This window comes from Rattus norvegicus, chromosome 10 (genome assembly GCF_021556685.1).
Source record: "Rattus norvegicus strain SHRSP/BbbUtx chromosome 10, alternate assembly SHRSP_T2T, whole genome shotgun sequence".
In the NCBI taxonomy this organism is placed as follows: Eukaryota; Metazoa; Chordata; class Mammalia; order Rodentia; family Muridae; genus Rattus; species Rattus norvegicus.
In genome coordinates, this window is record NC_141543.1 from 68909252 (window position 1) to 69046884 (window position 137633).

The window sequence follows — 137633 nt, forward strand, 5'->3', positions numbered from 1 at the left end:
TGATGCCTAAAACGTTTGGTCTTTAAATGCTGGCAGGATCCAGAATTCTGGTGGGATAAATCTCAATTCAAGACTTTAGTAATTTAGGCAAGATATTCTAGAGGTCTAAAAGTAAGGCTCAGCAGCCACATTATCTAAGACCTTAAGTATCTAAGGCCAGCAAGCGGCCATGCCCACTTGAGAGCTAGAGAAGCAGGACATCAGGCAATGATAAAGACGTCCCCGGAGCGAGGTGCGCAGGCGCTGGCTGCCCGAGAGGGCCCCGGGCAATCCGGGTTGCGCAGGCGCAGAAGCGGTTCCCGGCCAGTCCGGACGGCGGCTGTGATTGAGAGGCTGGGGCGTGGAGCAGCAGTGGCGGCGACCGGCGACAACGGAGCAGCCATGAGGGCCGGGCCCAATCACCGACAGTGAGTGGTGGTTTAAGGGTAGTGGACACCAAGGAATGCAGATGTGGCATGGTGGAAGGACATTGACTAACGGGGTGGCCTCTACTTGTCGGGGACACAGGTCGTGGGGGAGGGATAGTTTGAGGTGATGGTGGGAACATTTGGAGCATGGATGATTAGGTCGTGAGTCCAGAGCTGGACAGCTTGGCGGAAGGAAGGGGTTGCGTTTCGTGGAGTAAGGGCGCTCATGGCAGGACCAGTGCCTCGCGCTGCCTGGTTTGTCATCATCCCTTCCCCCAGGAGCTTTGGGTCGCCTCTCCCTTTCCGCTTCTTTCAGAGAATGGTTGCTGGGGGAAGGGTGGTGGAAAATAAAAGCCGTCCTGGAGCTGCAGAAGTCCACTCTGAACCAGACCGAGAAAGGCTGGTCACTGGAGTTATGGTGTGCCCTGGTTAAAGCTTGAGAGTCGGAAGCTCTGTTTAAATTCAGGAGGAATCTAGGTTAAAGAGCTAAGGACATAAGAGTCAGGTTTGGAACCAAGTCCATCATAGATAAACCTGATCGATAACCTTGGATAGGACTCACTTAACCTTTCCAATTTTCTGGAAGATCCAGCATTAAAATGCTGGGCTTTTGTACGCTTTATGTATGTGGTTGAGAGAGCTTATGAAACCTATAGATTGTAAATACTGTATGGATGCTAGTATGTACCAGCAATACTATCGGATTTTTAGACCCTATGGTTATTAATGGAGTGACCGATTTCTCCATCATAACAAAGCATATTTCTAAGACCTCCGTAGACGGAAATACGTGCTTTCTGCCTAAGTACGGCAGATCATCTGTAGACATAGCACTTTCTTCTGTAGTGTGACAAATTCACTGTCAAACCGAATGGGGAAAAGTACCATACACCTTTGCCTTTTTACAAGTGATATAGGGCAAATACAGACTGAAGCACTGGGCTCCTGTTCTCAGCCTTCCCCTTTCACTTTTTATTTTGAGACAAGGTTTCACTTGCTTATGCTGGTCTTGAATTCAAGCACAAGTTGAGCTTGAATTAACAATCATGCCTCTGTTTTCCCAGTAACTGGGGTCACAGGTATACCTGGTTGAGGTTCTGGAGGGGTCATCTGTTAATGCTTGTGTGCCAAGCGTTTTATTACTGAGCCGTCTATCTCTCCAGCCTCTACTTGATGCTGGAGCCTGAGCCTGGGTTTTTGAGTGTGATACACAAGTGCCCTACCCCTATCCCCAATGTGTGTGTGTGTGTGTGTGTGTGTGTGTATGTATACAATTTGTATATATATATGTATATATACAATTTATATTTATATATATTAATTTAAATTGAGACAGTCTCACTACATTACCTAGGCTGCCCTTGAATTTTCAGTCCCCGTCACAGCCTCCTAAGTACCAGAGATTACAGTTTTCTACCATCAAGTCCAGAATAGGCTCCTATTATTTTTATTTGTAAAAATTTCTTTATTTGGAGGCAAGAGAGGTAGCTCGGTGGTTTGGAGCACTTGGCTGCTTTTTTTTTTTTTATAGGTTCCAATCTTAGTACTTGCTTGGTGGTTCATGGTCAACCAGGACTCCAGCTCCAAGGGATCCACCTTCTTTATTTTGTAGGAAAAAGAACAAGTTTATTTAGTACACTGCAAAGAAAGCAAAGGGTACTGACAAAATAGAATTGCCTGGCAGCCTCTGATACATTTTTTTTTTTTTAATTGTAAAAGCTTCCTTTGCAAGAGTCTGGTTGCCCCAGGGCATTCTCTGTTTTGGAGCTCAATTGGTGTAGAGCAGCTTCTCAATTCTTTTCTTCGTTGTTTATGGTCTCCTGTCAGAAATCTCTTCTGTAAAGTGAAGAAGACAAGTAGGTAGTTGTGTAAAGGGTCTAGGAGATGGCTGGTTCTGTGAGAGGCTGGAGGAGCACTCCCGGGGCTTTGTTGTTGAGGGTAGGTAAAGCAAAGGGCAGAGTTAAACTGTGCGCTGCCCTAGAGAGAGAGCTTTTTCTAGGCATGGCTTTCGAAAGATAAGTGCAGGTACTTTCAAGTGGACAGAAAGGCAGATACTTTATAGCTCTGCTGGCTCTGAGGAACGAGAGCCTGAAATGGTGAGGCCTTTTGAAAACTGGAGAGTGATTTCTTTTAGCTGAATGGAGGTGGGGAGTGGCTGCACCAGATCGGGGAAGATCGGCAGATAAGAGGAATGAATTGTTTTAGAGGCCTGGGGGAAGTGAACCCTTGCTGTCTTTAATTTACCTGTCTGGTAACTCGTCAATTTTATGTTTTTCTCCTGGAACTATACAGTGACTTACAGTTTAACTTTTTTTTCTAGCTAGTAACTTGACTCTCCCAATAAATTCTCGATTGTTCTGTCTGAGAGGGATTTTTTTTTTAAAAAAGGGGATTTGAGGGCTGGGCATGGTGTTGGCAGAAGCAGAGGCAGGCAATCCCAGAGTCTGAGGCTAGAAGTAGTGAGTTCCAAACCAACCAGTACCACACAGTGGAACTCTGTCTCAAAAGCATAAGAGGGTTGAGGAGCTAGACCTGATGGCCTAGTCCTGTAATCCCAGCTAGTTGCTAGGGAGTGAGTGTGTGATGTAGGAGAGGATCTCTAGTGCAAGACTTGCCTGGGTTGTAGAGTAGGTTCAAGGCCAGCATGGGTATGTTAGACCTTCGTATGTGAGACCCATGGGTATGTCTGTCTGACTGACTGACTGACTGTCTGTCTGCCTGTCTGTATGTCTTCTCCTCTCTCTCTCTCTCTCTCTCTCTCTCTCTCTCTCTCTCACACACACACACACACACACACACACACACACACACACACACACACCCCTGCCCCTGTTGGCCTGGAGAAATGGCTCAGTGGTTAAATGGTTAAGCACATAGGCTGCTTTTCCAGAAGTTCTAAGTTCAATTCCCAGCAACCACGTGGTGCTTTAGATCCATCTATAATAATTTCTGATGATTTCTTCTGGCATGTAGGTAATAGAACACCATATACATAAAAAAAAAAAAGACAGAGAAAAGTAAAGAAAAAAAAAGTAAGGGGCTGGGGATTTAGCTCAGTGGTAGAGCGCTTACCTAGGAAGCGCAAGGCCCTGGGTTCGGTCCCCAGCTCCGGAAAAAAAAAAAAAAAAGAACCAAAAAAGTAAAGAGGGGATAGTGAGGGAGGAGTGGGATGGGGATGGAGTTTGTGTAGGGCACTTAGTTAGCTGAGCTAACTTAGTTAGCCGAGCTAACTTAGTTAGCACTCATGGACCCCTGGGCTCTATCTCCAGCCCTGCTAATGAAGACATCCCTTGCTATTATAGATCTTTCCAGAACCCAGCTTTATACATGGTAAATGAAATAGAGGTAGAAAATGTTCAAACTTGCCTAGCTATTTTATTTTTAATAATTGGACATCTATTTTTAATGTTGATAATGCATTTTCCCCCATGGAGATTTCTGTCAGTTCCAACAAGTCCATAAATGCCATGCATTTTATGCTAACATAAGTTTGAGCTCTTAAGAAAACTAACCTTGCTTTTCTCCTTCAATTCTTTAACTATCTGTAGTTACTCTTATGTAGTCATAGTTGCCTGGTGAGGATTTCCTTTGCTGGGGAGAAGCAGAGGGTGCCAGTTTGTGGATTACCTTTTAGGTGAGCAGTCTGACTTTCATGAGCTGTGATGATACATGACCTAGTCAGTTCATGACACCACAAGGGCTAAGACACAAGGAGTAAGGCTTAATAATTTATTTTCTACTCTGATAGTGAGCTATTTTTTTCTTAAAACAAAACAAAACAAATCTGGCATCACGCGTCTCAGGGGAAAATTAAAAACAAGATTATGGTGTTTATAATCAGGAAAATAATTGCTTCAAAACAGTCTTTGTTTCCTGAGAGTCCTTTTGATCTTCCGATCTTCCAAGCCATTTCACAACAGTGAGATGGCTTATCAGGTAAGGCCACTAAGCCCAACCCCCTAAGTTTGATCTTTGGAATCTGCCTGGCAGAAGGAAAGAACCAACTTGGGAAAGTTGTCCTCTGACCTTCACACTAACCTCCAGCTGGAGACCCCCCCCAACACAAAATGTAATAATAAAAAAATAAAAAGAAACAGTCTCGTGATAGTTGGCAGCAAGTAGCTAATAATGGAGAAGTGAGGCATAACTGGTTTCCTCTTGGTCTTGCTTTCTGAAATACTGCTGATAACTGTAAATGGGAACAATATGGGAAGATGTTCAAAAGGAAAACCAGGGGTTGGAGCCTTAGGTCAGTGGCAGAGAGTACATTTTGCATACGGAAGCCCTGGGTTGGAGCTTCAGTACTGGAGGAGGACAGCAGCAATAACAGGAAATAAAAAGAACAGATTTAACTTTTTTTTTTTTTTTTTTTCCGGAGCTGGGGACCGAACCCAGGGCCTTGTGCTTGCTAGGCAAGCGCTCTACCGCTGAGCTAAATCCCCAACCCCCAGATTTAACTTAATACAATTGTAAGTTAGGATGGTAATATACTTGAGTTGGTAGAATGCTTGCTTGCATGCATGAAGACTGGGTTCCATCTCTAACAGTGATAATACTGGCCTTGGATGTATGTACCTGAAATTTCAGCACATGGGAGATGGAGACAGGAGGTTATCCACAGCTATGTGGGACGTTGCAAGTTTTATCTCAAAAAAAGAAGGGGAGTGAGACTGAGACAGGGATATGGTAATTTACATCTAAAATCCCAGCACTCTGGAGTTTGAGGCAGGAGGATGACTATGAGTTTGAAGACAGCCTGGACTAAATACTGAGAGGTTCAGGTCAGTCTAGATTATAGAGCTATATGGAAAGAAAGAAAAAAAAATTAAATGTGGACCCGCGATACCGAGTAGTGTCCTGAACCGCAGAGTTTGCGTCTAGTGTTCCTACAGTTGGCAGGGTAATTGCTCATTGATGTTTGGTGAATGGAAATGACAACCAATTATGAATCATAATTAACAAACCTGGGTTCAGGTTCTGCAGGGTTTTGTTGTTGTTGTTTTGTTTTGTCTTCCTTTCTTTCTTTCTCTTTCTTTCTTTCTTTCTTTCTTTCTTTCTTTCTTTCTTTCTTTCTTTCTTTCTTTCTTTCTTTCTTCCTTTCTTTCTAACAAGATAGGATTTCTTTGTAACCCTGGCTATCCTGGAACTTGCTCTGTAGCTCAGGCAGGCCTCAGACTCAAAGATTTGCCCTGAAAGGTGGCTTAGTTGTTAAGAGCACCAAAAGGGTGGGCTAGGCTGGGTAGTGGGTAGTGGTGGTGAACAACTTTAATCCCAGCACTAAGGGGGCAGAGGCAGGTAAGTTCTAGGCCAGCCCGATCTACAAAACGAGATCCGGGACACCCAGGGCTACATAGAGAAACCCTGTCTCAAAAAAAGACCTCTAAAGGACCTAAGTTTGGTATCCTGAGTATCCACATGAGGTGACCCACAACTGTCTGTGACTCCAGTTCCAAGGGATCTGACACCCTCTTCTGGTCTCATTCAGCAATCATATACACGACATATACACACATATACATAAACGGAAAACACATCTTTTTTTTTTTTTTGGTTCTTTTTTTCGGAGCTGGGGACCGAACCCCGGGCCTTGCGCTTCCTAGGTAAGCGCTCCACCACTGAGCTAAATCCCCAGCCCCCGGAAAACACATCTTTAAAAGAAAGAAATATACATATATGAAGTAATCGTAATAGAAATTGAGCGCCGTGGTGCTCACCTGTAATTCCAGCATTGATTCTGAAGCAAGAGGCTCTTGAATTTGAAGCCAACTTGGACTAGATACTTCGAACCTCTCTCAAAACAAAACAAGGGCTGGAGAGATGGCTTAAGAGCACTGCCTACTCTCTAGAGGACCTGGGTTCAATTCCCAGCACCCATATGATGGCTCACAACTGTCTGTAACTCCAGTTCCAGCAGATCCTATACCATCTTCTGACCTCCACAGGCATCAAGCATGCATATGGTGCACAGACACACATGCAGCCAAAACACCTATACATGTAAACAATTGCAGAAGTATTTGTAATAGAATATAATATCATATAATCAGTTTTGTGGTTGTAAAACTTATTTTTACAAAAAGCAGTAGTGGCTGGGCGGGTGTCACAAACCTTTAATCCCAGGGTTCAGAAGGCAGAGGCAGGTGGTCTCTTAGAGATTGAGGCTAGTCTGGTCTACAGAATGAGTTCCAGGACAGCCAGGGCTGCACAGGCTGTCTCACCCCCCCAGATCCCTTCCCTCCCCTCCCCAAGTATAGATTATAGAGTGAAACATTGGCAGGATTGAAGTGGACCACATGAATCAGAGTACTTAAAGGACAAAGGTCACTTTTTTTTTTTGTTTGTTTGTTTTTGTGATAGGGTCTTAGTATGCAATCCCAACTGGTCCGAAGCTCCCCTTGTAGACTTAAATGCTGAGAATAAAGGTGTGCTCTACCACACCTGGTCCTCCAGTCACTTTGTGAGGTTCTAAAGACTGACCTCAGGACTTTTCACATGTTAATAATCCCAAGATCCGTGCTGTGCCACAGAACCACACCCACAGCCCAAGTCCCAGTTGCCTGCCATCTGATGGCCAGTGTGCCATCAGTCGGAAATCTCCAGTTTTCAGAGTTGAAAGGGGAGGGAAAGCATTGCTAAAGGATTGTTGAAGTGGAGTAAATGCTTTGTTAGGGGAATTAATGCAAGGGCCGACCCAGCACAAGCACTGTCAGTAGACATCTTACGTTGAACCTGCAAGACGAGCCCTCAAAGTGGGACGAGGTAAGCATTCCAGCTTACAGTAAGTTCTGAAAATGAAACACTTACCTGGCAGGGAAGATAGCGTGACTATGGCGGGCTCTGAAGCTTGAGTACTGCATTGATCCTAACATTGGAGGACTCAGCTGCTTCATCTGTGATGGTGGGGGTCTGTGCGCACACTCTCCTGTAAAGAAAGAGTGACGACTAGGGTAAAGAAAGGTTTGAGGACGGAAAGCAGGAGGCACTATTGATGTGCGCCACCATGACAGGACAAACGAGGGAGGAAATGAGCTAAGACTCTGGCAGAATAGTGTTGAATAATGCAACAGAGAGGCCAGGAAGCGTTGAAGGCTTTCAAAAGAGATGTGTGCCTAATAATGTTAAACTCTTAAAACTCAGGTAGCAACATTTGGAAGATGAGTCGAGTATAATAAATTCTGAGATAAGAGTAAGTGTGAGAAGCAGAGTGGCCAGGGGCAGGGCAGGGGCTCTCCAGCTGACCAGAGGGGTGACGGGTGTGAAGTCACTGTGCCTTCAGTGAGAGGCAAATGTTTTCTTAGAGAAGTGTTGAATAGCTATTTCTGGCTCTTCACTGCCTGAAAGGTTTGTTTGTGCTCCAGTCAGCTGTGGTGGAAGGTGAGAGGAGTGCACATTAAAAGGAAACTTACTACCCTCCCCCCTTTAACATTTTGTTTGTTTCATGGGTATTTGTATATAGTTTTATATTTTTCTAAAAGTGTATTTTATATATATGCATGCTTTACCTGCATGTCTGTACTACAAACACCCCTGGTCCCTGTAGAGGCCAAAGAGGGCATCAGATTCCCTGCAACTGTCGTGAACCAAAATGTACGTGCAGGGAGTTACACCCAGGTGCTCTGGAAGAGCCCTTTCTTTCTGTAACCACTGTGGCCTCTCTCCAGCCCCATATGTGAATATGTCTGTGTGTATACATGTGCCACGGCATGTGTGTAAAGGTCAGAGGACAACTTGCTGGTGTCACTTCTCTCCATGTGGGTCTCCAGGATTGAATTTTAGGACATCAGGCTGGTGCAGCAAGCATTTTTACCCATCAGACCCCACTGCCCACCCGTCATCCACCCACCCATCCACCCATCCACCCATCCACCCACCCATCCACCCATCCACCCATCCATCCATCCATCCACCCACCCATCCATCCATCCATCCATCCATCCATCCATCCATCCACCCATCCATCCATCCATCCACCCACCCACCCACCCATCCATCCATCCATCCATCCATCCATCCATCCATCCATCCATCAAACAGGTTTGGTATAGTCTTGAATGCTCTGAGACTTTTCATCCTCTTGTCTCCATTTAACCAAACGCTGGGATTACTGGTATAGGCCAACAAACCCAGTTGTTTTTAAAGATTTATTTATTTATTATATATGAGTACACTGTCACTGTCTTCAGACACACCAGAAGAGGACATCAGATCCCATTACAGATGGTTGTGAACTTTTCATGTGGTTGCTGGGATTTGAACTCAGGGCCTCTGCAAGAGCAATCTGTGCCCCTAGCCACTGAGCCATCTCTCCAGCCCCAACAAATCCAGTTTTACTGGGTGATGAGAACAGAACTAAAAAAGGTCTGGAGCCTGCTGGATAACAATCCTATCAACTGAACTTCATCCCCATTCCTTAAAGATACAATTAATACAAGAAAATAAAAAAGTCAGGGTTTGATGGCTCGTTACAAAATGATGGTTTGTACTTATCTCCCATGCAGGAAACCATGGTTTTATTTTCAAGTACCATACAAACCAACCATGGTGGTTCACATGGTGGAGGCTGGAGGATGACAAGTTCAAAGTTGTCTTAGGCTACCACTGGCAAGCATTTTTATCACACACATACACACGCACACACACACGCACACACACACACACGCACACACGCACACACGCACACACGCACACACGCGCGCGCTACACTTTGCCAGGTGTGGTGATGCCAGTACTCTGATTCCAGTACTCTGAAGATAGAGGCAGAAGGATCTCTAAATTTGTGGACAGTCTGATTTACATAGTGAGTGAATTCCAGAGCAGCCGGGGCAACCACAGTGAAACCTTGTCTCAAAAACCAAACCAATCCAAACAAACCCCAAGAGTGGGTCTGGAGTGTGATGCAGAAGCACGGCGCTTGCTTAGCAAGCATGAGGCACTGAGTTTGGTATCCATCATCTGAAAACTGCGGTGGACAAGGGGCCACATGTGGGGACACAGGGTCTAAATCTAAAGTCCCTCACTTAGTCTTTTACGGGAAGGTTGCAGGTTTCAGGCCATTTGAACTTCATAGCGAGACCCTGCCTCTCAAAAGAAAAAAAATTGACCATAGAGGTCTAGAACACTTGGCTGCAGAGGCACCACTGTTTGTAAATTACATGAAGACTAGTATATTTTCACTACATGTAGTATGTATCAAGAAGGATTGGGGGCTGGAAAGATGGCTCAGTGGTTAAGGGCACTGACTGTTCTTTCAGAGGTTCTGAGTTCAGTTCCCAGCAACTACATGGTGGCTCACAACCATCCTTAATGGGATCTGATCCCCTCTTCTGGTGTGTCTGAAGATAGCAATAGTGTAAAAATAAATACATAAATAAATCTTTAAAAGAAGAATAATTTATTTTTCTGTTTTTGAGATGGGGTTTCTCTTCGTATCTCTGGCTGTCCTAGAACTTACTCTGTAGACCAGGCTGGCCTTGAATTCAGAGATCTGCCTGCCCCTGCCTCCCAAGTGCTAGGACTAAAGGTGTGCATGTCACCGTTGCTTGGCTTAAAGGAATATTTTTAAAGTATACTTTACTAGAGTCAAATGGGGTAAATACTGGAAATACCAGCACTTGGAAACTGCAGTAGGATCATGAGTTTAAAGCCAGACATAGTAACACCCTGTTTCAGGTTTCACGGAAATAGATGAGTGCTGGCGTTGCAAGCCTTTAGTCCCAGCACTTGGGAGGCAGAGGCAGGCAGATCTCTGGGTTCAAGGCCAGCCTGGTCTCCATAGTGAGTTCCATGCAGCCAGCGCTACACAGTGAGACCCTGTCCTGAAAAGCTAGAGAAACAAAAACAAACCCATAGAAACAAACAAAAACATTGGCAGTTCTTTTCTGCTTGTTAGATCGACTTATTCATTGATTTTTATTTCTTATTTTGAGTCAGAGTCTCCTGTAACCCAGACTGGTCTTGATCTAATTGCTAAGGATGACTTTGAACTTCTTTTTTTTTTTTTTTTTTTTTTTTTTTAAGTTTTAAAACAAGTTTTATTGAAGAATATGCTTAGGAAGGCAACCACTTTTGATTTGTCATTAAAAAAAAGTTACATTTCTTTATGCTGTGTACTAAAGGTCATTTAAGAGAACAGAGTCACATGCTTCTCTCTGTGGAACCCTTGGGTAGGTATATATAGCACAGTGTTGTTATTTCTGCACCGTGAGAATAAATAAAAAAAGTCTCTTCTATGTTTCTCTTCAAAAAGTGATGAAAATAATAGAAGGTGGCATAAAAAAGCCCAATTTCTCTACTCATTCCGTGGTATTGGAACCGGTATTTTTACCATCACAGGCTACAATTTTCACTTTATCCACTTTAATAAGTTCTGTCACCTCTCTGAATTCAACATCATTCAATACAAAAGTCCAAACATTATCGCAGAATCTGTATGTATTTAGAGAGCCCCTGAAATTGACTCTGTTCCTGACTCTCTGAGCCAATGCTGAATTTATAGCTTTATCAAACTGAAGTAGAACTTGAAGGGCAAGCTGGGGGGTGATCTGTTGAGACTGTATGAGCTCATCAAGGCTCTCTTGAAGACTGTTCCCCAAAGTTGTATTTCTGTATAACTGATATGCCATGGCTTAAAAGGAAGCGATTACTTTTTCTTCAGGCTTGCATTGATGTCCTGAGGGAAGGCGCTTCCGCCGCGGCGGTAGCAGAGCCAGGTAGGGAGCCCGCTGCGACCACCTCAGCCGCGGAAACCGCAGCCCTGTGCCAGTGACTTTGAACTTCTAATCTTCCTGTCACCTTCAAAGTGCTGAGATCACAGGCTTGTGCCAAACGTGATTCAATTAGCTTCCTTTATTCCAGTCTCCTCTTCCTGTCTGTCCTAGGACACTGTGTCACTTAAAAACATGTTTTTTGCTGAGTACATGAAAACTTTCCAGCAGTGACATTTATCAAGTTAATTGCTGATTAATATATGAATCTCGTTCAGGGTGTTTATCCTCCTAGGCATTGCCTTGAAGACTGAAGCTGAGCTGTTTAAAGACATTGTCTTTTCTTTTGTTTTTGAGCCAGTGTCTCAGGTGGTGTAGCTTGGCTTCAAATTCACTGTGTAACAGAGGGTGACCTGGACCATCTTGGTTCTTCTGTGTCCTGAGGCCTAGGGTTGCAGGCTTGCCCGGCGCATCTGATCTCTGCGGTGCTGTGGAAGGAGCCACGGCTTCATGACAGCCACGGAGGCACTCAGCAACAGGACCACAGCCTCTGCCCAGGCTGTTCTTAAACTTGATCCTCCTGCCTCAGTATACTAGTATTTATATTATAGGCCTGTGCTACTAGGCCTAGCTAAAACATTCTTTTACTTTTTTTTTTCTTTTTCTTTTTCTTTTTTTTTCTTTTTTTCAGAGCTGGGGACCGAACCCAGGGCCTTGCGGTTGCTAGGCAAGCGCTCTACCACTGAGCTAAATCCCCAACCCCTAAAACATTCTTAAATGTTCCTAGATGTATATTTTATCTTCCAGGTAGGTGTGTGTGTGTGTGTGTGTGTGTGTGTGTGTGTGTGTGTCTGTGTGTGTGTCTGTCTGTCTGTCTGTCTCTGTGCTCTGTGTATGTTTTCAGATTTGGGAAGACATAAAGAAATTGGCTATGATTTATTTATTTATTTATTTATTTATTTATTTATTTAGGTAGCTGGGTCAGGCTCATCAGTGTTTAACAACCCAGCCTCCCGAAATAGGTATCTAGCTGCTTCTATGCGCTGTTTTCTCCTGGGAGGCAATTCAAAATTTTGTCAATGTTTTCTGGATTCTGTCTCTTTTCTTGTCCACAGCATATTTTTATCTCAGTTGCCTAATTTCATTTTGTCCCTACTACCTCACATCAGTTGCTTTGCTCAGTGACCTTACTGTCAAACACAGATGACATTTTCTTCTTAAAATAGTGTTTTTCTACATGTATGCTTTGCCTGTGTGTATATTTGTGCCAGAACAACATGTGAGGCCAGAAGGGGGTCTCACATCCCCTGGGACTGGAGTTCCAGATGGTTGTGAGCCACCATGTGGGTGCTGGGAATTGAACCTGGGTTCACTGGAAGAGCAGTCAGTGCTCATAATCGCTGACTCACCTCTCCGGTCCCCAGATGGCACTTTTCATTCTTTAGTTTCATTACCAATCTGCTTCTTTAAGCTGATGTTGTCCACTCTTCATTTTGAACAGGGTCTCTTTGTGTAGTTCTGGGTGGCCTGAACAGGGAAAAGACAACACCTTCCCTGTCTCTGCCACCAAGGCCTGGAACTGAAGGCCTGCCCAAGATTAATTTTTTATTTTTATTTTTTTGGTTCTTTTTTTCGGAGCTGGGGACCGAACCCAGGGCCTTGCGCTTCCTAGGTAAGCGCTCTACCACTGAGCTAAATCCCCAGCCCCTGATTAATTTTTTATAGACATTGACCTTTATGTAGGTGACTGAGGAGGTCAAGAGAGGGCATCATATCCCCTGGGACTGGAGTTACAGATAATTGTGAGGATGTTGAGAACTGAACCAAGATCCTTGCAAGAGTAGCAAGTGCTTTCAATTTGAGTCCTCTTCCCAGCTTCCTACTTGGATATTCTCTGGAAAGGCTTAGAAAACCCTCACTGCCACAGATGCTAAGACATTTAGCCAGGTACAGTGGGCTCATCTGTAATCTTCACTCTGAGGAGGTGAAGACACAAGGAACTCAAGGCCAGCCTCAGTAGTTCACTAGTTTGAGGGTGGCCTGGGCTGTATGCGAAGCGACCCTATCTCAAAAAGGAAAGAGAGCAAGAGGGAGGGGGTTGGGGGGGAACACAGAAAGGACTTATTTTAGAGGCTTTTGAAGTCATCTAATTATTTTCCTAGAAAATCAGTGAGAACAAAATGAAAAGCTATTAGAACTAGTAACAGTGCGGTTACGTGACAACGTACAGGAATCACTAAGGATAGGCTTTGAGGTTTCAAACCCATGCCATTTTCCAATTCAGTGTCTGTCTGTCCCGTCCTCCCTCCCCCTTCTTCCCTCCCTCTCTCCCACTCTCTCCCTCTGCCTCATGCTTGTGGATCAGATGTAAGTTCTTCCATACAAGTTCTCCACTGCTGCTCCGGCACCATGCCTGCCTGCCTGCTGCCATGCTCCCCTCCATGATGGTCACAGACTCACCCTCTGAGACCATAAGCCCCAATAAACCTTTCCTTCTGTAAGTCACCTTGGCAAAGGTGCCCTGTCATAGCAGTAGGAAAGTAACTAAGACACACCCAGGGCATATGTTTCTTTGGAGGTAAGGGAATGATGCGAACTGACTTGTGATTAGAAAGAATATTGTTGGTGATGTATGAAAATGAATTGTAGAGGAGCTCAAGACTAGAGGCTAGAACTTAACGCCCCTCCCATACTAATTCAGATTAGAGTTGAGTTGATAAGTTGGATGCAGTTGCAACAGTAACTTTTATTTGCCTAATGTAATTATGATCTTGGAGGCTCACTGCCTCAGTCAGCTAACCTAGGCCTAGTTCTGGAAGCTTCTAGCCCCTGTACAATCTTACCTAGGCCTAGAATGTTTCCAGCCTCTGAGACTTCCTGCTGAATAAGCTCACCCTTTCCAGCTCCTTCTGAACTCTCACTGGCTGTTCACTCAGCTGTCCTGGCTCAGACTCCTCTCCAAGCTTACTGAGTCAATCTGGCTTCTCTCAGCTTCCCCTGAATTGCTCTGCTTGGTTTCACACTAACTGGTAGTCTGTTTCTGCTTCCTTCTCATTCTCTGGTTCTTTCTCTTTTCATCTACATCTATCTTAACTTGCTCCTGCAGCCTGTTTCTCTGTAAGACTGTCCTGGTAAAACTGCCTTCTTCTCTCTGCACCTACCCCCTCTTTTTTTTTTTTTTTTTTTTTTTTTTTTGGTCCTTTTTTTCGGAGCTGGGGACCGAACCCAGGGCCTTGCGCTTCCTAGGCAAGCGCTCTACCACTGAGCTAAATCCCCAACCCCCACCTACCCCCTCTTAAGTAGCTTCCCTTCCCTTTCTCTCCTCCTGAGAGTTGAGCATATCCTATTCTGTCAAATCTTTCTTTGATTCGTCACTTTGTCATTCAATTAGATTCACTTTCAAACATGGTACTTCCTTCTACAAACTAACTTTATCTTCATTGTGGATTAAAGACCTGTACAGAGGCCATGCCACACCACAACTAGACATAATTTTTTTCAGTAATTAGCATGGTCTTGGGTTCTCATATGATCAAATATCCTGCAACAAGGAGTGAAGGTGGAAAAGCTGTAGAGATGTAGGCAGAGTCTGTGTGTCTTGGGGATTAAGGTTGAAGGCCTGATTGTGTCTTGTTATAGCTGAGGGAGGGTGTGGGGCAAAAGCGGAGTAGTGGCTGGCTTCTAAATTGTTACATGGAATTAAGTGAACAAGCGGCATTGCTCGTCATTGATAGTAAGAATAACAGAACACTTCTTATTCACACCAGATTTAAGATGCTTGAAATAGGTAGTAGAATGGAAAAACCTGGCATTTCCAGGGAGAAGTAGGGGCTGGAATTTCAGACTTGGACATTCTCAGCATGTGGATGAATTTGAAGTTTCAGAATTAAATCAGGAGGGCACCTAAGGGTGACTTGAGGCTAGAGCAGAGAAGCTTCAGAAAGGAACAGCTATTGAGAGAGGTTGAAATCCAGAAGTTAAAAAACACGTCAGGTGAAGAAGAGCTTCCGAGCTGTGTGGTGGTACTCATCTGGGATCCCAGCACTCAGTGGCTGAGGCAGGGAGGTCATGAACTTAGGCCAGCCTGAAACGTGGACTGGGGATAGGAAAATGTCTTTCAGGAAGGTGTAGTAAGCTCTGTTGGATGCCACTGAGGGTCAGGTAAGAACGGGAATACTTGAAGGATTTGCTAACCTGATGATTACTGGTTTTTTATTTTTTTATTTTTTTGTCTAAAGCTGTTGACAGGAGGAATGAAAATGGAAGTCTGATTGTAGAGGATTTAGGAGAAAATGAAACATGCATTTAATTCTTTTTTTCCCCCAATTTTTCATAGAAAACAATGACATTTTTGTTTAGAAGTCAGTTCTTCTCTTTTTAGATTTATCAGTGCTGGGGATTAAACCCAGAACCTGTGCCATGCTAGGCAGGCATTCTATCAGGGAGTTAGATCTGTCTCTTCCCGTCCTCCTTCCCTCCCTCTCCCCCTCCCTCTTTACATGTTTAGTGTTTGCCTGAGTGTGTGTGTGTGCTCTTGTGTGTGGGCACCCCTATGGATGGGTGCACATGCATTGGTGTTTGTGTGTATTTAGGCCTGAAGTTAATGTTGGATGTGTTCCTTGTTTCCCACCCTCCACCTCCTACCCTGCTCAGCAGGGACTCGCAATGTAGCTTTAACTGGTTGGAACTACTGTGTACACCAGGCGGGCCTCAGATTTACCGAGATCTGTCTGCCTTTGCCTCCTGAGAGCTGGGATTAAAGACATATGTCACTTTCCACTTTAATTTAAGGAAAAGTCTCTTGTTGAACCTGGAGATGCCTGGTGTCTGATGCTGTCCACTATCCTTGCCCAGAGTTTACGGGAGTTTTTTAGGATCTGTATTCTGGCCTCACACTTGCTCCACAATTGCTTTATATACTGAACCATCTACCCGATTCTTTCTTCTTTTAGGTAGGATCTTGTGTAGCCCAGGTTGGCTTTAAACTATGTGGTTGAGGGAGGCCCTTTACTAATTCTCCTGCCTGCTGCCTATTTCCTCAGTGCCAGGATTACAGGCTAGACTATCAAGCCAGAGTTCTTTTAACTAACTCTGGCTGTGTACACCAAGTAGCCAGAACTGATAGTCCTCCTGCCTTAACCTCCTTAATGCTAGGATTACAGTTATGTAACACCTAGTATAGATTTTCCTCTCCTTTTGAGACAGAGTCTTACTCTGTAGCTCAGGCAGGTTCAATTTGCAACAATCCTCCTGCCTCAGCTCTTGAGTGTGCTGGGATTACCAGCATGAGCAAACATGCCTGACTTTTTTTTTTTTTTTAAACTGATTATCCTTATTACCAAATCCTTACCTATTTGTATCCAAATGGCTATATTTTTACTGAATTATTATAATTTCTCAATATTTCATATTAGTTTTTAAAATGATGTTCTGCTTTCTAAAAAGATGCTGTCATTGAGGCTGATACAATACAGGTAATGGGTGAGTGAACCTGACTTTAAGGGTTAGGTTCTGGCCTTGGGAAAGTAGACAGGTTTGACCTTGGCTTTAGTTTTCCCAGCTGTCAAATAAGGATAACAAGACCAGTTTAGCTCACAGTGGGTGGTTGTGAGGTATGACTATTAATGAAAATAATTGTAAAGCATTTTTGCAAGTTCAAGTGTGATATAAATGTTAAATAATAGTTCTTTATTGGGATGTTGTGAAAATTAGCAACATGATGTCTGTTAGAGGCTGAAGTTCCTTTTGAGAAAGGTGATATATTTTTTTAAAATACTATTTGGGGAAAAAATAGTTCAGAATTTGTGACATGATATTGCTACCCTAATTTCTAGAATGTATCAATTAAGACACTATAATGAAGCAACATCTTATTAAAGATATTTCCCTAGAGATTTATTACAGCATCACTTTACGGGTTCGTATTATAGGATTTTTTTTGGGGGGGGACTTTAAACTTCATCATTATTTTGTGTGTGTGTGCATACTCTTAAGTCCACATGTGGAAGTCAGAGGTCAACTTTGTGGGGTCAGTTCTGTTCATCTTTTTTTTTTTTTTTTTTGGTTCCCCCCCCCCCCCCCCCCCCCCCGGAGCTGGGGACCAAACCCAGGGCCTTGCGCTTCCTAGGTAAGCGCTCTACCACTGAGCTAAATCCCCAGCCCCAGTTCTGTTCATCTTTACATGGGTTCTGGGGCTTGAACTCAAGGAGGTCAGGCTTGTGAGGCAAGCACCTTTAACCACTGAGCCATTTTGCCAGCCCCCCCTTTTTTTTTTTGGTTCTTTTTTTTGGAGCTGGGGACCGAACCCAGGGCCTTGCGCTTCCTAGGCAAGCGCTCTACCACTGAGCTATAAATCCCCAACCCGCCAGCCCCTTTTATATGATTTTGATCCTCTTGGTTTTTGGTTCATGAAGAAGGATGAATGGCACTCTGTGATATCTATAATAGTGTAGAGTGTACACTAAAATGTTTGGGGAGTTTTACTATCTATATTTAAAGCTTCATAGCCAATCAGTAAAAACACTAAAAACGGGGCTGGGGATTTAGCTCAGTGGTAGAGCGCTTACCTAGGAAGCACAAGGCCCTGGGTTCGGTCCCCAGCTCCGAAAAAAAGAACCAAAAAAAAAAAAAAAAAACACTAAAAACATTAAAAAAAAAAAAACACTTTGATTGTAGTGAACACTATATAAATACTTGAGTGCAGTTAAGCAATAGTTCTCAGCCTGGGGGTCCCAACCCCTTTGACAGACCTCTCTCCAAAAATGTGTACATCAGTACTCATGACAGTTGAAAAATTACAGTTACGAAGTTTCAGCAAAACGATTTTATGGCTGGGGGTCACCATAACATGAGGAGGAACTGTCCTAAAGGGTTGCAGCATCAGGAAGCTTGAGAACCGCTGAGTCAGGTGAGGGTTTCAGTTAGGATTTGAAGAAGGGCATGATACCATTATAGGCAAAATTTTAGCACTGTATTCCGCACCAAGTCTAAAGGTAGAATCAGTGCCATGGTTATCTGTCATGTACTTGGGACATGCTTGACTTTGAATCTCTTGGACATTTTCTTAGCTTCTAAAGTGACATTAGCTATAGGGGAAAATTGGGATGTAGTCTAGACCTGATACAAGGGGAAGTGAACTTTTTATTTAGTGAAATTGCTAACAGGCTCAGAACTTCTTCTTGCTTAGAGTTCTGTTGGGATTCTGTATATTGTCTACAATCTAAGGGCCTGTCTATTTCTAATCTCAGAGAAAAGTGACTTGAAGATACTGATTTTCTATAGGTTGGAATTGAATCTCTGAACCTTCTCAATCTATATTTCCCTTTTGCTCTATTATATCTCCTTGTTTTCTTCATCTTTAATACAGGGTCTCATGTAACTTATGTTGGTCCTGATTCTTTTTCCAAGTGTGAGGATTACTTGATGTATTAACCTACTGGGTCTCCGTTACCTCTTATAACAAGGACAAATAAAAGCTTAAGGTGTTTTTCCCCCCTTTTCTGATGTTCCCATCTTTCTTTTACTGTACACAAGCTCTATTTGAGTGGTAGGTGTGTGTGTATTGTGTGCACGTGCACTTGGTGACTAGACAAGGATATCCTGGCCTAGCCTGGTGACACAAAACAAACCCTTGAACTACTTGGGAAACTAAGGCAGGAAGATCCCAACTTTAAGGTCTGACTTGGCTAAGGTGAATAGAAGGCTAGCCGGGTGTCTAAAAATGGAAGGTTAACAGAAGAGCACACAGCTCAGGATAGAGTGTGTGTCTAGCATACAGGAAGCCCTACAGCAATCTGTCACCTACACATGCTTGCTTTCCTTTTTAGACTTATCATTTTGTCTTACGTGTATGAGTGTTTTGCCTGCATATATTTATGTGTCTGGTGCTCACAGAGACCAGAAGAGGATGTTGGATCTTCAGACAGGGGAAATTCAGATTGTTGAATGACATTGTTGGTGCTGGGAACCAAACTCAGGTCTTTTGAAAAAAATAGCCTTCTCTTTACCACTGAGCCCTCTCTCTAGGTGTGCCACCTACCGCGTGTTGGCTGGTTTTGGCTGGTCTCAGACTCCCTTTGGAGTCTAAGATGACCTTGAACTTCAGATTCTCCTGTTTCCAAGTGCTGGTGATACAGGCCTGTGGCTTGGGACTCGGCCTTTGACCTTATGTATTTCTCCCACGACTTAATAGTTCATGCTCCGATTTCTTTCTCCTTTACTTTTATTCTTTTTCTTACTGGCATGTAAAAATTCCTTGTATTTTGTTGGCATCAACTCTTCTTAATAAGCATTGCAAATACCCTTTTAGGCTATGAATAGGAAGTGAGAAGGCAGCCTCTTGCAGCAAATGCTAATTCAACATGGTGTTTGGTTAAATTAGTTGCTTGCCCTTGGTTATTGGAGCAATGGTAAGCTCCTTTTGTTTCTCCTCTTTCAGAGACACATAGAACAGCTCCTTCTGTCTGAAATAAAGTTTGGCTCTGTGTTGGTTATAATTTGCTTTTTCTGGCTGGCACAGCCTTCTTTTTGTTTTCTGTCTTCTGACAGATTATAGGATTGTGGGGAAACAGCGTCCAGGGCTTTTTCAGGAACTGTGCCATTTTATCTACAGGAGAAGCCATTGGCTTTGGCACTAAAGAAAATTGGCTCTGTATTTAAAGATGCCAAATCATGCTTGATCCGCAAGCTTGCTGTCTCATTTTGTGTATGTGTGTGAAACTTTTTCAAGATGTTGGCTTTTTTTTCTTTTTCCACCATGTGCTACCCCATCAGTATGAGGAATTAACTAACAGCTTATCCCTTCAGCAGCCCACCCCAACAAACAGAGCCCAAGCATCCTAAACCACAGAGGTAGGGGACCTTATGAAGATTAGGGAAGTGTGTACCACAGTGTCCCTTTTGAATACCTTATCCGTCTTCCAGCTTTTGTTTTTTCCAGGTTTATCAGCTGATGACTTCTCCATGGAGTCCTGAATTATTTAGTTGTGGAAATGGTTTGCCAGCCAAGGTGTCCTTCTGGTTTATTTGCTCTTTTGTTGATTTTGAGATAGGGTTTCACTTTGCCTCTGGTGCTGGCCTGGAACTCAACACTGCAACCCAGGCTTTCCTTGAACTCAAATACCTCAATTGAGGAATAGAGGCTTAAGCCACCATGCTCCATTCTCTCCTCTAAGAGCTCTCTCAACATAGATTAGTCTGTTCCAGGTCTCTCAGCCTAGGCTGGCCTCCAACTTCTGATCCTCTTGCCTCTACTACTATGCCTGCTTGTTATGGGGACTGAACCTAATCCTTAATGCATGCTAGGCAACCAGTCCACCAACCAAGCTATATCCCCCCAGCACACCCCCTCTTTGTTTTTGTTAAAGGAACCCCAGATATTGCTCTACCACTACCCAAGAAACAATACCATAACCGTTTTTAGCATATTCCATCCCAGCCACAGTGTTCCCTTAGCACTATCGTTAGCCATTTAGGTTTGGATATAGAGGTCTAGTCAATGCAGCCAGTGTTACTGTTTTAACAACATCGGGTATGTACTTTTTTTTTTTTTTTCTTTTTTCTTTTTTTCGGAGCTGGGGACCGAACCCAGGGCCTTGCGCTTGCTAGGCTAGCGCTTTACCGCTGAGCTAAATCCCCCACCCCGGGTATGTACTTTTAAGGAGACCTGATTCGTCTGTATCTTAATTATACTGAAATCTGATAATGAAGTGGTCATTTAAGGATTATTGGATGTAGATGTCTTTGATGTGATACAGGTTGAAGCCAACTTTGTGATCTTTGTAGGTTTCCTTTTATTTATTTTTGCGGAAGATTTGGTGTGTTCCCTTCTTCCTCCCCACCTCCACCAACTTCCAGATACATACTTTCTCACTTCTCTCCTTCCCCCCAGTTTCTCTCAGGGAAAGCAGGATTTCCAACAGGTAGAATTGTAGTTAATTAATACCTAAATCTTTCCATCGTTCTGACAGAATTCAGTTGATTAGTCTGAGAAAAGGAAGGTAAAGCAGAGAGGCCTGGAGAGCATCCTTTTTGTGGTTGGGTGTCTTCCGGTGGTTACTCGGTTTGGAAGTCTGAAGCGTTCTGGCAGGAAACACTCGAGGGCTGGTCACTTTTAGTACCAGGACCAGAGTGGGTGGAGGAGCAGGGAAAGCAGCGGGCCAGGCATCACCTGGCCTGGCCGCTAGAAGCTTGGCTCTCAGCTTCCCTTTGGGCACCAGGAGAGACGGGGGGCAGCGGTAACAAAGAGGAGCCGTGCCGGGGCCGGGGCCGCGGGTAGCTGGCCTATCCCCGGCGGCTGACCTCCCAGTGGGCCTCCCCAGTTGGCTGTATGGCAAGTCGCTCTGCTAGTTCCTTGGCTCACGATTGGCTGTGTAGACAGGAGGGCGCTTGCAAAGAGCAGGGATGGAGTTGAGGGGGCGGGGCTGGCTTCCGGCGGCGGAGGGGAGCGAGCCGGAGCCGGCTGGGGGAGGGGGTGTCGGCGCACCACGGAGTGCAGTGCTCTCGGTGAGCCTGGCACCCGGAGTAGCCGTCTCCCCCTCCCCCTGCCTGAGCCTCTAGAAGCCCTCTCTCTTCTGTCTTCCCTGGACTGGGACAAGCAGGGCTGCACTGTCCCAGGCCGGCGGGCGGAGCCCGGAGCCCCACTGAGCGCTGCAGAGCCAACCTCACCTCCTGCCGGGGGCGCAAGGTGTGTGTGTTTTTTCTAACGCCACCGGGACTTTAGCCGACCTAACCTTGTGGAGAGGGGAAATGAAATGGGAAGTATGATCTCTGCGTCTCTTCACCTTTTTTATTTTCCAGTTTTACCTTTCATCCTTCTTTCTGTCTCTTCATCTCACCCCTGCAGCTGGTTAAGGAGATTCAGGACACTTATCTCTTTTTACCGACGTGTAGATGTCGGCCGCGTAGTAAATTGCACAGATGGGAAAAAGAGGAGCCCTTTTCATGTGGCATCTGATGCAGTAAACCGGCGGGGGAAAGATAGAACCCGGGATTGGCATTTTAAAACTGTACAGCATCTGCGTTCATTAAGGCTGCCCTTATTCTCCTCTTTGGGTCGGTCTTAATCAGCAGCAGTAATCTTAAAGAGGCGGAGGTTTTTGTGGAAAGGAGGAGCAGCCCTCTGGCCTTGGTAGTTAAAAGCAATCCTGATAATTGTTAGTGATTAACTCTGGTAAAGTCTCTTTCTTGAGAACACTGTCATAGGCTTTGTGTATTGGCTCAGCCGTAAAGGAGAAAGATCTGTGGCCGAGGAAACTTACCTTGTTACTGAACTTGAAGGCCTTGTCAGCTTCTCCATTGCTGTATGTCTTATATTCATAGGTTCCTGAAGGGATGTTTCTGTCACCAAAGCTGCATCTTTTAAAAAAAATTATATATATATATATACATATATATATGTGTGTGTGTGTGTGTGTATGTATGTATATATATATAGTTTGATTTTGATTGCCTTTTTAAGAGTTCTGCCTAATCTTATTAATTTGAGTGGCTATATCATTACAATTTAGATGATTTTTATTTTTGGAGTTCTTTGCCTTTGTAACTTATGTTTTGTTTTGTTTTTTGTTTTTTTTTAAAGAGGAACTGCCTCTTATAGTTCAGGTTCAGCCTGGCATGGAATTCCTACCATTCTGTTTTAGCTTCCTGCAAACTACTGGCAATTAACAGGTGTGCACCACTGCGCTGGATTTGGATCCTTTCTGAAATATGTGGGTCTCCACAACTCCAATTAGGACCTTCTTTACGTATTTTAGGTAGAAGGAAAGTTATCAATTGAAAGTGAAATGAGCAGAAATTACAATATTAAGAACAAAGGGCAGGGGATGGGGATTTAGCTCAGTGGTAGAGCACTTGCCTAGGAAGCGCAAGGCCCTGGGTTCGGTCCCCAGCTCTGGGAAAAAAAGAACCCCCCCAAAAAAAAAACAAAAAAAAAAAACAAAGGGCACACTTGAATAACAGTGTCCATGTTAATCTTTGCTTTTTGTTTTTGTTTTGTTATTATCTTTTTTGCTGTTTTTTTTTTTTTTTCTTTTCTTTTTTTCGGAGCTGGGGACCGAACCCAGGGCCTTGCGCTTGCTAGGCAAGCGCTCTACCACTGAGCTAAATCCCCAACCCCTGTTATTATCTTTTTAAGACAGAGTCTCCCTGTGTAGTCCTGGTTGGCCTAGTAGCCAGGTTGTCCTGGAATTTACAGTGGTCTAACTAACCTGCCTTTGCTTCAGCAGTGCTGGGATAACAGCCACTATCCCCGGCTTGGTCTCTTTATATTGTGCGTTTTCTGTCAGAGGTGTTGGGGACTGGCTTTACTTTTGTGTTGATTAGCAAAGAGAAGCTATGTCAGAAGAGGTGAACACCAGTGTCTTGACAACACTTTATGTAAATATTAACTAAAGTGATTCATTTATTTTCATATTCCAGGTTTAATTCCCAGTGGCTGTTGTAACTGGGATTCGGTTTTGAAGATGTAATTGATGTTCCGCAGCTGCCTCCCAGTTTTAGCTGGATGAGTAACTTTTCTTGATGATTTATTTTATCTCTAGCCAATCAGGAACAATTGGGTGAGAGTCCAGTATGGAAAATAGGGGCTTGGGACAGAGCTTAGTTGGTAGGGTGCTTGCCTAGTGTCTCGGAGGCTCTGTGGAGGGAAGATGAGAGCTTCAAGGCCAACCTGGGCTACACCACCCTGCATCAAAACAGAACAGTAAACAGAAGGAAGATAGGCATGCTGGGACAGGAAGTCATCTCAACGATGGAAAATATGGTCAGGAAATTGGATTTTTCTCCACATATGTATATGTGCACATGCACATACACAGATCCATATTTTATGCACATAACATTTTAAATATTAGTATTGAGTTTTTTACAAAAAGGAATTTCACATTAATCTTATGTTGGCTTTGAAGTTTTTTTGTTTGTTTGTTTGTTTGTTTTGGCTTGTTTTGTTTTAATGCTTTTATCCCTAAGGGCTCTGAATTATGTTTAAATTGGGAAGGGAGAAGGATCCTCCAGACAAATCTTACTTAACTTGTTACAAAGAATAGTGTTAAAAACACTGATTCAAGCTTTGGACAGCTAGTGTATTGAATAAAATATGAAATATTTATTTTTGTCTGCTTGAGACAGGGTCTTACTATATAGTTCTGGCTAGTCTGGAGTTCAATACATAGACCAGGCTAGTGTCAAACTCAGGATACCCACCTATCTTTGCCTTCCTGCTCTGGGGTAATAGGTGTGACCATGACACCTTTGAAGTGTGTTTAGCCCTCTAGCAAGGTGGGGAAGCAGCAAGAAAAGCACCTGGACACCATGCTGCTTTGGTCTGTTTGCCCTCCTACTCGATACTCTAGATTTTTCTTTTCTCTTTTCCCAGGTGTGAATACTTAACATGTCTTTTTATAAAGTTGTATTATACTTTGCTACCCCCCCTTTTTTTTGTATGTATGTATGTGTGCATGTATGTGGAGGTTTACTAGTCCCAGTGGAGGCCAGAGGTTGACATAAAGAAATTTTCTTCAAATGGCTGCTTTCCTTTACTTTAAAAAAAAAAGTCTTAAAAATTTCATTTTATGTATGTAGGTGTTATGTCTGTGAATCATGGGTGTGCCTGGTGTCCCTGAAGACCAGAAGAGGGCATGAGATCCCCTGGAACTTGTGTTATAGACAAATGCTTGTAAGCCTCTGTGTGGGTGCTTGGAATTTAGCCCAGGAAGAGCAGCAGCCAGTGCTGTCTGTTAGCCACTGAGCCATCCCTCTGTCTCCTTTACCTTATTTTCAAATGAGGATTTCTTACTGGACCTGGACCGTGCTGACTCAGACAGCAGGCTCCCACTCTCCCTGGATCTCTGACTCTGGTTATAGATACGCTCGGCCACACCTGCTTTTTTGTGGATGTTAGGGATCCAAATTCAGGTTGTGTGTGTTTGGTTGATTGGTTTTGATTTTAATTTAGTTTTTTTTTTGTTTTTTTTTTTTGTTTGTTTGTTTGTTTTTTTTTTTAAAACAGGATCTTTATATGGGTCCTAGAACTCAATATGTCAACCAGGCTGTCCTGGAACTCACAGAGGTCCTCTTGCCTCTGCCTCTGCCTCCGCCTCCGCCTCCCAAGTGCTGGGGTCAAAAATGTGTGTCACCACAACTGGCCCCTAAATTCAGGTCTTTATGCTTGTGTAGCAAGGTATTTACCCAGTGAGCCTTACCTCTGGTCTTGAAGTCCTGATTCTCCTGCCTTAGACTACTAAGGGCTGGGGTTAGTTTTTTCTTACTATGTTAATTTTTGCAGTGGGCTTTGTGCATGCGGGTAAATCACTCAGCCAACTGAGTTATACCTCCAAATCTAACAGGCCTGTTTTCTTGTCTGGTTGTGCAATCAGTAATTTGCATGGTGCAGTAGTTGGGATTCCCCAAAGAATTTTTCCCAGGAGGCAAGGGGCTATGTATAGAACTATTAATGGTGTTCTGCATTCATCTCCAGGCGTCATTGAAAGGGCTTGGAAACTCAGATATAGCTCTTCAAGGAAACAGTTATGCACATGACCTGTAGTTTGTTAGGTAGAAGAAACAGTGGTGCTGAAGTTAAAGTAACTCGCTGAATTTCCCTGAGCTGTGTTTATCCCTCTGATGTGCAGCTTAGAATGTAAGGAAAATGGCTTTATGTTCTCTTTAAGGGGAGATTCTGGTCTAATCATGTCTGAAGTATGAAATGATCCCTTGAGAAAGTGAAGGAAGCATTGGATACTTAGCTTAGCTTAATTCCTGTAATAATCTCCTTGGGTGTGGTAAGGTTTGGAGCTGGGGAAAAATTACTCAAGCTAAGAAGATATTAGAGGTAAAAAAAAAGTCTTGGGATGCTGCTTTAAGTGAGAGGCTAAGGGGTTGGGGATTTAGCTCAGTGGTAGAGTGCTTGCCTAGGAAGCGCAAGGCCCTGGGTTCTGTCCCCAGCTCCGGGGGGGGGGGGGGGGGGGAGTGAGAGGCTAAGGTGCCCTGGGTTCGGTCCCCAGCTCTGGGGGGGGGGGGGGAGTGAGAGGCTAAGGTGGAGGCAGTGTGTTCACATGGAGATCCATCCGCTGACAGCTTTCAGCTTTGTCAGCCGTATGTCACAGCCAGTATCTTTTTGCTTGCTTTTTTTCCTCCACGGGGTTCCTGGAACTGGCCCTGTAGACCAGGCTGGCCTCAAACCCAGAGGTCTGCTTGCCTCTGCCTCCTCTAAGCTCACAACCCATACCTCGTGTGTGTTTTATCTTTTATTATTTTTAGTTAGTTTATTTAAGATGCACAAACACACATGCACAGAGCTCACCAGGAACATATGGAGGTCAGAGGACAACTTGTGGGAGTTGGTTCCTGGAGCTTGAACTCAGGTCTTCAGAGTTGGCAACAAGCTTCTTTACCTGATGAGCCATCAGGCGGCCCTCTTGTGTGGTTTTAAGCATAAACTCCCTGGGGCTTGACTGTTGAGTAAACTTCAGTCTTTTGAGCAAGTTCTGTGCTATGAGTTTGATCCTGAGGGCCACAGACTTGGTGGAGTCTATGATCTGTTTACCACTCAGATAACATTGGTTGCTGAGTGAATAAAAGAATGAAAAAAGGAAACAGAATGAAACATGACCCCTCATATGTTGGAGGAGGTTTATTTTAGATATGTAGGAGAGCATAGCTGGAGGCAGGGACTTCTGGGAGAGTCCAGAGTGGACATGACCCTGAGCTGGGCCATGTGAGACAGAGGATAAGAGGGGAGGAAGAGAGGAAAAGGGCACCAGGTGCAACAGCCAGGAGGCTAAGTACAAACAGAGCAGGTTAATCAAAATGGTTGAATTATGTCCAGAAGAGCAGCCCATTTTCTTAGACTGGAGAGTTCAGGGTAGAGGACAAGATGCAAGATAGGTGATGGATCCTCTAACAGGTAGGGGAGGGGTGGAGGGAGACCTGGGAGGCCAGGCCCAGTTCGATATGTTAAACAGGCACCTCAGCCATCATCCCAGGTCTGGAACCTAACAGTTGCTGGTGCCTCACTGAATACTTCCTGAGGGATGGTTGGGGCAGATTGAGTCTCAGTCAGTTTAACCCTCAGAAGTTTACAGGTCTGTTCCTGATAAGGACCAGAGCTGCCTTTCTAACGATGCTGCCTTCTAAGAATTCTTTTGAGTCACCAAAAAAATTGTGTGTAGAGTGGGCTGGAGAGATGGCTCAGCAATTAAGAGCAATGGCTGCTCTTCCAGACGACCTGGATTTAACTCCCGCACCCAACCACATGGCAGTTCACAGCTGTAGTTCCAGGGGATCTGAAACCCTCATACAGACATACATGCAGGCAAATCACCTGCATAAAGTAAAATTAAATAAATTATTGGGGGGATAAAGCTTGTCGAGTGTATAAACGTTGGTCAGTGCTTCAGAACAGTCAATCTGCCTGCCCATAGTAATCCTAACAATCAGAAGGCGGAGGTAGGATTTTAAAGTTGAGACTAGCCTGTGCTACATAGGGAGATTTATAAAGAAATTTGTAATTAATTAATCAAGTAAGCAGCCAACCAAATGATAAATAGATTTTATTTGGTCAAGGAAATTTCGATTTTGGATTAGATGGTGGGTGAGGTTGCTGCGTGGTAGTAGATCCCTGTTTGAATCTCTTTGGTTTTATAACTAGCGGGACAATGAGCTAACACGTCCATTTTGGAAGCAGGCCAGCGATAACACTGCCCTTGGGCCTGGATGGATTGGAAAATAGGACGGAGTAAACAACTGAGTGTATAAATAATGGATCTTCTGCTGGGGCTTGGGAGAATGAGAGAGATTATCCTCAAAGCTGTTGAGTCAGTCAGTGACAGAGGAAGAGTCCACTGATACCTGGACTATGTTTGTTACTGAATGCATTCTGGGATTGCTAGAGCCATTCAAAACAAAGTTACCTTTCAATTAAAAAATGTTTCATTGGGGCTGGGGATTTAGCTCAGTGGTAGAGCGCTTACCTAGGAAGCGCAAGGCCCTGGGTTCGGTCCCCAGCTCCGAAAAAAAGAACCAAAAAAAAAAAGTTTCATTATTTTATGTGTATGGATATTCTGCCTGTATGTCTGTCTGTGTGCCGTGTCATGACCAGTGTTGAAGAGTGAGTGCGTTGGCTCCCCTGGAACTGGGTTACAGAGGCTTGGTTGTAGGCTGCCTCCTGGGTACTGTTAATCAGACCCCAGGTCCTCTGGAAGAGCAGCCAGTGTTCTCAACCACTGAGCCATCTCTCCAGCCCCAGAAGTTACCTTTGCATTACAGACTTCTCTTTTCAACCAAATGAATCAAGTTTTTTGTTTTTTTTTAAATGAATTTAGAATGTAGTCCTTCACTTCCTTCTCCAAACTTGTTTCTCTGTGAGCACTGAGCAGTCTTTTGTTTAACAAAATAATAGCCCTCGCTTAACAAGAAAGTTCATTGTAATTATGAGGCAGATGAAAGGGTCTGGGTCTGCCTTACTGAGTTCTTGGCTTGACTACATACACTTCAGAATTAAATGTGTTTATAATATAATTGTGTTAGCATCTCAGAAAGGGTTAGGCCAAGAGTTTCTGGTATCGAGATAAATATTTTTACTTTTAGGTTTGTTTTCATCTAAGGAATCTAAGGATTCAATAATTACTTTCTCCATATTTTTCCAAGATAGGGAAAACTAAGGCTTTTTTTTTTTTTTTTCTTCTTCGGAGCTGGGGACCGAACCCAGGGCCTTGCGCTTGCTAGGGAAGCGCTTTACCACTGTGCTAAATCCCCAACTAAGGCTTTTCAAAATTCAGATGATATAGTGATTTGGTAGTGAGGCCAGACCCAGAACCATGATTTCTGAGTTAGAATCTTCTCTGCGTTTCAGGGAGGTCTGAAGCTTGCAATTCTCCTGCCTCAGCCTCTGGAGTCACCGAGATGAACGCTAGATCATCTTGCTTCAGTTGCTAGAATTACAAACATTATACTGTTTTGATTTTTCCCCTCTGGATTTCTAACTGTATTTAACAGTTTCCTCCTATACTGTAGGAAATCCTTCTTTTTAATTATTTAAAAATAGGGGTAGAACTTGGTGGAGGGGCATATGCTTCACACCCCCAAAGCTCTGGGTTTCATCCCCAGGACTGCAAAACAAAAAAAGTCAACAAATAAAAATCTGCTGCTTTCTCCTTGATGGTGTTTTTGTTTCTCTGGTTGCCAAGGAAATCCAAAGATTAGGACACTATTACCAATCAAAAGGAAAAGGTTTGCTGTGGGATGCCTAAGAAATAAAGACAAACTCCATAATAGATGATGGGTTACTCGGGCCTGGCTGCCCTTACCAGCAGGCAGGCAGGGCTACAGCCAAGGCTCCCTTTCTGACCAGCGGAACAATCACTTTTGATTATTCATTATTTGTACAAAACGAGCCAAGAGGCAAAGCATGGACAAAGATATCCAAAGATGCTGCTGAGCCGTGCTTCTGTTTCGTGACTGTGTGCATGGGTGTTTGCCTTTGTGTATAACTGCACCGCGTGTGCACCCGTGCCCACAGAGCCAGAAGAGGATGTCGGATCCCCCAGAACCAGACTTGCAGGTCGTCCTGAGGTACCTTTTTAAAGATGGGGGCTCAGTATGTAACCCTGGGTGCCCGGGAACTAGTGTAGACCAGGCTGACCTTGACGTACAGAGATCTGCCAGTGTCTGACTTGTTTTTGAGACAGAGGCACTATTCTAGGCACTTTACAAACACAGTCCAAAGCAGTCCTTTCAGTTAATGCACCAGGTCTGCTTTACATCACCTTTTTTGTGGGGGGCAGTATCATGGCAGGGCCCATGTGAGCCAGTGTGTGTATGTGTGTGGGGTCTGTGACTGTTGCCAGCAAGAGGTGGTTTGGTTTAACATGACTCAGTAGTGCTGCTATTAGCTCAGGGAGTGTGATCCTGATTAATTTATTTTACATCTATTTAAGCATAGCACAATTTGTTGAAAATTTTCCTGGTGATAAATAACTCAGTTCCCAGTGTACAATAAAGCTTAAGACAGAATTAGGTGTAGCGGCCTCACCTTTAATCCTAGCACTTGGGAGGCAGAGGCAGGAAGATCTGAGTTCCAGACCAGCCTGGTTCTCAGAGTGAATTCTAAGACAGCGAGGGTTACACAGAGAAACCCTGTCTTGAAAAGCCAAAAAGGAAGCTTAAGATGTGACTCCATCAAAACTTTGTAAAAGTAGGTATAATGTCTTCCATAAAGATAGGTTCTACAGATTGGCTAAGCTCATGATAAGGGTCTAAGAAAGGATCCAGTGTGGTCTTGCCACACATTGCAAAGGTCACCAGGCTAATAACCACATCAATTCTAGCCTTCTGTGTCAGTGTCTCTGTGAGGAGACTCTGTGTTTAACATTCATCTTTCCTCTGGTGCTGATCTGAGTGTGAGGACCTCTGTCCATGACACCACACACAGTGTCCATGTGCTGGGCTATGCTCTGACATCACCACGCCTAGCTTTCTGTGTGTGTTTGTTTGTTTGTGTTTATGTATGTTTGTTGTCTCCTGCTCCCCAATCTTTCTATATAGCCCTGGCTGTCCTGTGTCCAGGACACGGGCTGTAGACCAGGCTGGCTTCCAGTTCAGATCTGTCTGTGTCTGCCTCCAAAGTGTTGGGATTAAGAGTGTGTGCCATCACTGTTAGAACTACACCTGACATCTTTGGTTAACAACTTTATGTCCACATTTCGCTAGGAATTCTATTCTTTTTTGTATTCCCAATGTGCAGTATTGCCACAATACCTGATACATAATGGGTACTTAGTGAGTGAATGTGAGTGAATGGTGTCGTTACTAAATGGGTGTGTTTTGGGCCATTTACCGTCTCTAGGTTACAATTTCTAGATCCCTTACTTATAATTTTTTTAACATCTCAGATGCAATTACCCCTTTTCACATCAGATAATCTCCCCTCCCTGGAATTGTGTGTGAATGCTCTAGAGCTGATATATATTATAAATGATATGTATAGGCTGCTCCACATACACACACACACACACACACACACACACACACACACACACACACACACATGCATATATTATGGATATTTATTCAATGTAGCCAACATACTGGGGAAAGGGGCAAAGAGATCCAGTTACTCCCACAAATCCATTGTTCTTGGGCCCTGAAGTGAGATTGACAGAGCTGTGGTGTGGCTCAGCTCAGCACTGGCCCATCTTTGGCTCTCTGATCTGTAGTCTCACCCCTGGGGAGAAGGGTTTCTGTATCTTCTGGCCCAGGCTTGAGATTCCTGGGGAAATTCCAATTTCTTAGGGTATATTGCTTTAATAGTCTGGTAGGTAAAGTGTCTGTCTGGAATATATTCATTTCTACCAGACTGGTTAAAATTTTCAGCTTTCATTTTAACACTTCTGTTTTGAGGTAGAATATGTCTGTGCCTGAAGCAAATATTATAATCTGAACGCAAGTAGGAACTAAGGCCAGGGCACACATAGTTAGACTAGGCAGCTGTGTAAAACATCATCCCGCCCCCAACCTCTTTCCTTTTTGAAGGGCTGGCATAGTCAATTCCCTCGTGGGTTTGAGATATAATCTTGCCCTGAGGCCTAGGCAGCTCTCATACTTAGAATCCTCCTGCTTCAGCTTCCCAAGTGCTAGAATTATAGGCAAGGGCAGCCATGCATAGCATGTCTTCATTTAAATTCCAACAGTCCCCGCCTCCCGGGGGAACAGTATTCTCTAGAGATATTGCTGATTAACCATCTGGCATTTTGTCCTCCATTTTCTCACGGCACAGAATATAAAATCTGTCCCAGTTGGTCTCAGGTTTATTCTGTCTGTCCTGTGGGCAGTGTCCTAGCATCTCCAAAAAAAAAAAAAAAAAAAAAAAAAAAATGCACTCGGCACACTCACTGTTGATTACATAGTTAACGGATGAGGAGAAAGAGCATCCAGATTTCATATGTATTGGGAATTAATTCTAATTTTAACTTGGGAATATTTTTATTTTATTTTTAAGCAAAGGTCAAATGCTTAAAAATTGGCCAGTCATAGTGGCATAGGCCTTTAATCTCAGCACTTGGGGGCAGAAGCAGGCAGATCTCTGTGTTCCAGGACATCCTGTCTTTGAAAAAGCCTCCCAAAATTATAAAAAAATTTAAAAGTTCTATTTTTAATGACAATAACAAGATGAACTTCTGTTTGTTTATAAAAATATCTTTTATTTATTTGGTGATAATTTTTTACATGTGGACAATGTATGTTGAGCATATTCATCCCTAACACCACTCTTTTACTTCACTGTGTTATAAAACACAGGTCTCCCAACAGGTCCCCCTTCCCACTCCATGTTTTCTAGTTTAAAGGCCCCTGAGTCCAGTTAGTGCTGCCTATTGGAATGCTTCCTGGTCCTGTTGGCTTGATGGTGGGCAGGTCATCACAGCTGCAGTGAGTTCATGAGTACACAGGGAACATAGCGTCTATTCACACCACACCTCACACCCCACACTCCTGCCTCTTATTTCTGTATTGGGGGGAGGGCTTGATATGGATGTTCTGTCTGGGCCTGAGACTCAATACACTTTGTGTAAGCATTTTACTCCTTATGAGTCCTTCCTTACCTGCTGCCCACTGCAAAAGAACCCTTCCTGACTGAGGTTGAAGGTATATGTGTGTAAACATTAAGAATCTAGAGGGCAGGGGGTTGGGGATTTAGCTCAGTGGTAGAGTGCTTGCCTAGCAAGCACAAGGCTCTGGGTTTGGTCCCCAGCTCCGAAAAAGAAGAAAAAAAAAAAAAAGAATCTAGAGGGCAGTTTGACATATCTGTTTATCAAGACACTGTTGGGGCTGGAGAGATGGCTCAGCGGTTAAGAGCACTGACTGTTCTTCCAGAGGACCTGAGTTCAAATCCCAGCAACCACATGGTGGCTCACAACCATCCGTAAATGGGATCTGATGCCCTCTTCTGGTATGGCTGAAGACAGTGACAGTGTGCTCATATATAATAAATAAATCTTAAAAAAAAGAAAAAAAAGGACACTGTTAGTGGATTACTTTCTAGGGCCTGTGACTTCCCCAAGTCTGAGCTTGGAATCAGGGTTACAAACCAGTCTTACTCCTTCCTGTGGGGCAAGCCTCAGATCTAGTCTGAGAGCATTGGCTCCAGAACCTTATGCCTCCATTGTACAGTGTGCATATCGTGCTTGACCGGTTGGTGTTATAGAAGTTATGGTCACCATTAATCCCTTGGGTCATGCAAAGCACCTTCCTTCGATGTGGAAACAGTAACCAGCAAGGAGGAAGTTTTCAGGTCAATTCCAGCTTGGTTTTCCTGTGTTTGTCAGCACTGCAGTCTTGCTACCTAGGGCCGGTGCACTAAAGAACAACAGTAGCCTGTGTCTTAGCCTTGTCCTTGTCCTTGCACAGTAACTCATGGGAGGTATTTGACATTCAGTACTAAGATTTTCATCATCACCATCACCATCACCATCACCATCACCATCATCATCATCATCATCATCATCATCATCATTTTGACTTTAAAAATCCTTTTTTTAATGATTTATTTATTTAATTATTTATTTATTTATTTATTTATTATGTATACGTCATATGGCATGTATGCACCTGTAGGCCAGAAGAGGGCACCAGACCTGATTATAGATGGTTGTGAGCCACCATGTGGTTGCTGGGAATTGAACTCAGGACCTCTGGAAGAGCAGTTGGGTGCTCTTAACCACTGAGCCATCTCTCCAGCCCCTAAAAATCCCTTTTTAAGTTAGATTTATTTATTTATTTATTTATTTATTTATTTATTTATTTATTTATTTATTTTACTTTTCTATTTTTCGGAGCTGGGGACCGAACCCAGGGCCTTGCGCTTGCTAGGCAAGTGCTCTACCACTGAGCTAAATCCCCAACCCCTTAAGTTAGATTTATTTATTCCCTTTCCAGCCCAATATCAGCCCTTCCTCTCCTCCCAGGATCCCTCACGAAAGTTTTCCCCTCATTCTCTTTTGAGAAGGTGAAACCCTCTCTGGGTATCAGCCCCCGCCCCCTTTATTATTTTCTTTTGCAGGGTTTATCCGTGTATCTTTAGTTGTTCTGGAATTTTCTGTTTAGACCAGGGTGGCCTCAGATTCAGTTTACCAAGGGAGAAAGCAGTGCTGAGCATGTTGGAGCATGTCTGTAATCCCACTACTCAAAAGATAGCTAGGAGGGTAGACTTGACTTTGAGGCCAGCCTAGACCATGCAGCATGATCCTGTCTCAGTAAACAACAGAAAACATGGCCAGGTGAGGGGCTCCGTGAGTAAAGGGCACTACTGCCAGGCCTGGGACTCCCGTGGTGGAAGGGGAAAAACTATGTCCTGAGTTATTTTCTGGCTCTGGTATGCATATGTACACACACGCAACACACACACACACACACACACATACACACACACAAACACATACACACACACAGAGACAGAGACAGACAGACAGACAGAGAGAGAGAGAGAGAGAGACAGAGAGAGAGAGAATGAGAAGAAAACAAAGGTAGCATAAGGGCCAAGCATGCCCTAACCCCAGCACTTAGGAGGCAGCGGCAGATGGATCTCTAAGTTCAGTGGTTCAGTGCCTACCTGGTCGCCAGAGCAACATAGAGAGACCCTGTCTTATTAAAAAAAAGATAGAAGTTAGAAGTTTGACTTTTGAAAAAGCACCTGTCCCTGAGTGGGTCAGCCAGTCGTGACGTGTCGTACCTGTTAGCCCACGTGCTGAAATAGAGAAGCAGTAGAATCGCTGCAGGTTCAAGGCCAGCATAGACTCTATAGTGCATTTGCTGCCAGCAGGGATACATACTAAAACTATTCCATAAAGGAAGAGGGAGTCACACCTTTAATCTGAACACTGAGGAGGCAGAGGCAGGCATATCGCTGATTCGAGGCCAATCTGGTCTGCAGAGCAAGTCCCAGGATAGCCAGGTTACACAGAGAAACCCTGTCTCAAAAAGCCAAAAAAGAAAGGAAAAGAAAAAAGGCAGAGTGTTTGTCTAATACCTAGGAAACTGGATCAAATTCCAGCAACACTAAAAACAAACAAACAAACAAACAAACAAACAAACAAACAAAGACCTGTTCCTTATAAGAGGCCGGAGAGATGCTTCAGCAGTTAAAAGTACCGCCTAGGGCTGGAGAGATGGCTCAGCGGTTAAGAGCACCCAACTGCTCTTCCAGAGGTCACGAGTTCAATTCCCAGCAACCACATGGTGGCTCACAACCATCTGTAAAGAGATCCGATTCCCTCTTCTGGTGTATCTGAAGACAGCTACAGTGTACTTATATATAATAAATAAATAAATCTTTAAAAAAAAAAAAAGTACTGCCTGCTCTTCCAGAGGTCCTGGATTCAGTCCCCACCTCTCACACGGCCATTTGTAACTCCAGGTCCGGGGGGGGGGGTCCGATGCCCTCTTCTGACCGCCAAGAATAAAGGCAAAATACCCATAGACATACAGTAAATTTACTAAGATGAGGAAGAGAGAGGGAAAATAACGGAAGTCTGATGTTTGCACTCCCGAGTGAAGAGCATGCTGTGCAGTAGAGCAGAGGTGAGCAAGTCAGGCCGTGGACTCTGCTGTCCAAAATCTGTTCATCAGTGGTTAATTTTTGTCAGCGAACCAGATAATGCTGTTTTCCTGCCTAAAAATGAGGCTGTTGGGTATCTAAATGGTTTAGTGGGTAAAGGCGCTTGCCACCGAGCTTGGTGTCCCAGGTTTGATCCCTGGTGCCTCTGTGATAGAAGGGAAAACCCAAGTTGTCCTCTGACCTGCTGCATGTATATGGTGACACATGTATACTCACAAATAACCAAAATGTAATAAAAATAGGAGTGAGTTCATGGTGGGTTCTCTCTCTCTCTCTCTCTCTTTTTTTTTCTCCTTTTTTTTCGGTGCTGGGGATCGAACCCAGGGCCTTGTGCTTGCTAGGCAAACGCTCTACTGCTGAGCTAAATCCCCAACCCTGTGGATTCTCTTTTAGGTTCTTTTTTTTTTTTTTTTTTTTTTGGTTCTTTTTTTCGGAGCTGGGGACCGAACCCAGGGCCTTGCGCTTCCTAGGTAAGCGCTCTACCACTGAGCTAAATCCCCAGCCCGGATTCTCTTTTATATTTATTTATTATGCGTATGTGTGTGAGCTTGCATAAGTGTATGTGCATGCAGGAGGCCTAAGGAGACAAGAAGAGGACATTAGTTCCTGGAACTGGAGAGCTAGCTGTAGGTGGCTGTCAGCTGCTATGTGGGTGCTGGGAATTGAACCCAGGTCCTCTGCGAGAGCAGTAAGCACTTTTAACTGCTGAGCCATCTCTCCAGACCCTTGGCATAATTTCTTACTGAAACATGCTGGTGGCATACAGTTTGGACAGTCCAGAGCTTTCGAGTAGGGAGGTAAGACCACAGTGCTTTTGCTTAGGTTGTCCAGAGGAAATTTAACAGTTCTTAGCAGTCTTCAGCTTTAGTGATGCTCTTGTTAAAATCCATAGCGGAAGCACCAGTTGATGATTTTTTCTCCTGGCTCAACATGCTGGGCATTGGCTGGAATTCCTGAGTGATTTGCAGTGGGGGAACCATGAGAGCAATTTTGTGTTTGTCCACAAATTATCATTAGTAGTTTCATTTGCTATCAGATAGAAGGAGCAGGAGAAATGGGCTTTTTGCCAATTGCAGCTTCCCTCCGATTAGGGCGTTAGTTCAATTATGTCCAATTAGCTTTTATTGCAGATAGCAGTGACAATTACTCTCGAGTCAGTTTCGGCTGCAGTTATCCCAAGGCTGAAGTATGAACTTGATGGATTTTAATGACCACCATGGCACAGTTCACTCCCTCCCTGCAGTTACTTCTTTTTCCAGACCTCTTTTAGACAAGAGGTCAGAATGTTATAGAAGTCTGTTTCACAATTAAAACATACTGTCCTTCTTTTGAAGAGCTGTGTAGGATCATATTTTAGAAGAATCTATTAGGAACGGCCTTAATGTTTTTTTATTTCCTGAGATCATACCCTTGAGTTTACTTCTGCTTATCATAGGAGACTAGACCAAGATAGCACCAAATGTCACTCTTGGCACTGTGTGCTAATTGTGAGACAATAGTAATTTGCAAGAACAGGTTGGTCTCTGGTTGTAGTTTCAGTTCTATGGTAAGTGCAGAGGAAAACTTTTTGATTGCATATTTTTTAATCAGTAAAGATGTGGTTGCTGGGAATTGACTCAGGACCTCTGGAAGAGTGTCAGTGCTCTTAACCTCTGAGCCATCTCTCCAGCCCCTCAATAAAGAGGTTAAGGATATGCTTCCTTAGCTCCATCCGAATATTATCTGTTTGTTGACAGTCTTGTGTAGCCAAGGCTGGCCTGCTACTTGGGATGTAGCTGAGAATGACCTTGTACTTCTGATCCTTCTGTCTTCACCTCTAAGTGCTGAGATTAGAGGTTTGAAACACCATGCTGAGCTTCTGGTTCTGGGCCCCATGTATACTCGACTGGTCAATCAAGTGAGTTATATCCCCCACTCAGTTTATTTACAATGGTCTTCTTTTTCAGAATTTTCATTCATTCAGCAAGTGTGTATGCACGAGCGTCTGTGGTCTCTTCAAAGTATAGACACATCAGCAGCACTGGTGTGAGCGAAGGTCGGGGATGACTCAGCTCTCTCCTGCTTTGTGTCTTCCAGGGATCAAACTCAGGTTGTCAAATTTGGTAGCCTACCTCTACCCTCCCAGCCATCTTGCCTTCCCCTCAAACATTCTTTTACTAGAAAGTTGAAAACAACCAAGGTGTGGTAGAAAAAGAGACAGAGAAAGCCAGGTGTGGTTATGCATGTCTGCAATCCCAGTACTTAAATGGTAGAGGCAGGAGGATCAGAATCTCCAGGCCATTTTAACTACACATTAATTTCAAGGCCTTCCGTTGTCACAGACGAGAAAGAGAATCCTTCCTAACAGACCACTTTCCGAGGCATCTATGATTTCACCTCTCTACACTTGGACACTGTTCTGTTGAGGCGGGTCTCCTGTAGGAGCCCAGGCTGACCTCAGACGTTTGATCCTCTAAATTCCCCCTCTCAGGTGCTGGACTTACGGGCAAGAGCCACTAACACTTGACTCTAAGACAGATTTATCATTTTTATCATAATCATTGCTATGGCTTTGCCACAGAATGCATGGGAATGTTGAGGATGTCTTACAGAAGCTTATTCTTTTTTTTTTTTTTTTTTTTTGTTCTTTTTTTCAGAGCTGGGGACCGAACCCAGGGCCTTGCGCTTCCTAGGCAAGCGCTCTACCACTGAGCTAAATCCCCAACCCCATAGAAGCTTATTCTTTTTCTACCATATTGGACTCAGGCATTGAACTCCTGCCAACTAAGCCATCTCACCAACCCTTCATAGCAGATTTGAAAGGGAAGATTTCTGGGACCAATGATTAATTTTCTGCAATTAGCAAGGCTGTGTTTTATGGAGCCAGGGTCTCAGTGTCCTATAGAGCAGGCTGGATTTGAACTTGTATCAGTTCTCATGCCTGTGGTTCAGGAATACTGGGTTGCAGGCCTGTGCTGCCTACTCTAGCAAAGCACCCTAGAGGATTGGTTCCAGAGCTGAGTGGAAGTCAGGTTTTACACAGTTTGAAGAATTGAGGTGATGCAGAATCTTTAAAGAAATGCATTGGTAAGTCGCAGAAGGTTGACGTTCTTGCACCTTCCAGAAGCTAGAGCACTTTTGCTATTGGCATTTTACTCATCCTTCACACTTGTGACGTAAGAGGCACAGCTTTATTCGACAAAGACAGACAGATTAAAGGGCAGGAGGTGCAACTCGGTTGGACAGTGCTTGCCTAACATACAAAACTCTGGGTTCAGTTCTTCAACCTGTATAAAACCTGATGTTGTGGCCAGAATTCGGGAGCTGGATCCAAGAAATCTGAAATTTGAGGATACCCTTGGCTGTGTACTGGTGTTTGAGGCCAGCCATAAAACCTTGTCTCAAAAAAGAGGTGTGGGAAGGCTCAGTGGTTAAGTGTACTTGTGCTCTTCTAGAGCACCCAGGTTCAATTCCTGGCACTCACTTTGCTGGCAGCTCATAATTGTCCCTAACTCCAGTTCAGGGTATCAGATACCCTCTGCTGAACCCAGTGGGCCTTCACACATGTGGTACACAGATACACAAACAAGCAAAATGCCCATAAATAAAAATACTTTAAAAGAAGGGGGAGTTGGTAGTTAAGAACAGATGCTACTCTTGCAGAAAACCTAGGTTCAGTTCCCAGGACCAGCATAGTAGTTTACAACTGTTTATAACTCCTTCAGTACCAGGGGATCCAGCCTTCAGGATCTTCTGGCCACTAACAGACATGCAGGCAAAGCACTCAGAAAATGGATAAATCATAGCCAGGTGTGATGGCATGTGTTTTAGTTAGGGGTTCTGATACTGCGAGGAGACACCATGATTGATCAAGGCAACTTGTATAAAGGACATTTTATTGGGCGTCGTCTTACAAGTTCAGAGGTTCAGTCCATTATAATCATGGCAGGGAGCATGGCAGCATCCAGGCAGACATGGTGCTGGAGGAGCTGAGAGTTCTACATCTTGTTCTATATCTTGTTCTGAAGGCAACCAGAAGACTGTCTTCCAGGCAGCTAGGAGGAAGGTCTCTTCCTCAGTGGGTGGACCCTGAGCGTAAGAGGAGACTTCCAAACCGCCCCGCCCCCCAACACACCCATAGCGACATGCTTTCTCCAAGGCCACATCCCCTGTGAACCAAGCAAGCATATTCAAACCACCACAGTGTGTATTTAATTCCAGCACTCAGGAGGCAGAGACTGGTTAGTCTCTGTATTGAGTTTCAGAGTAGTCAAGGTCCCACAGTAAGACCAGGTCTCAAAGAATAAGAAAAAAATAAAAGGTGCCGTAAGAAAAGTAAACTGGTCTGATGGTGCATATACTGGTAAACATATCCACTGGCCCCTTTGGGTGGGTAGGTGGGTTGGTTGGTTGGGTAGTGGTGATGGTTTTTGGTTTTTCAAGACAGGGTTTCTCTGTGTGGCCCTGGCTGTCCTGGAACTTTCTTTGTGGACCAGGCTGTCCTTGAACTCATGTTAGATCCTCTTGCCTCTGCTTTCTTTTTATAGGGCTGGGACTAAAGGCGTGCATTACTACTGCCTGCTTTCTGTCTGGTTTTTGAGACAGTGGTGCTTCTGAGTTCAAGATGGCCTTGTATTCACAGTGTAGCTCATTGTATAGCCAGTCGTGGTCACAGGTGCAGCAACATAATATAGCTTACTTAGAACTTTCCTTCTGTGCTATTTGCTGTTAAATTGTTACCTGCCTCTTAATTTATTAGCATATGTAGTATGCTCATACATGTGCTGAAGATAAGTTCTGTGTTGACAGATTGTTTCCTGTCTGTCTCTGTTACACTCATGGCTTGAAGAACAGGCTGTCATTGGCTAAAACAGTTTTTATCATGGAACAGAGGCACCGGAAGGAGCACTTTACAAAAACAATCAAATCAGTCACTATAGTTAGGGTGTTAGGTCTACTTTACAACAACTATTTGTGGGTGGGGAGTGGGGGGCAGTATTGAGGCAGGATCTTACGTAAAAGTCAGTATGGTGTCCAGGTGTCTATATGACAGAGGCTGGCTTTGAACTCCTAATTCTCTTACCTCTACCTACCATATGCTGGGATTGTAGTATGATTATCACACACCATACCTAGCTCTCTGTGGTTGTTAGTGAATGTGTGTTTTGTTCTTTTGGAGTCTGTCTATCCTTGGCTATCCTATATATTGCTGTGTAGACCAGGCTGGCTTCCAACTTGGATCCACCTGCCTCTGTCTCCCAGTGCTGGATTACAAGTGTGTGCCACCACACCTGTTTTTTGTTGTTTGTTGTTTTGTTTTTTAGCTTTATTAACCTTTTTACCAGGGATTTTGTTCTTCTTTTTGTATTTCCAATATAAACTATTTCCAGAGCACCACCTAGAACTCACAGAAATCCACCTGCCTCTGCCTCTCAAGTGCTGGGATAAAAGGCATATGCCGCTATGACCAGGGGTTCCCTGGTGTTAGTGTCTCATGTAGAGATCTGGCTTCCAACTTGCTATCATGAAAAATGTCTTTGAACTCTTGTTTCCACTTCCTGAGTACTGAGATCACAGCATTTACTGTGAAACCTTGCAGTACCCCTATTTTACTATTACTGTGAGGGAAAGTAATTTTTCTTTAGAACAAGAGTCTGAGGGGCTGGGGATTTAGCTCAGTGATAGAGCGCTTACCTAGGAAGCGCAAGGCCCTGGGTTCGGTCCCCAGCTCCGAAAAAAAAGAACCAAAAAAAAAAAAAAAAGAGTCTGGCTCTTGATCTTAAGGCTTTTCTTTGCCTATATATTGGCACTTGCCACGTGGTTGTGGCAGTGGAGGTCATGTGTGGTGGTGGTGGTGTGTGGCTTTTTCTTCTTCCTGTACTGAGGAATTGAACCCAGGGCCTTGTGTATGCTGGCCAAACACAAGTCCTCCTTTTTCTTTCCCTCCTTCCGTCAGTCCCTCCCTCCCTTTCTTCCTTCCTGCTTTGCATATAGCTGGAATTGTAGGCCTGTATCACACAACCCTTTCTTTGTGTCTTGTTACTGATGCTGACATTGCAGTGTCACCAGACCCAGCATAGTGTACTTCTCCCTCTGTGTGTATTTATTATCTGGTCATCTTGGAGAGGACGGCTTCAAAGCTTAGGCTAGCTAACTTGAGTTACAGTGCAAGTGCTAGTCTGGGGTAAATCAGTTCCCAAATCTATATGAAAGTCAGTAATTCCATTTACACTGTAAAAACAATATCCTGCTAAGTTTGGCACGGTACTTGGATGGGGGGATGGGGAGGCAGAGCTAGATAGATCTCTGAATACAAGGCCAGCCTGGTCTATGTAGCAAGTTCTGGGCCAACTGGAACTAAGGAGTGAGATCCTATCTCAAAACAATAAATAAAATAAAACCATGGGCTGGCTTTTTCAACAAGTAAATGCCCTGCCATCAGACTTGATGACCTGAGTTTGATTCTAGGGACCCACATGATAAGAGAGAACAAAACTCCTGTGCTTGTCCTCTGACACATGTGGGCTCTTGCCTACACTCGCGCACACACACACACACACACACACACACACACACACACACACACACACAAAGTAAATATAATAAAATAAAACCATAAGGCGAGAATAATTCTACTACTTAGAAAGCTGAGGCAAGAGAATTTCAGGTTTAAGGCCAGCCTGGGCGATATAATTAGGAAGACCCTGTGGCTTAGGTTGGTCGGTTGGTTTTGGCCTGGTCTTGTGCATATTAGATAAGTACTGTGACCAACATCCTCAGCCCAGATTGTGTAATAAAAGAGATACGATAGCCAGGCGTGGTGGTCCGTACCTTTAATCCTCACACTCAGAAGGCAAAGATTTCTGTGAATTCTAAGCCAACTTGGTCTATGTAGTGAGTTCCAGGACAGCCAGGGCTACATGATAGAAAGCCCCTGTCTCAAAATACAGAACAGTAAAAGATCATTTTAAATTTCAAGTAAAACAGTAAATGTGGTTTTGCATGTATATGGTGTATGTCTGTGTGTGGGTTTGCTTGCCCACCCCTAAGTATGTACATGCATGTGCAGAGTCTACCGCTCGATGTCTGTCTTTATCACTTTCCTCAAGGCATTTACTCGGGACTTTCTGATTTAGTTCACTTAGTGGCCAGCTTGTTCTGGGAATCCTTTCTTGAGTTCTGGGATTACAGATGGGCTACCACACCCACACTGCTTTTGTGTGAGGACTGGGGATCCAGACTCAAGTCCTCATGGTATGGGGCAAGCTGTTTCTCCAGGCCCATATGTGAATAGTTTTACAGTGTAAATAACCAAAATGTTAAGTGGAAATTTGATTTTGTTGGCAAAAATAAAATGACCTGGGGTGGGAAATGGCTCAGTGGTTAAGAGTACTGCTCTTCCTCAATACTCAGGTTTGATGTCCTGCACCCACATGGTAGCTCGCAACCAGGGCATGCTCCACACTCTCTGTCCCTTAAGGGAACCAGGTACACTCAGTTATTACTCTGATCAGTCGCTGGTTCCTTCCTTTCCTTTCCTTTCCTTTCCTTTCCTTTCCTTTCCTTTCCTTTCCTTTCTTCCCTCCCTCCCTCCCTCCTTCCCTCCCTCCTTCCCTCCTTCTCTCCTTCCCTCCTCCCCTCTCTTTCTTTCTTTTTGCCCCAGCTGCCCTGGAATTCTCTGTAGCTCAGGCTACCCTCTACCTCCTAGGTGTTGGGTTTAAAGAAGTGTGCCACCATGCCTACCTGCCAGTTTTCCTTTATTTTGGGAAAAGGGAAGAATACAGTCTCAGTAATCCTCCTGCCTCCCAGCCTCCAAGATGCTGGAATTCCAGTATCAGCACACCTGATTTACATGTACCCTCCCTCTGCCTTAGTTAGGGTTTCTGTTGCTGTGATAAAACACCATCCCCAGAACCAACTTGGAGAGAAGGGGTTTATTTCAGCTTACAGCACTCAGGTCACCCTCCATCACAGAGGGAAGTCAGGGCAGGAACCTGGAGGCAGGAGCTGATACAGAGACCATGGAGAGAAGTGCTGCCTATTGGCTTACTGGAGTGGCTTGCTCAGCCTGCTTTCTTGTGCAGTCCAGGACTACCTGCCCAGTGGTGACACTGCTGACAATAGGCCGAGTCACACATCAATCATTAATCAAGCAACTGTCCCATAGACTTGCCTATAGGCCAATCTGATGGAGACATTTTCTCACTTAAGATTTCCTCTTTCCAGATATATCTAGGTTTGTGTCAAGTTGATAAAAACCAACAAGAAATCTTTCCTCCCTCCTCCATCCCTCCTTCACCCCCTTCCCTCCATTCTTTCCTGTGTGTTTGACAGGGTCTCACATAGTTGACCTCTAACTCAGTATGTAGCTGAAACTGGCCTGAAACTAGTCTTCCTGCTTCCACTTCCTAAGCCCTGGGTCCTCAGGAGTGTGTCATTGTCTACATTTTATAGTCTTTTTAATTACTAGATGATTGTTCTGGTTCTTATGTAGTTAGTAGTTGCTGTATTTCTCCTCTCATTTCTTTGGTGTCATGTCCTTACTCTCTGACATGCACTCGGTGTTCCTATAGATCCTTCCTTTTGCTTCTAGTCCTCTCTTCACTTCATGTCATTCTCTGTAGTTTTGATAAACAGCCTTTTTATGTGCACTGAAAATAAATATATAAATAAATAGCAAGAACACAAGTTTATAAATGCCTCTGGGGTTCTTATAAACCAGCAGTATACTTTGGTGAAACACGTAAGCGATAAGGAAGATGCCTGTGTGCTGGAACTTTACCAAAGTACATGATGACGCTCTGGGCTCAGAAACATGGCTGCACACCCACCTCAGACTGGCATCTGGACTTGTTTCTGAGTAACACCTTGTGATGTATGTACTCAGAATAGAACAAGCTTTTACAGTGACCTTAACTCTCTGTCATCCTTCCTTCACACTTGAAAGTCATTCTAGACTGGATTGGAAGCCGTCCTTTCTGGTGAGGTGACTGGGGCAAGGGGGTGGTTGTCCCAGGCAGTTTTGGCCTTTTGTGCTTTTGTGGGCATTGTGAGGAGGAGAAAAGGATAGAAACATGCACGTTCCGTAGCTGCTCTCCCAACACATGCTTTGCCAGACCCTCTGCTGCTAACGCCTGTAAAAGCACCTTTTTCTGTGTTAGGACTGCAGTCTGTAAAATTACCTAGACCAGCTGTACTGAGGAACTTATTTTTTTTCCTCTTAAAAGATAGTGTCTCGGTATGTAAACCAAGCTGGCCTTGAACTCAAAACTGTTCTCCTGCCTTGACTTTGTAGCGCTGGAGTTATAGGCTGTGCCATACCAACTTCCTTGAAAATGGTCTATGCAATCTGAAGAGATGGCCCAGTGGGTCATCCAGAGGATCAATTCCTAGCACGAATGTCAGGCAGCTCACAACTGCCTGTAATTCTAGGACTGGAGTTCTGATGCCTCTGCCTTCTGGAGCACTGTGGAGGCAGAAACAGGGAGATCTCCATGAGTTCAGGACCAGCCAGTGCTACACAGCGAGACCCCATCTCAAAAACAAAAAAGAAAAGACTAAATAACCTAAACCTTAAAACCTTTTTATTTCTATCATTTCTACAGATGAGTCAGAATTCCTAGTGTAGTTAGTCAAAGGGTAAAGTGCTTTCCTAGCAGACCTGAAGCCCTGTAGCCTTTCCAACATTACAAAACTGAAGAGACAGGCAAGTTATCCAGCCTCAGTTTCCTCAGGGGATGGTTTTTCTGTTATCTGACAGCTTTTCGTGCGGAGCAAACCAAACCAAGGCTCAGTGCTTGTCTCCACTGTCTATGGGGCCACATTGATACTCCTTCATCAAGCGTCCTTTCACCTGTGTCTGCTTCAGAACAACAGTTTCTCAGTGTTTGCTTTAGCAAGACATCCTTCCACCTACGAGCCCCAGCAAAGCATCATTTGACATAAGTTTCCAAAGACCTACAAGTTTCCACTTCACATGAACATAAGAGTAAATGCTTATTGGTCAGCACTGTCATTAATATAGGTGACTCACATAAATGAAAAGCCAAGGACCCTTTAATCTTACTCCTCCCCTCTTACATGTATGTTAGTATAGGACATACAGTCAATGGCTGGTGATATACTGGGTGGTTGATCATTTTCCTAGCTTCCATAAGTTCCTCAGTTTGAACCCCAACAACACACACACATGCCCTGCGAAGGATTTAACCTAGTTGCTAGCACCCATATTACTGCTCACAACCACCTGTAACTCCAGTTCCAGAGGGTCTGACACCCTTTCCTGGCTTCCAGAGCTATGTGTCATACGTGTGGTATACATGCATACACACTGGCAATATACACACACATGCGATACACATAAGACATTCAGAAACCAAGCCTGTTATATGACATAGTGAACATATATGCAAAACCTGGGCCCAACCCATACAGCTCGCTTATTTACAGTTTTAAGGACATTCATTTTTTATCCCATGGAAATTAAAGTATAGGTAATCCAGTCTATCCTGGAACTCAAGCCCCTCCTGCCTTTACTTCTGTAGTGTTGGGATTGTAGGCGTGTGTGAGCCACCACACACAGCTGTATGGGCAGCCTTTTAAATCTTTGAGGTGAATTTCTCCTGTGCCTGAGTCGTGTTGTTTCTGAGACAAGGTCACACTGTAGTGTAGTCTGGAAGTCACGATATTTCTGTGTCAGCTGCTTTGTGGTGTGTGCCACCTTCTGTGGGGAGGGTTTTGTTTTGTTTTGTTTTGTTTTGTTCTTTTAATCATAGAAAGATGTTGAGTTGGGTCAAATGATTCATTTGTCTTTCATTTTATTAATGTGGTTCATATCTCTAAGTTTGCATATGTTGAAACATTTTTGCATCCTTGATATGAATCCCATTTGGTCATGGGGGATTTTTTTTTACACGTATGTTCACGAGGGATATTTGCCTGGAGGTGTTTGTTTGTAGAGCATTCACTTGTGCTATGTATGGGTTGGGTGCTTGGTGTACCACAGCTTGGCAGTCCTCTCCATTCACCATGTGGGAGGGATCTGGGGATGGAGCTCAGGTTAGCAAGCTTGGCAGGGAGAGCCTTTACCTTCCTATCCCTACCTGAGGTGTTCTTACCGTGTTCTTGTCCTTTTCTGGTGTCAGGGCAGTGCCGGCCTCGTGCAGTGTGTTGGAAGCATTTTCTCTAACGGTTTTTACAAGAGTTTGGGAGGATTGGCTCCAGTTGTTCATCAGGTGTTAAGTAGCTTTCTCCTGTCTCTGTTCTCATTGCCTTGCGCAGGTACTTATCGGCAAAGCCTGCCCAGCCTAACAACTCTGTTTTGTTATGTGATTAAACTCAAAGGTCACTCCTTCTCTCATGTAGGTCAGCTCAAGTGGCAGTGACCATTCCTGACAGGGTTTTCAGAATGCAAACCTGGTATGTAAAGTGGATGGGACATAAGCAAAGTCTGGGTTAATTCCATGCAACTGTAGCTTACTTGTGTTTTTAGGGTCACTTACTTTATCCAGTGGAGATTAAAAAAAAAAAAAGAAACAAATGCTACTTTCCAATATACTGTATGAAACCAGCTCATATACCATGGCAGAGTGCTGTCTCGCATGGCTGGGTCATATCAGTAATCATAGTAACAGTGCCAACAGAGCAATGGCAGAGGGCCTGCCTGGCCAAACTGACAACCAGAGCTCAGGAGTCAGAGTGGAAGGGGGCCCTGCACATGCTACAGACTTGGTCTCTGATTCCCACAGTGCACATTGTGACATGTGTGCACATCTCTCTCTCTCTCTCTCTCACACACACACACACACACAATTTTAGTTTCAAAGTAAGTTCCAGGGCTGGAGACTTAGCTGAGGTTTTTTTGTGTTTTAATGACTAATTTTATTTTTCTGCATTTGGGTACTTTTGCTTGCCAGCATGGATGTCTCTGGACCATATGCTTGCAGTGCTGTGGAGGCCAGAAAGGGCATCAGATCCCCTGATGATGGAGTTACAAATAGCTGTGAGCTGCCACATGAGTGCTGGGAACCAAACCAGGTCCTCTGGAAGAGCAGCCAGTGCGCTCAACATCTGAGCCAGCTCTCCAGCCTCCGTTTTAAAATGCACACTTACTATGCCATTAAACTGTGAGAGTGAGCCCATTGCCCTGCCAGTGTCACCCCCTCAAAAGTCCTAAGGCCCGAGGTTAAAGTGTTACTATTGGGGTTGGGGATTTAGCTCAGTGGTAGAGCGCTTGCCTAGCAAGCACAAGGCCCTGGGTTTGGTCCCCAGCTCCGAAAAAAAGAAAAGAAAAGAAAAAAAAGTGTTACTATTGTTTAGAAATATGAGCCAGTAATATTTATTAGACATCTTTTGTGTGACTACTCCTGTCCCTGACTCCAAGATTAAGATAAATCTTCTTAGGAAGTCCACCCCAGATCAGAAGATTAAAATGTTGGGCTAGAGAAGTGGCTCCATGCTTATGAGTGTGCATTGCTCTTGTAGAAGACTGGAATTCAGTTCCTAGCATCTACATGGGAGCTCACAACAGCCAGTAAGTCCAGTTCCAGAGGACCTCTGGAATATAACATAATACCCTCGTCCAGTCTCCTCACGCTCCTCCATGCATGTGGTGCACATAAACTCAGACACAGGCACACACAAATAAATTCAAAACAAACTAAAACAAAAATGATTATGATATCCAGAGAGAAAGAAGGAACTTTTGCAGTACTCAAATGATAAATAATTCAGTTAATAGTACTGGATAAAGATAGGTATAAACCAGTGATCAGGTACAAGACGGTACTCTTGCCAGAGATCCCAGCGATACTATTCAGTGTTGAACAAAGGGTGACAGTGAAAGATAGTATAATGTGAGGACCTGTTGTGACAGGTTCTGAGTCCCTGAAGAGTGGATTACCAAGGGAGAGTGGTCAAGCCTGTCATCCCAGCAGGAAGCTTAGGACAGGAGACTCTTGAAAATTCCAGATTGGCTTAGACCAAGCCATCCCTCCAGCCCCCACTTCACACACATGCATGTACATACACACACACACACACACACACTCAGTGAACTTCCAAATCTCTCAAACTTCATGTGTTTAACACCAGCATGAACATAGTTTATAGTAATCTACAATCTCAACAAAGTCAGTCCAATATGAACATTGCTAAAATAAAATACAGCTCTTATTTCAAAGGGCATAAGATAATTTGTTCTGAGTTTAGCATGGGTGAACATGAACAGGATTCCGATTGTCCTGAGTGGTAGACTCAGGACATTTCCATAGTAGAAATGGTCACATAAACTTTATGGTCACATAGCAAAAGACAGCCATAGACAAATGCTTTTATGAAAAGCATCGTGGGGAAATCTCGTAGACAAGTTAACAAAGCTTTGCGATAAAATGTTTATGAGAGGGACTAAAGAGAGTCCAGCACATTGTCAGACAGGATTTGCAGCATTCCAACTCTCCACAGCGAGGAAGTCAGCCCGTCCATCTGCAGACTCTTCAGTGTAGATGATAACTCTTTTTTCAGACAACACTGTAATCCCAGCCCTTGGAGGCTGAGGCAGGAGGACCAGGAATTCAAAGGCAACTTTGGCTACATTAAAAGCCTCAACAATAATAAAGGCTCAGGAAGGGGTTGGGGAGGGGGGTGGATGGGATAACCTACAAATAAAAACCTTAGGTAAGGAGAGCTGGTGCCTCCATGCTCCTGGTTCATGCCTCTTATATTCAGTCCCGTGTACTTTAATCCCCAGGAGACTCTTTACCTAGTGATTAATTCTACTAAACTCCCACCCGCCATCATCAGCAACAAAACACAGAAACACCGAAAACAGTGCACTGGGTACCAGCAGTACCAGAGATGGCAGCAATTATAACATCACCACACTACTCAGACTCAGTCATCCTCATGACCCGTTACAAGAAGCAGTTTAGTCCACAGGTAATTGTCACCCCAAGTATAACTGAGAACTCCCCACAAATTGCACTTACTATGTGCCAAGCCTAAGTAATAGTCTGCCCTGCCGTTGCTCAAGGGCCCCTTACTTATCTACCCTGAACTCAAAGGAAGCCTGAAAGTCGCCTTATGACTTGAGGCTGTGTAGAAATGGATGCTGTGGGTGGAAGTGCCTCGTCATGGAGAGTCGTCATGGAGAGTCGTCATGGAGAGTCGTGTTGCAGATCCAGGGCCACAGTGACGCTGGGCTATCTTTAGTCCCTCTGATAACCACTTTGGGCCAACATCTTTTGTGACCAACAGATAAAAGGTTTGGAAGGTATTCTCAGCAAACCCCTAATTTCTACAAACCCAAAAGCTATGGATGTCATTAGGTAGCATCTGAGATCTACGGCCGAGATTGTCCCAAGTTGCTATTAACTTGCTTAGCTGTTTTCCCCACCAACGTTTTTGGTAAAGCATCCTGAGAGGGACTAGGGAAGCATTTTTGTTAGAAGTGGAGGTTCAGAATAGATTGTGGAAACTTGAGAACTGATGAGAAATGCTAAGAGCTGGACTTTATGGGGTTTGGGGAGCGCTAAAGACTTGTCTAAAATTAAATACTTTGTCGGTACTTCCTTTCCATCAAAAATGTGAGATGAGGTGTGTGGTGAGCATGCCTTTAATCTCACTACTAAGGTGGCTGAGGCAGGTGGATCTCTGAGTTTGAGGCTAGCCAGGGAATCATAGCACTCAGGAGCTGAAGGCAAGAGAATGAATTACCACAAGTTCGAGGCCAGCCTGGTCTTTATAGAGCATTCTAGACCAGTCAGGGCTACATTACAAGACTCCATCTCAAGGAACCAGAGGAGGAGGGGAGGGGGGAAGAGCAGGGAGAGAGAGAACAGGGTGGCAGGTTTCCCTTATCCTCTCCTGGGGCTCATCCTGACCCGGTCACCCATGGTTCTGTTCCTTTCCTTTTTCTTGGAATTAGTGTCATAAGAGCCAGCATTCATAAGGGAAGGGTATAAACAATATCTCAGTCCTTTGACTCCAGCAAGAGACTTATTTCTCGAGGCATGACAACCGGCACACTGTCTTTGTTCTTTTGAAGCTCCACCAGAGGAAGAGTCATGAAGGTCGAGCCTGTACCAGAACTCTGGGGCCGCTCTTAATTCATTGAACCATCGGATCTCAGTTCTTTCTGTAGCTGCTGTCTTAGACACTGTTTAAGCCCCCACTTTCTGGTGGGCCTGAGCTGTTAGATACTCGTCAGCACCAGGTCATTCCTCCTCCTGAGGACTCTCCCTGGGTACTGAGGTTTGCAGTCTCCATTGTGTTTAAGCTGGTCCTGTTCTTTCTTGTGAGCTGAAGCTGTAATGTGCTATCTTGACTAAGAGGTTCTGCAGTATTGGGAAGGAAATGCATGTATTTTTCTCATAATCTGCTTATTTGAGAAAACTTCATTCCTGGTGCACAAGGAAGACTTGGCAGGACTATCGGGCTGTTGTCTACATCTTGTTGATAACCATCACAGAATAAATCCACACTGTCTGGATATTATGCAGGTCATCTGGCCAAAGAGAGCTGGTGGCAGCCTGTTGCTTCTTGCTTCACTCCAACAGCAGTATCCCCTTGCTAGGGTACAGGAAGTGTAACAGTATAACAGATAGCAGGAAAGAAGGCTTCCTCAGAATTCACAAGAGGAATTCGCTGCTAAGCATGATGGTACAAGCCTTTACTCCCAGCACTCAGAGGCCAGCAGAGCTCTGAGTTGGAGGCCAGCCTAGTCAGCAGGGTGAGTTTCCAGAACAGCCAGGTCTGCACAGAGAAGCCCTGTCTTGACGACCCTTGGAGTGGACTTTCTTTGACAGTCGTTAATTGTGTGTCCTAGACTGCTCTGTACACATGACATGTCTGTAATCCCTGCAGTCAGGACTCTGAGGCAGAAGGATCACCAGTTTGGAACTCAGTTTGGGCTTCATTGCACAAAACAAAAATCAAACCCAAAACATGAGTTCAGAGTTTGGTCATAGGTGTTTGCAAGGCCTGTGCTGTAGTTCTGTAAGGCCTGACTGTCCTGATCTCCAGTAAGGACTGCAGACTGAGCTAAGCCCTCGAGTCCCCTGTGTGCAGAAGCTTTATAAGTATGGCTATGTTTTCTAATTATTTATGTGAACAGATATTTGCCAATTTTTATTTCTCCCACCCACACATGTACTGGCTGCAATATCATTTCTGTGATATTAGTAGTTGAGAGTGAATTGCTGCTCAGACAGAAATTCTTAATTAACTTGCTCACCTGCCCATACTTGGTCCTCTGCTGCTCGTATTGAAAGCCCCTGTCCCTTCCTTGAAGGAGCTGCCCTGTATTCTCTGACCTTGTTCTGTTCCGTTGTTCATTACAGTGTGAGCCACTGCCTCAGGTGCTGATGCTGCTCTGCCATGCTAGCCTGTCTACCAGGGCCAGGTGACCTGTCCTTTCAGCTTCTTTCTCACACGCAGATGAACGCTGGACTTCAGAAATGTAAGTAATCGGGATTGCGGGGACGGGCGTGTGATCCTGTGCTTCCGTCCTGTATGAGGGCTACCCACACCCATCATGTCTGTGGCGCATGTACCATGAATCTTGGTATCTCCAGGGATTCATGAGCTGAGGTGCAGGACAGCAGCTACAAAGGCCTTAGCTGTCTGTCAGCAGCGTGCAATACTTTGGTGGTCAGAGAACTCCTCTTGAATGCTGCAGTTCCCCAGTGTGTGTAAACTAAGCCGTTGCCGGCAGCTTTCCGCTGCACAGCAGAGCTACAAGAGCTTTAGTGGATGTAGGTCCTAGGCCCTTCAAAGGAGGGCTTCTCTCTGAACCCTGTGAGGAGCTGAATGAAACTCACTGACCAGCTCGCGTTGTGTCCCCCAAATAGCTATTTACACTGGTGGTGATTTTTCCATCTCTGAATACACTCTGCCCTGGAAACAGACAGTCCTGGGCGTTGCTGTCTGCCTTTCGCTCACAGAAATGAGGAAGCTTTTGCCCTCAGGGCCAGGAACCTGCTTGCTCAGGTTCCCCGGGAGTATTTGTCCACCAGTGTACTTCCCACCTGATTGAGCCTCCAAGAACTGTCAGATTTCTGAACTGATTTTTGCATTCAATTAGAGCATTATAGTTCTTGTTTTTCTCAGACTCCTATTTCTGTCCCTGCAGTACATGAAATGCAAGGAAAATAACTCTTAACTCTAGCTCACTATTACAAGTATAGTGTCTAAATGTAACAACAGCCCTGAGTTTGTAATAAACCTTTTAGAGCAAAAAGAGGCGGTAGGTGGGGGGTGGGGCTTCCCTCCAACAGTTCTGCACTTTACCCGAGTCCTTCGTGGCAGCCATTAGTAAACTTTGTCTGTAAATACCAGAAAGCCATTATTTTTAGCTCTCCGGGCAACAGTCTGTTGCATCTGCTCAGCTGCCTCTGATCAAAGGCAGCCATGGACAACATGGGAATGGCCAGGGTAGTTTCATTTCAGTAGAGTTTTCTACAAAAGCACAGTACAGCTACACTTACTTAGCAGGCGGTTCATGAATAGTCTGCTGTGAGACTATCAGTAGTCGAAAATAGTCTAGTCTTAGTGGGTGTACTGGTATAGGCCTGTAAAACCAGCTACTTGGAAGGCTGAGGCAGGAAGATTTCAAGTTCAAGGCCATCCTAGGCAGCTTAGCTCTTGAACCCTGTATAGAAATAAAAATAAAAATAAAAGCTGGGTTGTGGTGATGCACCTCTTTGTTCCAGTACTCTGGACATAGAAGTAGGTGGATCTCTTGAGTTCCAGGACAGCCAAGACTACACAGGGAAACCCTGTCTTGAGAAGACAAAAATAAAAACAAATAAATAAAAATAGAGCTGGGCGTGGTGGCACACAACTTTGATCTCAGATTTTTGGGAGGTAGAAGTAAGCAAATATCTGAGTTTGAGGCCATCCTGGTCTACATAGCAAGTTCCTGGCTGATGACACAGAACGAGACCCTGTGTATCCCATCTGTCTATGTCTCTGTTTGTCTGTCTGTGCTCCCCCCCGCCCCCCCCCTCCCCACACACACACACAAGCTGGGTGCTAGTGGCATATGCCTTTAAACTCAGGAAGCAGAGGCAGGCCGATCTCTGAGTTTGAGGATAGTCTGGCCTGCAAGCAAGTCCAGGACAGCCAGGGCTGTCTTGAAAAACAATAACAGGAAGGTAAAAATAAAACTGGAGCTGAGAGTATAGCTCAGTTTGATTAAGTATGTACTTAGCTTGCACAAAGCCCTGGGTTTGATTCCAGCACTGAAAACAAGACATATTGGCACAGACTTGTAATCTCAGCACTTGGGAGATAAAAGCAAGAAGACTAGAAGGTCAGTGTCAGTCAGCCTGGGATATGATACCCTGTATCAAACAGTGGGGCTAGCCCAGCAAAGTGGTACACAGCTTTTATTCCTAGCACTTGGAAGGCAGAGGCAGGTGGATCTCTGAGTTCAAGGCCAGCCTGGTCTACAGACCCAAACAATAAACAGTGGGGCTGAAGAGATGAGTCAGCGGTTAAGAGCACTGGATGTTCTTGCCAAGGTCCTGAGTTCAAATCCCAGGAACCACATGGTGGCTCACAACCATCTGTAATGGGATCTGATGCCCTCTTCTGGTGTGTCTGAAGACATCGAGAGAGTACTCACATACATACAATAAATAAATAAAATCTTTTTAATAAAAAAAAAAAAAAAAAAAAGAACAGTGACTGTTCTCTCCGAGGACCCAGGTTTGATTCTTAGCACTGACATGGCAGCTCGCAACTGGAACTTGGTTTCTCAGGAGTAGATGTGCCCTCCTCTGGCACTAGGCACAAAACAGTGCACAGGCATGCATGCAAGGCAACATAAAAGTATTGTTTAAAAACTCAACAACAAACACCCGTTTAGCTTCACTTTTTATTTTCAAGAATTATTTATTTTATATATGTGAATACATTGTAGTAGCTATCTTCAGACACACCAGAAGAGGGCATCAGCTCCCATTACAGATGGTTGTGAGCCACCATGTGGTTGCTGGGAATTGAACTCAGGACCTCTGGAAGAGCAGTCAGTGCTCTTAACCTCTGAGCCATCTCTCCAGCCCATTACTTCACTTTCTTATAGGAGCAGAAAACTCACCTTCACTGGTTATGAATTTGTCTCCTGAAGGTGACAAACTCCTTTGCATGGTTGTCTGACTCCGTAAGCAGGCCCTGCTGCTCCTGCTTTCTCAAAGCTGCTTTTCTCTGTCCCATTCTCTCTATCTCTGGGATGGAAGTCCAGCCTGAGGCTTCATGAGTGCTCAAGGAGTGCTCAGGCACACAGCTGCAGCCCAGCCCTGTTTGCTGGAGCAGTGAGTGGGCAGTGAAGCTGTAAGTTCTGTAAGCATCCAAGCGTGGCTGTGCCCGAGTCCTGGCTTGTAAGAACACAGCTGAGAGGATACACTTGGAGGCATACTATCAGGTGACACCCAGGGAAGAACTGCCCAGCATGGAGGTTTACACCTGCAACCCCAGTGCTTGACAGTCCGGGCAGGAGAATGTCTAGTTTAAGACCATCCTGGGCCACAATCCAAGACTCTCAAAACCTAAACAAACCTTAGACATCTTAGCTTGGATTGGATCTGTAGCTGCTAGGGGACATGCTCGGTTAGGTGGATGTCCTCTTAGAATGTGTCATGGTATCCCTTGCTTTGAGAATCTTCAGGTATTTAAGAACTCTGCTTATAAATTTGATTTTTCTCCTGGCCTATCTTTTACCAGAGAATGTGCTTTTGAAAATTTTTCTTTCTTTTTTTTTTTTTTTGCGCTAAGGACCGAACCCAGGGCCTTGCACTTGCTAGACAAGTGCTTTACCACTGAGCTAAATCCCCAACCCCAAAATTTTTCTTTCTTAACCCCAAACCCATCCTCGCTTTCCTAGCTCAGCATCATGGGTAAAGCAGTGGCTCATCAAAATAGGCACTGAGTGATGACAGACGTAGTCACAGGATCTTTTTGTTGTGTTGGTTTGTTTTGTGGATTTGGGGGGAAGGGGTCGGATTGTATGAAACTGAGTCCCAGACTATCCTTGAACTCAAGATTCAGCTGCCTCTCAAAGTGTTGGGATTACAAGTGTACAGTACCTTGCCTGGCTGGCATACTCTTTTTTTTTTTCTTAATTTGTTGTGCGTGGGTATTTTGCCTGCATGTCTGTGTAGCGCTTGTGTGCCTGATGCCCACAGAGGCCAGAAGGGGGCATTGGCCCTCTGGAACTGGAGTGACATGGTTGTAAGCTAGCATGTAGGTGCTGGGAATTGAACCTGGGTCTTCTGGAAGAGCAGCTGATGATCTTATCCCCTGAGCCATCTTTCCTAACATAGCTTTTGGTTGACAGTTTTTACCTCCTGCATTCAGATCCTTGGGAGAGCCTGGGACAAATACTGAAATTACTTTTTATTTGTTTAGATAGTGCCATGCCCCCTAGTGGAACAGCGTGGCAATTGTAACTTGCCCCAGAGACTGGAGAGATTCAGTCACCGCTCAGTCGCTAATGCTCACTGAGCGTTAGGCACTCCATTACATTAGATGTACTGTTTGTTTGGTTTGCTTTGTTGAATTTGAGCATAATTATATTGCCCGAGATGGTCTCAAGTGTTCCTTCTTCCCTAGCCTCCCAAGTAAGGTGACTACAGGCTCGTGCCTCTGCAGCCTGTGGGTATGTGCACAGGCACATGCATGCTGCTATAGAATCTGGGAAGTTCAAGGATAATTTTCAGGAGTCGAGCTCCCAGAATCTAAATTAGGTTTTCAGGCTTGCACACAGTCAGAGCTTTGCCTGTACTGTCTCTATATTCAGTGAGAGAGATTCTTGCCTCCTTCTTTTCTTTTCTTTTCTTTTATTTGTGCGTGCGTGCGTGCGTGTGTGTGTGTGTGTGTGTGTGTGCGCGTGTGTCTGTGCACGTGTCTGTGTGCGTGTGTCTGTGTGTATGTGTGCGTGTGTCTGTGTGTGTGCTTTTTTTTGCTTTAATTTTCAAAGACATGTCATCACTCTGAGCTGCTAGAGCGCAGAGTACAGTGAGTCACTGTATCTCACTCCTTGCTTTCTTCCACACACAAGGCTTGTATATGTCACATGACTATCCATTGCTGGGCCAGAACTCACTCTGGTCAGACTACCAAATCTCCTACCCGTAGATTCCAAGTTTCCATCACTTCTCAAAAGAGACCTCTGGAGGAAGCTGGATTCCAGAGCCCCACCCCACCCCTAGCTCCCTGACTAGACAACAGTGCTTTCTGTCACCCCTAGCGCTCCAGTGTAAGGTCAGGGGTCCTACCTGCATTTGCTGCTTCCTTGATCAGTTTCTTTGTTCTGACTGGGCAGACGCTGCTAAACCTGCTTTTCCTGAAATAACTAAACAGTTGTGACTCATGTTCATACCACAGTTTTCCTGTTTGAGCCTCTTAATATTAGTAATTTTGTAACATTAAAGCAGGTTTCATTTCTGTTGACAAGTGAGGAACCCATTGAGTCTCCACTTGTTAAATGATGGAGTCAAAGTTAACTTTGACTTTAGATACAAACTTTTATTCTAGCTGCAGATTCTCAGTTCTCTACACTGCCCTGTGTTCATATTAAACCCATACTAGCTATTTAAATATGCTTTTTCTTTTTCAGACAAAACTGAAAGATCTATTGTCTGTGTCTAGAGGAATTTGTTAGGAAAGCAAGGTGCCAATGAGCCCGTGGGGCAGAGTTGCCGTAAGAGACCATAACAAATAGCCCAGCGTGATGGCACACACCTAAACCCTAATGCTCTTCTAAAACAGGAAAATTGTGGATAAGCCTGTGCAGAGCTCCGTAGAGACCCTGTCTCCAAAATCCAGACGGGAAACTGGAATCTATGGCAAGAGTCAGACGTTCAAGACGAGCCTGGTCTGCGTTGTGGGTCCCTGTTTCAAAATATCAAAGTCTGATTATGGGGGCATAGGCAGTACAGGCAGAAGCATCAGGATTTCAAAGTCAGCATGAGGTTCAGGAGACCCAGAAAAAGAGGGAAAAAAAGAAAAATAGGTGTTAGTTGGGGGCTTCCCCCTGCCCCAAATGCCAAGCTAAATCTAGTATGGGGAGTGAATGGTGGTGTATCCCGGAGTAAGAGGGCTCCTTCGTTCAGTGTGCCACTCTCGGGACTCCCCTCAGCAGATGCTCCCACTCCAGTCCCCCCATCTCACACACACACACACACACACACACACACACACACACACACACACACACACAGAGATTCTTCTTCTAACTCAGCTGCTCCTCTCTTCTCACTGTGAGCATCAGTAGACTTTCTTCAACCTGTCGTCTTGCCACAGGAGGAAAAAACCTGAGAATTGATACTCACTTTAAACTTAGAACTTTTATTCAACAAGCCACTTCCTGAACCAGGTTTCACTTAGGTTTCAAGTACAGATAGCCACTCAACATGGAGAGGGGTTTAGACAGAGAAGAATTCAGAAGCAGGTCTGATTTAGTTCCTGTGTGAACTAAATAAAACCCAGCACTTTCAGTTTCTGTTGCTCAGCTGAGTCCTACACTTCCTTACAGTTAGCCCTGCACTAAGCCCTCATCAGATGTGCAGTGTTTCTTCCAGGTCAGGCACCGTGCTAGTCTCAGCAACACTGCAACTGCTGTAGTAGCCTGATGGGTACCCAGGCTAAGACAGACTGTTTCTTTGTCTTGAGTTTTTAAGGTTGGATCTCACTCTAGCCCAGGCTAGCCTAGAACTCAAGGCCGTTTTTCTGTTTCTGCCTTCCAACTGGTATTATAGATATGAAATACTCACAACCCAGCCAGTTAGAACCTGGGACTCACTGCCTGCCTGCCTGCCTGCCTGCCTGCCTGTCTGTCTGTCTGTCAATCCTCCCCTTTCTTTCTTCCCTCCCTCCCTCCATCCCTCTCTCCCTTCCTCTTAGGGTTTTTCTTTTGTTTGTTTTCTTTTTTTTTTTCCTTTTTTTTTTTTTTCTTTTTCTTTTTTTTTCGGAGCCGGGGACCGAACCCAGGGCCTTGTGCTTGCTAGGCAAGCGCTCTACCACTGAGCTAAATCCCCAACCCCTGTTTTATTTTTTTAAGACAGAGTTTTTCTGTGTAGCACTGGCTGTCCTGGAACTAGCTCTGTAGACCAGGCTGGCCTTGAACTCAGGGAATCTCTTGCCTCTGCTTCCTGAGTGCCCCCCCCCCTTTTTTTTTTAAAGATTTCTTTATTTACTGTATATGAATACACTGTCACTGTCTTCAGACACACCAAAAGAGGGCTTTTTTTTTCTTTAATTAAGTTGCAAAGCAACAGAAAAAAATCTCAGGACTAGTTAGTTAGCATGAGGTAAAGTTAGAGGTTGATAAGGTAGGTTTTAAGAGCTGAGAGGGGGGTTGGGGATTTAGCTCAGTGGTAGAGCGCTTGCCTAGGAAGCGCAAGGCCCTGGGTTCGGTCCCCAGCTCCGAAAAAAAGAACCCCCCCCAAAAAAAAAAAGAGCTGAGAGGATGGCTCATTTGCACCAGGAGGCCTAGATCTGGCTCCCCAGGACCCAGGGAAACCTGGGCTCAGCCAGGCAGAGACGAGGATCTAGGAGGCTTACTGGCTAGCTAGTCTTTTGGAGTCAGTGTCAGTGAGCTCCAGACCCTGTTGGATCTGTGGGGGAAAGGATGAATTTGATCAAAGTAATTATACAAAATTCTCAACGTTATTTTCAGTGATTTTTTTTCTTTTACAACGAGGGAAAATAAAGTAGAGGAGTGATTATTGAAGGTGGCTGGTGTCATTTGGCCTCCAGGGAAGCATATATGAAACACACATGCACACATGCACACACGCACACATGCACTCCCACAAATACACATGAACATACACGCATGCACACACTCAAACACACATGCACACAGGTTCCAGCTGATTCATTCATTTAGAGTGTCATAGCTGAGTGGCACATGCCTTTATTCCAAGCAGTGGATCTCTGCATTTGAGGCCAACCTGGTCTACAGGTTGAGTTTAGACTACACATAGCTTTTTGTAGTTGAGGGTGACTTTGAATTTCTGATTCTTTTTGCTCCTGTCTTCCATGCTCTGGGATCCCAGTCAATGCATTTTGGAGGATCCAAACCAGAACTTTATTAACCAAGCATAGCCCTAGACCCATGAAGACTTTATATTAGATGTAAGTGTGAATGTTAAGAGGAGAGAGACATACATGAAACAGAAACACAGAGTGTGGGTTTGTCCAGAGTTGGATCCAGTGGGGAATTGAACACAGTGGCTTCCACCTAGAATTCTAACAGGAGGAGCTCTACAATTTCAAGGACAGCCCTGCCACCCGATGAGGTCTTGCCTCCAAAAAATAAGGGGGTAGGGCACTGGTAACATGGCTGTGTAGGTAAAGTGCTTGCCACACAAGCTTAGCTACCTGGGCTCAACCCCCAGAACCCACATAGAGATGGAAGGAGAGAACTAGTTTCACAGAATTGAGCTCTGACAGCCATACCACTCACATACAGTCAGACACACCAGATAAACAGTAATAGGCAATTAAAGGGAAATGGAGGAACTCTGTGTTAGCTGTTGGGATTTTTGTTTGTTTTTTTTCAGACAGGGTCTTGATTTAGTCCTGGAACTCTCTGTGCAGACCATGCTGGCGTAGAACTCGGTCTGCCTGCCTCCTCTGTAAGGTTTGATGAGGTAGAATAGAGTGATAGAAAATGTGACTAAAAACGGGGAGGGAAAGAGCCTGTTTACCCAGAAGAGCTTGTTCTGTCTTTCCTGAGTCCACTCAGACTGCCTAGTGAGGCACCGTACATTTTCCTAAAGACGGGTTTTTATTCTCTCAGATGCAAAAAGTACTCAAAAACTACCTTACATCTTTATTTACACAAAGACATTCTTATTTTTTTTTTTTTTTTTTGGTTCTTTTTTTCGGAGCTGGGGACCGAACCCAGGGCCTTGCGCTTCCTAGGCAAGCGCTCTACCACTGAGCTAAATCCCCAACCCCACACAAAGACATTCTTACAAAACAAAAGAAAAACCAGCTTACATAAATTCGTGGAGCTAGAGAGATGGCTCAGCAGTTAAGAGCACTGACTGTTCTTCCAGAAGTCCTGGGTTCAAATCCCCGCACAAAGGTGGTGGCCCACAGTAGTCCATATTCCAGCTCAGGGAATTCAGTGCCCTCTTCTGGCCTCCAGAGGCACTTACAGACAGGGTGGCAAAACACTCATACATTAAACACATTTTTACCTTTTTTTTTTTTTTACTAATCCCTGTGTAGTCCTGGCTGACAACTTTCTTTGTAGACCAGGCTGGCCTCAAACTCAAAGTAATCCACCTGCCTCTGCTCCCTGAGTGATGGGATTAAAAGCATGCACCACTACTGGTCAAAATGATATTTTAAAAAATTTCTTTTACATTTATAAATAAAAACAAAACTCTTCAACCTTTGAACCTTGTAGTGAATTACACATTGTAAATAATGTGGCTTAGGATGGTGTGTCTGTGCCCATTCTAAGTGTGCCTGGGGAGAGCTTGCCTCTGAAAAGCCCATTCTTAGGCTCAGCTGCTTCCTATCTTTCCTGGATGCCTTTCCCCCTCTGCAACCCTTATTCTTAAAATCTATTGTGGTTTTTTTAAATTAACCTGATAACTTGCGTCACACTCACATGTCCTGAAATTCTCTTCTGTGGTGAAATCAGGAGTCCCAGGTTTGCCTGAGTAGAGATCTGTAAAAAAGAGAGGGAATTCTCCAGGCCTCTGTCAGTGATGTCACAGAGCCCTGCCTCTTTCCCTGCTGCTGCTCACATTAGCAACAGTAGCAAAATATATGATTGGGTGGGTTTTCAAGTTGTGCTGTTCAGAGGGTTTCTGGGAACTTTCTCTTCTAACGGAGTTGGTGGTTGATGTCAAGATAAATTAGACAGCGTTTTCGGCTGATAAGACGAAGACGCAGCCGGGTACATCCTCAGCTCGGTCTGCCTTTTGAGCATGCGACCACATACTTGTTTCTCCTAGACTTGAACTTTGTCTCTCCTGCTTCAGAGAACAGCAACTTCCCCCCAGTTCTTCTGACATGCTCCCCCTAAGTCTGCTTCTGCTCCAGTTGATGCCCAGTGACATGACTCTGAATGGAGTCTCCTTTGGGCCAAGGCCAAGCAGAGCTGCCAGCTGGGCCCTCAACAGACGAGCCCTTGGTCTTTCCTGGCTTCTTTCTGCCAAGGGAGGAAGCAGGGAGGGAGTCAGCCAGCTGAGCCCAGGCTCTGTGCCAAGCCGTTTTCCTCTGCTTTGGGCAGTGTGCACTTACCATTCAGCAAGTGTTCATTAAGTCCTTCTTGTGTGTGCTCAGGGTAGACCCCTTCTCTGAGAGAGGAAAACTGCGGAGATCCCTTGTAGGAGGGAGCCTGGCATCCTTAAAGAGCTCTTATTGTGGAAAATTTTTCTTTTGGATTGGAAACCCAGCATCCGCTGGAGTCCCCTGATGGGAGGCGCCCTGGAGATGAGAACAAGGAGACAACATTAATGCCACACATTGAGTGGGTATTCCTGTAGTCTCCAAAGGAAGGCACATCTTTCCTTCTCCTTTTGGGAAAGTGACAGTTGCCATGGACCAAATACAGATTGTGTTTGGCACCTAGGACTTAGAGATGGTCTGAATCTTCACAGTCCCTCCCTGTTGTCCTCTACACAGGCAAATAAATAAAGCCTTTTGATCTTCAACCAGTTAAGCCCTCAGTAAACTGTAAACAGAAGTGAACTTGTGAGTGGGACTTTGGCAGCTTCCTCCTCCTTTGCTGAGAAAGCATCTTGTTCTCTGTGCCAGATGGGCCTGTCCACCCCTTGCCATGGCACCCCAGCTGCCTTACTCGCCACTGCAGACTGAAGTGTGGGGATAAGAATGTCCCCCTTTACCAGTGTCATGAATGAATGACTGAGGAGGACACTGACAGGCAGCTCTGCTTAAGGCTTTTAACCCCGCACTGCTCCAGCGGGTAGGAACTTGGAGCCTCATGCTGAAGAACTCTTGGTGGTGTCCATGAGAACTGGCTGCACTCTAGATTTCCAAGCTTGAAAGACTTGGAAAGTTAGGTTTCCACCCTGATCCGTACAGACCTCTCAAACAGGCTCCCAGTAGGCCTGCCTCCTGCAGTAGTAATGAGGGTCACTGAGGTAGCCTGTCCCACAGTCCCAGGCCTGGCCTAGTGTGCGTACCCAGTGTCAGCTATGCTTGTGATTGTGGGGACGGTGGCTTTCTTTATCTAGAGTAAAAGCTATAGATGACACCCTCTTCCTCCCCATGGCTTCAGCAGGGGATTCTAGAAAGGCTGGTTGGCTTGGCACTGATGAGCTCCCCTCCTCTCTGCTCTCCTTCCCTCTCTCTCTCTTTCTCTCTTTCTCTCTCTAGGGGACACTACACAGAAAATGAGAACTGCTCACTATCCCACCCCAGCCGAATTGGACGCGTATGCTAAGAAGGTCGCAAACAACCCACTGACTATAAAAATCTTCCCCAACAGTGTGAAGGTTCCCCAGCGGAAACACGTTCGTCGTACTGTGAACGGCCTCGACACATCAGCCCAGCGCTACAGCCCCTACCCGACTCAGGCTGCCACCAAGGCAGGCCTGCTTGCCATTGTCAAAGTGCCAGCCAAAAGCATACTCAAGGACTTTGACGGCACCCGAGCTCGGGTACTCCCTGAGGCCATCATGAACCCCCCAGTGGCACCCTATGCTACTGTGGCACCCAGCACTTTAGCCCACCCACAGGCCCAGGCTCTGGCCCGCCAGCAGGCCCTGCAGCATGCACAGACCCTGGCCCATGCCCCTCCCCAGACACTGCAACACCCTCAGGGTATACCACCACCACAGGCACTGTCTCACCCTCAGAGCCTCCAGCAGCCTCAGGGCCTGGGCCACCCTCAGCCGATGGCCCAAACCCAGGGCTTAGTCCACCCTCAGGCCCTGACTCACCAGGGTCTCCAGCACCCCCCTAATCCTTTGCTGCATGGAGGCCGGAAGATGCCAGACTCAGATGCACCCCCGAATGTGACCGTGTCTACCTCAACTATCCCCCTTTCAATGGCGGCCACCCTGCAGCACAGCCAGCCCCCGGACCTGAGCAGCATCGTGCACCAGATCAACCAGTTTTGCCAGACGAGGGCAGGCATCAGCACTACCTCAGTGTGTGAGGGCCAGATCGCCAATCCCAGCCCTATTAGTCGCAGTCTGCTCATCAATGCAAGCACCCGGGTGTCGACCCACAGTGTCCCCACACCAATGCCTTCATGTGTGGTCAATCCCATGGAGCACACCCATGCGGCCACAGCCGCTCTGCCTGCTGCAGGTCCTGTCAACCTGCCCACAGGCATCTCTCGAGCCCCCACTGGCTACCCTAGCGACCTCAAGCCAGTTACCTGGAACCAGCACCAGCTGGCCCACCTACAACAGATGTGCAGCGAGGCCGGAGGGACACCAGCCCCTGGCCTGACAGGCAAACATACAGCAGGACGTGAGTTGGCAGGGCCTGGTTTTGTGGGCAAGGCCCCTGCCTACCCGCAGGAACTCTGCCTGGCACAGTCCTTCCATCTGAAGCCACCCCTGGAGAAGCCAACCCCATCCCCACCAGTCAACGGCCTACCAGCCCCACTGGCCTACCCCAATGGTCACTACTTCCAACCCCTGTGGAACAACATTCTACCAACTCCCAATAGCGACAGCTCGGGGTCTCAGGACCTCGCCATGCCGTTCCATGGTGGGCAGCCCACAGGTGCACCCCTCGACTGTGGGGCAGCTCCTGGGGCCCACTACCGAGCAGGGACTGGGGGTGGTCCAGTGGCAAGCCAGAACAGCCTGATGCAGACGGTGGATTACCTGAGTGGGGATTTCCAGCAGGCCTGCTTCCGAGAACAGAGCCTGGCCATGCTGAGCAAGGCCCACCGAGCTCCTGGTGCCCGAGCCCCGGAGCCCACAGATAGTCGAAGTCTTCATATTCAGCACCCAGGGTACAGATAGGGAGCCGTGACGCTCTCCTCAGGCAACATCACACATTGCCCTTCTAGGTTTAGTCTTACTTTTAAGTAACTGGATAGTTTCAAAGCTTCACTGCTCCAGTGTGATCATCCTGAGATGTCTAAGGAAGGGAACTTGGCCGGGTCAATTTGGGGGCAGAAGAAGGTCCTTTATCTTTCCCTCAAGCAACTCTTGGTTTTCTATTAGAACCTAACCCTGTCTTCTCAGCATCTGCCTGTCAGGCAGTCTCCACCCTGACCACTTCTGACCCTTGCCATCTTTTGCAGAACTTCTATGTCTTTTGGGACCGAGTTATGACTGAGGGGAGTGGCCTACGCCCTTAAGTTAGGCTTCTTGGTCTGGGACTAAGAAACCAGACTTTCTAAGTGCTCTGGAAGCTAATTCCTTATTCCCCCAAAGATGTCAAATCAAAATAAACACAATCCCCCATCTCCCAGCTGCTCCCACCCCTCAAGGCTTGGTGTTTCATCTCTGTTGCTCCCAAGCCACTGCACTCGTCCTTGCCAAAGCCTTGCGACTCAGAGAAAACCATTGCATTGGCATCTTGGTTCTCGACTGCTTCCAGAGAAATGCAGTGGCCATCTGGCACTCCCAGGGCCTCCCGTCACCGTTGCCTCTCTCCAAACTCAACTACTGTCCTCATCCCTGCCTCCCCTCCCTCTTAAGAAAAACAAAACAAAAACTACCTTACTTGAAGAATTAGTTATAGGTAAAGGATGATCACATTAGAGTTTGGAATTAAAAACACCAAAAAAGTTTGAAAAAAAGTTTAAAAATGCATTTGGTTCTCTACACTGGCTAAGAATTGTTGGTCCACACTGTAAGTTTTAATGCCATGTTTCTGTATGAATGAGTGGGTTTGAGGAGCATTGTGTATGAGTGCCCCACAGTACAGTCACCCTCAGAGTTTTGCAGCCCTTCAGTTTAATGAAGAACAAAAGGAAAACACAAAGCCTTAAGCCCTTTCAATTCCTCCTCCACCAAATGTGCGTGGTTCTGACCGCTGCAGAGGGGCTGCCATTGGGAATGGCCCCTCTTGCCCCTCACCCATTCAAGAGCACCTTCCACCTGTTCCAGGACCGATGTGTCTCATTCCCAAGTGACAGTTAGTGTCTAGAAATCCAACACTTCTCTGTAACGTTAGACCGTTTTGTTGTAAATTTTTGCACCTGTCTTCTGTTGCACAGTTGGGCTTTGAAAGTAATAGTAATAAGCCCTCGCCTTTCCTCTTTGGGGAATATGAGCTGATAACTGAAGGTTTGGGGTTTATTCTCACTGTTCCTTAGCCAGAAATTCTGTAGTGATCTGAAGCAATGTGACTGAAGACCAGTTTTTAAATTATGTGTTGGCACGTTGCCTTATATTTAAAAGAAGGAAAAAAAAGGAAAAATGCCTGAGTGTGTTATGCCAAATGATAGCAACATGAAGTCCTAATTTATTGTTTCCTTGCTGTCCGAACACTGGTATTACTGTCCGTCCCCAAGCCCCTCCACTTCCGGTGCAATGCCTCCTCCAAGGTGTTGGCCACCTCACCCAGGGCCCCTCCACTAGCCACTTATTTAAAGAGTTCCACTTTCTCCTTTGACCTCCAACCTGACCTTGTAACCCCAAATTCTCCCTGATAAGGGGCTGCCACTGTAGGAAACAGGACCAAACACCAACGTGGGGGCTTTCACACCTCACCCCATCTAGTCTGCATGGAAAGTGTACTGTGACTCCCTTGCCCTACAAATGACTGCCCCCAATTTTGGTGTAAGATGTTTTCTGTTCTGATTGCCCCCACCCCAGCCAATCCCCAACCAGCAATAAGGGTCCAAACCAGGGCCTCCACTCTACATTCCTTGCCTCCAAAATTCCATGCCACCCCAAAGGAAAGCCTGGACTCCCCAACTCTCCACATACTGCAGCACCTGGTCTCCATCTCTTCACCTCACCTGTGGTGGTTTATGGGCATGGTGGATTTTTTTTTAAGATTATTATAAAGCAGTAAAACAAAAAACCTCATCTTTTTTGACCTTGTCCTATTCGTTTAATGTGAATGAATGCTTGAGGTGTTTAGGGGATCTTTTTGGACAATTTGTGTAATGTTTCACTTAGTGAAAGGGAGAATCTTTGGTGGTGGCACTTTCCTGTTCACCCCTCAAACACTCCCCAATTTATTTCCCAGGCTGGGATTGGTTATAGGGTTATGTGCAGTTCAGTCAAGCCCTAGTTAGGGCCCAGCTGGAAATTGGCATTAAGTCCTCCAACAAATATAAGCTTCCTTCCCACCTGTAGCAGGGGAATGACTTCTGACAGAGGTAGTAACAGGTGCTGCCTCACCCCCTCAGGATAGTGTACACTGTTCCTAAGTGGAATGTTAGGATTCTTTGATGGGAATGGAGGGGGGGGTGGCGGAGGTGGAGGGGATCAGGGAAAGCCAGATGTTCAGCTAGTCAGGTGGGAGGATACTTGGGGTTCAAAGCCCCCTTCCTTCACTTGTCCATGCCCCTTTCAAAGTGCTCTGCTACCTCCCCTTATGTCTAAGCAAGCACTCTGCACATGTAGCCATCAGTGTCCTCGAGGTCAGGGAGATGAGCCCCGCTGTCTGCAGCACCACTGGACAGAGCCGAGTACTCCGTCCACTCCATGCTCTGTGTGCCCTGAACTCTACACTGCTGACTAGAGCTGGAATGAGGAACAAGCCCAGACCACTGGGCCAACAGAGCTTAATTGCAAGGTGTTACACTCAGCCAAGACAGGCCAGCTTCAATCCAAGCTGTCCAGTATCAGAAATCCGTAAGAAATCGACCCATTCCCTGGCAGCAGCATATCTGCAAAAGGCTTTCTACGCTCCTTTCCAGGATGTGTCTACCATATTGCTTTGTATGGTGGGGAATCATTTTGGCTTTCTCAGCTAAGGTCCCATGATGTTGGATGGATAGTGAGAATACCAGGCTAATGTGAGCTAAGCAGCTGACCTAGTGACCTCTTTCCCTTAAGACTCTTCACTTGCCTCCACACAGCACACCTTCCTTTCCACTCTCCTTCCTTCCCAGTGCTGGGCCATAAGAGAAAGACACTGGACATTAATGAGCTCCTGTCATGATTACTTTCCAAGACCACTAGTTGAACAGAATTCATTTTACCATTAATAAGTGTAGTTAACCCCACAATTTAAGAAACTTGCCAAAAGCAAGCCTACATTTATTGCCAAAATTAGTGGGAACTATATGCCTATAGGTGAAGAATTCAGGGTTTGAGCATGTAGTCAAATCTGGCATGCACCAGGTGGGGGGGAAACCCAAAGAAATCCAGGTCCTGCCCCAAACTAACTGAAGGAGTCAATTTGTTTCTATTCTTAGTTGACTGGTGAAACTTATGCAGTCAGAGGCAACCATTCATCACTGCACAAAAAGCAAATGAAATCACAAGTGAGAAAATCTTAAGTGCTTTGTACATCTTAAATGCCCCTTTTCCTCCTGGAGTACAGACTAACAGTCAGTCAGTCCTTAATCTCTCAGGCACATGCAGCCTCATTAACTCTTACTTCACTTGACTCTTGGCCACAAACCCTCGGGCTGTAGAGATGGCCTCGGAGTGAAACACTGGATATGTTTTTTTTTTTTTTTTTTTTTGGTTCTTTTTTTTTTTTCCGGAGCTGGGGACTGAACCCAGGGCCTTGCGCTTCCTAGGCAAGCGCTCTGCCACTGAGCCAAATCCCCAACCCCAACACTGGATATGTTAATGCACACCTGTAACCCCAGGCTGCTGGATCAGCAAAGGAAGATCATTGGAGCTCACGGGCCATCTAGTCTTGTGGAATCAGCGAACTCCAGGATTTTTTGATCTGTCTCAAAAAAGGTGGGAGTGTAACTGGGGAAGGCACCTGATGTCGATCTTTGGCCTACACACATATATGCACATGGTAATTCCTGACAGAGAGAGACCTGCCCAAGCAGAGCACTTGTCTTTGGTGAGGTACTGACTGGGGATGCCAGCTTAAGTGCTTCCTTCCTGCACCTATCTATTGAACCACCAGAGGGCAGGTGATGCTCCCACAAAGTTTCCTGCAATTCCCACATCGTCCACCAGAGATGTACAGCTGCAAGCAGCATTCAACCCCTCCCCTCCTGTTGGGCCCAGCCTCCCAGAGCCCTACCTACTTGGAGGAGACAAGCTGGAATCAAGTTAATAAATACAATTCAGGATTTATTAAAAATCAGAGTTCCCCTGCTGTGCCCTCCTAGCACTAGAGAAATAAATAACCAGAGAGGGCGCCACTGGGTGAATGGAAAGAGAAGGTAATCTCAAGGCAGATTCTTATACCTACCCCTCCCGTTGCCAATACCTCCCACCCCCACTATGGCTCTTGGGATATAGCACCTGAGCAGGCACCTCAGTCCAGGTAGAACGTGGCTGGCACCAAGGCATGTCCGCCCTGCCCAGGAGGGGAGACAGGCCCTGGGATCACATTTCCAGCCCTTGATAACCCCGAGACCTGCTCCCCCCAGGGGCCAGGGCTGAAGCACCAATTGGAGGCACCTGAGGGGTAGGGGTGGTGGTGGTGGTGGTAGGGAGAATGGGCTAACAACCTAGGCAAAAGAAGCTGAAAGGAGGTCCGGCCCCCAATCCAGTTCCAGCCAGTGCCTGAGATCCTGTCCCACCTCCCTTCCCACTTGAAGCCAAAAGGCTCTATCTACTCTCAGCTGAGGATCTTCCGGGGCAGTTCGACAGAGGCACGGATGAAAACTGCATCATCCCGCACGTAATTTCGTTTTCGGATGTCCTGGTGGGAAATGAATTTGGGGTAGCCAAAGCCCAGAGAACTCTCATCCAGGGAACCTCGCCAAGTGCCAGGCTTCTGGAAGTTCTTCCAGTTTGGATCAGGGTGGAAGGTCTCCGTGACATGCTGTGGCTTAGCCAAACCTGGGTCACTCTGATCCAACAGGGAGAAGGTGACCCGTCGTGCAAAAGGCCACTCGAGGAGATTGTCAAAGGCGCCTGGCAGCACACGGATGTAGATGGAGAGATGCGTACCCTCCCCACTGCCATTGCCGTTAAGGAACGCAGACACCTGCAGCTTGTAACCGTACTTATGTGTATAGAAGGCTGGGCTGAAGCACTCCAGGTTAGGCTTGGCCTTGGCCTCCTGTAGGCGACGCCCATAGCTGCCGATCTTCCAGATGAGCACTCCATCACTGCCCACAGATAGCTCCTCCAGCTCTCTGCGCAGCTCCTGCAGCTCTTGCCGCTGCCGGCTCACCAGGGCGCACATCATAGCCAGATGTGGCTTTACACTTTCCTCCACATGACGTCCCATTGCCAGCTTAGGGCACTGTTGGCAAAACCCAAGGCCATGGGAGAAGGAAAAAGTTACCAAAAGAGGAAGATCCGAGGGAGAGGAGAAGCAGGTAGGGGAAGCAGGCGCCCAGTTCCACAGGAACAGGACGGTGGCAGAGCGTGCTGGGAATAAGCAGGAGTTGACTAGCCCATCAAGCCTCAACTGTGCCAGCAAACTGATGCTCTGTCTAGGACCTCAAGGGCTAAAGGGACTGAGAAAGAAGGGCAGCTCACCCTGTGCTTGCAGCCAGACTCTTTGAAAGGGCAGAGCACGAAGGCAGTGCTGCAGCTATCCTTCAGATGGGTGGGCAGGTCCTCCCGGGCCACAGTGCCCACTCCACACTGGTTGGGGCAGGGAACAGGCAGGCGTGGGCACTGGTACTGGTGGCTCTAGGACAAGAGACAGAAGCAGAGTCGTCAGTATCCTGACTACTTGGTACCCAGTCGCATCACCTACAGGTCAGCAAGGGCCTCACCTGGATGGTGTCATAAACAAACTCCTTGGTACAGTAGGCACAGGGCTGGGTGCGCTTGGGGCACTCAGAAGTGGCGTGCTGGGCCAACAGTCGCCTCATCATGCGGGCACCACACTTGTTCTCACAGTACACACTCTCTTGGGGGCACACACCCTCGTGACTCTGAAATCACCACAGGGGGATAAGTTAGGGGATGGGATGCCTGGGTGCCCGGTTGCCTCACCCTCCCTCCACTGTCAGCCGGGGTCCATCTACCTCGTAGGCCTCCCCACTGAAGTCACAACCACAGAATTCACACTTGAGGCGGCGCTTAGGGCAGTCGTGCTGCAGGTGGGCGGGCAGGTCGCGCCGGCTCAGCTTGGCCGGGCAGCGATTCGGGCAGGGGACTACATTGAAGCTGCAAGTGTTCAAGTGGCCCTGATGGGACAGACGACAATCAGTATCTGCCAATAAGGGTTAGTCCTCGCTGCCCACCTGAGCCTCACCTGTAGGTGACGAAGTGGCCCGCTCCAGCGGCAGCCCTCCTCACTGTGGATGCAGCGTATAGCCAAGCCTAACACCTGCACCTCCAGCTCTGGGTCCGGGTAGATCTGTGGGCAGAGAAAGGTGCAGCCAGGATCCATCAGAGCCTGCTACAGTTGCTGACCACTCCAACTCTCAACTGAGCTGGCTGTGCCTGTCAGCCAGTAATAACTTTTTTAAACATGTATTTATTTATTGTGAGTACATTGTTACTCTCTTCACACACACCAAAAGAGGGCATCAGTTCCCATTACAGATGGCTGTGAGTCACCATGTGGTTGCTGGGAATTGAACTCAGGACCTCTGGAAGAGCAGTTGGTGCTCTCTCCAGCCCCAGTAATAGCTTCTTGAGCAAAGGCCTCTTAGACTATGTCTCTGTGCCCTAGGATGAAGGACATAATAAACAGTATCTAGTCTGACTTGGAACCTAGAGCCCTCCCCCAACATGGCTGCATAGGAACAAGCTCCCTTCAAGGAAGCAGGCCATCAGCCAGCTCAGTCGCAAGGTAACCCCCCTTTTGCTTCCTTCCTCTTACTGGAGGGGTCCTGGCCCCTAGCCATAGGAAAAAGAGGGAGCAGTTTTTATGGGCACAGAGCAGCTCTGTGCACCCCTACAGGCTGGGCATTGTGCCTGCCCCCACCCCCACCTCCAGGGCAAACACAGCCTTCGTTTGCAAACTGGCCTGGTGGGAAAGAACAGGCTACCTTTGTGGGGGCACAAGATCATGAGGCTTGGGTTGACACTGGCCCTGTGCCTACTGGCTGGCAAGAGCTCCAGTCCCCGACAAGGGCATTAGCCCATATACTATGTACCTGGGCTTCCAATCTAGCAGTATGGACTCACCTTGGCATAGTCCAGAGGAAGCTGGTCTTCAGGGCATTTGAAGACTCCTTCACTGAAAGGGAAGAAGGCAGGGTCAAGGCTCCTCAAGCCCTGGGCCTCACCCCCTCAGCTAGGGTAGCTTCCCTCCCTTGCCTGCCATTGCTGAGACAGAGGGACAAGCAAAAGTCAGAAGGGACCCACTTTTCGAGGATACCAGACAAGTGGTATTCTAGGTCCAGTGCAGACAGAGCTGCCTTGGGCAACACTTTCCCAACAGGTGGCAGCTGGTATCCCCTCCCCCCAGAACAGCAGCTGGACTTGAAAGAAACAGGCAGCCTGCCACCCGCTTCCCCCAGAATGGTTTTCATTGGCTATTCTGAAAGCTGATGGAAGGGTATACAGGCATGGGCTTGGGTTAAGTGCCAGAGCTACCCAGCCTCCATGACCGTGCCAGGTCATCTTGAGGCCACTTCACGCTATCCCTTCTCCTCTTTGAGGGTGTGTCTCCTAAAGGAGTAGAAAGGAATAGGAAGGCCCCTGGCCCTGTGTCACCTCCCACCTATTCCTCACACTCCCACCCAGCCCTCACCACTTGCCTCTGAGAAGGGTTAGAATGTCCCTATTCAGAAGATAGAGGGGGCAGGGAGCAAAAATCCAATTAGAAGCTTCCTAGTGAAGCAGCACCTGAGTATGTCTGTCTGTGGTAACTGAGGCTTTAACCACAGGCAAAGCTCCTGAAACTTGGTGACCCTAACACCTGCCAGCTGTTCTGGCCCCCTTCTCCCATCTCCACCCAGACATTAACACCCATAGAGCCTGGTGGCACACTTCTTCCTGCCAGTATGCCCCAAATGACCCAAACAAGACCTGTCACACATGACTGCCACGGCCCAGGCAAGGCAAGAGCTCACCCAGCAAGACTGAAAGCCCCCAGGCACGGCATTCCTGGCAGAACTGAGTCAGGTAGGCGGCAGGCAGACAGGCCTCAAGGCGGAAGCAGAAACTACAGGCCAGCCCTGTTGTAAAAGCACTTTCCAGAGCCTGGGCAGTCCATATCCCAGGTGCCCAGTCCATCCTAGCACCTCCCCTTGGTCCCACATTACCGGCCATGTCCCTGCTGCAAAGAACACGCTAGGCACTAAAGAGGTTTGACTGCACCCATAGGGCAGGCATTCCCTTTAGGGCTCACCGGAGTATAGCCGGCTGCAGCAAGAGTCAGGAAAGATGGGTGGGCCAAGGGGAGGGGGGTCCACTTGGCCGCTTCTGGAATGTGCTGACCCAGTGATTTTAAAGACAGCAAGGGGACTAAGGCAAGTCCCTAGGCTTCAGGCAGCAGCTAACTCTGCAGCTTGGGGCCCAGCCAAGACAAAAGGTTTGGCCAAGGCTATGGACAACCTAACTTGTAGGGTAGGGGTGATAGCGGGGCGCAGAGCCTGCTCAATCACCTCTTTTCCTCCAGAAGCCACTAAACACAACTCGATCATGGGGGAGGGGAGAAGGCAGAGGCAGCTCCTGGCTGAGCAGTGGAGGCCCAAGCCCAGGGGAGAAGACAGGATGGGGGGAGGGGGCAGTGGGAAAGGAAGAGGGGATTTCCGGGAGGAGGAGGGGCAGAAGCAGCCGCGAGGGGACTGAGAAGGAGGTGAAGGAGGGAACAAGGCCTGACAGACCCCCTCCTGGCTCCTTCCCCAAGGCAGTAAGGGTGGGTTCAACTGGAGGAGGGGGCTGGCTCAGCTGGCCTCATCTGGAAACCAGAGGGCCAGGAAGGGAGCTGAGAAGACAATGGACCCGTGTGTCTGTTGAGGAGTTAAGTGTGTACATTGCAGGGAGGAGGGCCAGAGGGAGGAGGGAGAAGAGAAAGGAGGAGGGGGCACCACAGCAGCTTGAGCAGGAGCATATGTGAGAGCAGGAGCCCGCGGCTGCTAGGAACAAAAAACAAAGGGCCTGCTGAGATTTCCGCCAGCCAAGAGCTTCGGAAGGCAGTGGGGACACGAAGCACTGAGGTAGAAGTCCCACATTGCTTTCCCTGCCAGTTCCCCTCGCGGGACCGCGGCGGACCCAGCCTTCCTTGTGCTCTGGAGCACGACCTCCACAGGCGTCGGGACTCCCCGATTTCCCATCCAACACGCAGCCTTCAGTGGCAGGAGACTCAAGACCGCCCAGGGTGCCCAGAAAATGTGACCGATGCCTGAGGCGGCAAGGCAGGACCTGGATCCTGAGAGGGCACGGGGCATTCATTACCAACCCCGGTCGCTGGTGTACCAGCCATCCATCGTACTCAAGACCCCAAGGGAGGGTTCCCACTTAAGTGGCGGGGAGAGCTGCAGGTCACAGTCCAAACTCTACTGCTTGGCCACACGCAGCCTGGGCTGGATTCCCAGCTAAGACTTAAACGTGTGACCCTGGGCAAATCGCAGCCTTTTTTTTCTTTCTTTTTGAATCTCTGTGAAATGGGAGAACAATAGCGGCCGCTCTCTCAACGGCAGAGACAAAAAGAAGAGGTTGGACAGGTGAAAACTCCAGAGGCTTGAGTGCCGCGCGGGAGAGGGAGGCTTTGTCCTTCCCCTTCCCTAAAGGATTCAAAGTTCAAGACTGTGGCCGCTTGGGCTCTCAGGTGGGGGGGAAGGGCCGGCCACGGGTCAGGAAGGGCGTCTCTCCCTTCGCCAGCGCGTGGGGAGGCAATTTTTCCTACCTGGAGCTGGGCAGGTAGGACCCAGGATCCTACGCTTGGGTGCGTAAGGTCCTCCCCAGGGCCCTGACGTCACTGCCGCCCCTTGACATCATGGTGGGCACTCCTGAGGTCACCGGGCGGCCTCGCAGACAAAGGCGGGACGTGTCTCCGGCCTGAGCCGGTCCCCATGCACTGCCCTCACCCCCTGCACCGCCGGCGAGGCCCACCGCCCCCGGGTCGCACCTGAGGAACTCCTGCAGGCAGGTGTCGCAGAAGCGGTGGCCGCAAGTGGACACCTGCACAGGCTCGCGCATGGGTTTCCCGCACAGTGGGCACAGCAGCCGCCGCTTGGGCTTCTCCAGGAACTTGTAGTCGAAGCCGGGCATGGCGGGCGGGCGCCGGGCACGGGCGAGCGGGGCCGGGCACGCGGCGGCCCCACAGCCCGCGCGCCTCGCTCGGGCCGCGTTTCCCGGCTGCGGGCGGCGCCGACTGGCGGCCGAGACCGGCCCGGGTCCGCAACCCCGCCCGCCGGAAGAGGGGGCGGAGCTGCGTCCCCACGGTCCTAGAGCCCGCCCGCGCACCCCGCCCACTCCACAAGCCCTTAGAATGCCGTCGCACTCCGGACTCTGCCCTCGCTTCGAAAGTTAAATCAGGCTTCTCTTTCCCGCTGGAACTGCGAGCGTGGCTGAGATCCTTCCAGAAGCGGGTCCCCTTGCGTTGTGATGGTGCCTATCAGGTCGCACCACAAAGACTTGACTCTTCAGTGGCCACTTTAAGGTCTCCTGCGCCACGAGCCGCTCTGGGACCCATGGCCCTAGCTTCCAGGTGCTAGGCAGCGAAGCCTGGCAACAGGAGCCCAGTAAACCGGGCTGGAGCAAGGAAACTGCGCTGGGCGCTGGGCCAGCGGAACCTCGGCCCCAACCTCAGGCCTCAGGCTGCGCCCACATTCCTCCTGGCCCCTGCCCTGCAACCACAGTCGGGCCCAACCCAGTCTTGGGGTGTCTAGCGGCCACTTCCACCCACCCCTGAAGAGACCATATGCCAAGCAGGCATTTGATACTTTTATTGGTGCTACTTTCAAACCTTTGAGAAATTGGTCGGGTTTGGTCTGAGGCGAGGGTAACCTTCAGCAGTATCTCCTCAGCAAACAAAAAATAGCTCCAGCACTCCCTTCCTGACAGGTGTGTGTGTTTGGGGTGGGGGTGGGGTGCCCTCAGAGGTTGTGCAAACCCTTGCCTTAGCATAAGACAGAAAAGGGGACTCTCTCCAACCTATCGGTTGCAAGCTATGCAGAGATTAGACGGCCTAATGGCCAGTCCAAACAAGCCCTGGCTTGCCCTACTCCAAAGTATGGCATCAGTCTCCAGTAGGACACTGTCAGGGACTTACTTTCTAAGTGGGCTGGGGTGGTTGGGGAAGGTGCTTTTTTTTTTTTTTTAAGATTTATTATATATATGTGTGTGTGTGTGTGTGTGTGTGTGTGTGTGTGTGTGTGTGTATTATATACATATACTGTAGCTGTCTTCAGACACACCAGAAGAGGGCACGGGATCTCATTACAGATGGTTGTGAGCCACCATGTGGTTACTGGGATTTGAACTCAGGACCTCAGGAAGAGCAGTCAGTGCTCTTAACTGCTGAGCTATCTCTCCAGCCCAGGGAAGGTGCTTTTTTTAGTCAAGTCTTTGAAGGCCATCCTTCTGTTGATTCCTACCAGACTGGATCCTGGAGATAGTAAGATAAAGAGTTCGGGGACAGGGACTTGGGGGAACAGAGTAGATGTCACTGGCCTTTCTACCCCATTGATGACACAATCCAGGGCGACGCTGAAAACAGTCATTCCTCAAGCACCTGCATTTTTCGGAACACTCAGAGGTGGTCTCTTGGATAATCTTGTTGCCTCAGGGGGGAACTGGTTCATCTGTGACTGCTGGAGAGTATCAAAGAGAAGCTACTGCAGCCTTTCTGGAGGCAATGCCTACAGCAAGCATCAACCACCTTTGATTTCAGTGAGCCCTGGAGCCAGAACCCTCCTGCCAGGCCAGAAAGGGGAGTTTTAGTATCAACTGGGTCCAGGAAGTGTTAAAGAAGTCACATGAGGTGAGGTGGAGAGCCATGAAGCAGCCCTCGCTCAGGCAGGAAGCATAGCGCTTTATACACGTCCAATCCCCAGTTCCCACAGGTTCTGTTTTCATTTTCGGGGTGGGGGTGCTTTGGATGGGTAATCTGAGCTGTAACTATGGAAGATAGGGTAGGGAGTAGAGGGGAGTTGGGTTCACCCTAATGGTGTGGGTGGAATAGGAAAAGAAAACTCACATCGAACAGCCAAAAGAGTGTTCCCATGGCAGCAGGACACTGATGTCACCGTGTAAGGATGAGTCTCATCCAGCTGCACTGGTCTAGGGAGTCCGGCATCCTCATCCCTCCTTCCCAGGCGACCCCGGGCTCCTTTGCCCCAAGAATACACTTCCCCCTCTGCCAAGAATTCGAAAGAATTGGGCAGAAAGGTTAGGGCATAACCTAAGCAAACAGCTGAACCGCTGGACAGCAATGACAACTCCAAAAGCAACGTACCAAGTATAACCCACCATTGTCCTGCCTTGGTCCACCCTCACTCATCCTGCCCACCCTCACCTGCCCCAATGGCCACAGTGAAGGCATCCCCACAGGCCACCATCACCATCTTGATGCCCTCTAGGCCTTGGACCCGACAGGGTGCCCTGCTGACCCGGCGGGAACTGGTGCCCAATTGCCCATGCTGATTGCTGCCAAAAGTATAGCAGGCCCCGGAAGCTGTAACGATGGAAAGACAAGAAAGGCAAGGGCAGTTGGACAGATGTCTGGAGGAGGCCAGGCAAATCCCCTGTAGGCCTCCCATGCCTGGGTCCTACTCACCAGTCACAGCAGCTGAATGAGCAGTGCCAAGGTCCACGCACAGCAGGGTCTCCCGGTCCAGAGGTGCAGAACCCAGCGGCGTGAAGCTCAGGGCCTCCTCCACTTGCTGGTGGGGAACAGGCTCCTCCTCCAGGGACAGGCAGTCCAAGCCTAGCTTGTTGAACCTGAGGATGGAGGCAGAGGGCAGAAGTTTGTATCAGCTGCCTGCCTTTCTCCCACTACAGGGATTGCTAGGATCTACAACACCAGGAGACAAACCCTAAGGCTCTAAACCTTGGAAGGAGGAAGGCAATATGAACTGAAAGACTTTGCATCCAAGGAGGGCAGGGAGGCAGGCCTAGCACTTTGATGCTTCCATTCACCTGTTACTTCCACAGGCCAGGACCCTGCCTGGTGAGGTGAGGATCATGGAACAGTCAATACCACAGACAACTCTCTGAGCTTCCTGTCCTGGGACCATAGGCACCTGCTGAGGGCAGTTATGGGACTCCCTGGTGCCTAGTCCCAGCCTACCTACGAGAACAAGACACAAATGGGATTAGTTTGAGTTTCAGAGATGGTAATGCCAGAATGAAAAGAGGATGGGTGAAGGCTGTTATCTGCCTGAAATGCTTTTCCTAGGCCTCACTGCTAGTCAAAATCATTTAAAACCCTGCTCATAATTCCAACAGCAGCTGAGTGTGATGAAGCTCACCTCTCATCCACAGCACTCAGGATGCTGACCCAGAAGGCCATGGATACAGAGTGACTTCCAGGCCAGCTGAAGCTATACAGCAAGGGTCTGTCTCAAAAAAATTAATAATAATCAATTAATTTAAAATCCTAACACTCAGGCTCGAAAGATGGCTCAGCGGTTAAGAGCACTGACTGCTTTCTCAGAGGTCCTGAGTTCAATTCCCAGCAACCACATGGTGGCTCACAACCATCTGTAATAAGATCCAATGCCCTCTTCTGGTGTATCTGAAGAGAGAAACAGTGTACTAATATAAATAAAATAAATACTTTTTTAAAAAAATCCTGGGGTTGGGGATTTAGCTCAGTGGTAGAGCGCTTGCCTAGGAAGCGCAAGGCCCTGGGTTCGGTCCCCAGCTCCGAAAAAAAGAACCAAAAAAAAAAAAAAAAAAAAATCCTAACACTGGGGCTGGAGAAATGGCTCAGTGTTTAAGAGCACTGACTGCTCTTACCAGAGGTCCTGAGTTCAATTAAATAAATTAAAATTCCTAACACTTTCAAAAGCAAGACACGAAGTTGCAGGTGAGACCTCCAATCCAGATGCCGTCTGCCTCCCCAGGCTGACAGCTGCCCCCCTTAATTCCACAGTGTTAATCTTTGCTACAGCCCTGGTGTCCTCTAGATTCCCCCCGTCACACACGCGCTTTACACTCGAGGACAGGAAACCAACTATGACATCACCAGTTTCAGTACCTAGCTGGGTGGACTAGGGGGAGAGGTGACTGAGAGACATTGTACTTACAGTGTGTAAAGTCTGATTCCTGGCACTGAAAAGATAAGGACACCCTATGTGGCAGCACCTCACTCATCTTATCTGAGCACTAATAAAGTATGAGATAATGGTTCGTCCAATGAACGAATAGAATTCGAGGGAAAAAAAAAAAAGGAAGGGAAAAATGGGCCCAGGAGAGGAAGATAGGTCTGAGAAGGGACAGAGCAGGACAGAGAAAGCAGTGAGAGGGACCTTAAAGGCTGGCACTGAGCAGCGGGCTTACCGCCATCTCCTCGGCCCCAGGCAAATAACTCTCCATCTGCGGACAGGGCCAGCACATGAGAGGCTCCACAGGCCACCTGCACCATCTCATACCCCAGCAGGGCCTCTACAATGGTGGGCTAGAGTGAGAGAGAGAGAAAAGTGAAGGGCCATCGAGGTTTCTGGGACTTGCCCCCTACCATAGTCTGAGCCCCGCCCCCTGCAACCGGAAGTTGGAGGATGCAAATTCTCATTCTCAGAAGGTAACCGGCTCTTTAGCTCTAACCACACGCACGCACAGTGCGCAGATACAGCAACAGGTGGGAAGCCACTCGGGAAGCTTGCTGTACTTCCCCTAATGTGACCCAGAGCTGGTGTAGCCTGGGAGCTACTAGGACACATGGCTCCTGGGAACTCCTCTCCCCGCAATCTGCTCTCAGAAGAGGGCTCCCTGCCTTTCTCTCACTTCCCCTCTAGAGGGTACATGAGAGGAACACCCACCTGGCTGATGTCAGTCAGGCTGCCGTGACCTAAACACCCGTTGCTGCCGCTGCCAAAAGTCATGATGATGCCTCTGTCTGAGGAGGAGGGCAGTGAGAGACAGGAGAGGAAGAGGGTATTTCGGGTAGTGTGCTTCACTTACAGGTTGGAGGAGGGAGATCAAACTGGGAGCAGATGTCTGGATTGGTGGCACCAGCATGTTACTGAAAAGCTACTCAGTTTGAGTGAGAATTGCAAGTCTGACTGGTCAAACTTAGTGAAACACTGCCTCAAAATGAGTCAAAGTAAAGCCTTGTGGGTGTGGTGGTGCATGTCTTTAGTCCCAGCACCCAGGAGGCAGAAGCGGGCGGATCTCTAAAGTTCCACGCCAACCAAAACTACTACTTGGCAAGACCTTGCCTTTTAAAAAAAGAAAAGCTTGAGATTGTTGTAACTCAGTAGTAGAAAGCTTGCCCATCATGTACATGAAGTCCTACGTTCAATCTCCAGAACTGGGGTTGGGGGGCAGGGAATGCCATATTGAAATATTGAAAAGGGACTGAAGGGGGTTGGGGATTTAGCTCAGTGGTAGAGCGCTTGCCTAGCAAGCGCAAGGCCCTGGGTTCGGTCCCCAGCTCCGAAAAAAAAAAAAAAAGAAAGAAAAGGGACTGAAGGGCAGGATGGGGCGACAGACATAAGTGGTCCCTTATAGTGTGTAACTTAGAACTAGTGAGCACTTTATTTCCCCCATCTATCAAACGGGGATACTATAACACGTTTATGGCCAGGCCTACTATGCCAGGAAAGGGTGCTGAAGTCAGCAAATTGCAGCCACTACTAGATAGAAAGAGTAAACTTTTAGGAGAGAGAAGTATTAACTGACCAATTTGAGATGAAAGACGTTGCACTGTCTGGCTTCCTTCTGTCTGTACAGAACACCCCCCTAACAAGCTTACCCGTCAAGCAAGCAGTGAACAGGTCCCCGCAGGCCACATGCTTGATGGTCACGCCTGACTGGCCCTCCAGGAAACGAGAGACAAACTGGGGCTGAGGCAGCTCCACTGCCCCCGGAAGGAGTGTGCCGCCTCCAGTTCCCAGGGGTGGGGCCTGCAGAGGAGTGGGTAGCTTGTGAAGACCCAACTCCACTTCTGGGCACCCACCCTCCCCAGTCCAAGGCCACCGCCAACCAGCTCACCTCCCACAGAATGAGGCGTCCTGAGCGTGTAACGCCAGCCTTCTGTGTGCGCCCTGCGGCCACCTGGACCACCTCCGTGTTGGGCATCGGCAACCTCAGGGGAATGCTAAGGCCACCACCCCAAGCGTAGACGGAAGACAGAGGCGGCGGGATGGCCGGTCTCACAGGTCCCCGGGGGACACCTGTGAGGACAGAGTTTGAAGCCAATTAAACTAATGGAAGATAGGGAGCCCAGAGAGCTCCAGCCACTGGTCCCGAACTCACCCCTGCATCGGGCACTGGTGGCCCTGCTCCCTGTGCTGCCCGGGGCCATAGGTGTTCCTGGGGTCAGGCACTTCTCTGCCCTGCAGAATACAATGGGGCCTCAGAACAAGGCCTGTCTCTGACAGTCCTACGTGTACACATAATAAATCCAGGGGTTGGGGATTTAGCTCAGTGGTAGAGAGCTTGCCTAGGAAGCGCAAGGCCCTGGGTTCGGTCCCCAGCACAGGAAAAAAAAAAAAAAAAAGGCTATCCCTAAACCTCCTATGTTCCCACGGTGTGCCCGCCCCGAAGACCCATCTCCCTGCACAGGCCTCCGCATGCGGACGCTGCCCACATCGGTGTGGATGTTGAGTAGGGCCCGGATGCAGAGGGGCTGAGCCATGATGTGGCTGAGGGGTGGCCGCTGTGCAGGTTCCAGGCTGAGCAGACTCAGGACAAGCTGGCGTAGCTCAGGACTATAACGGTCAGAGATGGGTGCAAAGGTGCCGCTCATGATCTTCAGCACCAGGGCGGGCAAGTTCTGAAAATACATGTGGGGATGGCCAAGGTACTGGGTTGGGCTCTTATGCAGTTCCCCCAATGACAGAATAAAGACAGGTCTACCCTCAGCTCACTGCAGTCTCATTAGAAAAGGCAAAACGGGCAGGGAGGGGGCTGGTGCTGAAGAGATGGCTCAGCAGTTAAGAGCCTGGCTGTTTTTCCGAGGTCCTGAGTTCAATTCCCAGCAACCACTTGGTGGCTCACAACCATCTAATAAAGTGATCTGATGCCCTCTTCTGGCCTGCAGGGGTACATGCAGATAGAGTACTAATACACATAAAATTAAAAAACAAAACAAAACAAAACAAAAACCAGAATGGTAGGAGAGCCTAACACTGCTTTCAGAACTTCCTAGTCTGACACAGAGGCTTGAGCTACATCCTTGGAAACTCCAGGTCCTTTAAGAGAGGCCCCGGCCTAGGGTAACTCACCAGCAGGTATAGAGACTGACGTGACTCAGCCAGCCACAAGAGAAGGAACACAGAAGTGGTCAGAGCTCTGGCAAAGGAGCTAAAGTTCCAATCCCTCAGTGCTGTTCATACTCACCGCTGCCTCAAAGGCCCTCTTGAGACTGGCAAGCTCATATAAGACACAGCCCAGAGCCCAGATGTCACTCTTCTGGTTGTAGGGCTTGCCCTCACATAGCTCAGGGGAGATGTAGCATGGAGTACCCACCACCTGTAGGAGGGAAGCCTGTATTACAGCCCTGGGAAGAGAGGAGTGAAGGCTCTGGCCAGAGACTCATTTGGGGATAGCATCTCAAAGCAGGCCTTGGGGTTTCCTCTTCAGGACCATAGAGGCAAGGACTGAGAGAAGAAGGAGAGGCAGGAATGCAAGCCTCGTCTATCAGGACTCCAGGGTCCCCCGCACATCTAAGCACCGTGTAGGCCTTGCTCTTGCTGCTAAGGATCTTAGAGATGCCAAAGTCCCCGATCTTGACGACCATGCGGTGCTTGTCAAGAAGGATGTTCTGGGTCTTGAGGTCCCGATGCAGGATGAGGTGTGTGTGCACATGATGCAGCGCAAGCAGGATCTGCACAAAGAAGTGAAGGATCGTCTCCTCCTCCAGCAGGGAGTTGCAGCGCTTCTGGATGAACTCAGCCAGGGTGCCACCTGCGGCCCAGAGAACTAATCAAGACCAGGCCTTCACCACACCGAGAGCATCCAGACCAGGACACTAGAACCAGAGGGGGCAAGGAGCCTGTCATGGCCACACAATTGGGACCAGAACTCTATACTCCTGGCCTCCAACCAAGTCTATTCCAGAGGGAAGCCACCTAATGGTGTCCAGCTGTCATGGAGGGGGAAGGCCTCTCTAGGCCGAGGCAAAGCTTCCTACCTGGTGCATATTCCATGGCGATCATGAGGGCCTTGTCCTCCAGGAAGTTCTCGTAGTACTCAATGACGTTGGGGTGGTTGAGCAGTTTGAGCACCTGGCACTCATTCTGTGCCGCCTGCCTCTCCTCTTTGGTCATCTGTTCCACTGGGATCTGCTTGATGATCACCAGCTTCTGGTCAGCCTTTCGAAGGCACAGGTGCACAATCCTAGGGACGCAGAGCACCAAGCAGGTGCCAGCTAAGCTTCCGGCCCAGAGACACACATCCTTTGACTTTTTTTTTTTAAAGATTTTATTTATTTTATGTACGTGAATACACTATAGCTGTCTCCAGACACACCAGAAGAGGGCATCAGATCCCATTACAGATGGTTGTGAGCCACCGTGTGGTTGCTGGGAATTGAACTCAGGACCTCTGGAAGAGCAGTCAGTGCTCTTAACTGCTGAGCCATGTCTCCAGGCCCTCACATATTCTTTAGATGATTAAGCTGCGCATGGTGGAAGGTAAAAAGAGGTTCTGGAGTTCAAGGCCCTGTCTCAAGAATAAGATGGTCTGGAGAGACAGCTCTGCATCCACTTCAGTAGGCTCAAAACCACCTGAACTCCAGCTTCAAAGGATCTGATGGCCTCCACAGGTGGCACTCGCTCACACACAAAATTAAAATAATAAATATAAATCTTGGACTGTGGAGATGGCTCAGTAGTTAAGAGCACTGGCTGCTCTTCCAGAGGACCTGGGTTTGGTTCCCACACCCACACGGCAGTTCCGGTTTCAGAGGATCCAACATTCTCTTCTGACTTCCACAGACACATAAAACAAAAACAAATGTTTTTAAAAAGGAAAAACTGTCTTAACCTCCTTGTGACCTGTGTAAAATGAAAATCTTATTTTTTAAATATCTTCTTCACATATAAATCTGTACATTTTATTTGTAAATTGTTCTGTTTTGGGTTTTGAGTTTAAAAAACATTTATTTTGGGCTGGAGAGATGAGATGGCTCAGTGGTCAAGAGCACTGACTGCTCTCTCAGGGGTCTTGAGTTCAAATCCCAGCAACCACATGGTGGCTTACAACAGCTACAGTGTATTTATATGTAATAAATAAATATTTTTAAAAATTTATTTTATGGGGTTGGGGATTTAGCTCAGTGGTAGAGCGCTTGCCTAGCAAGTGCAAGGCCCTGGGTTCGGTCCCCAGCTCCGAAAAAAAAGAAAAAGAAAAAAAATTATTTTATATGTAAAAATGTTTGGCCTGCATACATGTTTGTGACCACAGAGGCCAGAGGAGGGTGTTGGATCCCCTGGAACTGGAGTATCATATGGTTATGAACCGCAGTGTGGATCGTTGGAATAGAACTCAGTCATGTGCAAGAACAAGTGCTCTAACCACTGAACCGTCTTTCCAGCTCCTGGTTTCAGAATTTTGAAATAGAGTGTCACTACATAGCAAGGGATGACCTTGAAAACTCATTATGTTCCCAGATTGACCTTAAATTCCCTAACCCCAGCTTTCTGAGAGCTGAGATTCTAGGTTTCTGAAATTCTTTTTTGAGTAGAGAGTTCTGTGCAAAGACCTCAAACTTCAGTGCTATTAATAATTTAGTTGCCTTTGGCAATGACAAGAATGTCTTATTTAAAAAAAATGTCCCCTGGAGGCTGGAGACATGGACTCAGTGGTTAGAGCACTGGCTGCTCTTCTAAAGGACCCAGGTTCAATTCCCAGCACCAACATGGCAGCTAACAACTGTCTGTAACTCGAATTCCAGGGCTTCTGACACCCTCACACAAACATTCACGCAAGCAAAACACCAATGGGCATAAAAATAAAGCTTTAAAAAAAAATGTCCCTAGGGGTTGGGGATTTAGCTCAGTGGTAGAGCGCTTGCCTAGGAAGCACAAGGCCCTGGGTTCGGTCCCCAGCTCCAAAAAAAAAAAAGAACCAAAAAAAAAAAAAATGTCCCTAGCCATCCGTTTTACTGCCATCTCCCAGATCTAACCTCTACACAGCAGCCACAATGACACTTAGCTCTGTTTCCTTTTCCAAGCTGCCACTCAAATCCAGGGTCCTCTACTGCTGTGCCCCAACCAGAGAATGTCCTTGTAACACGGGTCAGGTTAGATCACTTGCTTGCTTTGTTTGTTTTCAGGGATAATCTCTGAGAGCCCAGGCTGACCTTGAACTTGCTGCCAAGCACATATATTGACCTGAAGACCTTGAACTTCCTATCCTCCACCACTCATGCTGAGATTCCAGGTATGGGTCACCACACCCCACTCAGTTTTAAAATTCTTCCCTGGTTAGTGGTGCAGCTCTGTGATGCCATGAATTCAATCCCTAGCACAAATAAGAACAAAACTCTCTTGCCTTCATCCTTTAAATCAACTCAACCTCTTACTTCAGTTTACAAGATCATAATCTGGTCCTGCCCTCCAGGACAACCACATCCCTTCCCTTGCTCAGTCCATTCCAGCTACACTAGTCTTTTTCTCGGTTTCCTGAATGCTCTAACACTTTTCCCATGTGAGGGTCTTTGCGAATACTACGTCATCTGCTAGGAGGACTCTGCCTGGTGCCCATTTCTTCATATCTTTTGTTTTTGTTCTGTTGTTGTTGCTAGTGTTGTTTTGTCAAGATAGTTTCTCTGTGTAGCCCTGGCTGTCCTGGAACTCACTCTGTAGATCAGGCTGGCCTCAAACTCAGACTTTCACCTGCCTCTGCCTCTGCCTCCTAAAGTGCTGGAATTAAAGGTATGTGCCACCATGCCCAGGTCATTTTTTCAAGTCTTGGCTTTCACCTCACCTGGATTCCTTAAGTTGCTGCTGTTGATAACTGCTCAAACTTCATTAATTGTTTTAACAACATTTTGTTTGAATCAGCTTCCAATGGGCTATGCTACCTTCCTTGGTGGATTCCTTACATTCCCTTTTGGTTTAGAAATTAAACCCCGGGGGCTGGAGAGATGGCTCAGTGGAGATGGAGCACTGACTGCTCTTCCAGAGGTCCTGAGTTTAAATCCCAGCAACCACAAGGTGGCTCACAGCCATCTGTAATGAAATCTGATGATCTCTTCTGGTATGTCTGAAGACAGTGATAGTGTACCCATATCCGTGAAATAAATTTTAAAAAAAATCTTAATCGGTCCCCAGCTCCGGAAAAAAAAAAAAAAAAAAAAGTAAAAAAAAATCTTAAAAAAAAAAAAAAAAAAGAGGGCTGGAGAGATGGCTCAGTGGTTAAGAGCACTGACTGCTCTTCCAGAGGTCCTGAGTTCAAATCCCAGCAACCACATGGTGGCTCACAACCATCTGTAATGAGAACTGATGCCCTCTTCTGGTGTGTCTGAAGACAGCTACAGTGTACTCATATATAATAAATAAATAAATCTAAAAAAAAAAAAAAGAAATAAAACCCAAGTATGCTAGCTAGGAGCTCTAGCACGGATATTCATCCTCAGTCCCTCTTTTTTCTAAGTTGCCCAGGCTGGCCTTGGGCTAGCTATGTAGTTCAGGCCTGCCCAGTGGATAACCTAAAGATTGCTTGTCTTTTCTTTTGGAGACAATCTCTGTGTAGCCTAGATTGGCCTCGAATTCACAGCAATGCTCCTACATCTACTCCCAAGTACTGAAATGACAGGCGTGTACCACCCTACCTGCTGCACAGTCTCTTATTAACTGTTTTTAACTGCTCAAACTTCATTAACTATTTTAACAAATACCTTGTTTGTTTGAATCAACGTCCTATGGGCTATGTTCGTAAAGGGGAAGTACCTCTCCTGTTTTGATCACAACTGTAAACTCCGGGCAGTCTGACCTGTACAGTTTAGGATCATTATCTCAGTTGAAGCAAAGAATAACCAATCTACAGGGAACTATCTCCCAAGGGCACAGGTTGGGCTGGTGGGCGTGGTTTGGCTGTGGGCGGGGGTCCTCCCGCCTAGACCTAAGGACCGGATGCCTGGGCGGGGCATCCCATAGTGGTGCTCTCGCTTCGGGGCGGAGCCAGCCGGGCCACGATTTCTTGGTCAGAATTGGGGCTTATTTTCTTTTTCCCTTAGCATTTCCTCCCCAGCGCCCTGGCTCACCCGAAGGCACCTCTTCCCACCACTCGGATCCGCTCGTACTTCTCCATCTCATTTCTCAGTTACGCTTCTGGACTCCTCGAGTGGCGCGTGCGCGGACCCTCCCATCCGGGAGCTCCTCCTACTAGCAGTAAAACTATTGCAGGGCGGAGCGGGTGGATCGGGGGCGTCTGTTGAGCTCTGTGCCTCTCTCTGAGTAAATAAACTCAACCTGGAGGTTAAGTCGTGTTTCTCAAACGAGAAATCAGAGAATAGTCATTTTGGGTTTCTTGACGAGTCCCAAAGGGCTCAGCACCATACCAGTCACCTTGCACACGCGTGACTTGGGCAGAGGTAGACTGGAGCGATGAGGCGCCAACTTAAGTTGCCCGGCAAAAACAAGATTGTCCCTCCAAAGTTCTAGTGAGAGTATAAAGCGAAGATCGATCCGGTCCCCGCTGTCCAGGAGTGGCACTACTTCAGAAAGATAAAGGAATTCCTTGATGGACACGTAAAGGATAAACCACCAAAACAGAACCCAGAGCCCGCTCTGTGTGGGGCGGGGAGCGGGGCTGTTTGGTGTTTGCCGAGGGAGGGACGGGGAAAACCCCAGTTGGACAAACTGATTCACCTGAAGAGTACGTGACGCGGTCTCCTGGTTATAACAACTCCTGAGCACCGTGCTCTCTGCTTCTCAGAACACCGCACAAAACGCTGCTGTAAGGGGACTCAGTCCTCTACTAAAAACCTCTAGCGTCATGGTGGGGTAAAATCAGAGAGGGTTCTACGCCTCTGTCCAGAAATAATGGGCTGGTTAGTATCACTGCTATGGTTTCGACCAGGATGAATTAAATCCTGACTTCCTCATGATGCCTGCTCTAAGGGAGAACACTTCAGTATTCAAGAGGTGGTCCTTAGCTAAGTGTTAACGTTCCTATTTTTGAATGGGCGAGGTAAGCGAGGAGAGAAGGGGTGTTTATTTTTTGTCTCCGCCCCGCCCCAAACTAGCCTACGTGGAATGACCGGAGGGAACCTGTGGTCACTGGCTCAGGCTGGAGTCAGCTGGTTTCCCAGTTAGCAAAGGAGTGCAGGGGGTAAAATGCTCACAAGACATTACATCGTGCTATCTCTTAGTAACCGAATGGGCCTTGAGTGACCCTGGAGACCCATGGGAGTTAATGTGTAACCCTGGAACCATCAGGGAAGACAGCAAACACCAGGCTTAGGTTCCTGGGTTTCTGGCTCCCCCACCCCGCCTTGATACACCGTTCTCCTAGTCCCCACTTTTTCCCCCGTGTCGTCCACTTCCACCTCCCAAAAGCACACACCCCTTCACTCCTGCACCGCCTCTGGGCTGCTCCTTTTCCTCCGGGTCTGCTGATTGCGCTCCTGAGTGGAGGCGAGCTAGGACGCCTCATCACAGTGAGGACAGACTGACACCTACTGGCCAGAAGCCGCAACTACTCTAGGACGCTGCCCTGGAGAGAGGGTCACCCCAGCTGTCTGGGCAAATCCGCAGCCTTCCCCGCCCCAGCCTCCAAGGAGCCAGAAGAGGGTTGGGACTGTCTCAGGGAGGACTGTGACAACCGCTATGCTCCAGGAGCCCAAGAATGATGGGTAGGAGTGGGGTGATGGTAGGTGACTCAACAGTTCCTAAGCACCACTCGTGCTGGGCGCCGGAGAGGCAGGTAAACACGTCGATCCAGTCCAAGAGAAGAATTGAGTCTGGGCGGAGCCCTAGTCTGAGGCCGCGTTCCTGAGCCCCCAGGATCAGGGTTTAGCAGCCCCGGCTGTGTGATGGTTCCGCCCATCTCTGCCCTGAAAAGAGTTGGGAGAGGAGCTTTCTCGAAGTACCCGCCCAGGATGTGAAAGCCGGTGGAGGCGGCGAAGGTCGGGAAGAGGCTAGTGGGGCCGTACGCATGAGGGCAGCCGAGGATGCCTTCGGATGTCGGGAGGCGCCAGAGAGGGGTGCCTCGGAAGCGATGGCGGGGACAGCCCCTTCGCGCTCTAAGTCGGCGGGTTCCGGGCGGGGCCCTGGGGGACACGGGGCTCGCGCCCTCCTCGCGGCAGAGGCGCCCGAGGGGCGGGGGCAGGCGGCGGGGCGGGGCGGGGGCGCGGGCTGCAGGGGCGGGCAGAGGCCTCTCCGGGAGCGCGGGGAGGAGCGAAGGAGCCTTGAGGGCTCCGTGAAACTGTGGGGCTGGCGGCCCGCGGCAGAAACGATCGTGGCGCGCTGGCCAGAGACTGGACGGTGTTCCCAGAACTGCCGAGGGAGACGGCTTAAAAGGCGAACAGACAGACGGCAGGGAGGGTCAGCATGCCCCTACTGTTGCACCCCGCCTGGCCGCTGCTCCTGGGCGCCACGCTGACCTTCCGGGCACTCCGGCGCGTGCTCTGTCGCCTGCCCCTGCCGGCACACGTGCAAACCGACCCCCTGCGCACCTGGCGTTGGCACAACCTACTCGTCTCCTTCACACACTCCATTGTATCTGGGATCTGGGCTCTGCTGTGGTGAGTGAACAACCCGGGGTAACGAGATGGCCGTAGGGTCTTTCGCGGGGTGCTCGGACTGGATTCCCTGTTGCTATTCCCACCACTCTCGGGTGAACAGACACCAAGGATCTCACCTGATTCCCTGTTTGGAAAACTACCCAACCAAGAACGGCTGTGGGAAACCCAAGGTACCTGGGCTTTGGCCAAGTCCCTCCTTACTCTCCAACCAGCCAATAGTAGGCGCCCACAGCACCCTGGGACTGGCAAGACTGTTGGGGGAGGTGAGGGTCCTCGGGGAGGCTGCAACCGCGAGAACATCCCTTTTTCTATTCCAGCATATGGCAAACCCCTGAAATGCTGGTGGAGATTGAAACAGCCTGGTCAGTTTGTGGCTATTTGCTTGTTTGCTTCTCTGCAGGTAGGTTGTGCCCAAGAAGGATAAGATTAGGATGGAAATTAGTTTAAAGTGTTAAGTCTTTTCCACTTTCCCTACCCCTCCACTAGGATACTTTATACATGACACAGTGGACATCGTGGTTAGCAGGCAAACTCGAGCTTCTTGGGAATACCTTGTTCATCATGTCATGGTAAGGGAGAACCCGGTGAAATGATACAGGCAAAATCTTCATAACTCTTTGAGCCAAAGAGGGAGGGAGGCCATCTTAACCCAGCAATGTCTAACTTATAAGTTGCCTAAGTCTCAGCAGAGTGCCTGGGCTTACCTACTATCTAGGTAGACTGACCCTAGTGGAGTCTGATCCTAGTAAATATAAAGAAATCTTAGCACTAAATGTTGATGCTCCTCTGCTTCTGTCCTGTCTGGTATGCCCAAGGCTGGCACAGCACCTGTTTTCAAGCGCCCTTGTTCTGTTACTTGTCTCCCCCTTCCCTCCCAGGCTATGGGCGCCTTCTTCTCTGGTATCTTTTGGAAAAGATTTGTTGGAGGTGGAGTCTTAACACTACTGGTGGAGGTCAGCAACATCTTCCTCACCTTAAGGATGATGATGAAGATAAACAATGCCCAGGATATCCTCCTCTACAAGGTCAACAAGTATGTCAACTTGGTCATGTACTTTCTCTTCAGACTGGCACCTCAGGCCTACCTCACCAAGTTCTTCCTACAGTATGCTGGCCAGAGGACCCTGGGGACATTCTTGTTGTCTATTCTGCTTATGCTGGACGTGATGATACTCATCTACTTTTCTCGCCTCCTCCGTTCTGATTTCTGCCCTGAACGTGCTCCCAGCCGCCAACAAAAAGACAAATTCTTGACTGAGTGAGAAAGGAGATCCCAGGATGTGTGACAGGGACAGCAAGCACAGCCAACAGCTTTGTAACATAAACTAGGACTCTGCCCCAAGCCTGGGTGTATTCTGGGGCCAGCCTTTCCACCTTAAGCTTACACCCACACTATTGAAAACACTAATGAAAGCTCTCTGAAGTCCTCTGTTCTTGGGCAAGGGTTGAAGCAGACCAACCGGTTGGGCATGGTAAATGGGTGAGGACAAGATGCTGTCCAAAAGCCAGTGAACCCATACCACCCCGCGATGGACGCTGACAGCTCTAAAATAACCCCTCAGCTCTTCCAAACTCTGGTATTGGTTTCACAACAGTCTCTGCCAGGGAAGGAACTCTTGTAAAGCTTGTCTTCTGAGCCTGTGATGGAGCCATGTTCCAGGGCAACTAACACCTGTCTAATAAATGGCCCCTGGTACTGAGTTAATCTAGCATGCGGGATGCATCATGGTGTGTCCCATTGGGTTAAGCATATGAAGTCTTCATTGCTCAGAGCTGGGAAAGCCCTGGGTTTGATCCCAGCACCCACCCTATTACCACAGTATGGCCTTGTCCCCACCCCAATCAGAAAGCAACAAATGACAAGCAGCATTATTTATGGTGGAAAAAAAGTATATATTTAGAATTAACCATCTGGACTCACTTTAGATGATCCCAATCTGAAAAACAAAAAAGGGAGCTAAATTACTGGAGCTGAACTCCTTAAGGTAAAGCGAGCTGGGATGACAGAACAGGAGGGTGGGGCTTGTTAGAGATAGTAAGGCAGATTTTGATGTAGATGTAGTATCTAGACAGAAGTGACTGTGCTTACCTTGTTGGCAACATCTAGAGCATCATAATCAGGAGCCAAGCGAACATATGCCTTCTTCTCTCCGTCAGGCCTGTGTGGAGAAGGAAGCCTCAGCATTGGGTGCTCACAACCCCATCCCTTCCCTCATTCCCCCACCCCAATCCTCTGGAGCATCAGTGGTTCCTTTGTTGGTGTCATTCTTTTCCAAACATTGAGTTTTCCATCATCTGCAGAGGGGCTAGGAGTCACCATGAAGCCATGGTGTGTTTAAGTAACCCCACACAAGCTTGCTGCCTGGCCCCACTCACCTTATCAGAGTATTGACTTTGGCCACATCTATATCATAGAGTTTTTTCACGGCCTGTTTGATCTGGTGCTTGTTGGCCTTAACATCCACAATGAACACAAGCGTGTTGTTGTCCTCTATTTTCTTCATAGCTGACTCGGTGGTCAGTGGGAATTTGATGATAGCATAGTGGTCAAGCCTAGGGGAGATGAGAGGAAATGGAGTTAGCTGCCCTAACACACACACTTTACTTTAGAGCAAGACTAGAATAGGTGCATCAGACAATAGACTGCAATCATCTGCATCAGACTTTGGTCGCTAAATAATGTCATCATATGCACCTGAACACCAAGGGGCTAAACTTCACATTTACAGACAAATCCTGTATAAGCTCTTGACTAAAGAATCAAGTTTAACTTATGCATTTATCCATCGGAGTTCCACATTTCCTATTTACTGAGACCAGATCAAATAAAAAGAGAAAACTATGCTCACTTGCTAGAGGTTGGCTACACTTGGCAACTATTCCTCGAGACAGGGTCTCAGGATGGAACACAAGCTGGCCTTAAATCCAAGAGCCACTTTCTTACACCTACCCTTCTGGACTGAGACAAGGTCCCATGACCTTGGAGTTCGGATCGGATCCTCTAGCCTTGATATCCCAGCATTACAGGATAACCACCAAATACGACTGATGTAAGGCTTGAGGCTGTGCTGAAAAGGCGTCCGTCCAAAGCCACAAAAAGATCCAACAGCAACTCTAAAATTGGCTTTGAGCAGTTGGGAGACAACTTTTCCTTGACATCCTGAAAAGCCAAGCTTTACTTATGCAACTGCTTTCCATTTTGAAGCTAACTGATGACTCAAGATTCTAGGTACAAATAGGAAATGAAGTGTCTGGCAAGTACTTTTCCCATATGCACAACACTTTTTCAGCAGGCACATTCTACCAAACTTCTGAGTGGTGTTAGAATTTGGTCAATTAAAGTGTTTCAGGGCTGGAGAGATGGCTCTGTGGTTAAGAGCACTGACTACCAGAGGTCCTGAGTTCAATTCCAAAAACCACATGGTGGCTTACAACCCTCTGTAATGGGATCAGATGCCCTCTTCTGGTATGTCTGAAGAGAACTACAGTACTCACATACATAAAATAAATAAATCTTTTTTCCCCAAGATTCCACACCATTCCCAGGACATGACTCCCCAATGTGACAACTTAATCATCCCACACCAATCAATCAACACTCCCAATGTGTTCCAACAAGTGCCATTACACTTGGAACCAAGATCTCTTCATAGTCAACTTTCAAATATTTTTACATGTAGTTAACTTTAAAAAGACTTCACACCTACACCAGAGTAACTCCTTGAACAACTGTTTTATAAGGGAAGCCATTGGGTGGGTACAGGGTCCTTACTGACTTGTTTCTCCTGGGTGCACTCTTTCGAGGATATTTTGGCTGCCTCCGGAGCCGCAGGGTCTTGGGCCGCCGGAAAGTGGGTGACGTTCGGATCTTCTTCTTTTTGTGACTGTGGACACCTTTCAGCACTGCCTTCTTAGCTTTCAAGGCCTTCGCTTTGGCTTCGGCTTTGGGAGGGGCAGGAGCTGGGAAAGGACATTAAAAATTACAGCGTGTGGCATTCATAAAGTGATCCCTTCCGGCGGCATTGTCAAACGTGCATCAGTGGTTCCTTTGAAGACATCACAGGTCTCAGGAGACTTCAAATTTTTTCCATCATATGCACGATACCACAGGCAAAGATAATTAACCCGTTGTAACATCGCGTTGGTGCGTATAACCCCATTTAACGCGGAAAAGGGCAAATAAGGACTACTCTTAATCCCTTATAGTTTTGGGACACGGTGCGCCACTCCGTGGATGTTAAGTAGCTCCCGAAAGTCAAAAGCTTGGCTATCGGTGGCGGGCGATGCCAGCCGCGTTGACTTGCAATACCCTTCACGGGACCAGCCCATGCGGCTTGGGCCACGCGATCCTCACACACTGCAGTGGGGCCTAAATCGTGACAGTAACTACAGAACAAACACCCCATGACTTAGCCGAGCAGTAATCTTCCCCGTGAGTCCGCTCTGCGGGTATCCCAGGCCGAGCTGACACATTCCCATACCGCAACATACCTTCCTTCTTCGCTTTCGGCGCCATCTTGGCGAAAAGGGTTACCCAGCCTCATTCCCATGAGCTTATAGAATGAAGTTTTTTTGAAAGTCTCGCGATAGCTTATACATACCGCTGATTGGATGATCAGCAGTATGGGGCTTCCTGGGAATTGCAGTTCCATTTAATTTCCTAGGGTCGTAGATGAAGCATGCGCCACCTTTCCCTTCGAAAGGCCCTAATGCTTCTTGGGAGTTGTAGTTTTTTGTTTTTGTTTTTGTTTTTTTGTTTTGGTTTAATTTGGTTTACTGACACAGGATTTTTCTGGAGAATTGTAGGTTTTGTTTTCTGTTTTTGTTTTGTTTTGTTTTGTTTTGAATTGCTGTTCTTTTTGAGACAGGGTTTCTCTTTGTAACAGTTCTGGCTGTCCTGGAACTTACTTTGTAGAGTAGGCTGATCCTCACCAAGGACCCACCTACCTCTGTCTGCCTCCTGAGTGCTTGGATTAAAGGCCTGTGCCAACACCACATGGCCTGAATGGTAGTTTTTAAAAGATAACAATATCCCTAGGTCTAAAACAGTGGGTTTAGCACTGATGGTTGCTTATGGTCCTTACCACTTCACTTCTTGAGCAATTTCCAGCCTTAGGGAAGAGGTTTGTGGTGTCAGAAGCCAATAAAACTACCAACTGGAAAGAATACAATTTCAGGGGTTGGACAGATGCTCAGCACTTAAGATCATGTACTTCTCTTTCAGAGGACCTGTGTTGGATTCCCAGCAGCCATACCTCTATGGACACCTCTAGTTATGTGCACATACCTGCACACAAACATAAGGGATTTTTAAGTCAAATGTGAACTGTACACACCTTTATTCCCAGCATTTCAAGCCCAGGCTGGTCTACATAGCAAGTTCCAGGATAGCCAGAGCTACATAGAGAAACCCTGTTTTAAAAAGCAAAACAATGGGCTGGGAGATGGCTCAGTGGTTAAGAGCACTGACTGCTCTTCCAGAGGTCCTGAGTTCAAATCCCAGCAACCACATGGTGGCTGATAGCCATCTGTAATGGGGTCCGATGCCCTCTTCTGGTGTGTCTGAAGATAGCTACAGTGTTCTCATATACAAAATAAATAAATAAATTTTAAAAAGCAAAACAAGGGCTGGAGAGATGGCTCAGTGGTTAAGAGCACTGACTGTTCTTCCAGAGGACCTGAGTTCAAATCCCAGCAACCACATGGTGACGCACAGCCATCTGTAACAGGATCCAATACCCTCTTCTGGTGTGTCTGATGACAGCTACAGTGCTCTCATATACATAAAATAAATAAAATTTAAAAATCAAAGACAATTTAAATACAATTTGTAGCCTGGTGTGGTGACACACATCTTTTTTTTTTTTTTTCTTTTCTTTTTTTCGGAGCTGGGGACCGAACCCAGGGCCTTGCGCTTCCTAGGCACTGAGCTAAATCCCCAACCCCCAATGTGACACACATCTTTAATCTAACTTAACATCTCTGTGAATTCAAGGTCAGACTGATCTACATGGCAAATTAAAGTTAGGTATATGTAGTGAGGTTCTGTCCCCTTTGTAGGCCACACCTCTAATCCCAGGAAACAGGAAGATTGACACAAAGTCAAGGCTAGCCTGTGCTATGCAGTAATTTCCAGACCAGTCAGCATTACATGGTGAGGCTGCCACAAACAGATGCAGCTTCCCTCGTAGAGAAGCAAAACTGGATTTCTCTGACTTCTCCATGTGATACCTATAGAAAATTGAGGTTGCAGAGCTGAATCAGATGTAATTATTACTACAGTGATTTGGTGGCAACAAAAAAAAATCGAGTGTGAGATGAGATAGAAATCCAGAAAGCCACAAAAGAGCTACACACACACGCGCACACACACACACACACACACACACAGGTGCAGAGACATACACACACACACACACACACACACACACAGACATACATACACAGAGAGTTTTCCAAATAAATTTTTTTTAAAGATTTATTCATTTATTATATATAAGTACACTATAGCTGTCTTCAGGTATTCCAGAAGAGGGCATCGGATCTCTTTACAGATGGTTGTGAGCCACCATGTGGTTGCTGGGAATTGAACTCACGACCTCTGGAAGAGCAGTCGGGTGCTCTAAACCGCTGAGCCATCTCTCCAGCCCTCCAAATAAATTTTAAATTTTTTCTTTTTTTTTTTTCGGTGCTAAGGACTGAACTCAGAGCCTCTCAATTGCGAGGGAAGTGCTCTACCACTGAGCTAAATCCCTAACTACCACCACCACTACCACCACCCCTAAATAAATTTTAAAGAAAACTTTTTTGGGGGCTAGGCAGTGGTGAAGCACACCTTTTGTCCTAGCATTTGGGAGGCAGAGGCAGGCAGGTCTCTGTGAGTTTGAGGCCAGCCTGGACTACAAAGCAAACTCCAGGACAGCCAGGGGTATACAGAGAGAAATCATGTCAATAACAACAAAAAGATTTTATTTTTTTAAATGTGTGCGTGCGTGTACATGTGTGTGCTCGTGCATGTAGGTAACCACAGAAGCCAGGTTTCTGATAGCCTAGAGCTGGAGTTACTGGTGGTCCTGAACCACTAGATGTGCATGCTGGGAAATGAACTCAGATCCTCTGTCAGAATGTATAAGCACTATAAACTGCTGAGTCATCCTATAGCTCCTAATGTTGAAAACAATCTTATTTTATGTGTATGAGTGTTTTGCCTGCATGTATGTCTGTGTACCACATGCATGCATGTTTGTGTACCACATGCATGCATGTCTGTGTACCACATGCATGCATGTCTGTGTACCACATGCATGCATGTCTGTGTACCACATGCATGCATGTCTGTGTACCACATGCATGCATGTCTGTGTACCACATGCATGCATGTCTGTGTACCACATGCATGCCTGATGCAGGGGAAGATGCGAAGAGTGTGTCCAATCCTCTGGAACTGGAGTTACAGGTGGGAGCAGAACCCCCGATCTCTATAAGAGCAGCAAGCGTTGTTAATTCTTCAACAGTCTCTCCAAACCTAACCATCGTCTCCCCCAACCTACCCCCCCCAGTAGTTCTTGAGACATGACCTCACAACACAACTCTGGATTGCCTGGAGCTCTTTAAAGAAATCAGGTTAAATCCAAACGCACAAAGATCTACCTGCCTCTGCCTCCAAGTGCATTGGTAGGCCATCACGCCCGGATTTATTTTATTATTGTAAGACAAAAGTCACACTCTGGGGCTGGAGAGATGGCTCAGTGGTTAAGAGCACTAAATGCTCTTCCAGAGGTCCTGAGTTCAATTCCCAGCAACCACATGGTGGCTCACAACCATCTGTAATGGGATCTGATGCCCTCTTCTGGTGTGTCTGAAGACAGCTACAGTGTACTCATATATAATAAATAAATACATATTTAAAAAAAAAAGTCGCACTCTGTAGCCCATGCTAGCTTTAAACCTGTAGAGTCCTCCCGCTTCATGAGACACAGGTGTGTCACTCATGTGAGCCACCATGCTAGACTTCAGTAATAATCCTTAAGTAGTTCTAGTCACAGTTGAGACAGCACATGATTTCTCTTGGATACCCTAGTTTTTCTTGTGAATAATTTCATAGTCCTCAATCCTGAACTAGTCTTCCCTTCCTAGTACTGTTGTTCTACTCGTTCTTGTATCTTCGAATTTAGCTCTAAACATATAAACATATATCGGTTTCTTTGCACGAGCTAGGTGTGTGTGTGTGTGTGTGTGTGTGTGTGTGTGTGTGTGTATGTGTGTGTGTGTGCAAAAAGGAAAAGTTGTTCTGGTTTTGACTGTTCTAATTTGGCTAGAAAATGTATCCCTGTATTAGAAGGGGGTTCTACAAACCCATAATGGTGACCACGCCAAAAGACGAAGTTTCACAGTCTTCTTTATCCTTCACGGAAGGAGGCTTGACAGAAGACAACCGATCTGGGACGTCTGGTGCTTGGTGGACACCTCCTTCAGATCTTAACACCCCCCTTTAGGCTCTCCCTCTCACCTCTCAGGGCAGAAGAGCGAGCAGGGGCAGACTCCATGAGTCATGTGTCAGGCCTGGAGTCGTGGAGGGAAGCACCGCCTCTCCTTGGGCCCCTTCTCTCCCCCTTTCCCCCTCGTCGGCTCCCGGTCTTGCCAGATGCTGCGCTACAATCACCGGTTCCCCATCACTAGTTCCGTTGGGTAAGGGGTCTCGAGAAAGACGCGGCTCCGATAGGGAGATGTAGGGGAGAAAGACTTAGGGGATCCCACTCTGGAAAGGCTCCAGCCTGGGTGGGGGCGGTACTGGTGTAGAGTAGGGCATCTGGAGCCCCGGCAGCGCGCGGGGAGGAGAGGAGGAGGGTTGGCTAGGGCCGCGGTAAGGGCGGCTGCAAGCCCCGGAACGACGGGGTGCGGGGTAGGGGGCGGCCCTTCTCCAGGAATTTCCGGGGATAGTGTTACAGCGTTCGCGGAGTGGGAACGGAGTGGGACGGCAGGCCTCGCCGCGCGTCCAGGGCCGTCGCCCCCTCCTCTTACGGTTCGCGGTCGTCGGCAGTGCCGACCCTGCGCGCAGTGACCCCGTGTGGCGGGGCGGCCTCGCGCCCCCAGGGCGCTCTGTTATGGTAGGGCCATCCCAGTCCCGAGTTGTCGTCGGGTCTCCACGGCCCCGGGTTATCGTAGGAGCTATCCGACCCCGTGTCATTGTAGGGTCCGCGAGGACCCGGGCTCCCCGGGACGCGACTCCCCGCCCACAACTAGCGGCCGGGGGATCTCCCCGCCCCCGAGTGGTCTTCGGGACGCCCCGGGCTAGGGTGATTGTCGGCTCTCCCAGACCCGGGGTGATTGTCTCATCCTCTTGGCCCGCGGTGGTTGTAGCGTCTCCAAGGCCCAGGGCTCCCACAGGCTCTTCGTGGCCCCGGGTGATTGTCGGTACCCCGCGGCCGCGAATAATCGTCGGGTCCCCACGGGTCCCGGCCGCCGGGGTGGATCAGGACCCTGAGTCTTTCCGGGGAGCCCCGCAAGGCCGCAGACAAGATGAACATTCTGGCCCCCGTGCGGAGGGACCGCGTCCTGGCGGAGCTGCCCCAGGTAGGCACCAGAACTACGTCGGGCCTCTGGTTGTCACTGAGTGTGGGCGGGGAGAAGGTGGCACCCGAGCAGTTGGATTGGGCCCAACCCTGTCGCCCTGCAAGGCCCGCTGCTCCTGGGTGGTCCACTTCCCACCCCACCCCCAATCCCGGCTTGCTTGGCTATGGCACAAAAGCTCCATTCTCACCATGTCCCTCTCAGTGCCTGAAGAAGGAGGCCGCTTTGCACGTGCGCAAAGACTTCCACCCCCGGGTCACTTGCGCCTGCCAGGAGCACCGGACAGGCACCGTGGGGTGAGTTAGGGACATCCCCTAACTAAAAAAGTACTCAAGAAACTTTGAAGTTATTCACCCCTTTAAGGCTTCATGGTTATGCCTCTGTTCTGCTGTTCTCCCGGTTTCCTCCCATTGAAGTTGTGAGCCTATGGAGAAGGCATGGAGGAAGACACATAACCCATAGAACCTCTAGTCTGGGGGGGGGCGGGGTGTATCTGAGAGAGGGGGGAGAGACACAGAGAGAGAGAGAGACAGAGAGACAGATCGAGTAGAGCCCTGGGCCATCCCCAACACTACATGACCTCCCCCATCCTATCAGAGAAAAAAGTCTGAAAGTTCCTAATGTTGAACACTGCCCCTCGGGGCATCTGTGCAGGACCTTCCTGGCTTCCAGGGAGGCCTGCCTATCTATGGTAATGTACTTTAATTGATACAGACTCCCTCTGTCCATCCACTCCTCTGTCCAACAGATTTAAAATATCCAAGGTCATCGTTGTGGGGGACCTATCTGTGGGGAAGACCTGTCTTATTAATAGGTAACAGGGTACTGGAGCTTGGCTGGGCAAGGATGCAACTGGATCAGTTTCAACAAGGTGGGCCGGGCTACAGGCTACTTGGCATCTCCTTAGGTTCTGCAAAGACACCTTCGATAAGAATTACAAGGCTACCATCGGAGTGGATTTTGAGATGGAACGATTTGAAGTCTTGGGTGTCCCCTTCAGTCTCCAACTGTGAGTGTCTCTTCCACCCCTTTCAGCTAGCCTTGTCACCTCATTCTGCAGACCCTATTATCTGGGTTCTACTCTCCTTTCTTCCAGTTGGGACACTGCTGGTCAGGAGAGGTTCAAGTGCATCGCTTCCACCTACTACAGAGGAGCACAAGGTAGGGATTTGGCTCTGCAAATGCAGGCAGTCTAAGAGCACACCAATCGTCTAAGGAGAGCTAGTGGGTAGGGACAAAATGAGGCATCCATCTATCAACCTGCAGCTGTTTCTGTTAATCTTTCAGCCATCATCATTGTCTTCAACCTGAATGACGTGGCATCCCTGGAACACTCCAAGTATGTGAAGATGCCAGAACAGGATGGGAAAGTCCAGGGAGGGTTTAGAAAAGATGATCAGGGGGTTGGGGATTTAGCTCAGTGGTAGAGTGCTTGCCTAGCAAGCAGAAGGCCCTGGGTTCGGTCCCCAGCTCCGAAAAAAAAAAAAAAAAAAAAAAGAAAGAAAAAAAAAAAAAAGAAAAGATGATCAGGGGCTGGAGAGATGGCTCAGTGGTTAGGAGCACCCGACTGCTCTTCCAGAGGTCATGAGTTCAATTCCCAGCAACCACATGGTGGCTCACAACCATCTGTAAAAGAGATCCGATGCCCTCTTCTGGTGTGTCTGAAGACAGCTACAGTGTACTTATATGTAATAAATGAATAAATCTTTAAAAAAAAAAAAAGAGGGGTTGGGGATTTAGTTCAGTGGTAGAGTGCTTGCCTAGGAAGCGCAAGGCCCTGGGTTCGGTCCCCAGCTCCGAAAAAAAAGAACCAAAAAAAAAAAAAAAAGAAAGAAAAGATGATCAGGAAAAGAGAGTGTATCTAAGCACTGTCTCTGTAGCTCAGCGGTGGAAGCTTGGCAACAATGCATAGGAAACTGAGATCAGTTCTTTGGAGTAAAGAAGCAGGGCACGGGGTTGGGGATTTAGCTCATCGGTAGAGCGCTTGCCTAGCGAGTGCAAGGCCCTGGGTTCGGTCCCCAGCTCCGAAAAAAAAAAAAAAAAAAAGGAAAAAAAAAAAAAAAAAGAAGCAGGGCACGCAGGGTGGGGGTGGGGGACCAATCGAGTAACTGGACGTGGGAAAGCTGGTGAATGAGGCCTGTCTGGCTCACTCAGCCCTTACTGCTTATCTACCATCTGTGGCAGGCAGTGGCTCGCTGATGCCCTCAAGGAGAATGACCCTTCCAACGTGCTTCTCTTCCTTGTGGGTTCCAAGAAGGATCTGAGTGTGAGTGTGCCAGTGGGGGACCTTCCCACCTTGGTGAGGGGGCCCACCCCCAATCTGACTGATTTTTCCCACAGACTCCTGCTCAGTATTCCCTAATGGAGAAGGATGCCCTCAAGGTGGCCCAAGAGATTAAGGCTGAGTATTGGTCAGTGTCCTCCCTCACAGGTGAGTTGGGGGCTCCAGCCTTCTGCCACGCGTGTGCCTGCCTGCCTCTCCTCTCACTTAGACATCCAAGCTGGGTCCAGTGTTCTAGTGTCCCCCTGAGTTTTCTGCTCTTCGCGCCAGGTGAGAACGTCCGGGAATTCTTCTTCCGTGTGGCAGCGCTAACCTTTGAGGCCAATGTCCTGGCTGAACTGGAGAAATCGGGATCTCGGCACATTGGGGATGTTGTTCGTAAGTGCTCTCCTGGTTGACAGTGGCAGGGAGCAAGGGACAAACGTACGTACCTTCAATCCCTGGTTCATATGTTTCCCACCCCTTTTCAGGCATCAACAGCGATGACAAAAACCTGTACCTAACTGCCAGCAAGAAAAAGGCCACATGTTGTCCCTGAGCACTGAGGATGGTCCAGAGACTTCACATTCCCGGGGTTACCGTGCCACCCCCAACTGCTCCAGAACTCAACCCCTGGGTATTTGCACTGACTTTCCCCAGACCAAAGAGCTCCCGGTTGATGTCAGTGCCCCCAGAGGGTAGCTGGGACCATGCTAGTCATTTCCTGCCCCCAGGCACCATGCCAAAGACTGGATGACCCTTTATTCCTCTGGGGCTCTCCAGGGTGCCTGATTTGTGGGGGGGAGGGTGTCAGTGTTCTCGCTGTTTTTGCTCAGCCTGATGGGCCTTTTATGTATGAAGATGCTTACTGATTCCAGCCTTATACTGTGCCTTATGCATTAAAATCCGTTATTAGCATTTTCTAGGCTAGAGTTCTTTACTAGAGATAATAGATATAGAACGAGCAGGGACACGTAGGTAATTTGGGGATTAGGGCCCTTATGGGGAGTCTGTCCATTCCTGGCTCCTAAGACAGGGCTCACACTGGCTGACATCTCAGAGACCAGGTTTTGGAGGATTAACTATAACTCCTCGATCCTCTTTGCTGTTTTTCTTCTTTCCTCTCTGTCTCCCTCTCCCTTTCTTCTTGAGGTAGGGTCTCTTGTAGGCCAGCCTGACCTCAAAATTACTGTGTATCTAAGTATTGTGTGACAGAGTCCCTAGAGAGATGTGAAAAATTATCTTTGTCCCAGATAGGGAACTGATGATAGATCAAAGGGTATATATCATCTAAGTCCAACTTGGTGAACCAATGAGTTTAATTGGGTTACTTACAAGGGTATGGGTAAGGGGCTGCTTACAGAGGCAGACACAAAGATTGCTGCATCACCAAAAGCCACTCCAGTATGAGTGACAGCTCATGAAAGCTGGACATCTAGAGCACGCTGGACATCTAGAGCAGCTGTCCGCGGGCAGCTGGACAGGTTGGAGGGGCTTCCAGTCAGCTCAACTTGTCTGAGAATGTCTCTTAAGCAGTCTCTTAAATATGTTTGGGGAAGGAAGAGCCTAGTGCATCTGCTCAATTTCAGGGATTTCCTATAGCCTTTGAGTTGTTTACTTCCTGAGCTTAAGGAACCTTCCTAAAGAATGGAATGTTTGATCTCCCTGTAGAATATTCTATGTGTTTTAAGAGACTTCCCTCAAAAAGGTTTTATGTCAGGAAATTGCCACATGACACTCCTCCCTTCCTTGGGCTCTTAAATCATTCCTGTCCTCCCCCTAAGCCACCTCCCCATTCATAATGGTCCCTGAGCCTTGGAGGAGGTTAAATAGAAGTCTGACTATGGTCATCTAATTCAGGTCTTTTATTTATCCCCATTTTTCAGAGCATAGCTGGTGGTGGGCCTTGACGGTATTTCTTTTGCTATAAAAACACAAGTGAGGAAAAGGCAGAAAATGACCTATGGTCATAAGTAAGGTGCGGAGAAGCATTTTAGCTGGGACATCGTATTCCTTTATCAGACAGACCAATGGCTGTCACAGGTTTGGTCTAAGGCACATCTTAGATGTGGATTTTCCTGTTTTGGAGGAGGCTTTGCTTAAACCCAGTCAGAAACTTTGTTTTATTCATAATGGCTTGTGTCACTACTGCAGTAGCTGACCTACTGTAGTACTATAGTGGTGACCTTTCCATCATGAAACATGAAAAGTCCATAGCTGAATAGAACTTTGGGCTATGATCCTCCTCAGAGACCTTCATTGCACTTTCTGGTACTATAAGAGCTAGGCCACTGGAAAGAGGACTTCTGGCTCATCCTGTAACCAACACATATGACATCGTTAACAACAGGGTCTTACCATTCAGTTCTGGAATGTCACTGACAGCAATGGTAAATCGTCCTATTGTTCTAGAGGCTTCCCTAACCAGCAATTCCAAGTAATCCACCCCTCCCATTAGGGGTTTAAATTTATTTTTGAGACAAGGTTTCATGGTCAGCCCCACGTGACCCGAATCTCAGAGATCTGCTTGCCTCTGCCTCCCAATAAAGGCACACAGGCACATGCTACCACACCTGGCTTCCTTCCCCCGCCCCCCATTTTTTTCTTTTGAGTCATAGCCTTGGCTCACAAAGAAGACCAAGCTGGCCTCGAACTCAGAGATCTACCTGCAAGTGTGTGCATTAAAGGCAAGCACCACCACCATGCCCGACCTATCCTCTGCTTCTTGAGGCACACACATTCCGTCTTTGGAAGCTGCTTGGAGGGAAACTGGGAGGTGTGCCGTGTGGGGTATCTGTGACTTTTGGCATCATTGTGTGTGATACGAGAGTGAAGAGTGGATGTTGTGTTTGAGGAATGTGAAGGGTTCCCACTGGGTTGGAGTTAACACTAATGTAAGTCATTTTACTCTCTGGTCAGGAAAATGAGGCAGTGTGGGCCTAGGACCAAGTGGCCTATGAGATTGGGAGGAAACCTGAAGGATAGAGCTGAGGGGGATGGGTCTGGTGCTCCGGGGGGTTAGGGGATAGGAGTTAGGGTGTACCATACACAGTGGAGGAGAGACTTGTCACCAACGAGACCGGAAGCCAGGATACCCGCAACGCCACGTTCAAGAAGACTAGTCCCGGGCTGACCTCCGGAAGGCGAGCCAGGACTTGAGTCTTGAAGGGGCGGGGCCAGTACCTGTTGTGGGCGGGCCTCTGGGCTGGGGTTTTCTAGAAGCAGGGACCAGCGAGGAGCTAAGTGGGAGACTGTGTGCCACTTTACTAGGGTAAAGGCAAAAGTAGGTACTGGCGTTAAGGGTGTGACGAAGGGACCTGGAAGGAGCCGGAGGTCCCGGATGAAGAACACGACTGCTGACGCTTAGACCCGGGCTGGAAGACGAGGGGGGGGGAGGCGGGCGGGGGGTTGGGCAAGCATGAGGTGGAGCTAGGGGCTGGACTGGAGTTTACAGCTGGGCCGAGGGTTCCACCAAGCTGAGGTTCAACATTGAACTCTGCGAGGTTGAGTCCTGTGGAAGAACTGGGCTGACAGCAATGTGGGTCAGGACGACAGTAACGATTAGAAGATGGAGTGAGGAAAAGTCTGGCTGCAACCATGAGAGATACCCGAGAACTGGTAAGGGACGGGACAGAAGGATGGGGGCGTGGCTGGGCGTGGCTCTGGAAGTTTGCTCGCCTTGGCTTCCTCCCAAGGTCCGGCACAACCATTGAGCGTTAGGCTGCAACCGCTGTCCTGGACTGCTGCCCCCAGAGGCGCTAGGGTTGGCTAGAACTCCTGGCCCATTGCTCATCTGGGCGCCGAGGCTGGGCGGTCAGTTCCATTAACCTTGAGGGTGGGAAAGAATCTGAGTATTCTACAAGTGACATCATAATCACCTCCAAGTGCCTAGCTGGGAGACAGTTCCCAGAAGAGGACTCACTGGCCCTCTCTTTTTCTTCCTTTCTTTCTTCCTTTCTTTCTCTCCTCCTTTTTCTTTCTTTTTCTTCCCTTCACACACAGGCTAGGGATCCAAGAAGACCAACTTTTCTGCCTCTGCTGATGCTTTTCATCCTCAAAGGAGGGGAGGGGGTTTCACAGGATAAGAAGGATTCTCTACAAATGTGCATAACAGTGCACAGTTTTGAGTTAGGCCCCTGCTAGCTACCCCAAGAAAGGAATCACATGCTTTTCCTTTCAAGCTATTACCATCTTCATCCTTCTGCAGGAGCTCTGGACAGCCACCTTGGCCACGGCTCTCCTCTGTCCTCTTTGGATAAAGGGACAAGCCATCTTTCTAAATTCCAGTCCTCTCTGATCCTTCCTGCTTTCCCTCCCAAACAGCTGGTGCTGTCAACATCTGTTAGGGGTATTAGTGGAAGACAACAGGCTTCAGCCCTGCATAAAGCCTGTATAGTGACAGGAGGAAAGAAACCCAGCGCAGTTCGATCCTGACCTAGGCACAGGCCCTTACTGGAATAACTTTAGGATTCAAGCTTCACAGGGGAGACTGTGCATCAAGAAGAAAGGAAACCAGAAGTGAGGAATCAGCAAGGTTGGGGATTAAAAGCAAATGTTTCGGGGAATGACAACTGGACAGGGGCTGGAATCGTTTCAGGGCTTGGCCTTGGAGCTGTGGCATAGGGCGGGTGACACTTGTCTTATGAAATGTGTCTCCTTAGCCAGCAAAGAACACACACGGGCTAGGGAGCCAAGAAGACCAGCTTTTCTGCCTCTGCTGATGCTTTTCATCCTAAACAAATTACTTAGCTACTCTGGGTCTGGGTACCTTGATAAACAATTTAGAATCAAAGTCATACTTTGTTTTTTTTTTTTTCTTTTTTTTTTCGGAGCTGGGGACCGAACCCAGGGCCTTGCCCTTGCTAGGCAAGCGCTCTACCACTGAGCTAAATCCCCAACCCCCAAAGTCATACTTTAAAGCCCACTGTAGGGTCTAGCATTGTGAAAGTGTACTTCCTGGAAGATTATCTCCCCCATAACAGCTCTCAGGAGTGCAGAGGGCTGAGCTTCTAGCTTACAAGTGGATCTGACTCCCAGACACTTCCTCCAATTCCTTCAAAACAACCCAAATTAAAAAAAAAAGTGAGCAGAATGGCTCAGGTCAGTCATTCTAGTACTTGGGAGGCTAAGGCAGGAATTACCATAAATTCAAGGCCAGCCTGGGCTATATGAAGAATTCTAGGCCAGCCTGTGGTTTTGTGAGATGGTCTCAAAAATAACTATCTAAAAAGATAAAACACAGTACCCAGACTTGAACCTGGGATTTATGTATTTCAATGGGACACTGAACACTCAGTCAGCCAACAACTGAGGAGTTCCCATAGCTATATGCATACAGAGTAAATACAGGAATGTCACAGCTTCTAGAACTAGGGTAGCAGGTCAGCAGGCACGTAAAGCATACAATTCCACTTGGACAGTACTGGTATTAGTGTGAGACAAGGCCTTGCTGTATAGCCCAAGATACCCCTGTCTGTCTAAGCATACTGAGTTCTGAGATTACAGATGTGTGCTGTTATGAGCAATGGCATTTTCCTAGTGTTGAGCAGATAAAACTTGGAAGGGAGGCGGGGAAGACAGATGGTAATGAGAGGTGGCAAGAACTGTTGGTGAGGAAAGACCTAGGTCCTGGCTCCTAAGGACCTCCTAAGGGCATGAGAAAAGGTCCACGCTTGCATTATGAAGGATGTATGGAAGCCAGGCCTGCTGGCATATATCTATAATTCCAGCCCATGGCAGGCAGGAGGGAAAGAAGTATAAACTAGTTAGAATTCTATAAAACTCAACTTAACTGTATGCTGAGTTATTTCTCTGACACCCATCAGATGAGTCAGTTTAAGTCAGATCAGAATATATTAAAGGCGGGTTTATTGGGAAGCTGCTCTTGGGAGAATTCACTGGCCCCAAAGATTGAGGCCAGAGGAGTTGCCTCAGGGGCTAAGGGGAAAGGGCGGAGGGGTGGGGAGAAGAGGAAAAGGAAGAGGAGGAGGAATACACAGGGAAGAACCTCTGGGGGAAGGGCACCCAGCCCCTGGGCTGGAAAATTTAGGGTTCAGGGCAGGGTATGCCAGGTAGGGACTGAGGAATTTTGGGAGAACCTGGAGGCCAGGTCTGTTTTGATAGGTAAAAATATGCACCCCAGTCCCTAGTCCCTGGGTCTGAAACCCAACAGTAAGGACTGAAAAAAGGTACGACCAGAATTGGGCAGATGAAGCAGGAAGTTACAACTGCATCCTAGTAGATCAGAGAGAATGGAAGTTTAGCTTGGCATTATGGTACAAACCTTTAATCCCAGCACTCAGGAGGCAGAGGCAAGTAGTCCAGACCAGCCAGGGCTACGCAGTAAGCCTCTACCTCAAAAGCAGTACATACATTTCTAGTTGAAAAGTCTGCTGCTTTCTAAAAAAAAAAAAAAAGGATCAGCTACAAGAAATGCACAGGTGGCAGTAGGAAGGATGACAGGTGTGCACAGGACATGGTTTATTTAAGACACTTTGGGAAAGCCAGGAGGTGGTGGCATATGCCTTTAATCCCAGCTCTTTGAAGGTAGAAGCAGACAGATCTCTACCAACCTGGTCTACAGAGTGAGTTCCAGGACAGCCATGGCTTCATAGAGAAACCCTGTCTTGAAAATAAAAGAGAGGCAAAGAGGGGGTTGGGGGAGAGTGACTCTGAGTGTGATGGTTTGTATATGCTCAGTCCAGAGAGTAGCACTGTTAGAAGATGTGGCCCTGTTGGAGTAGGTGTGTCACTATGGGTGTGGGCTTTAAGATTCTCATCCTAGCTGCCTGGAGGCCAGTATTCAGATGAAGATATAGAACTCTCAGCTCCTGCACCGTGCCTGCCTGGATGCTGCCATGTCCCCGCCTTGATAATAACGGACTGCACATCTGAAGCTGTAAGCCAGCCCCAATTAAATGTCCTTATAAGAGTTGCCTTGGTCATGGTGTCTGTTCACAGCAGTAAAACCCTGACTAAGGCACTGAGACTTTGGGGAATGTTCAATAGGATGTTACTGGCTATACATACTCCGGAAATGACTCTGCAGTTGAGTGTGCGGCTCAGTGATAATTTGCTTAATATGTGGGCTCTAGCCCCAGCAACTGTAAAATGTCAGGAAGGCAGCCAGCCGGGATCAGACTAAGGTTGGGATTTTGTTTTTGTTCAGTGTGTTTTTGTTAGTGTTGTTTGCTTTGAGTCAGGGTTTCACCATGTAGTCCAGGCTGGCCTTGAATGTCCTGGTAGCCCAGGCAGGCGTGCCTCAAGCTTGTAGATTCTTTGGCCTCAACCTGTTTTTTTGTTTTGTTTTGTTTTGTTTTGTTTTGTTTTGTTTTGTTTTGTTTTTCCTTCCGGAGCTGGGGACCGAACCCAGGGCCTTGCACTTGCTAGGCAAGTGCTCTACCACTGAGCTAAATCCCCAACCCCCCTCAACCTCTTTATTATTGGGATTATAGTTATGTACCACTACACTTAGCCAGACTTATATCATTTCTTTTTTTAATATTTATTTTATATATATGAATACACTGTCGCTGTCTTCATGCACACCAGGAGAGGGGATCAGATCCTGTTATAGATAGTTATGAGCCACCATGTGGATGCTGGGAATTGAACTCAGGACCTGTGGAAGAACACTCAGTGCCCTTAACTACTGAGCCATTTCTCCAGCCCAGATTTATGTCATTTCATTGATGAAATATTGTTGGGACCATGGAAATGCATGATATTACCCAAAGCTTGTGAACTTTTTTTTTCTTTTTTCTTTTTTTTTTTTTTCATGGAAATGCATGATATTACCCAAAGCTTGTGAACTTTTTTTTTCTTTTTTCTTTTTTTTTTTTTCATGGAAATGCATGATATTACCCAAAGCTTGTGAACTTTTTTTTTTCTTTTTTCTTTTTTTTTTTTTTTCGGAGCTGGGGACCGAACCCAGGGCCTTGCGCTTGCTAGGCAAGCGCTCTACCACTGAGCTAAATCCCCAACTCCAAACTTTTTTTTTGAGCAGGTAGTCAAAACCCAAAACCTGGTGACTACCAGTTTAAGAATTATAGTGGAGGAGGGGTTGGGGATTTAGCTCAGTGGTAGAGCGCTTGCCTAGCAAGCGCAAGGCCCTGGGTTCGGTCCCCAGCTCCGAAAAAAAGAAAAAAATAATAATTATAGTGGAGGAAAAGGGCAACAGGGCAGTATTGAAGACAAAAATGCCAAAGCGAGGTGGGACGGGCATACTAGTCATAAAAAGACACCACCACTCAAAGCTGAGAGGAGAGGCAATCTACAGCAAACCTACGGCCATCATTATGCTGAATAGAGAAGACCTCAAGACCAAAAATAAGACAAAAAGGTGTCTAATTTTTCCCCACTCTTTTTGAGGCAAGGTCTCTCTACATAGCCCTGGAACCAACTATGTAAACCAGGCTGGCCTCAAACTCATGGAGCTCTCCCTGCCCTCTGCCTCCTGAGTGCTAGGATTAAAGGTGTTTACCACCATCACCACCACCACCACCACCACGATGGCCCAGCTCTACTTTTAATGATAGTGCTTGAAGTCTTAGCCAGTGCAGTAAGACAAGAGAAGGAAATAAAGGGGACATAAATACATAACGTTATTTAGAGAAATGACTCTATACAGAAGAGACAAGAAAGAACCTACCAGAAAACTCGAAATAGAGCTGATACTTTCAACAAAGTGGCTGGTTAGAAAGTTAGTGTGCGGGGGCTGGAGAGATGGCTCAGTGGTTAAGAGCACCGACTGCTCTTCCAGAGGACCTGAGTTCAAATCCCAGCAACCACATGGTGGCTCACAACCATCTGTAATGGAATCCGATGCCTTCTTCTGGTGTATCAGAAGACAGCTACAGTGTACTCATATACAAAATAAATAAATAAATCTTAAAAAAAAGAAAGTTAGTGTGCAAAAATTAGTAGCAAGCAGTGAGATGCATGCCACCAAGCCTGATGGCTGGGGTTTGATCCCTAGGACCAATATGGTGGAAGGAGAGAGCCAACTCCTACAGGCTGCCCTCTGCCCCCCCCACACACACTGTTGGCATGCATGCCCACAAACATAGACTTACAAATAAATGTGTTGGGGGGAGGAAAACTCATTCACAATGACCTGAAATAGCAACAAGAAGAAATCCTTGGCAGCTAGAGAGATGGCTCAATGGTTGAGAGCACTGACTGCTCTTCCAGAGGTCCGGAGTTCAATTCCCAGTAAGCACATGGTGGATCACAACCATCTGTAATAAGATTTAATGACCTCTTTTGGTGTGTAAGTGTACGTGCAGGCAGAATGCTATATATAATAAATCTTTTTTTAAAAAGATTTATTGGGGTTGGGGATTAGCTCAGTGGTAGAGTGCTTGCCTAGCAAGCGCAAAGCCCTGGGTTTGGTACCCAGCTCCGAAAAAAAAGAAAAAAAAAAGATTTATTTATTTTATTTTATTTTATTTTATTTTTTTTCGGAGCTGGGGACCGAACCCAGGGCCTTGCGCTTCCTAGGTAAGCGCTCTACCACTGAGCTAAATCCCCAGCCCCCAATTTATTTATTTTATGTATATGAGTACACTATCGCTGTCTTCAAACATAGAGTAAAAGGGCATCGGATTCCATTACAGATGGTTGTGAGCAACCATGTGGTTACTGAGGATTGAACTCGGTAACGCTGGCAAAGCAGTCAGTGCTTTTAGCCATTGAGCCATCTCTCCAGCCCAACAAAAGAAATTCTGAATCTGCTTAAAGGGAGGAGAGTTCAGGGCTTTCTGAAGCGGACAGAAGCCTATCAGTAAGTAAGCCCAACCACTTACAAATGGGACCGTGTGGAGGTAAAGCGCTTCTTTGTGGCAAACAAAAACAGTTCATCAGGAGACAGCCAAGAATGAGAGAAAAAGCTTTGCTAGCAAAGCATCCGGTAGAGGATTAATATCTAGAATGCACAACATAAAGAAAAATTGGGCTGAAGAGATGGCTTGGCGCTTAAGAGCAGAGACTATTCTAGAGGTCCTGAGTTCAATTCTCAGCAACTCTGATGAGATCTGATGCCCTCTTCTGGTGTGTCTGAAGACAGCAACAGTGCACTCATATACATAAATATGTCTTTAAAGAGAAATCAAGCCTGACATGGTGGTGCATGGCTTTGACACCAGCACTTGGTAGGTAGTGGGAGGTGGATTTGAGTTTGGGTCCAGCCTGGCCTACATAGCAAGTTCCAGGACAGCCAGGGCTCCCTTTGTCTTGAAACAATTCAAGACTAGGGTTTTCATGGAAGTCCAGGCAACAGTTTTCCAGGGAGTAGTAACTGATTAACAGTTAGGAGGAAAAGGATATGGCTGTGACTGGCTGTGAGAAGTTGCTAGCAGCCTTAGCCAAAGCTGTTCTGATAAAGGGGCAGACCACTGAGAAGAGGTGAGTCTGAGCTCACTGAAGGCGAGGCTAGTGCCCCCTTCATTACTGCCTTTGAGGAGTTGATGGGTGAATGTTTAAACTTGACCTGGAAAAGAAAGAGGTGGGGGAATATGCTTGTGCTAGAAAGTCTTAGAGAAATATTCCATTTGAAAATGTTCATAGTGGGGCTGGAGAGATGGCTCAGTGGGTAAGAACCAACAGGTTTTCCAGAGGACCTGGGTTCCGTTCTCAGCACCCACATGACAGCTCAGAACCCTGTAGTTCTATTGCCTCCTTCTGGCCTCCACAGACACTGCACATATCTGGTGCAAAGACATTCATGCAGAGGAAAAGCTATGGCTGTGGCAGGCTAAACAATCATGCATATAAAAATAAACATTAAAAAAAAAGTTTGGGGGGCTGGGGATTTAGCTCAGTGGTAGAGCGCTTACCTAGGAAGCGCAAGGCCCTGGGTTCGGTCCCCAGCTCCGAAAAAAAAGAACCAAAAAAAAAAAAAAGTTTGTGGGTTGGGGATTTATCTCAGTGGTAGAGCGCTTGCCTAGCAAGCACAAGGCCCTGGGTTTGGTCCCCAGCTCCGAACAAAAAGAAAAAAAAATTTAAAAAAAAGTTTGTAGCCTGTTATGGAGAACAGTACAGAGGGAAGTGACATTCTATACAGTCCTTAGGCTTGGACATGGGGCATCTCTTCCCCAGTCTGGGATTGCAGATTGAGTCAGCTGTAATCTGCAGAAGGGAACACCATTTAATGATTTTGGGTGGGTGGGTGGGGGACAGAGAGTAGACAGGGTCTCACAATGTAGCCCTGGATGTCCTGGACCTTGCTTTGAAGACTGGGCTGGCCTTGAACTTACAGAGAGCCATCTGATTTTGCCTCCCATGTGCTGTGGGGTACCACATCTAGCTCATTTGATGAATTTTAAGTACTTAGTGTGCTGTAGAAAACAGGAGGGACTGAGCAGTCGTACTGCTTAAGACCCAAGGCTTCCTTTTCTTTCCCTCCCACCCATAGAAACAGGGTTTCTCTGGTGGCTGGAGAGATGGCTCAGCGGTTAAGAGCACTGGCTGCTCTTCCAGAGGTCCTGAGTTCAATTCCCAGCAACCACATGGTGGCTCATGGCCATCTGTAATGGGATCCCATGCCCTCTTCTGGTGTGTCTACGGTATATTCACATACATAAAATAAAGTAAAACCTAAAAAAAAATTTTTTTTGAAACAGGGTTTCTCTGTGTAGCCCTGGCTATGCTGGATCTCACTCTCTGTAGACCAGGCTGGACTTGAACTTAGAGATTCCCCCTGCTTCTGCCTCCTAAGTGCTGGGACTAAATGTATGCACCATCACCACTGGCTTCTTTCCTTTCTTCTTTTTTAATTTTATAAAAGATTTATTTATTGTATATGAGTACACTGTAGCTGTCTTCAGACACACCAGAAGAAGGCATCAGATCTCATTACAGATGGTTGTGAGCCATCATGTGGTTGCTGGGATTTGAACTCAGGACCTCTGGAAGAGCCGTAGGTGCTCTTAACCACCGAGCCATCTCTCCAGACTTTTTAAAAAATTTTTTTAAAAGATAAGGTTTTATGTAATCCAAACTGTCCTCAAACTCGATATGTAGCTGAGCATAACCTTGAATATCTAACTGTACCTCTAGGTGCTGCCATGACAGTGTGTGTCAAGGCAGCTGGCTCCTGGCTTCGTTTTCTAAGGAACAAATTCCTTAATTTAATTCCTTCCCCTAAGGACAAAGCTAACCCTGTGGTATAGTTCAGTGGCAGAGTACTTCCTTCGGATGCCTGAGGCCATGGGTTCCATTCCCAACCCTGCAAAAAGTGGTCTGCCCAGGGCTGCCTCACCAGGCTCCCACACCTGGGACAAGTGCTGTCGCTGCCTCCCTGACCAGTCACCCCGATTCCTTCCGCTGGAGTTTCCTCCAAGTGTGCCACAGTCCTCACCCCTCCAGTCTTGGCAGGTGGTTCTTGTTCTGCCGCCCACCACCTGCTGCCATGTTTCTTGCACTTCTGCCGTGAGGCTCTTTGTGTCCCTCTCTCTGCCCCTCCCTCAGCCTCTGGAGATAGTGGCTTGGTTTTTAAATTCCTGCATCCCCAGGATATAGCTGGGCCCAACTCAGGGTCACCCTGAGGTTTTCTTTGGGAAATGTTTGGTGAATGAATGACATGGGGAGGTGGCTGCTGTCACTGCTGTCATTTTGTACTCTCAGATATAACCAGGTTGCCCAGCTGGAAGAGAGGATATCCGGCTAGTGTGGAATCCAGCAGTGATATGTCTTCCTTTTCTGAAGGTGGGTCTAGGGGATCTATGGCCCCTAAGGGTCTACATTACCCCTCATTGTGAAAGTTAGCACATTGGTGGAGGAAAGGGATCTTGAAGGGATTAATTACCCCGATGCCTGAGGGTCCAGTGAAATGGTTCAATGGGTAAAGGTGCTTGCTGATAATCCTGACCACTTGAGTTTGTTCCTGGGACCCACATGGTGGAGAGAACCCAGCTAGCTCTTCTTTACTGTCTCCCACAATGCCAGAGGGCCCCTTCCCCGAGGCCACGATGACCTCTTTCCTTTGTAGACTATTTTACAGTACACAGAGATCTTCAAAACAGGAATTGAGTCCTTTTAACCTGCACAATAGCTATCACTGTCTCTTCTTGTGGATAAGGGAGGCTCAGAAAATTAAACTGTCTTAGGTTACTCCACTAAGTGACAGACAAGCCTCAGGCCTGAGTGACTCCAGGCTCAGAGCACATGCCTTTATGCTGCCCTTTGTCTCAATTCAACAGTGGGGGGAGAAAAAAGGAGCAGGGGTGAAAGTCTAAGGTCCTGCAGCACACATCTCCCTTAGTTTCCCAGGGGAGAAAAGGCACTAAGTGGGTGAGGGGTACTGTGAAACCCGGGAGCCTCAGACTTGTGAGGGAAAGGGAAGCCGGGATGCAGGAGAGCTTTAGCCTACACCACTGTCTTCCTTTGTGCACTTTAGTGGATTCTTGGGCTTCTATACCCTTTGCCTGGGCTAAATCATGCTGCCCGATATCCTGGAACCTTCCATAGGGTCCTTCTGAGACTGAGGGCAGGAGGCAGGGCTAGTGAGAGGCATGGTTACCTTTTTTATTTTTTTTTAAAGATTTATTTATTACATATAAGTACACTGTAGCTGTCTTCAGATACACCAGAAGAAGGCATCAGACCTCATTACAGATGGTTGTGAGCCACCATGTGGTTGCTGGGATTTGAACTCAGGACTTCTGGAAGAGCAGTCATTGCTTTTAACCATTGAGCCATCTCTCCAGCTCCCATGGTTACCTTTTTGATGGGAGCAGAGAACCCCATCTAGCTCGTAAAAAGGGATAATCTCCTCCAGCCCCAGCAGCCTCTCTCTCTCTCTCTTTTTTTTTTTTTTTGGTTCTTTTTTTCGGAGGTGGGGAGCTGGGAACCGAACCCAGGGCCTTGCACTTCCTAGGCAAGTGCTCTACCACTGAGCTAAATCCCCAACCCCGCAGCCTCTCTTGTATCTGGGAAAGGAGGCACGCATGCTACTGTGATGCCTAATTTGTAGATGGGCACACGAGAGGGGCGGGTTGTTCAGCATTCTGTGATCCTGGAGAATAGCACAATGTTTAAAGCAATTTTTAAAGACTTACTTGTGTGGGTGTGGCACCGTGGCACCATGGCACGTGTGGAGGTCAGAGGACAACTTGCAAGGGAGTCAGGTCTTCCCTTTCACCTGCTAAGTCATCTTCCAGCCCGACTATGATTTTGAAAGTAAAGATTAGAGAGGTGTCAGGAGGCAGAAAGAGGCTTGGAGGAGAAAGGCAGCAGACACAAGACCGTGCTGCAGTGGTAACCACCACCCCAGAGTCGGGTTGCCACCCAGCTCCTGTGCAGCAGAGGTTGTGCAGGAAGGCCACCTGGGCCTGTGCAGGAGGCAGGTGCCAGAATCAAGGCTGCAACTGTGGGATTTCCTGAGACAAGAGGGCCATAGCCATTCCCTACCTGGCACACCCACCGTGGTCAGCAATTGGTGAGGGCAGGAGTCAGTAGAGGGCTTGGGCAGCGGATCCCACAGGAGAGAGGAAGTGACAGGTGTTACACAACAAGGGAAGCTTGGGAGGACCTATATCCCACGTGTGGCATGGCTTTTCTGAGTCCAAGGCAGCATTCATTATGTGGTAGATAAGGGGACAGGGCAGTGCAGGGACCTAGACTGAATACTTAAGTGGACGGAGTCATCACCTCTGACGATGACAGTTGCTGTTGTTGGGGAACCAGGTGGCAGATGAATCTGAAGCTCTGACTGAGGTGTGCTCGGCTACCTCCAAGTGACCCAGACCCCTCTTCCCTCAGGTGAGAACAAGGAGACAGAGAGATGTTGCTGGAAACACCAGCAGTGTCCTGTGCATATCATCCACTCCTTCTCGGACTGTGGCCATCACAACAGATGTATGCATGCTGTCAGCCACTGCAACTGTGAATCTAGGTGAGGGCCCCCTTCATGGGGACCCATTCCCTTCAGGTTTCTCTCTTCAAGTCTGGCCTGGTGCTGCCAGCCTAGAACAATGGACGGGGAGACTTCTTGGCAGCCTGGGCCAAGCCCAGAAGTGCTGGCTGTCCCTCTGGGCCCTTGGGCAATCATGGAGGTATGGGGGCCCAGCTGAGAGTCTGGTGCATGGCAGGCTAAAGGACTGCTCAGGACACAAATAGTAGCAGTTCCCAAGATGTAGGCCCGACCTGCTCCAAAGACAGGGCTCAACCTGCTTCAGTATCACCCTTGCCCCTTGCTTTGAACTCGTCCCAAAGGAAGAATGTGTGGAGCAGATCTGGTATGGCTGGTGAGTGCCAGCTGGCCAGCAGTGACAGGGACAGGACTCCAGGGTGCCCTGCTTCTGCTCCATTCCTTCCTTCCTTCCTATCCCTTCTTCCCAGGTGCCAAAGCTACAGGCCCATCTCCGTGGCAATATTTCACCATCCCACCCACCATATGTATATGACAGATGACCTAAATGATTTAGAAGCGAACCAGCTCGCCATCACAAATAACTTATGTTCCACTGACAGACCTACTGACCCAAACTCAGTTGAGTCAACAACTGGGGCTCCTGACTTATCAGCGCCCATCACCATCTGGCGTTCTGCAAGCCCCATAGACAAGTGTCAGGAAGGCAAGGTCATCAAGAATATAAAGAAGAAAAAGAAAGAGAAAGACAAGGAGGAGATGATGGTGGATGAAAAGCCAAAGTTGAAGAAAAAAGCCAAGGGCAAGTTAATTAAGAAGAAAAGCCCAATGAAGTCAGAGTCTTCCCCTGCAGACTTGAGCCATTCAATAAGCCCAAGAGAACTAGTGAGGACATCAGAGTCCAGCCCAGACAGCCGGGAAGGGCTGGAGAGTGAGGACAGTTATGAACGGGGTAAAGAAAGGCCCTCCAGTGAAGATATTGTAGAGTCATCACCCAAAAAGAAAGAGAAGTGCTCTGCCCAGGCCAAAAAGAATGCGACAAAGAACTTACAAACCCGGAAAACGAGCAAGAGAAAATCTCCCCCAGTGCCCAACCCCAATCTCAGTTGAGGCTAGGGCATCCAGAGTGAATAAATCAAGCCTGTAACTGACCCCTACTGCTATTCTCTCTCCCTCCAACAGGGCCTCTTCTTGTGGGAGGTGGCTGGCTCTGGGCCTACTAGAGCCAAGGGGTCAGGGGCTACAAGGATTCTCTAAGGGAGATCCCGCTTTCAAGGAGGAAGTATATGTCTATGGGAAGTTAAGTAGGAAGGAGAGAGAACACCTCTTAGACCAGGTGGAAGAATCCATCTGGGGAGTGGGTGGGAGGTGGGGAAAAAAGTGTTGTCAAATCCATTCTGTGGTGGGCAGCACTATGCAATGCTACCTTCAATAAACTGAACCTGCCACTTACTCAGCCTGCTTCTCCCTCCTCAAGTGGCCCCAAAGGAAAGGGCTATGGCACCATGGAGATGCTCTCCCTTCCCACCTGGTGTCGTCCCAGTCCTTCTCCACCTTTGCAGCAGACCTGTTATGCTAGAGAAAGTAAAAGAGTTGCAGTAGAAGGCCAGTCCTTTCCCACCAACACAAAGAATGAAGAAAAGTAGGTACGAGCTCAAATGCAGGCAGCAGTGACAACTCAAGCATCGACAAAGGAAGAAAGGCTTTCCACTAAATCACTGGGAGATGAAGCCTCTGTGAAGAAAAGGGAGATCAGACAGGCAGAATAAAAACAGCTTCAGAAAAAACCAGAGCCGGGGGCTGGCTGATACTGAGCCAGGAAGGGAAAGGGGTGGGAAACAGCTCCTTTCCCATGGCCTATGTGTCTTGAGGGTAAGCAGGTGAGGGGGACCTGTGGCCAGGAACTGACTTGTGGAGGCTATCAGAGACCAAGGGCCAGCTGGGCAACAGAGGGGCATTCAGAGGCTCACAGACTCACTTCTCTCCACTGTGTGGAGATGAGAGCAACACAGTTGTTTAGTGGCCAGGCCCAGGATCTCATATTGCCCTGTTTATGCTACCATTTCCTTTTCACAGATAGGACAGTCAGCCTAAGAAGCTGTTGGAGAGATGGCCCAGCAGTTAAGAGCACTTGCAAAGAGCCCAAGTTCGCAATACCCATGGATGGCTGCTTATAGCCACCTCTCATTCCAGTTTTAAGGGGTCAAAGCCTTCTTTTGGTTTTTAGTGCACACACCCACACATGTACTTATGTAATTAAAGCCCAGTGGTGGTGGCACATACCTTTAATCTCAGCACTAGGGGGGCAGAGGTGGTTGATCTCTAAGTTCGAGGCTAGCCTGGTCTACAGAGTGAGTTTCTGGACAACCAAGACTACACAGAGAAAACCTGTCTCAAAAAGCAAAAAACAAAACCAAAACAATAAAACCCTTAAGTGCACGTGTGTTATTTATGTAATTCCAGCATTCAGTAGATCCAAGGCCAGCCTGGGTTAGAGACTCCATCTCAACATGGCCAACAACTGAAGAAGCCCACGCAGGGTCAGGGGCTCAGAGCAGGCAGGGAGGTGACCCCAGGCAATATGAGTCCTGGACTCTGGTAGATTATGAGAGGAAGTTTTTGGAATTCCAAACCGCTCTGAAGCAGCCCTGCAGAGCGAGGGAGCTGGAGAGGCCTGGGCAAGTGCTCTGTACAAACACTGTTTATTCAAATGACAGGTGAGAAGCAGGCGCAGTTAGGTGATGAGGGAAGGCAGGCAGGGGCTGGCAGGTCAGCACTGCTCCACATGGCCCTCACAGTCCTGCTTTGACAGCCACCAAGGTATTGACATCAGGACCAGAAACACTTTCCCTCTCCTTCCTGTTCCAAACTGAATAAATAGCATCGGTCTCCCCACACAGGCTGGGGAAATATACAAGTTGAGCTTGATACCTCATTGTAGCCTGTATCAGGTAAGGGCAGAAACTCAAATGGCTTCCGGGGACATTCCAGACTACTCCACCTTTGCTCTCCTCCCTGCTGCATTCCTTTCCCAGTCTGGCCCCAGGGCAGGTGGTTAGCATAGGCCTGGAATGGGACAACTGCTGTTTGGTGCACACCAGGCTCACAAGGCCACCCAGCCTGCCATCCAGCCAGGCTGACCACTAAAAAGAAATGTCATTTCACGCCACTTTATGGACAAAGAAAGAGGGGCAGGGAGTGAGGCTATTCGTGGCCAGGCCTCTTGGAGCTTCAAAGGTAACCAGAGTCCGAGGAACAGGCCCCCTATCGATCCATCTCGTCCAGGAGTGGGGTCGCATCGCCAGCAATGGACATGGGGGTGCTCTCGATCATGGGGCTGGGAGAGGGTCTTGGGGTCAGCCGCTGTTTCTGTTTCCGTCGTTCTGCCTCCTTTTCCTGTAGCCACTGCTCGGCCATCTTGCCCCAATCGATAGCTGCATGGCTGTTGGACCTGGAATAGGAAGGAAAGGCCTTAGAGACTAGGGTTTTTCTGGCATTTTGAGAAGAAGCCTTCCTCCCAGTCACTGGTGAGAGATCACCTTCACAGAAAGGAAGCACCACCCCCTGGTCTTTCATTCTTCCCCAGAAACCAGTGCCAATGGGAATATTTCATAGGCCTTGGCTTTCAAGAGGCCTCAGGCCACATGGCACCAGCATCTGTTCCTAGTAGTAACCAGTCTGTGCTAGGCTACTTACTTTGGCTGCTGTTGCCGTTGTCGGGAGCTGGAGGAAGGCTGGGGCTGGGCCTGGGTAGACTGTGGGGTAGTGCTGGCCTGGAGCTGGTGGTATTGTGGGGTGGTAATGGGCTGGCTCGGGGTTGTATAGGAGTAGCTCGGGGTCATTAGTGGTGTGGCCACTGGCTGTTGGGCTGGCGTTGGGAACACCTGAAGAAGGGCGAACAGAGAACCAGGGTGTTGTGTGGGCATGCTTGGCCTCATTGTGAATCTCTGGCAGACTCCAAGAGTTGGCTCTGAATAGTGCTTTTTGGCTTATCTACCCCAAGCAGTGTTTTGGGCAGGAAAGGGAACCCAGGAGGACAACCCTAGCACACAGTTACCTATCAATCCTTAACACTTCAGGTGGGTTGAGGGTTCTAAATATCCCACAAGGCTCTCTGCAAAGGCCAGCCCCCTTCTACCTTTTTAAAAAAAGCTTTTATTTTTTTAGGAGACAGAGTGTAGTCCTGACTGTTCTGGAATCACTCTGATGCCCAGGCTGGCCTCTAACTCAGAGATCCACCTGCCTCTGCCCTGGCTCCTGAGTGCTGGGATTAAAGATGTGTGTCACCACCATCCAGCTACCAGGCCCTTTCTCATTCCCTTCCCTATCAATTGTGCCAGAGGTAAGGAACATCTGTTAGAGATCGTTCCTAGGCTCAAGCTTATGATGTTCCTGGTAGAGGGCGTGGCCAGAGGTGTCTATAGGATCTGGGTCTGTATTGAGGGTTTATAGAACTGCTCCCTCTCCTCCCCATCCTATCCAGGAAGAGTCCTCCCGAAAACATACATGGTAGGCGCTACTGCCTCCTCCACTGCCACCGTAGCCATACTGGCTGGATGCCCACTGGGCTGGGGTAGCATTGGGGTTCTGTCCTTGGCCTGTCACAGCAGCAATGGCACTGAACATCTGTGAAGTCATGTTCTGAGGCAAGGCATTCACAGCCCGTGTCAGATCTGTAAATACAGATGTCCACGTCAAGGGTGTAAGTCCCTCTAGTTCCCCGCTGTTGTGTAAGTCTCAGCCCCAAACACCCTACCTGCAAGATTGATGTTGGCTGGGGTAGCATTGATAGAAGCGGGGGTCCGTGTTCTGCTGCTGCTACTGGGAGTAATGCCTGTAAGAAAGGGATATAGCCAGTTATGTTCCTCAAGAAAGCTACTTCTGGCTCCCAGTTTAGGAGTCAGAAGAGGAAAGGATGAGCAGGGAGAAAAGCTGTGCAGGCCAGTGAGTGGAAAACCTCCCTGCCACTGAGAGGCTGAGACGGGGTGAGGCAGCTGATAACTGACCTGTGTTGCTCACTTTTTTCTTATTTATTTATTTTATGTATGTGAGTACACTGTAGCTGTCTTCAGACACACCAGAAGTGGGCGTCAGATCCCATTACAGATGGTTGTGAGCCACCATGTGGTTGCTGGGATTTGAACTCAGGACCTCGGGAAGAGCGGTCAGTGCTCTCCACGGAGCCCCCATGTGTTGCTCACTCTTACCACAGCCTAAAGTCAGGGCACAGCAGAACTCACCTGGTACAGGATCCTGATAATGATCCTTAAACCACCGGAAGAGTCCATTCACAGTTGGGAAAATCTGGCCCCGGTACCGGAATCCTTCAGGAGTCACTGTTACATACTCTATCCTGAGGTTTTATAAGAAAACGGGCATTAGATACTGATTTTGCTAGTTTTATGTCAGTGACATATAAACTATAGTTATCAGAGAGGAGAGTGCCTCAAATGAGAAAATGCCTCCATAAGATCCGAATGTAGGCAAGCCTGTGGGGCATTTTTTAAAATTAGTGGGGCAGGGCCACCCCTGGGCCAGTCGGTGGTCCTGGGTTCTACAAGAAAGCAGGCTGAGCAAGCCATGAGGAATAAGCCAGTAAGCAGCCCCCCTCTGTGGCCTCTGCATCGGCTCCTGCCTCCATGTTCCTGCTGGGATTGAGCTCCTGTTCTTCTTTCCTTTAGTGATGAACTGTGGTGTTTCATCACAGCAGCAACTCTGATGAAGGCACACTTGTGGCGCCAAATACATACCAACCATATGTGCATATACATTAGCCATAAGGGGTGCTGGAGGAGGAGAGGTGACAGGGAGAGGCTGCAACCAACAGTACAGTCAAGGCGAAGGAGGCCATGGCCTTGTGCTGAGTATGGGCTGCCAGAGGAAGCTGTGCTGGTGGCTAACTGGAGATAGGATGCCTTCACTGAAGACAGCACGTTGCAGGAGAGAGTGATACCAAGGTTACAGAACATCAGGGAGGACGTGACCTCCCTGGCAGGTCCAGGTAAGCAGAAGAATTCTCTGGTACTCTGGAAGGTGGTTAGTTTGCTTTCATTCAATATTTCTGAGAGTAACAGAGTGGCTAAGAGGGTAGGCCTTAGCCTCATACCTGGATCTGGTCTAGCTTGAGTTCTGCACTTACCACCTATGTGACTGCTGTGTTCTCTCAAGGAGAGCCAACAACAGCTAAGAGTCAATGAATGGTAAGCATGGTGCAATCCTCACTTATACTTAGCCAAAACTTGCTTCCTGAATCTCCATACAAGGATACAAGTCAGGGAGTCTGTGCTCCCTTCTATGGGAAGCCACGGTGTTAAATTTTTTTTTTTTCTTTTTTTCGGAGCTGGGGACCGAACCCAGGGCCTTGCGCTTGCTAGGCAGCGCTCTATCACTGAGCTAAATCCCCAACCCCCACGGTGTTAAATCTTATTTCAGATTGTCACCCCACCTGGCCTTCATTAAACATTCCCACTCTTTTTTTTTTTTTAAATTTTTTTTTTTTTTTTAGATTTACTCATTTATTATATATAAGTACACTGCAGCTGTCTTCAGATACATCAGAAGAGGGCATCAGATCTCTTTACAGATGGTTGTGAGCCACCATGTGGTTGCTGGGAATTGAACTCAGGACCTCTGGAATAGTCGGGTGCTCTTAACTGATGAGCCATCTCTCCAGCCCAAACATTCCCACTCTTACAGGGCCCTGGCTGCTACTCTGTGGAAGGCATTGATGTGGCAGGAAAGCCACCTCAGAAAGGAGCATGATGCTTCAAGTGCCAAGTGTGGCACAGGTCCCAGAGCTCTCCTCAGCGGTCCACATGTGATCAGTGCAGAGCTAGAGCACAGACGTCCATTTCTCCACTGGGGTAGGAAGGCTGGTGGCAGGGCAGGGGCAGGCAGGGCAGCAGGTATGATTACTAGAGTGTGCAAATAGGCCCAGCAGATCAGCCTAAGGAAACTGGACCCAGGCTCAGGGTGAGCTTAAGGGGTGTGGGAAAAGGAATGCCTCAAAAAAGCAGCCTGTCAGTTACACATGGAAGGGAGCAGAGTGGAGATTCCTCCATTTCATCCACTGTTCAGTAGGCACAAAATATGTGCATTGTGGCATCAGTGAGCTACCATGTGCTCAGAGTTCTGGAAAGGTGGAAGAAGGGAGCAGAATGGAAAGAGCAGCATGACACCCATGTCCACCCCATCACTGCAGTGCCTGGGGAGTACTGGTAAAGGGGACGCCTTTCTTAGTTCTAGGCGATTCTTTGTTTCTTGTCTCTACCAGGCATGCCCAACCTTCTGACACCATGATACAACACTATCATTTACACAGTTCATGCTTGAGAACAACACAATCAACTTACATTAAAGAAAAAAAGAAAAGAAGAATGAAACTGAAAATCAAGTCACAAACAGTTCTCATGGAGCCTATGATCCTGTGCTGGGCCACAGCCTAGACACAGGTGCAATCAACCACAACCTCTGTTCTGAACAGGTAAGGGGACAAAGGAGGTAGAAGCAGAGTGGTGTGGCTTCTTCCTGGCCTGTGTGTGGACCTCAGAGGCAGCAGCATCTCAGCACCAGTGCTCACCTGGGTTTACCCCGGGGCTGGTATCCCAGGAGGAACTTGCCGGGCAGTTCCTTGCAGGCACAGATGAAGTAAGGGATGAAGGTGGGCTTCTCCTTCTTAGTTTTGATGAGCAGCTCCTCTAATTTCTGGGGGGTAGAATGAGGGGGACAGGTTGGGATGGTAGCATGCTTGGGATACAATGACTGGTGCACACACATGCACTTCCTTCACCACTGAGTCCCTATTCTCTCCCTAGTGTCCACCAGTACAAGCCTGGAGGGTGTCCAGAGGGTCCGAGGCTCACCTTTCGGTCCCCACCACTACAGTCCTGGTAATACTTGTGGTTCAGAAGGTCTCGAGCAAAGGAAGCCATGGGCTGGACGTAGCGGGCAACAATCTCATCCAAGTCTTCGAATTCCTATAGGAAGAACGTAAGGTCTCACACACATCACATCCAGCTAAGACTCCAGCCCTTTATTAAATCCTCCCTGAAGAGACAAGATGGCAGGGCTGACATCCTGATCCTGCTGAACCGCACTCCACTGCAAAGTCCCCTCAACTGACCAGCTGGCTTGATTAAATCCCAGCCCCTACCTTACCAGCAGTCTTAAGTACTAGCGGTGATGTCCCCTGTATTTACCAGCAGTGTTTTAAGTACCAATGTGATGTCCCTGGTATTCAGGATCAACAGGGACTTCAGATCTCCTTGTGGGATACAGACAAGACACCTCACATGTATGCATCTTCCCCTTCCTTGACAGCTGTTGCTAAGCTATTTTAAAAACTGAAATATAGGGAAAATAAAGCTAGTATTTATGCTACAAACTACCAAGCTCTGCAAACCAAACTTCGTATAATGTGACCAAGTCACTGTTAGGTGAAAGCAACCAGAACTTGTTCAGGCACAGCCCCCACCTCACTGTTGATCCACAGAGTGGCTCCCAGGCTGAAGGCATTTTCCTTGCCCTCCTCTCGCACATCCACATGCTGGTAGATGCCGTCACTGACTTTCCAGGTCACTGTCAGGTGGTTCTCCCCCTTGCTGCTCGGCCGAATGATAACGTCCCCTTGGTCCATTGTCTCCATCATCTTTTCTGCTTGCTTAAAATTTATGTTATGGAAGGACGGGTGTGCAATCACTCGCTTGATGTATGCTGAAGAGGGCAAAAGAGACAGACCAGGTGACAGGTTAGTGACAGGACAGTCAGAGATAGCTTTTGACCCACCACGGACTATGAGACACTGTCACACTTTCTGGGCTTGATTCCATGAAGTGAATGAGGTGTTACCCCAGTTCTTAGGCTGTCTGAGGAAATGAAGTTTAGCAAAATGTACAGGGAGACTGTGGGCTCCAGTCCTGCTCACGCCTGCCTTTATGTCTCTAGGTCCCAGAGCTTTGAAACTGGGCAGACGCTCTGGTAAGCCAACGCACAGCTCTGCAGCCTAGGTCTGTGGTATAAGCTGCTCAGGTGCAAGCCTCCTGCGGGGCACTCACTGGTCCGCTGCTGCTTTCGCTTCATGTCCTCCTCCTGCTTGTGGTCTGCGGCTTCGGCATCGAAGTCGTAGTAGGTGTCCTTGGGCAGTTTCCACTCATTGTTCCTGTCCATGAGGTCTGAGGTCCGGCAGGTCAGGTCTGCACTGAACTTTTCAATATCGATCTTCATGATGCGGCAGTGAACAGTCATCCCCACCTATATCCACAGAACATGTGAGCTGCAAGGGACAAAGACTGTGTAGCCCAGTGCTTTATTTCACATAAAAGAAGAGCAAAGCTCAGTCTGAAAGGTCGGACTTGCCCAAAGCCAGCCACCAAATGTCAAAGTAAGGGGTGGGTCGATGTATCCTGTACCAGTGCCGCTCACTCCTAGCTAGAAAACTGGAGTTATCATCACAGGTATTCCTCCATGTTGCTATCTAAAGCTCATGCCCTTTTTGGAAAGGAAGTGAAGTAATAGCGATTTTTCATATTTTTCCTGAAGAGTCTTTCCATGTAAATATTGGCTTAAGGCAGTCCGTTTGGATACCATTGAAAATCTTAGCTTCATTAAGAATGTCTTTTTTGCCAGGTAGTTGTGGTACACGCTTTTAATCCTAGCACTTGGGAGGCGAGGTAGAAGCAGTTGGGTCTCTGTGGGTTTGAGGCCAGCCTGGTCTACAGAGCAAGTTTGAGGACAGCAGGGCTACAGAGAGAGACCCTGTCTCAAAGGCAAACAGGTTTCTTTTGAGCACTGAGTTCACAGGTCTCCTAGACTCATAAAGGGTGTGGTAGTCAGTATCCAGCCCCTACAGGCTCATATACTGACATGCTTAGTCCTATGTGGAGCTGTTTGGAAGGATGGGGAAGTGTGCCCTTGTTGGAGGTGGTGCGTTACTGGGCCTAGGCACCGAGGGTTCAAAACTCCAGGCCAGGCTCTTCCTCTGCCCTTGCCTATGAATCAGGATGTAAAAACTCTCAGCCACTGCTATAGATCCATTCCTTCTGCTTCCCACCATGACGATCGTGGACTAACGTAAGACTTAAATAAGCCTTCAATTCAATGCTTTCTATTGTCAGTTGCCTTGGACATCATGCTTCTTCACAAAACCCTGAAATCAATTCCCAGCACTGCATAAAGACAGGTATGGCATATGTCTGTTAACTTTAGCACTTGGGAGGTAGAGGCAGGCAGACCAGAAGTTCAAGGTCATTCTTAGCTGTGTACTGAGTTTGAGGCCAGGTTGGGTTACATGAGATTTTACCCTTGAAAACAAAGAATATTTTATTCCCATGAATTTGCCACTAATACCCAGAGATCTGAAATATTTTTAAAGATCTATTAATTTATGTACATTATACATAAGAGTGCTTTGTCTGTGTGTATATCAGCATACCAGAAGACGGCATAGGATATCATGGAACTAGAGTTTACAGACAGTTGTAAGCTGCCTTGTGGATGCTGGGAATTGAACTCAGGATCTTTGGAAGAACAGCCAATGTTCTTAACCATGAAGGTACCTCTTCAGCGCTTGGAGATCTGAAATTGATCCTTGGAACCCACATAAAAAGCCAGATGAGGTAGGTACCATCAACACTAGGGTGGAATTGGATCTAGTAGTGCATGCTTTTAAATCCAGCATGTAGGAGGCAGAGGCAGGTAGATCTCTATATGGTCTATACAGCAAGTTAAGGCTGGGGTTACAAAACAGTATTGCCCCTTCCTCACCAAGAAAGTTCAAGCGGACAACCTTACGTGGAAAGAATCAACTCTGTTAAAAAGTTACTCTCTGAACTTTAAGTGTATTCACTGAGTGTCCAGCTAGAACTCTGGCACAAAGTTACTTTCTGTCAAGCACGCACACATGCATGCACGCACAGCCTGGGGATAGAACACGGACACACACCAGGCTGGAGCCTCAGGCGGAGAAGATAGGACAGAAGGGAGCTGGGAGATTTACTGCCAAGCTCTCACTTAATGTGGCCCTGTTCCACTCGGACGCTCAGAGGTAGTCTATGGACAGAGCTGTGCCATACAGCCTTTGAAATCTCCTGAGCAACACTGCCCAACAAGGAGAGCAGGCAGAGCTTTCTTGTTTGTGATGTTGGGTCTCACTCACTTCCTGCTATGTGCTGAGCACAGCTTCCCACAGGAAGGAGCCCTCTTCCAAAGAGCTGGTATCCAGCAGAAACTGCTTTACAAAAACAGTAGACAAAAGCCACTACTCATTCAGATGCTCTCCTCAGCTTCTCCCTGTTATTATAAATCCTTTCTACCCTCTCCACCAGCAGTCACTGGGAACAGAGCCTAACTTTTGGTGGGAGCAGCTCAAAGCTAGAAAGCCCAACAAGGCAACTGGAGAATGCATGACCCCTGAACCCGGCTGCCATCTACCTTCACACGCTCCTCTGGCCTCTTCACCACCTTGTCACTGAGGAATTTGGTAGGGATGAAGCCAGTGACGCCGTTGTCTAGCCGTGTTTTCACGCCAATGGCCTGGCCAGGGCACGATCCACTGTCAAAATGGTTCCAGACCTGAAGAACAGAGAGGAAGACTATTAAGATTCTGGAGCCCGTGTGTACAGAACAGAGCAGCCAGGAGGGCTGGAGAGAAGGCTCAGTGGTTAAGGGTATTTATTGCTCTTACAGAGGGTCTGGATCAATTCCTAGAATCCACATAGCAGTTACAAACAACCCTGACTGCAGTTATAAGGGGATAATGCCCTCTTCTGACCTCAGAGGATACCAAAGATACCACATGGTGCATAGAGACATACAGGGAAAACATTCACACCTAAAGAAAAGTGAATATATATTTATAAAAAAAAAGAAAAGGAGCAGGGAGCAAGGAAGATGACTCGGTGGGGAGAGGCTCCTGCCACAAAGTGTGATGATCTTAGTTTGATCCCTGGGATGCACACAGTATGAGAACCCACAATGTATCCTCTAATCTCCACACACAACACACAGTAGCATGAACACACATAAAATAAGTAAGAAAATTAAAAACCATACAAACCAACAGAAAAGAGTATCCAATCAGCTCCCCACCAAGGGAGAGTTTGATGCTTGGCACTAAAGGCCATTAGATGAACCTTTCATGATTAACTGATTCGAACCCCACTGGGATTCCTTTTGTTCTGTTCTGCTTCAGTGAGTGTAACAAGTGTCTATGCAGGAATTTGCTACAATGGACCTAATAAGTGAAAAACCAGAAAACACTGGGTAGCTTTTGAAGAGTAAGCTAGTTGGGTGTTGGGTGAGGTGGGTATGCCTTGAATCTCACTCAGCACTAAGGAGGCTAAGGAAGACAGATCTCTTAAAAGTTCAAGGCCAGCTTGGTCTACACAGTGAGTTCCAGACCAGCCAAGGCTACATAATAAGACCTTATCTTCCGGATAAAAAAGAAGACGGGCGGGCCAGCAGACAGGCATATAATGCCTAGAAGAACAAAGGGAAAATCAGAGTGGGAAGAATACAGAAACTGCACAGAGCTGATGTGTACTTTCAAGCCAGTGTTAGTAAGGCCACTGCCCACCCTGAGGGTGTGCATGCACAGTCTCATGGCCTAACTTGCTGTGGTGACAGGAAGAAAGTGGGACAAGAGTTAAAGGGCACAGTGACTGCAGCAGAATGGAAGGGGACACACAGGAAGGGACTTCATACTAAGAATCGCCCCTCTTCCTTTGTGTACTTGTTTGGTGAGAATACTTTTCTCTCTCCTTAGCAAACTTCAGGTAAGGAAGCTCTGCAGTAACCCACAGCACATACCTCACTCAGCTCAGGGAAGTTGTCCTGTTGACAGAAGGGGCACTGCCACAGCCCTGTCTCGTCATTTCGGATGGCCTGGTCATAGCTCTCACCCTGTGGGCGCCTGTGAGCGATGCCCGTGACATTACAGATGATGAGCTTTCCTGGAGGACAGAAAGCAGTTAACAAGACGGGGAAGCTGACTCATTCCCATTCCCTCTGCTGACACAGCATCCATTGACAGAGACCTTCCCTGGACTTAACACCAGGGAAATGATGCCTGTCAGACAACTCTATGAAGTTGTCAAAAGCAAGCTACAAGTAGAACTTCTATTTTGGCCGCGTTGGGGACTGAACTCAGGGTCCTGCAAACATTAGAAGTGTTCCAGCAATTAGAAGTGTTCAATGCCTTTCCTCCTCAAAAGTTGCTTTTGGTCAGTGTTTTATCACAGCAGCAGGAAAGCAAACGAGGACAAAAGATCTCTTGGTCTTCCTCACCTGAAGTGTAAACCTGTCTTTCTTAGTGTGTTTTTCAAGACAGGGCTTCTTTGTATAGTCTGAGCTATTCTGGAACTTGCTCTGTAGACCAGCCTGGCTTCAAACTCAGAGATCTGCCTACCTCTGCTTCCCCAGTGCTGAGATTAAAGGCTTGTGACACCATATCCTGAAAATCTATCTTCATTTCAACTGGAATCACATTTTAGTTTATACGCATCCCCCGAGTATAAATCCAGCCTCATAACTTACCAATGTAGAAGGTCTCTGGTGTCTCTTTGGTTAGCATATTGAAGATCTCCTCTGTGTTAGGAGAGCGGTAGGCCGTCCGGAGGTCCTTATATCTACAACTGAGCTCTGCTCGGATGTCATAGAGTGTGATGTGTTTGTCACCATAGCCCTAAAGAAAAGGTCCATCAAGAAAAGCCTTGCAGCCCTCAACCGACTCACTGGGAATTTGTGACAGGAGGCAGCAGGCAGTTTTGCACTGTCTGTGCTTTTCTTTTCTGTCAACATTTACTACAGAAAATTCTCCTTTGCTTCTTTCTCTCCCACCTTCTCCCTCAGTGGTGTCTATGTTGTACAGGTGGCTCCTGAATGTGTCATCTTCCTGCCTTAACCTCCTGGGTAGCTGGGATTAGTTATTACAGGAGTGTGTCACTGCTCCTACCTCAATAAAGAAAATTTCAAAGTTACCCACAGGACATTGCTACCCATGGGACATGCTTTAGGAAACCCCACGTATAAAGCAAGCAATGCAAAGCTCCACTGTTGGAAGGAGGAAGGAGGGCTTCCCTCTGTTCCGCCTCCACTGTAAGGCTGTAGCACTTGACACTTTTCCCGGCTCACTAGTGAGTGGCCAAAAGCTTCCTTCCAAGACCTAGTACGGCATGGGAGGGGAGAAGAGAGGATCAAGGCTCCAGTACAGCACTATCAGGTTTCTCTGGACATCTGCTACCCAAGTCCCTTCCCACACAGCTGCTTGAGATGAGTCCTTGCCTGCCAGGGCCTACAGCCACCTACCTGTCTCTCTAGTTCTTCTGCAAAGGCATCAAGGTCTAAATCCTTTAGTCGCTCCGGGTTTTCCAAGATTTCCTCAAGGGCTCCTGCAGGATTGGCGTCCTCTGCAGACTCGTCATATTCCAAGGCATCTACTGCCATCTTTCTGGCCCACTCATATGTTTCAGGGTGGACTCGAGAACCATCAAGAACTTCAATGTATGAGTCAGTGCTGGAAGAAAGGCAGAATTGGAGCAAGATTAAAAACCAGAAGGTTTAATTAACAACCCACCAATGTGGAACTGGCTGGGCAAACCAGGGCACTCCATACGATGGAATACTACACAGCCATTAAAAAGAATGAAGTAAATTTATGTTTGCTGACATGGGGAGATGGCCATGATATACTGATATACGTGAAAAATGCACTGCAAAACACTATGAACCATGTGATCTCATTTTTGAAGTAAATGAGTAGTTAGTAAATGCATAGCAAAAATAAAATTTAGAAAATTGTAGTATACATAAAAACTGTTATGGTAGTTTTCTCTGGGGGGTGGAATTATGGGGGACTTCCACTTTCTGTATAATAGTTCTTTCTGTTGAAATTTTAAATAGTGAACTTATGAGTCATAATATAAAACAAGAAGGGGGAAGAAAACCTCTGAAAATTTGCTGGCAGCTGTTTTCCCCCATAAAGCCTTCCCAGGCTGGTCTTGCCCGTGCACTCACATGGGCCTATGTTATTCGTGGAGTGTTACAGCAAAGCTGAGTGGAAAATGAAGTTTTAGAACTTGAAGCCTATTTCCCCACTGACTTCCATTACTGAATGAGGAGCTATGTGCCCGTGGAAAAGATCCTCCAAAGACTGAGTTGATAACTTCTGGAGAGGAAGAGGTCAATAGTGAAGTCTCAGTACCACCATCCTAAAACAGAACAAATCTCTCCCCGTCCTGCACCTCTTCATACCCATGCTCTTTTCCCATGGCCCCTTGCTTGTTCCCAACCTCATCTGGCTGTGACAAACCCTGAGCACAATGTTCTGCTTTCTCCTTGAGGACAATGCTGGTGTCTGTGTCCCTCTCACATGTAAAAGCCTCTTGCTGATCTTTTCCATAGGGCAGGGGCAGCTTCTTACCTTCTCTTTAAAACATTTCCTAATTTCAATGGCCTGGGGCCCTTTCAAAGGCCTAATTCCCTGAAGCCCCAAGTCAATGCCCAAGGAACTGTTCCTGGCCTATCTAAGCAGAGGGTATCACCTGTCCCCCAGAGAGGCAGTGTCGATCTTGAGGAAGCCAGCACAATTCATGAAGACTTTGGGACCCATGTGACACATGGTGACCAGCTGAGTCCGGCTCTCGAGTCGAGTGTTGTTCTGTTTCAAAATCTAGGGAAGAGGGCTGGAAGTGAGTAGGGCAGTAATTGGGCCCTGTCTCCCGAGACTGCTTTCTGGCTTCTGATAGACACTCTATGTCACAAACTCAGCATCTGGGACATCACTAGGTTATCAACTAATGATGCCTTTAATGGGCTACACATTACCTATCAGACTAGGAATTGCTGGGCGCAGTGGCACACCCATATAATGCTAGCATGTCAGAGAGTGAGAGAGAATAGGAGTTCAAGGTCCACTTCAGCTATGAATAAGCTTGAGGCCACTCAGGGCTACATCAAACTGTCTCAAAAAATAAAAACAAGCCCAGGCAGTGGTGGCACACACATTTAATCCAAGCACTTAGGAGGGTGAGTTTGGGACCAACCTGGTCTACAGAGTTAAGTTCCAGGACAGCCAGGGCTACACTGGGAAACCCTGTCTCAAAAAAAAACCAACCAACTAACCAAAAACCCCAAACAAATAAAATGAAACAAAACGAAACAAAAAGGCAATGACATGTAACTGTGCATGGCTTGAAAGTGTATCTCAACATATGTAGAGCAAGCATCATTCACATTAGACAAACAATGTTATGAATGCTGGTGAAGCTCTCTCTGAAACCTTCTTGTTTCCATTGGAAGAAGAAACTTAGCTCTTCTGGCTTTTCCCTCATGGCCTATGGTCATTGTAGAATAGTAACAGTATAGTGAGGAGCAGGGTTCAGCCCCCAGTGCCTGAGGTTGGCCTCTGACACTCAATAGGCTGAGTAATTCTCAACAACCTACTTTACCTCTCTGATCTGTCAATCATACTGGCAAAAATTCTTCATACTTAATGAAATGATTATTTTTAATCAATAGACCTACCTTCAGCAGGTGGGTCCCTTTTCGAGGTCCCAGGCCACAGACGTACTGGATCAAGGCCTGGCTGTAAGGATGGGCAATGGCACGGTTGACATCGACCCCAACCTCATTGACCCGATTGATGAATTCACAGTACAAGGCGTTGAGCAGCTCCTCTTTCACAACATGCTCCTACCAACACAGTAGCAAGTAAGGTTACTGTGCCTTCTGACCCACCTGGCCTACTTGCCAATCCTACTCACCTGCAAGGGATGAAACTTGAGACATAGGATGTCTTCATCAGAGCTGCACACCTGGGCAAATTCTATCAGAGGGTCTTGAATGCGCCGGGCTAGAGAAACCGCTTGTCTCAAAACTGGTGGATAATCACGGAACTCTGCCTAGAACCAAAGGAAGGTCACAGAACCTTAGGGTGTTCTCAATGACAAGGAAGAGAAATCCACACCACCCTGGCTAGAGTCCACTTTCTTATCTTCTTTTCCTAGAATCACTTTAATCTCTGCAGTTGTCAATCTGAACTACTTCTGGTAGCCTAGGAAGTGTGTGCATGGGTAAACTAAAAGGTGTGTAGTCCTAACCCTGACAATCTGTATTTCCTGTCCAGTCTCTATGAGGTCTGAAGCAGTTTCCAGAGCAAGCCTTTGAGGTGAGGAATCAGCATTACCTCTGATTTTTTGCTGTTCATATACAGAATGGCCAACTCATTGTCAACCAGCTCCACCCCAATAGAAGAAAGCTGTTGGCCTTGGTCCAGCTCATGCACTATGCGCTTCACATCCTCAATCAACATCTGGGCATCCCTACAAGGAGGAGGAGGACTGGTTAAAGGTTGTATTTCATCAGGAATGGATAGTGTCTTGACTGACGTGTAGGGGAGAGGAGAGCCTTAAGACAAAGAAGAACCACATCTCCAGAGAAACCCAAGGATATTAACGTCACTCCCAGACACAAAGTCTCTGTTCCGGGCATGTACCCAATTCAGCAACAAGAGATGAGTGCCTCAGAGACACATGCTTCTCCTTACCTGTTTTCTCCTGCAACAGTAACTACATGAGGCTTCTTATTCACAAGAAACTTCTTTAGAGTCTCAATATCTTGAGCCTGAATTAAAAGAAAATTGTAGCTGAACAGCTCTGAGCATGGAAAGTTTTCTGGGTATGGTGGCAGGTCTTTAATCCCAGCATTTGGGAAGCAGAGGCAAGCAAATCTCTGTAAGTTCGAAGCAAGGCTGGTCTACAAAGGGAGATCCACGGCTATAACAGAGAAACCCTGTCTGAGGAAAAGAACCCCCCCTCCAAAACCAACAGTAACATAAACCATAGTTGCTAATTAACTTTGTTATTTGTTAGAATGAGGTTCTTACAACATTTTAAGATATGATTATCATAAATTAAAAAAAGATAAAGAAATTCAGAAATATTCAAATTCACCCTTTAGAAAAAAGCAGGAAGAGGTTGGCTTAATTCCCTAGTGGTTCTCAGCTCATAGGACAGTGTGACCCAGATGCTGGTAAGTAAGACCAGAAGCAGCCAAGACAGATCCAGAAGAGCACAAGACCTTGCGCTGGCTGCACACCAGAAGCAAACCACACCCAGTAACCGAGTGCCATCTACTGCCTGTACTGACTCCCAGAGATGAAATAATTTCAAAATATTACAATGGGGATCAAGAGCCAGCTTTTAAACCTAGCACTTGGAAGGCAGATACAGGTGGATCTCTGTGAGTTCCAGGCCATGCAAGACAACAGAAATCCTGTCTCAACAAACAAGACAACAAAAAAATGGGGATCAGAGTATTAGTAGAGCACTAAACAGTGTAGTTTATTGTTTTTTATGTTTTAAAAGAACTTGCCAGCTGGGCATGGTGCATACTTGTTTATCTTAGCAATGGAGGGGGCCGGGAAGAGCAGAGGAAGGTAGATCTCTGAGTTCAAAGCCAGCCTGGTCTATTTCTTTTTTTTTTTTTTTTTTTTGGTTCTTTTTTTTCGGAGCTGGGGACCGAACCCAGGGCCTTGTGCTTCCTAGGTAAGCGCTCTACCACTGAGCTAAATCCCCAGCCCCCAGCCTGGTCTATTTCTGATACTATTCCCTAATTATTACACTCTTCTGGCTTATACTTAATGTGTGATAAACCTATTTATGTGAGGCTCTGTTGTTGTTCTGCTTACACTACAACACTTGATCTCACTGATGGCAGAGCGCATTCTGGGTACACACATGTGACTCTTATTCTAGAAATTTACCTTCTTTTCCCGCTCCTCTTCCCTCCAGGCAGTTCGCCGTTTGGTAAAATGGGGCAGACGGAGGAAATCAGTCACTTCTCCTTCACCATTGACTAGGGCACAGAACACAGGGTGGTCTCTGCCATGGAAAGAATAGTGCAATAGTTAGCAATCTGAACCATGGATGTGAAGAAAATGTCAAAGACCAAGTGAGGGATGGTGCAAGGCAGGCAGTACCTGGCAGAGGAGAAAGCAATGCCTAAGACTCGAATGCCCTTCCCCTGGTTTTCATCCATAAAGTCGTCATCCTCCTCTACCTGCTGATCTGGTCGGTAGGGCGCCACTCGCAGCCAGTTGTAGAGCTTTCGGCTACAGGCCTAAAGGAAAAACATAGTAGACACTATGGTCACCAGGCACGTCAAGGGTTCAAGGGCATGTCTTAATGGGAGCAATGCTCCTAGCTACTTGGCAGGCTTACAAGTAGTTCTACAAAGAAGAATGAAAGCTAAGGTATGGTGGCATAAGCACTCAGGAGGATCACAAGGTCAGCCTGGGCTACACACAGAGTACGTGTCCCCAGGTAAAGGTACCCACTGCCACTCCCGACAACTTGAGTTCAATCCATGGGACCCACATAGTAGAAGGGGAGAATCAACTTCAGAAAAGAAACCTTGACCTTCTCATTTGTGCATATACCCATACATACAATTAATAAGGAAGGGAAGAAAAAATGAGTTTAGGGCTAGGTTGGGTTAAGCACCTGCTACCATCCCAGAGAGGACAGAGGCACGAGCTTGTGGGCCTCACCTTTACAACACTCTCCCTGGCCTCAGCGAGCAGTTTGTTCTTAAGTTCTTTGGCCATTTGCACATAGAGGAACTGCTGCAGAGCTCGCTCAATGGCCATAGTGCGCTGCCGGTTCCATTCCTGGACTTGATGGCTGAACTCATCCCGGTAGTAAAACTGCTTGATCTCCTCAAAGTATGTCTGGTCATTACCATACCTGAAGAAAGATACGAAGCGCTAGTTCTGACAGAGAAAACACAATACTCAGACAAACAGAGTGAACCAGTAACAAGCTCACTTAACTCAGAATGGTTTACATTCCTGAGAGCTGTCTTCCCTCCTCTGACCTCCTCCAGCCCAAAGCTCAACTTACCCTTCCACTCCCTTCATGTCTATGCTGATGTCAATGGTGAGCAGGCCTTCATCTTCAGCCAGGCCTATCTTGAGGAATTGGTCGTCTCTTAGCTCTTTAACAGGCTTGTTCTTTAAGTACTTAAAAGAATAAGCATAGTGGGCCTCATCCACATCCTAAAGACACGGGGAGGATGGCATTAGCAGGTAGGCAGTGCTTGGCTCATGGGAGAAAAGACTGCCTTGGTTTCCAGGTAGATGGCAGTTTAGTGTGGCCACATTTAGAACAGTCATCCTCTCCCCAACTTACCTTTCTACCTTTCTTGGTTGGGGTTATGTTTAGCTTAGCTCTCTCCTGAAAGGTTTGTCTCAGCACCTGTCTGACAAGGGGCTCCCGGGCAATCTGTAGAGCAACCATGTATCGGGCACCTTCAAGCACAGCTTCTGGTGTAGGGAACTGGCTGTGGGGACAACAGTGGAGCTGCAGATGAGAGTGTCTCAGCATCTAGGTCACCCTTCCTGCTGGTCTACTGCTGCATGCCCACCTGCAAACGTAATCCTTGGCCAGCTCCAAAGGTTCTGCAGGGAACTGCTCTGTCTCATGCCGTTGGTAGCTGTCACGGAGGTTCTCCCCAAACTGCTCAGGTGTGAGGCCAAACTTTTTGGCTAGGCCATCTACGGCAAACAGAAGAGTGACAGGTGAGGCTGCAGCCAGCCAGCAGAATGCTCAGTGGTCAGAGGGACAGCAGTTGTCTTGGGAATCAGAGTTTTGAGGCAACAAGACAATTAGCAGGCAGGATAGGTCATCAAAGGACAACAAATGAAATCTGACTTTAACCACCTGGAAGACTTTAGCTACTTTAGAAATTCAAAAGCCCTTGGATAATCATAGGGAAGTGGATATATAAAGATGGTTGGGGACCAAATGTTCATGGAGTCTTGGGTAAGTAACTGAGACATTCTTTCCTGTTCCCATCCACCAGGGGATTATGGGAACTTTTCTTTATTTAAAGCTACAATGCCTAGCTGACAAAGAAGATGGTTTTTACCTAGTCCGGCACTCTGGCAGATGGTGTACATGTCTCGGCGGGAGGCTTGCTTGAGCTCTGGTCCCCTCTGCTCCTCATCTTCAGCCTCCTCACCTTCACCTGGGAAAAAAATTTGAGGGCAGTCAGCTCTTGTTTCTGAGCGCTTTCAAGGATCTGAGAAAGCTCCAAGGGCACCGGCCCCAGCCAGCAAGGCTGGAGCTTTCTTTCTGGCCACCCACCTTCTTCATCGCCATCCTCCTTTATGCGTTTTAGCTTTTTCCGGCTAGCCTTGGCGGCATTCTGCATCTTGGGGATGTCACGGCCATAGTAAAGTAAGAAATGGTTGTAGACATCTTTCAGTTCATCCATTGACTGCACATCTTTGAGCCTGAAGGGGAAAGATGCAGCATCTGGTAACTAGGGGAGTGTTGCTGTAAGGTGCCTAGTTCCCAGGAGCCAACAGCTCAAGCACAGCTAAGATATCTTAAAGGAGTGCATCTTGTTGGGAGCAGTAGTTCCCGTGACTACTAGTTCTCATAACTGAGTAGTTAAAGACTGA

The 137633-nt window shown here is 47.3% G+C and overlaps 9 protein-coding genes, 2 long non-coding RNA genes and 3 other non-coding genes across 45 annotated transcripts in view; 6 read left to right on the plus strand and 8 right to left on the minus strand.

Annotated features, from left to right (window-relative positions):
- The first annotated feature begins 304 nt into the window (after nt 1–304).
- On the plus strand, nt 305–66899 carry Fam222b (family with sequence similarity 222, member B). 4 transcript variants are annotated; one of them, NM_001109038.1, is given in 3 exon segments: nt 305–407; nt 52031–52149; nt 63060–66899. In NM_001109038.1, coding segments are annotated over 2 exon segments (1689 nt in total). In that variant the 5' UTR covers nt 305–407; nt 52031–52067; the 3' UTR covers nt 64667–66899.
- On the minus strand, nt 10595–11170 carry LOC148002982 (transcription initiation factor IIA subunit 2). The gene has a single exon (XM_087574991.1). It carries the CDS (start codon nt 11027–11029, stop codon nt 10700–10702), a length of 330 nt encoding a protein of 109 aa, XP_087431117.1. The 5' UTR covers nt 11030–11170; the 3' UTR covers nt 10595–10699.
- A 1945-nt stretch (nt 66900–68844) lies between the features above and the next one.
- Nucleotides 68845–74986, minus strand: Traf4 (Tnf receptor associated factor 4). 3 transcript variants are annotated; one of them, XM_087571957.1, is made up of 7 exons: nt 74517–74986; nt 71849–71900; nt 70968–71072; nt 70738–70899; nt 70483–70644; nt 70241–70396; nt 68845–70001 (listed from the first exon to the last, which is right to left on the minus strand). In XM_087571957.1, the coding sequence occupies exons 5-7, from the start codon at nt 70582–70584 to the stop codon at nt 69369–69371; spliced, it is 891 nt and encodes a 296-aa protein (XP_087428083.1). In that variant the 5' UTR covers nt 70585–70644; nt 70738–70899; nt 70968–71072; nt 71849–71900; nt 74517–74986; the 3' UTR covers nt 68845–69368.
- Nucleotides 74987–75542: 556 nt separating this feature from the next.
- On the minus strand, nt 75543–87097 carry Nek8 (NIMA-related kinase 8). Of its 7 annotated transcripts, none has more exons than XM_087570540.1 (15): nt 86991–87059; nt 82914–83119; nt 82455–82687; nt 82121–82252; nt 81346–81554; nt 81035–81114; nt 80771–80952; nt 80532–80682; nt 79597–79673; nt 79118–79235; nt 77753–77903; nt 77391–77554; nt 77130–77288; nt 76812–76970; nt 75543–76422 (listed from the first exon to the last, which is right to left on the minus strand). In XM_087570540.1, exons 1-15 carry the CDS (start codon nt 87035–87037, stop codon nt 76397–76399), a joined length of 2094 nt encoding a protein of 697 aa, XP_087426666.1. In that variant the 5' UTR covers nt 87038–87059; the 3' UTR covers nt 75543–76396.
- LOC148002983 (uncharacterized) lies at nt 85059–87231 on the plus strand. Its single transcript, XR_015631840.1, has 2 exons — nt 85059–85165; nt 86964–87231. It is a non-coding gene; the product is annotated as an uncharacterized LOC148002983 (long non-coding RNA).
- A 1868-nt stretch (nt 87232–89099) lies between these two features.
- Nucleotides 89100–91183, plus strand: Tlcd1 (TLC domain containing 1). 2 transcript variants are annotated; one of them, XM_087570539.1, is made up of 4 exons: nt 89100–89644; nt 89792–89874; nt 89961–90043; nt 90353–91179. In XM_087570539.1, the coding sequence occupies exons 2-4, from the start codon at nt 89811–89813 to the stop codon at nt 90734–90736; spliced, it is 531 nt and encodes a 176-aa protein (XP_087426665.1). In that variant the 5' UTR covers nt 89100–89644; nt 89792–89810; the 3' UTR covers nt 90737–91179. The 2 variants fall into 2 exon arrangements, with proteins under 2 accessions (XP_087426665.1, NP_001013880.1); NM_001013858.1 differs by having other exon boundaries at nt 89150–89474; nt 90353–91183.
- A 157-nt stretch (nt 91184–91340) lies between these two features.
- On the minus strand, nt 91341–94027 carry Rpl23a (ribosomal protein L23A). The gene is given in 5 exon segments (NM_001108283.1): nt 91341–91411; nt 91564–91633; nt 91851–92027; nt 93251–93434; nt 93966–94027. Coding segments are annotated over 5 exon segments (471 nt in total). The 5' UTR covers nt 93991–94027; the 3' UTR covers nt 91341–91396.
- On the minus strand, nt 91711–91775 carry Snord42a (small nucleolar RNA, C/D box 42A). The gene has a single exon (XR_015632452.1). It is a non-coding gene; the product is annotated as a small nucleolar RNA SNORD42 (small nucleolar RNA).
- Snord4a (small nucleolar RNA, C/D box 4A) lies at nt 92100–92170 on the minus strand. Its single transcript, XR_015632464.1, has one exon. It is a non-coding gene; the product is annotated as a small nucleolar RNA Z17 (small nucleolar RNA).
- Snord42b (small nucleolar RNA, C/D box 42B) lies at nt 93506–93574 on the minus strand. The gene has a single exon (XR_015632451.1). It is a non-coding gene; the product is annotated as a small nucleolar RNA SNORD42 (small nucleolar RNA).
- A 4089-nt stretch (nt 94028–98116) lies between the features above and the next one.
- Rab34 (RAB34, member RAS oncogene family) lies at nt 98117–102222 on the plus strand. 4 transcript variants are annotated; one of them, XM_087573007.1, is made up of 11 exons: nt 98117–98169; nt 98973–99047; nt 99249–99340; nt 99793–99858; nt 99952–100053; nt 100141–100205; nt 100332–100383; nt 101229–101310; nt 101385–101475; nt 101596–101703; nt 101796–102222. In XM_087573007.1, exons 2-11 carry the CDS (start codon nt 98994–98996, stop codon nt 101861–101863), a joined length of 780 nt encoding a protein of 259 aa, XP_087429133.1. In that variant the 5' UTR covers nt 98117–98169; nt 98973–98993; the 3' UTR covers nt 101864–102222. The 4 variants fall into 4 exon arrangements, with proteins under 4 accessions (XP_087429133.1, NP_001012140.1, XP_087429131.1 ...); NM_001012140.1 differs by having other exon boundaries at nt 98155–98162; nt 98835–99047; XM_087573005.1 differs by lacking the exon at nt 98117–98169 and having other exon boundaries at nt 98419–99047.
- Nucleotides 102223–104701: 2479 nt separating this feature from the next.
- Nucleotides 104702–117625, plus strand: Proca1 (protein interacting with cyclin A1). 6 transcript variants are annotated; one of them, XM_087573686.1, is made up of 5 exons: nt 104711–104922; nt 108076–108202; nt 113929–114009; nt 116065–116197; nt 116644–117324. In XM_087573686.1, the coding sequence occupies exons 3-5, from the start codon at nt 113991–113993 to the stop codon at nt 117281–117283; spliced, it is 792 nt and encodes a 263-aa protein (XP_087429812.1). In that variant the 5' UTR covers nt 104711–104922; nt 108076–108202; nt 113929–113990; the 3' UTR covers nt 117284–117324.
- A 973-nt stretch (nt 117626–118598) lies between these two features.
- The window catches only part of Supt6h (SPT6 homolog, histone chaperone and transcription elongation factor), a 36614-nt gene continuing 17579 nt past the window's right edge, over nt 118599–137633 (minus strand). For 8 of the 12 annotated variants that reach the window (XM_087571949.1, XM_087571955.1, XM_087571951.1 and 5 more), the window contains 26 exons: nt 137314–137462; nt 137096–137194; nt 136592–136721; nt 136357–136507; nt 136069–136223; nt 135717–135912; nt 135147–135286; nt 134931–135048; nt 133713–133789; nt 133353–133488; nt 132931–133068; nt 132692–132859; nt 131710–131837; nt 130475–130682; nt 129704–129851; nt 128978–129120; nt 127601–127741; nt 125227–125422; nt 124647–124885; nt 124036–124149; nt 123753–123877; nt 121414–121526; nt 120930–121007; nt 120680–120846; nt 119870–120057; nt 118604–119624 (listed from right to left, as the gene is read on the minus strand). In XM_087571949.1, the coding sequence (XP_087428075.1) occupies nt 119438–119624; nt 119870–120057; nt 120680–120846; nt 120930–121007; nt 121414–121526; nt 123753–123877; nt 124036–124149; nt 124647–124885; nt 125227–125422; nt 127601–127741; nt 128978–129120; nt 129704–129851; nt 130475–130682; nt 131710–131837; nt 132692–132859; nt 132931–133068; nt 133353–133488; nt 133713–133789; nt 134931–135048; nt 135147–135286; nt 135717–135912; nt 136069–136223; nt 136357–136507; nt 136592–136721; nt 137096–137194; nt 137314–137462 (3832 nt within the window). In that variant the 3' untranslated portion in view covers nt 118604–119437. Of the gene's footprint in view, nt 119625–119869; nt 120058–120679; nt 120847–120929; nt 121008–121413; nt 121527–123752; nt 123878–124035; nt 124150–124646; nt 124886–125226; nt 125423–127600; nt 127742–128977; nt 129121–129703; nt 129852–130474; nt 130683–131709; nt 131838–132691; nt 132860–132930; nt 133069–133352; nt 133489–133712; nt 133790–134930; nt 135049–135146; nt 135287–135716; nt 135913–136068; nt 136224–136356; nt 136508–136591; nt 136722–137095; nt 137195–137313; nt 137463–137633 lie in introns of all 12 variants that reach the window. The other 4 variants (NM_001191820.3, NM_001440115.1, NM_001440114.1 and 1 more) reach the window with 1 other exon arrangement.
- LOC148002984 (uncharacterized) lies at nt 123447–124148 on the plus strand. Its single transcript, XR_015631844.1, has 2 exons — nt 123447–123656; nt 123988–124148. It is a non-coding gene; the product is annotated as an uncharacterized LOC148002984 (long non-coding RNA).

Bases quoted from the DNA above. Each gene is read 5' to 3' on its own strand.
- LOC148002982 (XM_087574991.1), bottom strand. From the start codon at position 11,029: ATGGCATATCAGTTATACAGAAATACAACTTTGGGGAACAGTCTTCAA.
- Fam222b (XM_087573688.1), top strand. From the start codon at position 52,068: ATGCTAGCCTGTCTACCAGGGCCAGGTGACCTGTCCTTTCAGCTTCTT. The intron at 52,150-63,059 runs GTAAGTAATCGG...TTCTCTCTCTAG, and splicing joins GAACGCTGGACTTCAGAAAT to GGGACACTACACAGAAAATG.
- Traf4 (XM_087571956.1), bottom strand. From the start codon at position 72,770: ATGCCGTGCCTGGGGGCTTTCAGTCTTGCTGG. The intron at 71,901-72,738 runs GTGAGCTCTTGC...CTTCCCTTTCAG, and splicing joins GGGGCTTTCAGTCTTGCTGG to TGAAGGAGTCTTCAAATGCC. The intron at 71,073-71,848 runs GTGAGTCCATAC...CTCTGCCCACAG, and splicing joins TTCCTCTGGACTATGCCAAG to ATCTACCCGGACCCAGAGCT.
- Nek8 (XM_087570540.1), bottom strand. From the start codon at position 87,037: ATGGAGAAGTACGAGCGGATCCGAGTGGTGGGAAGAGGTGCCTTCGG. The intron at 81,555-82,120 runs GTGAGTATGAAC...ATGTATTTTCAG, and splicing joins AGAGGGCCTTTGAGGCAGCG to AACTTGCCCGCCCTGGTGCT. The intron at 76,423-76,811 runs GTGAGTTTTCTT...ACTCTCCAGCAG, and splicing joins CACTCTTTTGGCTGTTCGAT to TCACAGATGAACCAGTTCCC.
- Tlcd1 (NM_001013858.1), top strand. From the start codon at position 89,281: ATGCCCCTACTGTTGCACCCCGCCTGGCCGCTGCTCCTGGGCGCCACG. The intron at 89,475-89,791 runs GTGAGTGAACAA...TTTCTATTCCAG, and splicing joins GGGATCTGGGCTCTGCTGTG to CATATGGCAAACCCCTGAAA. The intron at 90,044-90,352 runs GTAAGGGAGAAC...CTTCCCTCCCAG, and splicing joins ACCTTGTTCATCATGTCATG to GCTATGGGCGCCTTCTTCTC.
- Rab34 (XM_087573007.1), top strand. From the start codon at position 98,994: ATGAACATTCTGGCCCCCGTGCGGAGGGACCGCGTCCTGGCGGAGCTG. The intron at 99,341-99,792 runs GTGAGTTAGGGA...TCTGTCCAACAG, and splicing joins CACCGGACAGGCACCGTGGG to ATTTAAAATATCCAAGGTCA. The intron at 100,054-100,140 runs GTGAGTGTCTCT...CCTTTCTTCCAG, and splicing joins GTCCCCTTCAGTCTCCAACT to TTGGGACACTGCTGGTCAGG.
- Proca1 (XM_087573686.1), top strand. The intron at 116,198-116,643 runs GTGAGGGCCCCC...CCTTCTTCCCAG, and splicing joins CACTGCAACTGTGAATCTAG to GTGCCAAAGCTACAGGCCCA.